Source organism: Bactrocera oleae, chromosome Y (assembly GCF_042242935.1).
Source record: "Bactrocera oleae isolate idBacOlea1 chromosome Y, idBacOlea1, whole genome shotgun sequence".
NCBI classification, from domain to species: domain Eukaryota; kingdom Metazoa; phylum Arthropoda; class Insecta; order Diptera; family Tephritidae; genus Bactrocera; species Bactrocera oleae.
In genome coordinates this window covers 4,812,709-4,956,887 of record NC_091542.1, presented here as the reverse complement: position 1 = coordinate 4,956,887, position 144,179 = coordinate 4,812,709, and the positions used below count along the sequence as shown (strand labels likewise).

General features: G+C 42.7%; 2 protein-coding genes across 5 annotated transcripts in view; both read right to left on the bottom strand.

Annotated features, from left to right (window-relative positions):
• The window catches only part of LOC138858290 (uncharacterized), an 18,168-nt gene extending 7,915 nt beyond the window's left edge, over window positions 1–10,253 (bottom strand). The window contains exons 1-2 of the mRNA XM_070112788.1: window positions 8,725–10,253; window positions 8,449–8,660 (exon numbers count right to left, since the gene is read on the bottom strand). Coding sequence (XP_069968889.1) covers window positions 8,880–10,253 — 1,374 coding nt within the window. The 3' untranslated portion in view covers window positions 8,449–8,660; window positions 8,725–8,879. The remainder of the gene's footprint in view (window positions 1–8,448; window positions 8,661–8,724) is intronic.
• Window positions 10,254–41,877: 31,624 nt separating this feature from the next.
• Window positions 41,878–135,470, bottom strand: LOC138858256 (uncharacterized). 4 transcript variants are annotated; one of them, XR_011397444.1, is made up of 5 exons: window positions 66,773–67,038; window positions 45,826–46,087; window positions 44,474–45,606; window positions 44,049–44,239; window positions 41,878–42,682 (listed from the first exon to the last, which is right to left on the bottom strand). XR_011397444.1 is itself a non-coding variant. In XM_070112769.1 (4 exons), exons 1-2 carry the CDS (start codon window positions 135,075–135,077, stop codon window positions 45,894–45,896), a joined length of 459 nt encoding a protein of 152 aa, XP_069968870.1. In that variant the 5' UTR covers window positions 135,078–135,470; the 3' UTR covers window positions 41,878–44,239; window positions 44,474–45,606; window positions 45,826–45,893. The 4 variants fall into 4 exon arrangements, 1 of the variants encoding a protein (XP_069968870.1); XR_011397442.1 differs by having other exon boundaries at window positions 41,878–44,239; XR_011397443.1 differs by lacking the exon at window positions 66,773–67,038 and adding an exon at window positions 62,712–63,042 and having other exon boundaries at window positions 41,878–44,239.
• Between the last annotated feature and the right edge of the window lie 8,709 nt (window positions 135,471–144,179).

Below are 144,179 nucleotides of genomic sequence, written 5' to 3'. Positions count from 1 at the left end.
AAATCATAAATTGAACATCTTTTTTATGTTCCTTCTAGAAGGGAAAAGTGATAACCCTGCAAACACAGAAAAAAATGACAAAAGTGGCAACAAAGCTTTTTTCGATTTAAAATATTTCACAATTCTAAAATATTTTTCCGTGGCTCGCAAAAATCTGCGTCAATATGTATGCATGTTCATATTTAAACATTTATGTACATATTTACAATGATTTGTTGGCAAAGCTGTTAGAACGACAAGGGAAGCGATGACAATCGGCGAGCGTTCGTTTATCATCTCGGTTTTTCTACCAACAACACGAATATGGTGACACTTGGTCGTCGCGTCAGTCCTTCGACAGATTGTCAACGGAGATTTCACATGAGATCTGGTTTAATTTCGTTAGTTGTTCAATGTGGACAACAGAATTGATCGTTTGGTGGGTGGTTAGAGCAGAGAAAAGAATACTAAACAAGAAAAATCGTTAACTTCGGTTGCACCGAAACTATAATACCCTTCACAGATACAAAGGTTATTTACAATAACTTTACAAGGTTTTCGGAGATTACGTTGTTGCCTCAAGCAAAAACTCATGCCTAATTTCGAGAAGATACTTCATCAAATGACAGAGTTTTCCATACAAGCACTTGATTCCGATCATTCAGTTTGTATGGCAGCTATAGGCTATAGTCATCCGAACAAAACAATTTCTTCGGGAATTACATTGTTACATTAGAAAATAACTCATGCCAAATTTCGTGAAGATATTACGTCAAATATAAAAATTTTCTTTACAAGCACTTGCTTCCGATTGGCAGTTTGTATGGCAGCTATATGCTACTTTCCGACAAATGAGCAGCTTCTTAGTGAGAAAAGAATTTAGCTACTTATAATTAGATATTCTGTAAGTACTGAGATTTTATAAATAAAATGCAGTCCTGGTGTTAGAATTCTTGTTGGTAAATTTTCTCCTGGCTGTATTTGTTTAAATTCGATCGACAGGAAACATAAACGGTTTTGCTTTCGTAAGGTTTTGAAAAATTATTGCATTCAGTTTTAATTTAATTTGAATTTTGAATTTTTTCAGAATACCTAGAATTCCTTTGTGTGTAGGTACATTGTCCGAAAGGTTGCAATAATATTCAGGGTGGATTGTTTCACCTTTCTGCAGATAATCAATCAACAAAATTCTTTTTGCATCCCAAAAAACTGATGCCATAAACTTCTTTGCTGGTCGTTGTGACTTCGCCCGCTTTGGAACTAAACAACCAGCTTCAGTCCACTGTAAACGTTCTTCGTTCAATTTAGGAACATGGTGCGGCACTAACTTTCCAAACAGTTTTTGCATATGTACTTCTCCGTGTAAAATATGAAGTACTCATTAGTCTTAGATGCCTATGGCATTAGCAATTTCATGCTTAGTCAAGCTTGGATATTCACTAACTAATTATGAACTTGCTCAATGATTTCTGGTGTGGTTGTGATTTTTGGTCGTCCTTCGTAGTACGACCACGTTTAGTGGTCTCCTTATACTCTCGTGAGGACTCCTTATACACTTCTAACACTTCTTCATAAATTTCCTTTGATTTCAAACCATTCAAAACAAAGAATCTTAGCACTGCGCGATATGCAATTTTTTCCGTATTAAAAAAAAAAATACTCTGACACGTCAACTTTAAATGGCTAGGAAACAAAGAATTAATTGAACGAATGACTTGTACCTGCGCATGTATGTTGGAGCTAGCAGAGCTATTTCTTGGTGAGGCCAACCAACTTTTCGCTAACTTGTATGTAAACGGACCCAAGGTTTATTACAATATCTATCATTCACAACATACAATGAAAATATCATTCAATACCCTTCTATTCACTGGAGGTGTTGCAGTCTGCAATTGTTTCCTCCCGAAAATGGCAAAAAACTGAAATTATATTGCGGTTATTATGATGCACAAAGATATCAATAGTCACATTTGCGACCAACAAACTTAATATGCGAAAAAATAAATCTTTGAGCAGCCTGCAAACACGATAACCTTTCGAACTTACATACATATGTATTTACCACTCGCAATATGTTAGGTGTTAAAATTTCGTTTGCTAAGTTTTTCGTTTCATTATAATTATTTATAGAAAAAATTGCTGATTCCAACAGAAATATGAATAATCTCATACATCAGCAGATTTGTAATTGGGCTTTACTTGCTTTGTTGGTGATGCGCTTGCGTTTATGAGTCGAAATGTTTTCATAATTTTATTTACTATGCATATTATACATACAAAATAAAGTAACATCACTTTCTACGATTTTACAGAAGAAAAAAAAAGTATATATAATGTAAACTATTCACATTAAACCAATATTTGAATTTTGGTTATAATTTGCATAAAGGTAATAGGCGCAAGGTGTTTCGTCGCGAATTTACGCTTGCAAGCCATTGTACATATCAGACAGCTCACTGCATAGGACTGCTCCCGACTGTCTCAAATACATATGTATATATACCTAGTGGTTTTAGTTCAGCCTACTTATAAGTCCGCCGATGCACCTTATATATATATATCTCAAATTGTTTTAGGTGAAACAAACAACCATTACGTGAACAAAACTAAATTGTTAGCGAAGATGACAATCTGACGAAGTTATCTCCTGTGTTCTACACCAGTGAGGAGGGCTTCAACGAAAATTGCCTAACTTTTAAATTCAGGCACATACCATATACGAAAAAGAAATACGAATATATGTATCCTTCAAACGAATAGTAATAATTTTACACGCTTTTTTTATTATAAGCTTAATTTAGGGTTATATAAATATTACCTAAACTTCCTAGCGAACAAACATTTTTTATTCTTTAATTTCTTGAATTCTGTGCTTAAATTCAATACCATTTGCTTTTTTTTTATATGTGGTTTCGTTTCCTTTGCTTTCCAAAATCTGCGAGGCATTATTCGTCGTTTAGAAGTCGTTATAATAACAGTTATTGAATTATATTTTATTATTATTATCCACACTGATCTCATTTTATCCATATTTATTATTTCATTTCATATCTGCAAAAATAATATGTCACTGTATATTCATATGTGTCAGTTAACCTGTTATATTAACAGGCGTCTTAAAATATTTTAGTTTAGTTTTTAAGCTATTCTAAGCACTGAAAACTACAGTTCTTATAATACTGATTTTTATTTACATAAGAAGAAAATTATAAAATTCAAAAACAGTAATCAAAATACCAGAAGTCAATATTGAATATTAAATTGTCAACATATTAATCTACTCAATCATTTAGTTAGCTACTTCCAATGCAGGTTTATTAAAAAAATGTGTTGGAGCTGACGTCGTTTTTCAATTAAGACTAGTACCCATGTTGTACAAATTCTTTATTTATGACCCACGATAGTTAAAATTTTCAAAGAACAGTCTCTTCCTAACATAAATATTCCATACAAGTATATTATTGCAAAAGAAGAAAAACACGAAATCTATTTCCTTACCTAATTTTCAATATATGCAAAACTTTGTATACCTTTCATAGTAATTTACACAACCTTGAGTTTATATTGTAGTAGTCGGCACATTTACTTTTGGTGTCGTTTACACAGAGAACTTAAATGAACGAGAAGGTGCAGGTTCGACAGCGAACAATTTGTAGGAATTTATCAAGGAGTTCACCACACATGCACGAGAAACAAATAACATTTCTCGCTTTTGTAACACCGGTGAATCTGTAATCATACGCTCTCTTAACATAACCAACCGACGAATATTGAAGAGAATATAATATGTAAGCAAAACTGGAAATATTGATATGCCATTTGAACGATATTCCATTTCATTGAACTATTATTTTTTTAAATTATTTTATGCTAATTCATTTTCAATTTATTGTGAGTTATTAGTAATAATTTAAATATATTTTGATATATTTATTAAAATAATTCATGTACCTGACACCATTATGGAGTCATAAAAGTACAGAATTAAATACAGACTTCTATGATGAAAAAGTGATAAAATATAATTTTTTTGCACAAATGCTACATTAATAAAATGTGAAAGATTATGCAAAAAATTATATTTTACTATTTTCATAATTTTCTAATTTCAATTGTTACAGAATTAATAATTTATGTATGTACATATGTACATCAATATGTTATATTATATAATATAATATGTTATCAATTACCAATAAATACATGTGAGCGCACTGCTCTATATGTAAGTATGTATGTACAAATATGCGTATGACCGCGCAAAATAAGTAAAGTACAAAAACAACAATTGTCTCAAATAGCATCACACAAACAACATTTTCCTTCATGAACGCTTGCGCCCAAGCAATAAGCTAAGTCGTTTCATTCATAAAAGCAGACGCCTTACACCAAAGAACGTATATCATAGAGAAAGTTCAATCAGAAAACTTAAAACAACGAGAAGGTGCAAATTGAATTTTGTATGATGCTCGATTGGTTGGCTGAAAAATTGAGATCAAGGAGTTCACCATTTTCTGTAATATTTGCTGTTAGTTAACAGAATTTATAACAACGTTCTCTGACAAATTACGTATCTCCCAACATAAAGAGAAAAATGAAATGAAATGAATGAGAAAACAAAAAATACAAATGCCAATTCACATATGCATGATTATCTTTTGCCATATAAACGACTTTTATGATGAAAAATTAATAAAATATGACTTTTTTGCACAAATGCTACATTGATAAAATGTGAAAGATTATGCAAAAAATTATATTTTACTATTTTCATAATTTTTTAAGTTCAATTGTTACAGAATTAATCTTAATATATAAAAATCCAGTGTCACTGTGTATGTTCCGAAATAACTCAAAAACGAGTCAACTGATATTCATGAAAATTGGCATGTATATGTAATTTGGTCCAACTTGAATGATAGGATAGTTATTATTTCAATTAATCGTCTCAACAATTAATAATTAACAATAAACTGATCATCAATGTTGATTGTTGTCATTAGTCGTAGGTTCCATAAGTCTGGAACAGATGGCGCCTCAAGCGAGTTTCTTTACAGAGAACTGTAAAATTTTGTCCTGTGCACCTGATAGATGACACCACACATTAATGTGGTATACTTTCTTATAGACTACACACTATACATGTGTTATTTTGCCTATATAAATTGACGTCGCTTCTTTTGAATCATTTTTCATTTTGTCTTCGTTGCTTACATTACTTTGACAGTTACATAGGTAGGTAGGTAGGTAAAGTGGCTGTCATTCGACACACTTAGGCCTTTAGGAGGCCCATTGTGATACCACTGGGACTGTGATCCCCTCACTCTACTGGTTCCTCTCTGAACCACTCCGTACTTCTGATGAACTTCATCAGTGTGACAAGTTTTATCTGTGCAACCTCCGAGACGTCGTCAAGAAACCCACGACCCATGGTTGCGATTCTTTTCCTATATAGTGCTGCGCAATCGCATAGAAGATGTCTAATGGTCTCCTCCTCTTCTACTTCCTGACAGCTTCTGCAATAGTCGTTATATGGCGCGCCAAGTCTACTTGCATGTCTGCCTATTAGACAGTGGCCTGTTAGTACTCCTACGAGAGTTCTTATATCATTCCTCTTGAATTTTAATAGTCGGCATGTGCGGCTCATATTCCATTCTTGCCACGTTTGCCTGCTGGTTGAGCAGGTCAGGGATTGATTCCACTGACACTCGGCTATATTAATGACATGTTTGTCGATTAGGTATCTACACGTAGCCAGAGGCATATTTATGTCCACCTTACCAGGATCTAGTTGTAGGGTGGTGCCTGCTCTGGCTAGTTCATCTGCTACGCAGTTACCAGGGATGTCACTGTGTCCTGGAACCCATTGCAGATTTATAGTGAAATAGGATGACAGATCCGCCAGAAGATCATGGCAATCCTTCACTGTCTTCGACGAAATCCTATGAGACATCAGAGATTTCAAAGCCGCTTGGCTGTCTGTATATATAAATACACTTCTTGTTGTTATTACGCTTTTTGTTAGTACAAGAAGGCTTTCTTTAATTGCAGTGACCTCTGCTTGGAAGACACTACAGTGGTCTGGTAACCGGAAGGCGATTTTGGTATCTAATTTAGCCGAGAAGACACCGCCGCCTACTCGGTTATCCAGTTTGGAACCATCCGTATAGAAGCTAATCCCTTCTTCCTTGTCCACTACATCCCGTTCCCACTCCTTTCTGGAGGGAAAGGTAATATTGAGGACCGGATTTAGGTTCAGCTCCACCGGATTGCGAAAATCCGTAGTTATGGGAAGAACCGGGAACTTCCTAAGTATCCTAGAATGTCCCTTGTTACAGGCGACTAATAGGGAGGCTTCCCGCAGTCTTAGAACTGACTTCGCTGCCATTTGCTTACAATATAAGTCTGTTGGCAGCAAGTGTAAAATTATGTTGAGTGCCTGGCTTGGCGTAGTTCTGAGAGCTCCACTGATGCAAATACTAGCTGCTCTTTGTATACTTTCCATGCTTCTAATCGCATATTTCTTTTCTGTAATTGGCCACCATACTACTATCCCGTAGGTCATGATCGGCCTTACAATTGCTGTGTACAGCCAGTGAGCCACCCGAGGTGTCAGTCCCCACCTGGGCCCCACCATTCTTTTACATGTGTAAAGCGCTGTAGCAGCTTTCTTTACCCTCGCTTCCAGGTTTTGCTTCCAAGAAAGCTTCCTGTCCAAAATTAGTCCCAAGTAGCTTGCTTTATCCCCTATCGTTAGCCTGGTGCCATTTAAAAATGGCGGCGTGATTTCGGGAGTTCTGTGTTTCTTAGTAAACAATACTAGTTCTGTCTTGCTAGCATTTAAATTCAGTCCGCATGATACGGCCCATCGATTAATCTCGTTTAGTATTGTCTGCATGAGACTAGCGAGGGTGTTCGGTAACTTGCCCCTAACCGAGACTGCCACATCATCAGCGTAGGCCACAACATGTATCCCCTTCTTTTCTAGGTCCACAAGCATTTTATTCATTGTCAGGACCCAGAGAAGTGGGGATAACACGCCTCCTTGGGGTGTACCCCTTCGGACAGATCTGTACATCGTTGAAGCTCCCAGCGTTGAAATAATTGACCTGCCCAAGAGCATCTGTTCAATTAATTTCCGGAGAGGCTCAGATATGCCCAGATCTTTAAGCGCGCTCAATATGGCCTTTGGCTGGAAGGCACCTTCTATGTCTAGGAAGGCTACGAGGGTGTATTCTTTTATTTCCAGAGATTTTTCAATCTCTGCTACCACTGAGTTTAATGCCGTTTCTGTGGATCTACCCTTCGAGTACGCATGCTGCGAAACTGCCATTTTTCTTGGGTTTAGTATGTCCTTTATATGTATTTCTATTAGTCTTTCCAGCGTTTTTAAGAGAAATGATGAAAGACTAATTGGTCTAAAATCCTTTGGATTAATATGTGAGCTTTTGCCCGCCTTTGGGATATATATCACCTTAACTTCCCTCCATTTCGAGGGAATATAGCTCAATTTCAGCGCCCCTCTAAACATGGTTGTTATCCAGTTTATTGTGTAGCTCAAGGATTGCTGTAACTGGGCCGGGAATAGACCGTCTGATCCCGGCGTTTTATAAGGCTTGAAGCTGCCTATTGCCCAATAAACATTGTCATCTGACACTATGTCTAGCGGAGGGGTCTCTGAGCTTACTTCACTCCCCATTATATGCTCCCCTGTGAGGTTCTCTGAACTGTCTGGGAAGTGAGTGTCCATTAGTAGGCCCAGAGTCTCTTTACTGGATTCCGTCCAGCTGTGATCTGGCTTCTGAAGGTATCCGATGCTGTGTTTCGACTGTGTCATTATCTTTCTCAGTCGGGACACTTCTGCTGTATCTTCGATATCGTTGCAAAAGGATTTCCACGAATTCCTTTTTGCTTTTCTTACCTCCTTTTTGTATGCCCGAAGGTGGTTGTGATAGTTATCCCACTCTATATCTTCTTGGGATAGTTTGGCAGAATTGAATTGCCTTCTGCAATTCTTCTGCATGTTTTTAAGTATTGGGGTCCACCAAGGAGGTCTAATTCTTCCCCTACTGTGTGTTAATGGACAAGCTACCTCTAGTGCTTGACGACAAGACTCTGTGAATCGTTTAACAAGGATGTCTAGGTCCTCTTTCTTTTCCGGTTGGAATGGTGGAATCATAGGAATACGCTTTTTTAGCTCCTGCATGTGCATCTGCCAGTTCGTTTTCCTATGATTCCTGAATTTCTCTTCCCTAACTACATTTTCTTCAATTATACACTCAATGTAGCGGTGGTCTGAGAAGGAGTGTTCTTCCAATACCCTCCAATGTGTTATTTTATCCACCAGTTCTTCCGATACCAGTGTTATATCTAATACTTCCTGTCGGTTTCTGGTTATAAATGTTGGCGTACTACCTTTGTTACATAACAGAAGCTTACTTCCTATTAGATAATTAAAGAGCAACTCACCCCTTTCATTAATGTCCGTGCTTCCCCATAGATTATGGTGCGCATTGGAGTCGCATCCAAGTATGATCGAACACTTGGATGCTTCGGCGTCTCGTACCAGCTCCTTGAACAGCTGCGATGGTACTGCTACCTCGTCGTACGGCATGTAGCATGATGCGAGCCGGTATTTCCTCTTGCTCGTCTCCCAGCTTACTACCGTAGTGTCGTTACTACTGTAATTGTGTAATAAAAAGACATTAAGCTTTTTGTTAGCCAATATACATGTCCTTGGCTTACCTACACAACCATTCGCGTATAGATTGTAACCTGGTGTCCTCAGACCGCAGATACGCCCTCCGTTAACCCATGGCTCCTGAATGAGGACAAAGTCAGGCCGTTCTTCTGCCATGCGGTTAACTAGGGCTAGAGACGCTAGTTTGCTGTGGTGTAAATTAATTTGGAGAAGACGCATTAGTTATGGTCTTCTCTGCATCATCATGAGAGTCGCTTAAAAGCTCACTCTCAGTGTAGAGTTTAGAGAGTCTGTCCGCAAGTTCAGACCCCGAAGTACACTCACCTTGATCCGTGATCTCTGCGTCGCTCGAGGACTCCACTGGATCTTCCTCGACTTCGCACTCCGATTCCGATGCCAAGTTTTCTCCTGCATCGGCGTCTGATTTGTAGGTCATGACCCTTACTTTTGTGAATCCGTAGTTGATCTCTCCGCCACTTTTCGCTAGCGGTTCTACGGATTCTTTTGTTAGAAGCAGCAGAATCTGCATTGTGGCTCGCTTCGTCTCCACTCCAGATTCTGCTGCGGGGTCGTCAAAGGCCTTGACGAATCTCCATCCCTCCGTTGGCAGATTTGGGTTGCAGGCTCTTATGAGCTGCATTATTTGGTCCGGCTGCGATGGTGTAGCCGGGATCCATACCCTTGCTCTCGGTCGGGATGGGATATCTTTCCTGTCTACTGCCACCAATTTGGCTCCGGGGTAGACCTCTCCCACTTTAGATATTGCTGCTTTATATAGCTGGACCGATCTCTCGTCGTCACACGCTATCATCTTTATTTGCCCTTGATACCATCCGGCATCCGCACATGACGGGGGTGGACCTGGATTGCTAAGTAGCACTTCCAAAGCCACATTCGTCAGTGCGGCTTGCACCCATTTCCATTGGGCTCTGGGGATTTTTCCTTCGGGATCACCCTCATCCAGCACACCAATGACAATGCGGTTTCGGGCCACATCAGCAAAAGATCTTACGGGCGTCACGCCCTTAGTTTTCGGTCTCTTTGCTGACGGCTTAGCCTCTTCAGCGGACCTTTGTCTTTTTGTTGCCACTACCGGCGCTTCTAGTTTGAAGTTAGGTAGGACAGCTCTCGCGCAATCAATGGATTCTTGGAGCTCCTTTGTGAGCTCCTCATTGCTTGGCGGTTGCAGCTCCACCTTCTTCAACAGGTATGCAGCGCGTCGCCTCTCTGCATACTTTGCTTTTGCCGGGTCATCAATCCTGAAGGAAGGCCACTCTCTGGCTGACCCACTACTGGCAGCTTCGCTTTTAGCATCTCCCACCTTCTCCTGCTTGGCTGCCAAGCTTTGGCTACAGGGGTTGGTATGGGCTGCCTCCAGCGTTGCTGTTTTTGTGGCGCCAGCCTTGGCTACTGCCCCCTTAGTATTCGCCTTTGCTCCAGGACCAAGCTTCGCTCCTGTCCTCGCTTTGGCTGTTGTCGAGCTCGTGCCAAACGCTGCTCTTCTCTGGGAGCAACCCGCTCCCCCCGGTCTTTTTGAAGGAGGTCCGGACTCCTTTTTGTTTTTATTTATCATGTTAATGTTTTGGCTCATATTTTGGACCCACGAGTGTAGGGGAAAGTATGTCCGCTTGCGCATAGCCCCCGCTACGCAAGTAAGGCTATCTTATTACGGAGGGCGCCAGGTATCCGTAAGCTCCGTGCGAGACTGGGCTATTTAAGGGCCCCCAGCCAGGTTGATCTTCGGCACGGGTCGCATGACACCTTGATCCAGCCCCTTACCTCCTACCATGGTAAGACCTCCTATCTGGATGCTGCACTATCGAAGAGTACCGAACACCCAGATAGGAAGCCTGGCCTTAGCTAGACACCTCACTACTAACGACGTGAACCTGTGGTATCTATTTCCAGTCGGCACCCTCGTGGAGGGTTCAGCGGAGGATTTTGCCAACCTGACAGTTACATAAATACAGCCAAATATACAAAATCCGAAAACAACGAAATTCATTCACATTAAAAATTAAATATAAATATATATAAAATATTTTTAGTAAAATGCGACCAAGAAAATCTAACCTTAATGTCCGTAGCAAGAAGACTCGATATGCACGTGTTCAAAGAGCTAATGAATCAGTCGAACAGAGTGAAGAAAGAAATGCAACTCAAAGAATTCGCACAGCTGAAATTCGTGTTCGAGAGTCACGAGAACAGCGTGATAATCGTCGACAAGAAAATGCATTGAGAACCAGGCTGGCACGTGAACAACACGTAGATTCATTTAGACTGCGAAACCAAGAAAATCAGCGGACCAGCCGGGCAGTAACACGTGGATCAATTGTTCGTCTTGCTTTTAATTATGAACCAGACATCAATTACTCGGCTCATTCCAAAGTTACTATTGGTGCCATGGACAAAATATGCGAATATTGTCAGGCGTTAAAATTTCGCAATGAAACACCCGGTATGTGTTGTGCATCAGGAAAAGTTGTTTTGTCACCACTTTCTACTCCACCTGAACCTTTGAAATCTCTTCTTTCTGGCATTTCAAATGAGTCGAAATTATTTTTGCGTAAGATGCGAAAATTTAATTCTTGCTTTCAAATGACGTCGTTTGGAGCATCCAAAGTTTGTGATCTGTCATCTAATGGTCGTAATTTTGAGACAACATTTAAAATTCAAGGCCAAGTATACCATCAAATTGGATCATTGATGCCAATGCCAAATGAAGATCCAAAATTTCTGCAAATCTATTTTATGGGCAATTGTGAAGAACGTGTAACAACTCGATGCCAGTATAATTTCATTGAACAAGCAGAAGAGAGAGCAATTGTATTGTCATTAGAATTAATTTTGGAGAACAGTAATCAATTGCTTCAATTGTTTAAAAGAGTGTCACCACAATTAAAAAGTGGCAATTATCAAATTGTCATCAAAGCGGAAAAAGTACCTTTGGGAGAACACGCCGGCAGATTCAATGCTCCAACCGTTGATGAAGTTGCTATTATTATGGTTGGTGATCCAGTTGACAACAGATCTATAAAAATTACTCGCCGAGATAATTCAGTGAGTAGAATTTCAGATTTGCACCGTTCGTACGATGCACTCCAGTACCCACTGATATTCTGGCAAGGACAAGATGGATATCATATCAACATTAAACAGTGTAATCCAGTCAATGGTAATGAATTACATAAAACTGTTAGTTCAATGAACTACTATGCATATCGATTAATGATTAGACACAATCAGGACAACTATATCCTTCGATATCGTCAATTGTATCATCAATACGTTGTAGATATGTTTGCTAAGATTGAAAGCGAACGTTTGCGATTCATTCGGTTCAACCAAGCTAAACTACGATCAGAGGATTACATTCACTTACGAGATGCTATTGTTGGAAACGTTGATGGAAATTTAAACACCAATGAAATCGGCAGTGCTGTTATTTTACCTTCAAGCTACATAGGTAGTCCAAGAAACATGCAAGAATACATACAGGATGCAATGACTTATGTGCGTCATTACGGTCGTCCAGATTTGTTTATAACATTTACGGGCAATCCAAATTGGGAGGAAATCCAATCTTTACTATTACCAGGTCAACAATCAATACATCGTCACGATATTACTTCACGAGTGTTTAAGCAAAAGTTGAAATCTTTGATTGATTTTATTGTAAAATATTCAGTTTTTGGCAAAACATGTTGTTGGTTATATTCAATTGAGTGGCAGAAACGAGGCTTACCTCATGCTCACATTTTAATTTGGCTTGAAGATAAAATTCGTCCAGAGGAAATTGATCAAATTATTTCAGCGGAAATTCCAGATTCTTCAATTGATCAAGAATTATTTAATATTGTTACAAGTCAGATGATTCATGGACCGTGTGGAGCTTTTAACATGACATCACCATGCATGGAAAATGGAAGATGTAAAAAAAATTTTCCTAAGAAATTAACAAACGATATCATTACTGATATTGATGGTTATCCATTGTATCGCCGCAGAAACGCTGATAGTGGCGGCCATACATTTCAAATGAGAACATCAAATTCTGTACAATTAGAAATTGACAATCAATGGGTGGTACCATACTCACCACTACTCTCCAAAACGTATAAAGCTCATATTAATGTTGAGCTTTGCAGTTATGTCAAATCCATCAAGTATATTTGTAAGTACGTTAATAAGGGCAGCGATTTAGCCGTATTTGGAGTACAAAATATAAACGAAAATGATGAAATAGCACGCTACCACATGGGTAGATATATTAGCAGCAATGAAGCTATCTGGCGTATTCTTAGCTTTCCCATACACCACAGAGAACCTGCTATCCAACATCTTGCAGTGCATCTTGAAAATGGGCAACGTGTGTATTTCACTGAAGAGAATATTTTCCAAAGAGCATTTGAACCGCCAAAAACGACATTAACTGAATTTTTCACTCTTTGCCAAAAAAATGATGTGAATGGTCAATTCGCAAAAAAATTATTATATACTGATATTCCATGCTATTTTACATGGAACACGTCAGCTAAAAAATGGGAACCGCGTAAAAAGGGAGAACCACATCCTTCAATTCCAGGCATATTTAAAGCGAAGACACTGGGACGACTTTATACTGTACATCCAAAACAACGTGAATGCTTTTATCTACGTTTATTGTTGGTGAATGTTCCTGGACCAATCTCTTTTCAATTTTTACGAACAGTTAATGGCCAAGTGTTCAGTACGTATCAAAATGCATGTCACGCGTTGCAACTTTTAGAAGATGACAACCATTGGGATCTGACACTTGCTGATGCTGCTTTAGCGTCCTCGCCGAGTAATATTCGTCAACTCTTTGCCATTATTTTGACGACATGTTTTCCAACACAGTCATCTACATTGTGGGAAAAATATAAAAACTCCATGACAGAAGATATACTCTACCGATATAAACAAATAAACCACTGTCAAAACTTAGACTTCACACAAGATATGTATAACGAAGCATTAATCATGATTGAAGATTTATGTATTATGATCTCAAATTCATCACTTAGTCATTATGGTATTCCATCTCCTAATCGCCCAGCTACAGACTTGGTGAATACTGATTTGCAGCGAGAAGAACAATTTAATACTCTTGATTTAAATGCATTTGTTACTAACAATGAACCATTATTAACTGACGAGCAGAAGAACATATACCATCGAATTATGTTGGCTGTTGATGCCAAACAAGGCGGTTTTTTTTATATAGATGCACCAGGTGGAACCGGTAAAACACATTTGATATCGTTTATTCTTGCGAAACTTCGGTCACTGCAAAAAATTGCTTTATTAGCTATTCATAACAATCCAAATGCAATGTGTAACATCAAAAAAAGAAGCGGAATGGCAACAGTATTACGGAAGGCTTCAATCATAATTTGGGATGAGTGTACTATGGCTCATAAGCATTCGCTCGAAGCATTAAATAGGACTATGCAGGATTTAAATAATAATGACAGACTTTTCGGTGGTACTATTTTACTACTATCTGGTGATTTCCGGCAAACGTTGCCAGTTATTCCTCGCTCCACTTTTGCAGATGAAATTAATGCATGTCTAAAACAATCAATTTTATGGAGAAATGTTGAAACACTCAGACTGACAAAAAACAGGCGAGTACTACTCCAAAATGATCCAACAGCACGAAAATTTTCTCAGCAATTACTGGATCTTGGAAACGGTGAAATAGAATTTCAACAAGATACTCAACATATTAGATTACCAGATAATTTCTGTACTGTTGTTCAAACTAAAAATGAACTGATTGAGAGCGTCTTCCCAGACATACTAAATAACTATTCAAATCATGACTGGCTTAGTAATCGTGCAATTTTGGCAGCAAAAAATGTTGATGTAGATCTGATTAACTACCAGATACAACAATTATTACCAGGTGATTTAATGTCATTCAAGTCTATTGATGCTACTGTAGAAGAAAACGAGGCAGTGAATTTCCCAATTGAATTTTTAAATTCTTTAGAAATAGCAGGAATGCCACCACACAATCTTCGATTGAAAATTGGATCACCGATTATTTTACTCCGTAATTTAAACCCTCCTAAACTATGTAACGGTACACGGTTGGTGATCAAAAGAATCACTGGAAACGTTCTTGAAGCAACTATTTTGACCGGAAAATTGAAAGGAGAAATCGTTTTGTTACCACGTATTCCGATGATACCATCCGATTCTCCCATACCATTTAAAAGACTACAGTTTCCCATTCGTTTAGCTTTCGCGATGACTATAAATAAATCTCAAGGCCAAACAATGTTTATTTGCGGTTTAGACTTGGAAAATCCATGTTTCTCTCATGGGCAATTATACGTGGCCTGTTCACGAGTAGGAAGACCATCAAGCTTATTTGTATTAACCAAAGACCGATTGACCAAAAATATTGTACACCGATTGGCGCTTCATTAAACATTGGAATTGTGATTTATTACAATTATTAATTATTAATTTAGAGTATTAATTGTTAAACAAAAATTTTTAAAGTATTTGTTGAATAAATGTTATATTAATTTGTGTTAAATTTTCTGTTTCAAACCACAGCAACGCGTGGCCGGGTCAGCTAGTAATTTATATATGTACATATGTATGTACATCAATATGTTATATTATATAATATCCTTGTAATAATATATTACCAATTATCAATGAAAACATGTGAGCGCACTGCTCTATATGTAAGTATGTATGTACAAATATGCGTATGACCGCGCAAAATAAGTAAAGTACAAAAACAACAATTGCCTCAAATAGCATCAGCACCCGAAATCAATATAACAGCCAAATTTACAAATCCTAAATTTTTAGTAAATCACACACCAACAACATTTTCATTCATGAACGCTGACGCCCAAGCAATAAGCTAAGTCGTTTCATAAAAGCAAACGTCTTACACATCTCCCCGAGCATGCGTTTGCCTACAAGCGTCTTTTCGCGACGATGCCAAAAGCTAGAAATCATAAATTTAACAAATTTTTGATGTTCGCTATAGAAACGAAAAGTGAGAACCCTGCAACACAGAAAACAATGACAAAAGTGGCAACAAAGCTTTTGTCGATTTAAAATATTTCACACTTCTAAAATATTTTTCCGTGGCAGGCAAAAATCTTCGTCAATATGTATACATGTTAAAAAAAAAATACATACCTACAATGATTTATGGGCAAAGCGGCAAGGGAAGCGATGACAATCGGCGAGCGTTCGTTTATTTTTCGGCACATCTCGGATTTTCTACCAACAACACAATGTTGGGACGCTTTGTCGTCGCGTCAGTCCTTCGACAGATTGACTCTTTGACATAAAAGCAAAAAACGTGTCAACGGAGATTTCACATGAAGAATTGAGTGTACATATATACATGCAAATACATACAAATGTGCAAACGACCTAATATATGTAAGTACATATTTACGTACATAATTACTTTTACACATGCATGAATGGGAAATGCCGACGGCAAAACACAATTCTGTACTTTTGTGACTCCATAATGGTGTCAAGTAAATGAATGATTTTAAGAAATATATCAAAATATTAATAATAATAATAACTCACAATAAAGTAAAAATTAATTAGCATAAAATAATTTAAAAATAATATTAAATAATAGTTCAATAAAAGGGAATATATTTCAAATTTCAAATGGCATATTAATATTCCCAGTTTTGCATATATACACATTATATTCTTTTCAATATTCGCCGTTTGGTTATGTTAAGAGAGCGTATGTTTACAGATTCACCGCTGTTATAAAAGCGAGAAATGTTATTTGTTTCTCGTGCATGTGTGGTGAACTCCTTGATAAATTCCTACAAATTGTTCGCTGTCGTACCTGCACCTTCTCGTTGTTTTAAGTTCTCTGGTTCTAAGTTCTCTGACTCGCCAACATTAGTGCATTTCACCACAAGCAAATTATAAGCTGATTTCACCAGAATTTTACCCCTGCGGAGCGCAAAATGGCAGAATTGAGCATTTTGAATGTTAAATGAAAAAAATAATGCTAAATTCAATGTCAAGAAATGTACGCTTACAGATTCGTATATTTACAATGCGCAAACGAATTTACATATAATTTTAAGATATTCTGCATATACAGGGCGGCTCACGAATCGCGCTACAAAAATAACCCGTAATAAGTTTCTTTTTAATCAATGCATTACATTAATATTTTTTGTATTGTATAAAAAATTTTGATTTTATTTTATACAATTAATTATTCCTCCATGCTCAGCCATGGATATTGGACACCTAATTAGAAAATTAATGCGAGCTGGAGGGTTCGTCGGGATTGCCTCAAATATCTATCTAATGGACTGCTTCAGTTCAGTCAGATATCTGGGTTTGATCTTGTACTCCTCTTGCTTGACATAACCCCATAAGAAAAGACCAAGCGGTCGCAAATATTCTTATACATATATATGTAAGTATATGTATATTTATGTGTGCATGTAAACAAATATGAAAGTACCCATTATAATTGTTAATTTGTCTATATGCAACGTATGTATGTAAATATGTACACTCATTGTTTCATGGGAAATCAGAACCATACACACTCTTACAAACATACATCGCATATGGCAATTGCAAAATCAACCCTTTTTCATATACAACGTGGCATGCGTAAATGGAAACAAAGTCAACAAGTCATGTTTCTGTCACATTCTTTGACAAATACAGTCAAACCCGGTTAAGTGCCAAAACCAAAGTTGCAGATTTTTTGTGCTTTGTAGTACATAAGCGATTGTGGTACTTAAGCGACTGGTACCAGAAAAATAATTTCTATGTATTTAAAAAAAAAAAATACCGTTTTCCTTAAAAAATTAAGAAAAAAAAACGTGAGATGCAGCAAGGCACAGGCAGATAAGAGGGATTGGAGGAGTGATACTTAACCGGGGCTTACTGTATACATAAATCAGAGGAATATTGAATATTTTCTTTAAAAAGCTTCTTGAATTGTAAATCGACAAATATGCTATGTTGTCACTTTTATTATAAAATATTTTAATACTCATATTTGAGGGGTTGTCACTTTTCCCTTCTATAGGAAATATCAGAAATTTGTTCAATTTATGATTTTTAGCTTTTGCCATCGTCGTGAAAAGACGCTTGTAGGCAAAAGCATGGTCGGGGGGATGTGAGGGTATTTATAAATGAAGCGAGGTTGCTTGTTAAAAGTACGCCTGCGTTCATGAATGAAAATGTTGTTGTTGTGCAATTTACTATAAATTTGGGCTTCGCCTATTTGGCTGACATATTGACTTGTGACGATTGTTGTTTTTGTAAAACAATGTTTGTAGCTTTTGCGGGTGACATATATACATGTGTACGGATATTCATATGTATGTAGGTTGGTTTGTGTATGGATTATTTGTTAGCAATGTTATATATACATAAATACATATATATGTTGACATATAAATCAATGTGCGCACATATAGCAGAGAATGTTAATATATGAATATTTATATATTTATTAACATTCTCTGCATATAGTGTATTGATAAGTGATAAATTATGATTTGAATTTCTGAATGCGTACATTCAAATGCGCATGTTCAGATAAATGTACATATGACTATATAAGATTAATATGATAAAAGATATAAAATTATATAAGAATGCATATTATGTAAAAACTATATAATATTATTAAATGCCCAAATTGACTATAAATATTATTTCGAAATTCCATAATTTAATAGATCTTATCAGTTTTGCATGCATTCATAAAAATTCGCAAAATAATATTCATATCAATAAATATGATTGCATATAAACGTATAAAAATATAAGCCAAAAGACTAACATGCAGCTGTAATATCAAAGCAAGTCTCTGAGCATAATTTTCATTGAATTCTCAGCTCTGTTCACTCTCCACTGTTAAAATGTCTCCTTCCGAGCCAGATTTGGTGAAATTCACTAATAAAATCTTGTTAGGTTTTGACAATTCACACGCTGGTCCGCAATTGAACCTTCTCTATGATATACGTTCTCTGCACATGATATGAAAATACCGACGGCAAAACACAATTCTGTACTTTTATGACTCCATAATGGTGTCAGGTACATGAATTATTTTAATAAATATATCAAAATATATTTAAATTATTACTAATAACTCACAATAAATTGAAAATGAATTAGCATAAAATAATTTAAAAAAATAATAGTTCAATGAAACGGAATATCGTTCAAATGGCATATCAATATTTCCAGTTTTGCTTACATATTATATTCTCTTCAATATTCGTCGGTTGGTTATGTTAAGAGAGCGTATGATTACAGATTCACCGGTGTTACAAAAGCGAGAAATGTTATTTGTTTCTCGTGCATGTGTGGTGAACTCCTTGATAAATTCCTACAAATTGTTCGCTGTCGAACCTGCACCTTCTCGTTCATTTAAGTTCTCTGTGTAAACGACACCAAAAGTAAATGTGCCGACTACTACAATATAAACTCAAGGTTGTGTAAATTACTATGAAAGGTATACAAAGTTTTGCATATATTGAAAATTAGGTAAGGAAATAGATTTCGTGTTTTTCTTCTTTTGCAATAATATACTTGTATGGAATATTTATGTTAGGAAGAGACTGTTCTTTGAAAATTTTAACTATCGTGGGTCATAAATAAAGAATTTGTACAACATGGGTACTAGTCTTAATTGAAAAACGACGTCAGCTCCAACACATTTTTTTAATAAACCTGCATTGGAAGTAGCTAACTAAATGATTGAGTAGATTAATATGTTGACAATTTAATATTCTTCTTATGTAAATAAAAATCAGTATTATAAGAACTGTAGTTTTCAGTGCTTAGAATAGCTTAAAAACTAAACTAAAATATTTTAAGACGCCTGTTAATATAACAGGTTAACTGACACATATGAATATACAGTGACATATTATTTTTGCAGATATGAAATGAAATGATAAATATGGATAAAATGAGATCAGTGTGGATAATAATAATAAAATATAATTCAATAACTGTTATTATAACGACTTCTAAACGACGAATAATGCCTCGCAGATTTTGGAATGCAAAGGAAACGAAACCACATATAAAAAAAAAGCAAATGGTATTGAATTTAAGCACAGAATTCAAGAAATTAAAGAATAAAAAATGTTTGTTCGCTAGGAAGTTTAGGTAATATTTATATAACCCTAAATTAAGCTTATAATAAAAAAAGCGTGTAAAATTATTACTATTCGTTTGAAGGATACATATATTCGTATTTCTTTTTCGTATATGGTATGTGCCTGAATTTAACAAGTTAGGCAATTTTCGTTGAAGCCCTCCTCACTGGTGTAGAACACAGGAGATAACTTCGTCAGATTGTCATCTTCGCTAACAATTTAGTTTTGTTCACGTAATGGTTGTTTGTTTCACCTAAAACAATTTGAGATATATATATATAAGGTGCATCGGCGGACTTATAAGTAGGCTGAACTAAAACCACTAGGTATATATACATATGTATTTGAGACAGTCGGGAGCAGTCCTATGCAGTGAGCTGTCTGATATGTACAATGGCTTGCAAGCGTAAATTCGCGACGAAACACCTTGTGCCTATTACCTTTATGCAAATTATAACCAAAATTCAAATATTGGTTTAATGTGAATAGTTTACATTATATATACTTTTTTTTTTCTTCTGTAAAATCATAGAAAGTGATGTTACTTTATTTTACATTTTAGATGACGAATTGCTTTTATTTTTATGCCCCAAATATGTATAATATGCATAGTAAATAAAATTATGAAAACATTTCGACTCATAAACGCAAGCGCATCACCAACAAAGCAAGTAAAGCCCAATTACAAATCTGCTGATGTATGAGATTATTCATATTTCTGTTGGAATCAGCAATTTTTTCTATAAATAATTATAATGAAACGAAAAACTTAGCAAACGAAATTTTAACACCTAACATATTGCGAGTGGTAAATACATATGTATGTAAGTTCGAAAGGTTATCGTGTTTGCAGGCTGCTCAAAGATTTATTTTTTCGCATATCAAGTTTGTTGGTCGCAAATGTGACTATTGATATCTTTGTGCATCATAATAACCGCAATATAATTTCAGTTTTTTGCCATTTTCGCAAGGAAACAATTGCAGACTGCAACACCTCCAGTGAATAGAAGGGTATTGAATGATATTTTCATTGTATGTTGTGAATGATAGATATTGTAATAAACCTTGGGTCCGTTTACATACAAGTTAGCGAAAAGTTGGTTGGCCTCACCAAGAAATAGCTCTGCTAGCTCCAACATACATGCGCAGGTACAAGTCATTCGTTCAATTAATTCTTTGTTTCCTAGCCATTTAAAGTTGACGTGTCAGAGTATTTTTTTTTTTAATACGGAAAAAATTGCATATCGCGCAGTGCTAAGATTCTTTGTTTTGAATGGTTTGAAATCAAAGGAAATTTATGAAGAAGTGTTAGAAGTGTATAAGGAGTCCTCACGAGAGTATAAGGAGACCACTAAACGTGGTCGTACTACGAAGGACGACCAAAAATCACAACCACACCAGAAATCATTGAGCAAGTTCATAATTAGTTAGTGAATATCCAAGCTTGACTAAGCATGAAATTGCTAATGCCATAGGCATCTAAGACTAATGAGTACTTCATATTTTACACGGAGAAGTACATATGCAAAAACTGTTTGGAAAGTTAGTGCCGCACCATGTTCCTAAATTGAACGAAGAACGTTTACAGTGGACTGAAGCTGGTTGTTTAGTTCCAAAGCGGGCGAAGTCACAACGACCAGCAAAGAAGTTTATGGCATCAGTTTTTTGGGATGCAAAAAGAATTTTGTTGATTGATTATCTGCAGAAAGGTGAAACAATCCACCCTGAATATTATTGCAGCCTTTCGGACAATGCACCTACACACAAAGGAATTCTAGGTATTCTGAAAAAATTCAAAATTCAAATTAAATTAAAACTGAATGCAATAATTTTTCAAAACCTTACGAAAGCAAAACCGTTTATGTTTCCTGTCGATCGAATTTAAACAAATACAGCCAGGAGAAAATTTACCAACAAGAATTCTAACACCAGGACTGCATTTTATTTATAAAATCTCAGTACTTACAGAATATCTAATTATAAGTAGCTAAATTCTTTTCTCACTAAGAAGCTGCTCATTTGTCGGAAAGTAGCATATAGCTGCCAATCGGAAGCAAGTGCTTGTAAAGAAAATTTTTATATTTGACGTAATATCTTCACGAAATTTGGCATGAGTTATTTTCTAATGTAACAATGTAATTCCCGAAGAAATTGTTTTGTTCGGATGACTATAGCCTATAGCTGCCATACAAACTGAATGATCGGAATCAAGTGCTTGTATGGAAAACTCTGTCATTTGATGAAGTATCTTCTCGAAATTAGGCATGAGTTTTTGCTTGAGGCAACAACGTAATCTCCGAAAACCTTGTAAAGTTATTGTAAATAACCTTTGTATCTGTGAAGGGTATTATAGTTTCGGTGCAACCGAAGTTAACGATTTTTCTTGTTTAGTATTCTTTTCTCTGCTCTAACCACCCACCAAACGATCAATTCTGTTGTCCACATTGAACAACTAACGAAATTAAACCAGATCTCATGTGAAATCTCCGTTGACAATCTGTCGAAGGACTGACGCGACGACCAAGTGTCACCATATTCGTGTTGTTGGTAGAAAAACCGAGATGATAAACGAACGCTCGCCGATTGTCATCGCTTCCCTTGTCGTTCTAACAGCTTTGCCAACAAATCATTGTAAATATGTACATAAATGTTTAAATATGAACATGCATACATATTGACGCAGATTTTTGCGAGCCACGGAAAAATATTTTAGAATTGTGAAATATTTTAAATCGAAAAAAGCTTTGTTGCCACTTTTGTCATTTTTTTCTGTGTTTGCAGGGTTATCACTTTTCCCTTCTAGAAGGAACATAAAAAAGATGTTCAATTTATGATTTCTAGCTTTTGGCATCATCGCGAAAAGACGCTTGTTGGCAAGCGCATGCTCGGGGAGATGTGTAAGGCGTTTGGTTTTATGAATGAAACGACTTAGCTTATTGCTTGGGCGCTAGCGTTCATGAATTAAAATGTTGTTTGTGTGATGCTATTTGAGACAATTGTTGTTTTTGTACTTTACTTATTTTGCGCGGTCATACGCATATTTGTACATACATACTTACATATAGAGCAGTGCGCTCACATGTATTTATTGGTAATTGATAACATATTATATTATATAATATAACATATTGATGTACATATGTACATACATAAATTATTAATTCTGTAACAATTGAAATTAGAAAATTATGAAAATAGTAAAATATAATTTTTTGCCTAATCTTTCACATTTTATTAATGTAGCATTTGTGCAAAAAAATTATATTTTATCACTTTTTCATCATAGAAGTCGTTTATATGGCAAAAAAAAATTATGAATATTTGAAGTGGCTTTTGAATTTTTTTGTTTTCTCTTTCATTTTATTTTATTTTTATCTTTATGTTGGGAGATACATAATTTGTCAGAGAGCGTTGTTTTAAATTCCCATTTCTGTTAATTAACAGCAAATATTACAGAAGATGGTGAACTCCTTGATCTCAATTTTTCAGCCAACCAATCGAGCATCATACAAAATTCAATTTGCCCCTTCTTGTTGTTTTAAGTTCTCTGGTTGAATTACAGTATCGCGATATTCAATATCGTCTCCAACAATCACGATGGCAACTTGGTTTAATGTTGGTGCTTTGAAGCGTATTTCATGTTCTCTTACAGGTATTTTGTCTGCTCTGATCCTTATTTTGTGATTGTTCGATGTCTTCAGTTCTAATGTTGTTTTAAATAATTTCAAAGTCATTATTCATTACCGAAAATTTGAACTTACCGTTCATGCAACATAGTCCTTTCGATCCTAGTCGAAACCTGAAAGTATTGCAATATGGGCAAACAGTATTTTATTGTTTTAAAATCAACCGATTTATCATCAGCGTAATCGGCTGTTGCATTGTATCTAAACACCAAACGTTCATAAGTAATTGTTATATTTGATTCTCTTCTTGGTCGCCTCTCGCTTGAAATTGATGGTATGGGTTCTTTATGGGGAATGGTAGATCTTACTGGAAAAATTCTCATCCTATTTGCTTCCTAGCGTTGATACATTGACACGCTATTTATCCGTTTCATTATTTCGAAAGCACCCGACTTGCTTTACGCGTACGCCGGCCGATATTTTAACGCCTTGGGATGACATCTTTAACAAAATGCACAGCGGAAATTCTATATATTCGTGTATACTCCCAATCTGTCAAAAAAAGGCTATTGAAAAAAGTACCTCTAGTTGGATCAACCGTTATAAAATAAAATCGTTTCTTTATGTTAAAAGTCAATACAATTCATATATACAAAAATTATATTTCAAATCAGAAATATGTGTTTAAAGTTTATGTAATAACCATTTGAATATTTTCTTACTTCACAAAAATATTGTATATAATAATAATAGCAATAACAACACAAGCTACTGTAAGAGTACAGTAATATGAGTATACATACATATATGGATTATAGTGATTGTTGCTACTGAACAAGGCGATTTTTTTGTAAGGACGCAACATGTGGAACCGGTAAGATATTTTTAATGTCACAAATGAAAATTGCTTTATTAATTGAGGTAAGTAAAAATTAATTGTTTGAATCATAGACATTTTTAATGTCACAACTGAAAATCGCTTTACTAATTGAGAGTATATTCCCGAAAGTAAAAATTAATTGTTTGGATCATAGACATAACAAGTATAGTTTTAAAAACTAATAAGCACGCTTTTAAACCATGAAAAGTAATTTCTTAAAAACTTAAACTGGAATATGTATATATCCTCCATATAAAAATGAATCACTATATCCCTGGTCTCGCCATAACTGAGAATGCGATAGAATTTAATTAAGTAACCACATTTCCGAACAAACGATGCACTTTTAATATAGCCTATGGCTGTGAATTACGATGACATTCGTAACGCGCGTTTTTTAAAATATGCAAAATTAATTTTCTTAATATTTTATTCCGTAAGAACCTTCTACAGAGTATTAGAAAACTACAAAAAAAAAAAAACAGCCAAATCGGTCTAGCCGTTCGCAAGTTATGGCGTGACAACGGGAAACAGGTTGCATTTTTATATACATTATTCATTATATACAAGTATGTATATATATTATTTTTCATGGTTTAAAAGCGTGTTTTTTAGTGTTCTAAAACTATACTTATGTTTCACTTTTTACTTTGAAGTGCTTTAAAAGCATGTTACTTATTATTTAACCACAAGTAGTTTTTCACTTTATTTAAGGATGCGTTTGAGTAATTTTGTTATTCAAATAACCGCATGGATCGTTGATAATTTTAGCTGCATCACTTTATCTGCATTTTTGCTGCATAGTTTTATAGTCGTTCTACGATTTCGTCCTTTCTCAAAGTGTGTGATGGGAATTAGTTCGATAATTTCTGACATATAGGATTTTATCTAAAGGTTGGTGCTGCCACGCCCATTTTACATTTTTTACACCTCCTCGTGTAAAGCTCTTCCCTACCATCTTGTTTGGGAAATTTAATGCATATGGCGCATTTATTTCATCAGTTATCGCACTTTTAGTATATTTTAAGAAAACTGTTAAATAGGGAGTGGACGTGGTTATTATCTGATTTTACCCATTTTAAAAGCGTGTATACTTAGCTTTAGCGGTTGAAAAATATATACATTAAACCATTTAGGAGGCGAGGTTACGCTCACCTGAAAAATAATGGAAAACTTTTATCAATATATTGCATTGTCATCGGTCCTGGACAAGTCTGTAGAGTTTTAAGTTGATTAGACTTCTGGAAACCGGTGAAAATTGAGCTCTAAAATTCCATTACATACATACATACAACCCAAGATAATAAAAGCGCATTAAAAATGTAGATGTTGACGAAATTAAATTCCAGACACAACAGTTGTTGGCAGGCTATCAGATGTATTTTAAATAATTTACTACTGTTTTTGATGAAAAGTAAACAATAACTTTCCAGATATACCCGAAATGACATCACCGTCTTAAAAATGAAAACATAAATTACCAGATATACCCGGAATGACATCATAGTCTTCGGGCGAAAATTGGTTCAGCTATTATTATTCAGCGTAATTTCAATCCACCTCAATTATGCAATGATTCACGTTTGGTAATCAAAAAGATGAAAATAAATATTATTGTAGTAACCATTTTGATTGAAGAATTTTATAGACAAATTTTTCTCTTGCCACATTTGTAAATGATACTATCAGAATGTACAATACTGATAACCGACGGGGATAGACCAACAATTAATTTACCGTTTGTTTTCTTGTTCTTTTAAGAAATACATAGGTTTGTCAGTTCCAAACGTGGGACATTTTACTTTTTACTTTCGACAATTTCGGAAAAAATTTATTAATTGAGAGTATATTCTAAAAAGTAAAAATTAATTAATTGGATCATAACTGGCTCAGTAATCGGGCTACATTAGCGGCCAAAAATGTAGAAGTTGGTGAAATTATTTTCCAGTTACAATAGTTGTTGGCAGGCTAGCAAATATATTTTAAATCATTCAGGGTAATTTCAATACAACTCAGTTATGAAACGGTTCACGTTTGATGATCAAAAAGATTACAGGAAATAATATTGTAGAAACCATTTTGACTAGAAAACTAAATGTACAAGTGGTTCTCTTGACACGTTTTTCTAGGATACTGTCAAAATGTACGATACTGAATTAAATATAATTTAAAAATGTTTATAATTAATAACTATAATTATTATTGTTAAAAATTATTAATACTTTTCGTTATCTCAAATGTTATCACCTACAATAATAACTTTGAAAATTACTCATTTGGTAACAAATTGAATATAAACTTAATAAAATAAAAATGTCAACATCTCATATCTTATGTTTATTTGTGCTTAATAAGAAAACTAAGAAAATTGGTATCAATAATTTTCAAATTTGGAAGTAATATATTCATGAATACTATAAATTCAATACAGTAAGAATATTTTATGATTAGTGTATGTACAAAATTAGCTCTCCGAGTTTTTTGCCAATAGCGACGCAGCCTTCTACGAGAGGGGTATAATGAGGTGGGCATCTCGTTGGCAACAAGTTTACGAACAAAACGGCACACATTTGACTTAAATCGGAAAAATGTACACAAAGTTATCATCTTTTGATAAATCAATAAAAACCGAACCTTTTTTTACCTTAACTGTGGGCCACCCCAAATATTACTTATTATAATTTTTTATTTTTGGACACATTTTTAATCCCTGAAAAGGGTATATTAAGATAGGGTGTATTAAGTTTGCCACGAAGTTTGTAGCACCCAGAAGCAAACATCGGAGTCCATGTAAAATGTATACATAAATGATCAGCATGATGAGCTGAGTTGATTTTATTTGACGTTACATCTTCACGAAATTTGCCATAAGTTATTTCCTGAAACAACAATGTAAATCCAAAGATATTGTTTAGATCGGATCACTGTAGCATATAGCTGTCATATTAACTAAACGGTTGGAATAAAGTGCTTGTATGGAAAACTTTAATTTAATTTGAACGTTGGATTTCCGGTTATTTGCATTTGTAATTTAAAGCCAACCACGGCTTTGCAAAAGCACAAGTATAGATTTTAAGAAAAACAAAAAAAATCATTGACGAAGCCGCAATCAACGCGTTTCCAACGGGCAACTTTATGTGGTAAGTTCTCGCGTGAGTAAACCACCCAGTTTTTTTTGTGTTCGCTTAAGACAAACTGACAAACAATATTCTACACTCCATTTCATTCCTCTATCAATTTTAATTAAATCCCTCAAGTTCTTATATTATATACTAGTTATTTTTAAAAATATATTCCTAAAAAAATATTTCTCACCAAAAAATCGTATATGTATTCCGGGTTAGCTAGTTTTTTAATAATTAAAATTTCCGAATAACGATACTTTATTTAGGGCGTATTTCGGAAATTTTAATTATTATCTTCTTTTTATACCCTGAACGGATATATTAATTTTGCCACGAAGTTTGTAACACCCAGAAGGAAACGTCGGAGACCATATAAAAAATATATATAAATGATCACCGTGACGAGCTGAGTTGATTTAGCCATGTCCGTCTGTCTGTCCGTCTGTATATACGCGAACTAGTCCCTCAGTTTTTGAGATATCGATCTGAAATTTTGAACACTTCTTTTTCTCCCCAAGAAGCTGCTTTTGCATCATACAGACTGAACGATCGGAATCAGGTACTTGCATGGAAAACGTTTTCATTTGACGAGGTATGTTCACAATATTTGGCATGAGTTTTTGCTAGAAGAAGTAATGCAATCTCCGAAGAAATTGTTCAGATCGGATCACTATAGCATATATCTGCCATACAAACTGAACGATCGGAATCAAGTACATGCATGGAAAACGTTTTCATTTGACGAGGTATGTTACCAATATTTGGCATGAGTTTTTGCTAGAAGAAGTAATGCAATCTCCGAATAAATGGTTCAGATCCGATCACTATAGCATATATCTGCGATACAAACTGAGCGATCGGAATCAAGTGCTTGCATGGAAAACTTTTTCATTTGACGAGGTATGTTCACAATATTTGGCATGAGTTTTTGCTAGAAGAAGTAATGCAATCTCCGAAGAAATTGTTCAGATCGGATTACTATAGCAGACATCTGCCATACAAACTAAACGATCGGAATCAAGTGCTTGCATGGAAAACTTTTTTATTCGACGAGATATGTTCACAATATTTGCCATACCTTTTTGCTAGAAGAAGTAATGCAATCTCCAAAGAAATTTTTCACATCGGATTACTATAGCATATGGCTGCCATATAAACTGAACGATCGGAATCAAGTTCTTGCATGGAAAAATTGTTCATTAGATAAAATATCTTCACGAAATCCGGCATTGATTTCTCTCAATGGCATATAGCTGCCATACAAACTGACAAGCTAAATAAAGTTCTTATATGAAAAAAATTGTTTATGACAAGTTATCTTCACGAAATATGGCATGGATGATGATTGTCCAAGATATCGCTACAATTTTCGAACGAATTATTCATATCAGACCACTATATTAAACAGCTATCATAGAAACTGACCGATCAAAATAAATTTTTGTATAGAAGTGTTTAGTATGGATTATTGCTTAAGATGTGACTTCAATCTTCGAACGAATTGTTAAGATCGGACCACTATAGCATACAGCTGTCAGATTTAACCACTTTACAAATAATATATTATAAACAAATCATATTAACCAATTATTTATACTGTCCAATTTGAGCTTTCAATTATCTTATATCTGCCAAAAACTGTTTTGCTTATGCCAAAAGTAAGGTGTGACATGTAGCTAATTGGGACAATAAGTTGAAAAATGTGTTAAGAATAGATACATAAGAGTAAGGAGCAAAAATATTATTTAATTAACCATAAAATAAACAAATCCCTAATTATTCAAGACATATTATTATTTATTAATAACAATAGAGAACTACCTTTGTAAAGATAATTATTCAGTTTTAAAACCCTAATTAACTGATGGGTAGGTACAAACCAAGTCTAGGTAGAATAATAGGTAGGAAATAAATAGTTCGAAACGTAGGTAGAAAATCTAGTTAAAAAAAACTTCGATAATGATCAAATTTGGCATGGATTATTGGCCACGGTAACAATAAAATATCTTAAGAATTTTTTTCAGATCTGACTACTGTATCACATAGTTGCCGTACAAACTGATCGATGTAAATAAATTTGTAAAGTAGAAAATTATGTTAAGAATATATACATAAGAGTAAGGAGCAAAAATATTATTTAATTACCCATAAAATAAATAAATCCCTAATTATTCAAGATATATTATTATTTATTAATAATAATAGAGAACTACCTAAAGATAATTATTCAGTGTTAAAACCCTAATTAACTGATGGGTAGGTACAAAACAAAACCTAGGTAGAAGAGTAGGTAGGAAGTATACATAGTTTGCAAGTTAGGTAGAAAGTATAACCTAGGCAAAAAAGAACCTCTACAATGCACTTTCTGTAATTAACACGTTAGTATTCCTACGAAAGTTGCTTGATGATACCAACAAGGGCAAAAGAGTTTACAGATGTGAAGTCGGGCTCTAAAACATACAATAAATAGGACCCAACACATCGGATCACTTCAGTTTACGCGAGCAGCATAAACTTTCAACAACGCAAATAAGTTTCAAAATCAACGAAAAAATCCTTTTTTAAATAATACGCATACTTTTAATTATATTATTATTACTTAATTTATTAATATTTTAGTATATTTTTTATTTGTATAATATTTTTTAATAATTTTTGAAAATGCCAAGAGTATCTAGGCAAGCGCAGGAACAAAGACGTCGCAATGCTCTGAATCGAAGCTGACTATATTGCAGAATTACGCAGCTCAAAATTGGAACACCGCAATAAGGAGAGAACTCGTGATAGTTCTGCACGTTCCACTAGACGACACAACCTACTTCACAGAGCAACAGATCAGCAGCGTAATACAGTAGGTCATTCATCCAGTATCCAACGATTTACTGCGGAAAAAAGAGGACAACTACAACAACTTATAGTAAAATTGCACGTTCTGAAATTCGACGCTATGATCGGCGTTGTGTGCGCGTGGACGTGCTCCTGTATATTTATAAGTTCTACGAGTTGGAGCGTATTAAAAATGCAATTTCCAATTGTCTGCCTGGAAGTCTGGATCGAGGAATATAACTGCTGCAAATGTGAGGGATGAAAATTTTGTCAGCAACCTTATCTAGCATGATGAAGGCTATCATGTACTCAAAGGACTTCGATCCTCACCTGCACATTGGGAGGCAGAAAAGAAGAAAGTTTTAGCCACGAACCGCCAGTTTGGTTTGCCAACATTTCTTATCACAATCTCTGCTGCAGAAACAAAATGGCCTGATTTGTTAGTCATATTGAAGAAACTGGTGGATAAAGTAGACATTTCGGAAGAGGAAGCTTCTGCTCTATTAAGCTCTGAAAAGGCGAGACTGATAAGGACAGATCCAGGATCACCACATTGTCATGGCATGTACTGGCTAAGTAACGCACCACAATTGGAAAGTGATGCAATCACCAACACAAATGATGTTGAAACATTCATCGATCGACACATCACAACCAATGGGGATGATTTGGACTTACTGGAATTCATTCAGTATCAAAAACACAGACAAGGTGCCGATTCAACATGCCATATCCGCCGATGCCACGGACAGAAATACTTTTCCCTCTGGAGAATGAGGAAGCTATTGAGCAACACAACGCTGAATTCCAAAAAATACAGGAACTATTAACTCTAACGGATCTCCCAGAGGAAGAAATAATACGAGGAAGAAATAATACGGTTGAATCAACACTGACTATGAAGGATACAAGCTTGCTCTTCGCTCATCTGTAAAAAGGCCACACATTTTCCTAAAGAGAAAATTTTCAGACAGGCTTCTAAATGCCTATAATAAAAATATCCTTAAATTGCATAGAGCAAATATGGACATTCAATCATTCTGGACGCATATGCTTGCTGCAGCTATATCATTAATTATATAAATAAATCCAATAGAGGAGTATCAACATTATTAAGACAAGCCATGTAGGAAATAAACGCAGGGAATTTCTCCATTAAAAGAAAACTGCAGCACATCGGAAACAAATTTGTAAATTGATCGGAAATATCGGCTCAAGAAGCAGCTTATAATATTTTGGGACTGCATTTATTTTGCAGCATGGTTCAGATTTTGCAAAACAAGCAGAAATGTTTCTGATAATAACGAAGAATACAACGAAGTAGAGAACGAGGATGACACGACAGCTGCACTTCCAATGGCATTAAAGGATGGATCAGGATTTCTAAGGAAAAGGAAGCAAGCCCTTATTCTGCGTTGGAAACGTTTTAGCGTTGAAAGTTCAAGAGCCGATTTCTTCAGAGAAACCGCCATGATGTTTCACCCATGGAGAAATGAGGAAACAGACTTATTAAATAATGACGTCGAGAGTATTTGCAATTCACACAAGGAGCAAATTGAGCTGAATAAGCTCAAATATGACAAATTTTCAGCGAACGAACTAGAACGGATTTTGGAAAACCTTCATGTCACAGCGGAAGAAACAGCTGATGATCGAGCTGCCTCACAACTTTTAGATCCCGAATTTAGAGCTCTAGCCGTTCCAGAGCAAACAGGAGACATTAATGTTTTTCAAGAGCACAACAATACAGAGGAAGAGGAAGAGGCGGTTCGATTAATTAAACTCCCACCTCTAATATTAGAAGACCATTTACTGGCAATGGTGCAGTCACTTAACAGCAAACAGAGGGAATACTTTGCTCATGTAATGCACAATGTAAGTAAAAGGGAAATCTTCTTCGAATATGTCGGAGGCGGTGCTGGAGTGGGCAAGAGTCGGCTTATAACAACTATATATCAATCGTTGACATTGCGAGCTAATAGTGTCCCAGGAACCAACCCCGAAACAGCCAAGGTGTTACTCTGCGCACCCACTGGCAAAGCAGCATTTGGAATTGGGGGCCTAACCCTTCATTCGGTTTTTTCACTCCGTCAACCAGTCTTCCGGCGATCTTCGGCCACTAAATAGTGACACATCAAACACAATTCATGCCAATCTCATAGATATTAGGCTTATTATAATTGACGAAATTTCAATGGTTGGAGCAAAGATGTTTGCATATTTAGATTGCAGGCTAAAGCAAATTTTCAGGAGCACCGCTTACTTTGGAGGCATACCAATTATCGTGTTTGGTGACTTAAAGCAGCTGCCGCCAGTAGGAGATCGATGGATATTTGCGTCGAATAGGAATGATCATTACAGTACAATTACAGGAACACCGCTTTGGGATCAATTTCGGTACTTTGAGCTCACTGAAATAATGCGCCAGCGTGAAGATTAAGCTTTTGCCATCGCTTTAAATAACATGTCAGAGGGAAATATGACACACGCTGACATCCAATTAATCAGAAGCAGGGAAAAGACCTCTAATGAGATACCGAACGAAGCCATCCATCTACTTTATTTAAATGCTGGAGCAAATGATTTAAATTTAACTAAACTGGCAAACACGATGACCGAGGAGTTTATTTCGACTGCGAAGGATATAATTAAGTCAAGTTCCCTAACAGAACGCAGCGGGGCAAACATTTTAGAAGCTGTGAAGTCTGTTAAGCCATCGGAAACACAAGGAATGCTTTATACATTGCAGCTCAAGACTTCGATCAAATATATGGTGACAGTCAACATAAGCATAAGTGATGGTGCTACGGGGGAACTAATGCAGGTTGATTCCGAATCACATAGATCTGAAAGTTCAGTGGTGCGACTATGGATAAAATTCGCAGAATCAAGAGTTGGAAGCTTTGCACGTTCCAAGCAGCCTCACAGTCGCAATGCAGATTGGACACCAATCATGAGCGTGGTCCGATCATTCCAATACAAGAGAAATGAGCAAATAACCATAGAACGCAGACAGTTTCCGGTCATTCTAGCTGAAGCCATCACGATACATAAAAGTCAAGGTGGAACATACACACAAGTGGCTGTTCGTCTAGAGGGTAGAGTAAGTAGATCAGCTTTATATGTAGGATGTAGCAGAGCCACAAGTGCCAATGGATTGTATATAATCGGGACATTTTCTCCCCCGAACCCATTTGGACCGCAGGATCCAACTAAAACTCAACTTAATAGGTTGTAGACAGAAAGAGCATTGACGACATGCTACAGATTTTTGACTGAAAAATCGGAACAACGTCTAGATATTTATTATCAAAATGTAAGGAGCCTAAACAAGCATATTGAAGATATCAGATCAGACAAGCTGATTTGTTCTGCTGATATTCTGTGCTTTGCCGAGACATGGGCCTTACCTCAGAAGAATTCCCAATAGAAGGCTACAATGTTATTGCACGCCTTGATGGAGAAACAAGATCATCCCGACGACGCCCTGCCAACGGCCTTATAATATACTACAAGCAAGATAGGTGCCCAGGTCTATCAGAAGGATCATTTTCAGGAAACGACACCGGTTTAACAAACATTTACCAACTGTTAAACGTAAACAATTCAACAGTTTCCATATCACTTGTGTACAGGAACCCCCGCTATAGACTTCCGGAATTTAAAAACCAAGTGGAAAATAATATCCGTCAGATAACTGAACAGTATAATGGACCGTCAGTAGTCCTTGGTGACTTTAACATATGTCGCTTAACAGCAACTGATGATTTGGAGGCTCGATTGCAACAGTTAGGATTTCAATCTTCATTAGCTAAGGTCACCACAACAAAACAGGAAACAGCAATAGAATGGATATGGACAAACATGGCAATGACCTCATGTATCACATATGAAACACCATATAGTGACCATGACGGAATATTTTTAAGCTTTAGAAAATAGATATATTATATATATAGATATAATATATGTTAGATTCAATATTATTAAATTTAAGTTTGTATTATAATATAAAGTGTAATTCATAGATGTAATTATTGTAATTTACATATCATATAAAAAAGTATTATAGAATAATAAATATTATTATATGTTATATATTTTCTAATTTCTATAAATAATTTATTTTGTTTTCCATTAATTTAATGTGAATAATCAATCAGCTTAAAAAATTAAAATTTATGTAAATGTCTGAAAGATCTATTTACCTCAATAACTAACCTTAATTCGAATAGAAGATTGTTTATAGCAAAGAAACTGGCTAGAAAGAACTGGCAAAATGCTTTCCGTTGGATGCAAACCGTTGGCAAGTCACGTTTTCAAATGTAGTCATACATATAGTGGTTACTAAAAGAAATGCACCTATGAAGGGTATGATAGCTTCGGCGCAGCCGAACATAACGTTTACTCTTGTTTTGTATTCGTTAAAGACAAACTGACCATAAATGTTCTACCCTCCATTGCATTGGGAGGTAAATTATTGTTTATTTTTGAGGACTAACACGATTCTGAAACTCAATACGCCACATTATTTTTAATAAATTTCATCATGAAATATCGACTCATAATCACTGGGTACTTTTCGAAGAGTCGTTCAGTGTCATAGATGTCAACGTTAGGTCTACCATCGGCTATTAACAAAGCCTTTCGCTGACCTAAACAGTAAAGATCACCGAACTAAAAATTATAAAATACAATAGGTTAAAGCTCCTGTACATCTGATTTGAGATAATAGCTCATTCAAGGCTGGTCTCCAATAGGCTCTCAGATTCTTGAAACTAAGATGAAATCTCCAACTGATCCTTCTTGATTAATAATTTTCTTGCCGCATGCTGATATAGTGCTTTTGATACGATAATATTCAAATAACGATCAAGAATAATAGACTTAGTCATTACGTTGAATTCTTGTGGTATTTCCCAAAATCCTAAACTGATAGTAGTCCAATGCTATAATTTCTAAAGGCCTCTTCTCTGTAAAACCGTTTTTCCCATAGAGAAACAAAAAGTACCAGGCAAACTCTTCTGCTTTCAGTCCATAACCCACATATACGATATCGTCTTTCATCTTGCGGTTAATTTCATTAAGGTTTCGTGAAACCTGTAACTCATTTTCCCCATTATGAGGCTTTATATCAATCGGCGCCATTACTGATGTCTGCAGTGGAATAGGTTGGTGAGTTAATTTCTGTTGGGAAGTGATTGTTTGTAATGCTGATCTTACCCCATCAATGCTCCGATGAGTTTCTACCTCCTCAGAATCATCATGTATACCATCCAAGACTTCAACATTGATGTAATCAGGCGTAAATTGTACATTTTCGCTGAATGCTGTACGTTTATGTATCCCCACGAATTCGTCAAAATTATCGCATTCAATAACACAAGCCTTTCCATTGTTATCGTTTGATCTTGTTGGCTACGTGACGTTGGTGATACGAAATTTCTTGCCAAATGCGACCTAGTCATGTTGTGTGACTGTGAAATTTCGTACTAGTAGGTATTTATCATTTCCTATAGGATAAGCCGCTAAATTTCTGAAATTTCTATTTGAAATCTTATATTGCCGTAGATTTCATCCCCTGTTATCATATTGAGATTCACGATGTTCGTAGACCAATATTGGGGTGAATGAATGCAGGCCCGGAGAATGTTTGCTAATGTCATCACACAACATTGTACTCCTGCGAATCCTGATGTGAATATGAGATCGTTTCCTTCATGCCATGAAGCACATACAATTATTGAGGAATCACCGATTTCCATGTAAGCACTAGCATTCTCAGTAGGTTCTTCACTAGTCTCTTCATCTTATAATATTATTTTCTTCAATTGAAACGTTCTGATCGATAGTGACATCCTTGTAAACTGAATTGTTCGAAATTAGTCAATAGAGTGCATCGTATACTTTTTGCTTTGGCTGAAAACTGCCGTGTTACTAATGTTTTTTAAGCGCTCAATAATGACGACTATTTCAGCATTATTTGCAGTCCTTGGTAACATGTTAGGACTGATTGGTCACGAAAACTGTATTGCCCAAATACTCCACTTTATTTCATAATTTTTACAACTGGAATAATGCGTGAAATTATCTGTTGTTCTTGTGATAATTTCGCAGTTAATTGTGGAATGGGTCCAAATTATTCCAATAAGATTTAGACGGTGCAAAGTTTTTATTTGAACTAAAATGAGTCTTGCAGCATTTACAAATGATCAAGCAATTCCTTTGTTTTATTTCGGTAGGCAAATATGGTGCTGACTTAATGTCTACAATCCATTTAGATATCTGATTTTGATAGCACCGTTTAACGCAAATTTCACCGATTTTGTCACAAAACATGTTAATTGACTGCATGAAGCCTGATATACTGGCTTTTCTCAACTCTGCCTTTCGTTGCCGCATTTGCTGCAAGCTGTTGTTGTCGCATGTGCTGTAACCAAGTTGCTCTGTCTTCATTTGATTGTGAGGCTCTACATTGTTCCATGTATAGTCGTAATTTATTTTTTCTCTCAACCATTGCTTCAAACGAATTTATTGAAAGTTTTTCTTTCAGTTTTTGTCTCTTTATCGCCAATCTCCTCTTTCTTTGTGTTGTAATTTCAAGTGAAATGTTTGTTCCCACGAGTAATGGACAATTAAACGGTAATTTTTCTGAAATAAAATATTTTGTCGGAGAGGGAGCCTGAGGAACGGGTACCACATCCAAGTAAGTCAGCAGATGCGCCAATTACCCACTCCTAGAAAGATGTAACCACAGAATATACTGACACTATTAAGACGCGATCAACCATTATTACACACCTTTTGGTGACTAGAATTGCGGTCTTGTATTTTTAATTTTTCTATTATAGTCAATACGACTTTATGATTACAAATTTATTGGTCGTATTAAACTCCTGCTTTACTGACAGTAATTTCAAAGATCTACTACTTACCCAAGTTTGCTCAGTAATTTTTTTTTCTTTTTTTAGTTTGAAAACTTTAATTTTTTCATATTCTCGTTTAATGTTCTTTATAAACATGTTTTTAGTATTTTAAAGCATACTTATTTTTTATTGACACATTCACTTTCTTTAAGTATGCCTTTGATTAAATTGTTATTTCAATTACAGCATGGATCGTTGATGCCTTTAGCTGCATGCTTGTATTTGAATAGTGCTTGCTTTAGCTGTATAGCGTTATAGTCGTTGTACGATTTCGCCCAGTGTGTGATAGGAATGGCTGGGTAATCTCACATACCAAATTTGAAAGAACTTAGTTCGATGGTTTCTGAAATATAGAATTTCATCTAAAGGTTGGTGGCGCCACGCCCATTTTATAATTTTTTCATCTCCACATGTAAAGCTCTTCCCTACCATCTTGTTTGTGAAATTTAAAGCGTAAAATCTTATGGAAATATAGTAAAAGGCTCTGAATTGAGCACTTAGTCATGTAAGATCTTTAGACGGTATTCGAAGTGAAGAGGTTAATTGCTCTAAGTTAACAGGAAAACCCCATGCAACAGTGTAGCTTTAGATGAAATGACTACATTACAAAATATTTCGTAAGACATTTAAATACTACCGCATGTACGCGAATAATTATTTGATGATCAAACTAAAAAAAAAATAATAATAATGGTTTAAATAAATAATAGTTTAAAAAACTAAAAATCCACGCTTTTATAGCTAATTCAATTCAGAGTAAAATCATACTGCCTTTTACTATGTTTTCATAACTGTATACATCTTATAAATAGTTGTAGATATAATGAATGTCACATTAAATATATTAAGCTCCCCACGGTTGTTACACTGAATTGAATTACAATTATTATCTTAATAACTTTAAATTTATATTTTCTTGTAAAATTATAATTTTACTAGCTGACCCGGCTACGCGTTGCTGTGGCTAAAGTTTTTGTTATATTACATTATAGTAAACAATCTAAGAGGAACAATAAGAGAACACCAGTCACGGAGTCCACTATGCTTTTTCACACAGATGGTATTTGTAAAAAAATATGATGATTTCCTTATTTGACTTTCTACTACTATAACCCTTTAGTACAATGAAATTATTTACGAACAAAGACGAAAATGTTGATGTTGGTATACAAATTCACTGGATTTTTGAAGGGGAAGTACGTTGAACACAATTAATTAAAATGTTCTTACACTTGATATTAAGCAGAAATCCATACAAAGTAAAAATTTATCAGATTTATTATTTCCATTTAATTTTATAACAAATAAGTATATTACAGTATAATACAGTAAATAACATGTGACGTTTAAACTCATGAATGAGGTAGGCAAGGCAGACAGTCTTAAACGTTTAAACATTAATATCTATTTCTTTGAATTATAAATACTTTCAATTTCAATTTAATTTAACACCAATCGGTGCACAATGTTTTTGGTTAACCTGTCTTTAGCTAACACAAATAGATTCGACGGTTTCCAAACACGTGAACACGCAACATATAGTTGCTCATGAGAAAAACATGGATTTTCCAAATCTAAACCACAAATGGACAATTTTTGACCTTGAGATTTATTTATAGACATGGCGAAAGCTAAGCGAATTGTAAACTGTAGCCTTTTGAAGGGTATGGTAGAATCTGATGGTATCATCGGAATACGTCGCAGCAGGACCATTTTTCCTTTAAACTTCCCAGCCAAAATGGTTGCTTCAAGAATGTTTCCGGTGATCTTTTTGATGACCAAACGGGTATCGTTACATAATTGAGGTGGATTCAAATTTCGGAGGAGAATAATAGGGGAACCAATCTTTAATCGAAGATTATGTGGTGGCATTCCAGGGATATCTAATGAATTTAAAAATTCAATCGGAAAATTTACACTTTCATTTTCATCAACAACAGTATCGATTGATTTAAAAGACATCATATCGTCTGGTAACAACTGTTTTATCTGGAAGTTAATTTCGTCAACATCAACGTTTTTGGCTGCCAAAATCGCCCGTTGACTAAGCCATTCATGATTCAAATAATTATTCTGTATATCCGGGAAAATACTCTGAATCAATTCATTTTTATCCTGAACAACAGTGCAAAAATTGTCTGGTAGTTTAATGCATTGCGTATTTGGTTGCAGTTCTATTGTACCGTTCCCAATATCTAGTAGTTGTTCGGAAAATATTTGTGCTGATGGATCATTTTGCAATTGTACTTGCATATTTATAGTCAATCGAAGTGTTTCAACACTTCGCCATAAGAATGATTGTTTCAAACATGCATTAATCTAATCCGCGAAAGTAGAGCGAGGTATAACCGGTAAGGTCTGCCCGGTAGTCACCAGACAAAAGTAAGATGGCACCACCGAAAAGTTTATTATTGCTGTTAAAATCTTGCATATTTCTTTTTAATGCTTCAAGTGAATATTTGTGTGCCATTGTGCACTCATCCCAAATTATTATAGAACTCTTCCGCAACACTGCAGCTATTCCACTATTCTAATGATGTTACACATTGCATCTGGTTTATTATGAACGTCCAATGGCAGCTGGAATGTTGAATGTGCTGTTCGCCCACCATCCAGTAAAGTAGCCGCAATGCCTGACGATGCTACTGCTAATGCGATTTTTTGTTGCGACCGTATTTTGGCAAGAATCAACGATATTAAAAATGTCTTACCGGTTCCAAAGGGTGCATCCAAGAAAAAAAAACGCCTTGTTCAGCAGCAACAGCCAGCATAATCCTATCATGGTTCACTGTTCATGATAATTGTAGCTAAACTTCCATGGTCATAATGCTTTTCTCGTTGTAAATCGGTATTGACTAAGTCGGTGGCTGGATGATGGTGATGGCATACCATAACGATTGAGTGGTAAATTTGAAATAAGAACACATAAATACTCGATCAAGACCAATGCTTCATTGTACATCTCTGGTGTATAATCTATGTTTTGGCATTGATTTGTTTGTCTAATTCGGTGCAAGATGTCTTCTATCATACAATCTAATTTATTTTCCTACAAAGTTTGTGCTTGCGAGGGATAACATGTCGTCAAAATAATTGCAAACAACTGACGAATGTTATTCGGTGTTGATGTCAACGCAGCATCAGCAAGCGTCAAGTCCCAATGGTTATGGTCTTCTAGCAATTGCAGTTCACGACATGCATCCTGGTATGTATTGAATACTCGGTCATTAACTGTTCGGAAAAATTTAAAAGACGTTGGTGGTGAGTGGCCACCATTCTCTAAATTCTGCGGCGATACATTGGATAATCATCAATATCCGTGATCGTGTCATTCGTATGCGGCTTTGGGAAGTTTTTTTTACATTTTCCATGCACGGTGACGTCATGTTGAAAGCACCGCATGGCCCATGGATCATGTGTTTGGTGACAATATCAAATAATTCTTGATCAATTAATGGGTCTGGAATTTCGGCTAAAATTATTTGATCGATTTTGGCAATGCAGAATCGTCGAACGAACAACAGAGGTCAACAAATAGATAATTTGCGACGCAGAACAAGATATTTATCAAGTGCTGATTTGAATCGAGCAGCGTTTCAATACGATTGCAGCAATGATTACAGCTTGCATCCTAGCGTTTGCATTGGGCAAATGGACGTAGTTTGCGAGTATTGTGGTGCATTAAAGTTTTCCGGAGAAACGCCTGGATTATGCTGCCTTAATGGTAAAGTGAAATTGCCATTCTTGACTCCGCCACCTGAGCCATTGTATTCATTGCTTTGTGGCGAAACACAAGAATCACGCCACTTTCTTGCAAATACTCAAAAATACAATGGTTGTTTCCAGCTGACGTCATTTGGGGCAGATATTATCGAAGAACGAGGATTTAATCCGACATTTAAGGTATTTATTTTTGTACTTATATAGAATGTAGTTAAAGAATAACTTACTTTATCTATTGGTACCTATGTAGTATATTTGCTATTTCTGAACTCTACTCTCCCATAGAAAAAAGTATTTAGAACCCAGTTAATACTGTCTGGTTTTTATTTTGTAGATACAAGGACAGATTCATCATCGAATTGGATCATTACTACCTTTGACATATGTTCGTCACTACGGCCGGCCCGATCTCTTTATTACTTTTACCTGTAATCCAAAATGGATAGAAATTATACAATTGCTGCTTCCCGAACAAACAAGAAGTGATAGACACGACATCACAGCACGTATATTCAGGCAAAAAATTCGGTCCCTGATGAACTTTATTGTTAAACAACGCGTCTTTGGAGATACTCGATGCTGGATGTATTCAATCGAATGGCAAAAGCGAGGCCTGCCGCACGCACACATTCTTATTTGGTTAGTGGAAAGAATTCAGCCTGACCAAATAGATGATATCATATGTGCCGAGATTCCTGATTATGAAGTCGATCCAGACCTACATGATGTTGTTACTACTAATATGATTCATGGACCGTGTGGTGCCATCAATTCCCAATCACCTTGCATGGTCGATGGAAAGTGCTCTAAATAACGAGACTGTCACTAGCAATGATGGTTATCCGCTCTATCGGCGTCGATCACCAGATGACAACGGTCGAACTGTCACAACGAAAGTGAAAATAATGAATTTCGTTGTCGCCAACAGTTGGATTGTTCCATATTCGCCACTTATTTCTAAATCGTTCAAGACACATTGCAACGTGTAATACTGCAATTCAGTTAAGTCCATAAAATATATTTGCAAATATGTCACGAAAGGCAGTGATATGGCGGTTTTTGGATTGCAATCCTCGAATACCAACGATGAAACTTCACGCTATCAAGTTGGTCGTTATGTGAACTGTAATGAAGCGATTTGGCGTATATTCGCATTTCCCATTCACGAACGTCATCCTACTGTTACGCATTTGGCGGTGCATCTGGAGAATGGTCAACGAGTATATTTCCCGGCATAGAATGCTACGCAACGCGCTGAAACACCTCCAGCAACTACATTGACAAGTTTTTTTGCGATCTGCCAAAGCGATCAGTTTGCACGAACTTTGCTTTACTCGGAGATGCCACGTTATTATACTTGGAATTTTTCATCGAAGAATTTTCAAAGACGGAAGCAAGGCGATGCGGTTCCTGGGTATCCAGATGTGCGTTCTACTGATGCTCTTGGTCGTATGTATACAGTTCATCCAAAGAATAATGAATGTTTCTATTTGCGGTTGTTGCTGGTAAATGTGCGTGGGCCAACGTCATTTGAGTCACTACGAACTGTTAATGGTGTAATATTCCCAACGAATTTAGAAAACTTTATTAGAAAACGATAGTCATTGGGATACGACAATCGCTGAAGCCATTATCTATGCATCTCCAAGTCAGATACGCACATTATTCGCTATCATAATTTCGACATGTTCACCATCAAACCCATGTAACCTGTGGCACAAATACAAGGATAATATGTCAGAAGATATTTTACATCAAATTCGTGTCAGTTCCATAAATCACGATATTGAGATGAATGAGGAGATACATAATCGTGCTTTACTCTTGATAGAAGATATGTGTTACCTCATGTGCGGTAATTTATTAATCAGATTAGGAATGCCAGCACCATATCGTGAACGGGAACGGGAACGTGAATATGATTACCAGGAATTAGATTTAGTAGTTCAAACGAATGTACCCCTGTTGAATTACCAACAAAAGGAAGTTTATGATACTTTAATGAAGGCAATCGATGATGAAAATGGTGGATTCTATTTCCTAGATGCCCCTGGTGGAACTGGCAAGACATTCCTCATGTCATTAGTTTTAGCAACTGTTCGGGCGAGATCTAACATAGCGGTTGCAGTTGCTTCTTCTGGAATAGCAGCCACATTGTTAGAAGGATGCCGTACGGCTCATTCTGCATTTAAATTACCGTTAAATCTTCAAATTATTGAAGAACCAACGTGTAATATTGCAAAATACTCAGCAATGGCCAAAGTTTTAGCGGTATCGAAAATCATCATCTGGAACGAATGCAATTAGAAGCACTTAACCGAACATTAAAAGATTTACGCAATGACTCGAGATGTTTTGGAGGAGCAATGATTTTACTGTCTGGTGATTTCCGCCAAATACTGCCAGTAATTCCAAGATCTACGGCTGCCGACGAAATAAACGCTTGCCTCAAATCGTCAAATCTATGGCGCTATGTGAAGAAACTGCAACTGACAACAAACATGAGAGTTACATTGCTTAATGATACATCTGCTGAAGATTTCTCGGAGCAATTGCTGACTATCGGTAATGGTCAAGTACCTGTCGATGAATCGAGCGGATTAATATCATTTCCAAATAATTTCTGTAATTTTGTCTCATCAAAAGACGAACTTATCAACAATGTATTTCCAGAAATTATTTCTAACTACAAAAATAATGAATGGTTGAGTGAGCGAGCAATTTTAGCGGCTAAGAATAAGGATGTAGATGACCTAAACTACATAATTCAAAATAAGATCATTGGAACAATGCATACATTCAAATCTATTGACTGCGTCACAAATGAAGATGAAGCCACCAACTATCCAATTGAATTTTTAAACTCTTTGGACGTGCCTGGCTTACCACCGTACAATTTACGCCTAAAGATAGGCTCCGTAGTAATCATGCTTCGAAACATAAACCAACCAAAACTGTGCAATGGTACGCGTTTGGTGGTTAGAAAATTGATGAACAATGTAATTTACGCTACGATAATAATAGGAAAATTCAAAGGTGAGGAAGTTCTCATTCCGAGGATACCGATGATCCTTACCGATATGCCGTTTGAATTTAAAAGACTTCAATTTCCGATACGTTTTGCATTTGCCATGACCATCAACAAATCACAAGGCCAATCCTTAAAAGTTTGTGGTTTAAATCTAGAATATTCATGTTTTTCCCATGGTCAATTATACGTGGCATGTTCACGGGTCGGAAGACCATCTGCGATGTTTGTTTTTGCGCCTGATAATAAAACAAAAAATGTCGTATATCACAAGGTACTTAAATGAAGAGCAACCTATGTACTAAAATACAGAAATAATTATCAATGATTAATGTAGGTATTTAATTTATTTGTATATTTTTCAATTAAAAAAAAACTGCTGCCGGGTCAGCTACTAGTAAAAAATAAAATGCAATACGAAATTAAAATTTATACATACAGTACGAAAGTAAATAGATAATTGTCAAATTTACCGGTATTTGGATCATACTGTTTGATATTAAGATGATATTCATCTTGTCCTTGCCAAAATATCAATGGATATTGTAGTGCGTCATATGAACGGTGTAGATCCGAAATCGTACTGACAGTGTTGTCTCGCCGTGTAATTTTTATAGATCTTTTGTCAACTGGATCACCAACCATGATAACAGCAACCTCATCAACAGTTGGAGCGTTGAATCTAGCAGCATGTTCACCTAATGGTACTTTATCGGCTTTTATGACGATTTGATAATTGTCATTTTGCAGTCGTGGCGTAACTCTTTTGATCAATTGAATTAGTTGATTGTGATCTTCTAAAAAATTTTCCAATAATATTACAATTGCTCTTTCCTCTGCTTGTTCAATAAAATTATACAGGCACCGAGTCGTCACGCGCTCTTCTCAATCGCCCATAAAATAAATTTGAAGAAATTTCGGATTGTTATCAGGCATTGGCATCAGTGATCCGATTTTATGGTACACTGGCCTTGAATTTTAAATGTAGTTTCAGAATTACGTCCATCGGATGCACGATCGCAAATTTTAGTTGCCCCAAATGACGTAATTTGGAAGCAAGAATTAAATTTGCGTATCTTACGCAAAAATAATTTGGAATCATCTGAATTGCCAGTAAGAAGGGATAATAAATAAAGGCTCCGGCGGAGCGGGTAGAGGTGACAGCACAACTTTTTCTGATGCGCAGCACATGCCGGCTGCTTCATTCCGAAATTTCAATGCCCGACAATATTGACATACTTTATCCATTCCACCGATAGAAATTTTTGAATGCGCTGAGTAGTTAATATCTGGTGCATATTCAAAGGCAAGCCGAACGAATGATGCACGTGTTAATGAGCGGCTGATCCATTGCCTTTGTCGATCTAGTACTCGTACTGTAGCTATGTTTCGTTTTCGTGCCGCTCTTGTTCTCGTAATATTCTGTTGCAGACGTTCGTCACGCTGTTCTTGAGATTCTTGTGCACGACTTTCTGCAGTCCTGATTCTTTGAGCTGCATTTCTTGTTTCGATTTGTTCTGGTAATTGCTGAGCTCTTTCAACGCGTTTGCGTCGTGACCCTTTGCTGCTCGCGTTGTTGGGGTTAGATTTTTTCGGTGGCATTTGACTGAAAATAATAATTTAATCGTTTAAATATTAGAAAGAGGAACTGAAAAACATGTTATCATAGCACATTGAAATAATAAGTGCAAAATAATTTTCAATGGAGGTTAAATAAAAAGAATATAAATTTTTTGTACAATTATTGAAAAAGTGTGGGGAGCTTTGTGCCATTTTCTCATTGATATATTAATTAACTTTTATAAAACTATGTGATATTACTTACATGTATAAATTGAAATTATTGTTCCTGGACTCCTACTGTGGCTATGTCTCGTTCTCCTGCTCTTGTTCTCATGATATTCTCTTGAAGACGTTCGTTACACTGTTCTTGAGATTCTTGTGCATGACCTTCTGCTGTCCTGATTCTTTGAGCTGGATTCCTTGATTCAATTTGTTCTGCCAACTGATGGGCTCTTTTAATACGTTTGCGTCGTGCCTCTCTGGTGCTCGCGGTGTTGAGGTTAGATTTTTTCGGTGGCATTTGACTGAAAATAATAAATTAATATTTTAAATATGAGAAAAAAAAATTGAAAATCATTCTAATTAACTTTTATAATTATGTGATAATACTGACATGTACATATATATATACATATAATAGAGGTTAAATAAAAACAGTAAAAAACAAGTAAGGAAGGGCTAAGTTCGGATGTAACCGAACATTTTATACTCTCGCAAAGTCAAATGGTATACTCGTTTGAGATTTCTTTGTGGATTGACTGATATTTTCGGTAGAAGGTCAACTATAGGCACTGGGGTCCACATATTTAGTACTTAGGGGCTTGAACAGTTTTGGTTCGATTTAGACAATTTTTGGTCACAAGGTGGCATACTTTAAACGTATTATTCACGCAAAGTTTTACCCCGATATAATTATTTTTGCTTGATATGCATAGTGGAAAGTGAAAGAATCAAGTGGTATTTAAAATGGTGTCATATGGAAAATAGGCGTGGTTGTAGTCCGATTTCGCCCATTTTCGCACTATGACATAGAAACATGAAAACAACGTTACGCACTGAATTTGGTTGAAATCGGTTAAGCAGATCTCAAGATATGGGTTTTCACATAAAAGTGGGCTGTGCCACGCCCACTGTCTAATTTTGAACGCGGTTCCTATAAAGTCATCTTATACCATCTCAGATATAAAATTTAATGTCTCTGGCGTGTTTAGTGCTTGATTTATCGCGCTTTTAGTAGTTTTTAACAGTACCGTTATATGGGGAGTGGGCGGAGTTGCCACCCGATTTCAACTATTTTCACACCGTCAATAGAAGTGCTAAAAACATTTGCTTCCAGTGAATTTTGTTATTATAGCATTAGCGGTTTAGGAGATATGCACAATAAACCTATTAGAGGCGGGACCACGCCCACTTTTTAAAAAAAAATTTTAACTGCAGATGCCCCTCCCTAATGTGATCCTGTGTACCAAATAACAGTCTTGTATCTTATTGCGGAGCTTAGTTATGGCAAGTTATTTGTTTTTGATTAATGGCGTTTTGTGGGCGTGGCAGTGGTCCGATTACGCCCATCTGCAATACCAACCGTCTCACGGTACCACCTCAATTTTTACTCAAGTTAGAGCTTGCACGGACGGACGGACAGACAGTCACCCGGATTTCAACTCGTCTCTTCATCCTAATCATTTATATATATATAACCCTATATCTAACTCGATTAATTTTAGGTGATACAAACAACCGTTAGGTGAACAAAACTATTATACTCTGTAGCAACAGGTTGCGAGAGTATAAAAATATTTGTACAACTAATATATATAATTTTTTCATTGACATTAGCCTAAGTAACACGTGGTCGGCTATGCCAACACCAAAAATTTAAAAAGTGGAAATAATTGAATTATACGATACTTCGTTCACTACAAAATAAATTTAATTAATTTTATAGCGTCAACAACACGTGGTAATTATACTGTTAAAATGTAGCTTATATGACACGTTCGTAGATTTACCATAGCAGCGCCCTCTATTGATTACTTACTCAACCCAGTCGAAACGACATCTGTTAGAATCATTTGCAGTTAACAGATACTTGTGACTGTCAAATAATAACAGACAAATAATTAGCAATAAATTAAAATTGCGACTATAATTTGAGATTTAAACTATCCTATCTCTCAAGTTGGATCGAACTACACATGGTGTGCGAATTTTATAATAATCGGTTAAGTGGTTTAGGAGTCCATTGAGGACAAACATTGCGACACGAGATTTATATATATTAAGATGTATGTATGTACACAGCACAAGCCATAAGTGTGTACCAAGTTTATTCCTAATCCTACAGGTAATATTTTAACTCTACTTTTATAACAATCAATCATTAATGACAACTCATTTATACTAAATAACTTCCAGGTAATTTTGACTCAGTCAATTTTAACACAGACTTGTTCAATAAGAACCAGAGCTACGATTTCAATCCCTTAAGAGTTTAAATGGAATCATTTAATTTGTACAAAAATCAACTGATGAAGGTCTAGTGAGAGGTAAACTGACTCACTCAAGCCACTTAGTGCTGATTTTCAACACCTGTGTCTTGTAATATTCTAAAAGGCAGGGGGTATGAGAGTTTTGACTTCTAGAGAAAACAGATAAATTTTCCTTTGGTATTGATTAATTACAAGAGTCACTCTGGAAAAGAATAACGAAGATTCTTCTGTTATTATCTGAAATAATTGAAGCTTTAAGAAAGAAGAAATTTAATCAACTAAACAAGTGTTCTGGTGATATGAAGAGTACAAATATTTTTTATGTAACCATACTTGTAATAATTGAAACTAATTAATCTACTTATACACTTATACTACTTTTTTTATTATATATTTTATTTTATAATTTTTTAACGCATCCTAGAATAATTAGTCATTTTAATTAATATAGAATAATATAAAAAAAAGATCACTTGAAAAAACTGAAAATAATGAATTAATCCTGTATTTCCTCGTAAAATAAATTAATTCATGAATATTAATTCATGAAAATTTAAATTGATTAAATTATTATTGTATGAGACTTGTGTATCACTTTTAGTAAAGAATGATTATTTAAATTATAATTCACTCCGTTTTCCAGCAACTTAATATGTGTATGTACTGTTAGCGTCAAAAGAAAGTGTACACCTTTTTCTCATACATTTCAGTCTTTATCTCAGTATAAAATTATATAAAAATTTTCAAATAAATTATCATTTATGATGATTAAATATTGTTCTTACAAAAAATTAACAGCAATCGAAAAAAAAATCCATAAATACAAAAACGTTATGGTAATAGACCTCGCATATTTATTTTCCGCAAAATAATATACCATTATCCATAATTCTTTCTTTGTAATTTATTCATTCTAATGTTATTTAGTATCCTTGTGTAGATAGAATTTTATTTGCGTTTGGAAATTTGCCAAGAGCACATCAATTTGACAATGAGAGAGATAAGAGAGACGGAAAATCTTTACGCGAAATTGTTTCGATAATTGGAAGAAGCCATATCCCAGTGAAAAAAATTATTGATAAGCAAAAAAAAAGTTTGGAGAATTAGAAGATCGGACACGTTCGGGTAGGCCAAAGCGGCTCAGTGATACAGAAATGCGATCAGTTGTGAGAGGTAAAGATAGATCCAACTGTCAGTGCCGTAAAAATGTCTGAGGAAATGTCCAGAACATCCGAACTGAACGTAAGTGCCAGCACGATCAGGCGAGCGTTGTATGCCAATGGTCTCTATGCCCGGGTACCGGGGAAAAAACCACACATCTCTATACAGAACCAAAAGCTATGATTGCAATTTGCTGAAAAATATAAAAATAAGGACAAATCGTTCTGGAATAACGTAATTTTTTCTGACGAAAGCAAATTCGAAGTTTTCAGGAAGAAAAAAAGTACTAAAGGTTGGAGAAACAAAAATCAAGAGTTTGAACAGAAAAATACTACATCCACTGTGTAGCATGGTGGTGGTTTGGGGGTACATGGCGGCAAGTGGAGTGTAAAGGCTGGTGTTTATTGATAGCACAATGAACTAAATAGATTATCTAAACATTTTAAAAGAAAATTGAAAAATTGGGTGATAAAATTAGAGCGGTTGACAACTTTTTTTTTTGTACAAAATGAATTTGAAAATTAATAATAAGTTTCTTATTTCAGTTACCATAAACCTATAATCTCAATGATAAAAATTCCTGAATAACCTACATGTATTGTAAGATTATAAAAATATTTTAAACACAATTCACTTTTAATTTTTAATAAAAGTTGATCAAAAAATCGTATGCAATATTTGACCGCGTCAGTCTCAGAGTGCCTCACGTATGCTTTTTTGTTTTTTTTGTAAGTAAATACTAAGCTTGTCACTCACTATAAAATTTCGTTCACATATGAAGTATTCACAAAGTATGCGGAAAATGTTTGCATACTTTTAAGCATATGTTCAGAAGAAATCAATTGAAGATTCAAAAATAATAATATATAATATACCATTTTTTTAATGACAAATAGAGATATGGAATTTAATAAAAATTTAATTAGTAAAAAATAAACTAATGAGTATTCGTAGTCATATTATTAGTAACATAATTAATAAGTTGCATAGTTTTTATCGCGGGCTTTGAGCGCGGCGACTGAATCAAGAAATTCAGTAACGAAAATAAACCGAACACGCATAATGTTTGCATATCAGTCTACATGCAAGATATATATGTAAATATGTACATGAATTGATTCAGGCGAAATGTCTATGAATGTACATACATATATACATAAGTATGCATACCAGGTAAAAAAAAGTTCCCGCCCACTGGGTACAATATCTTTTGAACTAAAATAAAAGTTTGACCAATTGACCATTAAAGAAATTTTTTTTTTGTGCAATTAAATCATATCTTTTCGCTTAAAAAAATGTACTTTTTTTCAAATTATTCAATAAACCAAAGCCACAGAGTTCATTTTCATTTTTAAAACAATTAACTTATAGTGCTATTAGCATGCACATCTGATATTCTGAAATGAACTTCAAAAACGCATATATTTTATTAATATTTTTATTGAATCACATACCACGGATTGGATTAGAGACTTTTTCTACCTAGTGTATGCACATACTTTTTATTATTATCACAAATGCAGGCGAAATTCGATGATCAAACTCTTAATATCGTTAATTTTGTTCACATTTTTGAATGAATAACCCTAATGTGGGGCTATTTGGCGCAATTTTATACAAGTTTTTGAAGTGAAATCATACAGGTTAGAAAGCTGGGCGACCCTATACTGCAAGTTTTATGAGATATAAATATGTCCCCGATAGCACATGCCACTATTCATTATTCTGGAATTTTTAAGGGTGTTAGGTTTATGAAAGCGACAGCTGATATTTTCTCCTCCATTTATAAACTTAGAGGAAGTCGCAGGCCCTTCACTCCTGGCACAACCGATTACGTCTCAACAGGTTTCGGCGTCACCTAAAACCAAATACTTGCACATTAGGAGTGCTTCATATTTGGAAGCAAACTCCATCAGCCCCTTCGCAGTTCCCACTTCAAACGTTTTGTTTCCAAGACCCAACCCGCTTAGCTCCCAGGTGATGATCTTTACAGCCGCAACATGGCTCACCGCACCATCCCCAACAGCAACAGCGCCTTTGACAAGTTCCCGATTGCTAACCTTGCTCACATTGGTCTTACCCGTGTTGGAAATAACGCTCGTTTTCTTCACGCCCGCATTAACACGCATAACACCCACTTTCACCCTCCTTCTCACCCTTATCTTCACCACCCTTAGCAATACTCAACTTGCTTTCAGCCCCCTTACTAACTACACCCTTGCCAGCATCAACCACAATCTTAGTTACACCCAAGTTATCCACAGGATTAACGACCACTTCTTAGCAGGCCTTGTAATTGCCTACTACGAAATCTACCTGCAACCTAAAACCAAACACTGCCCTAAGCAAGCGTTGAAATCCTAATGAAATGTCAAAGCCTACTAACGCGAATAAAAACTAACATTACTACCTACTAATACACTATCACGTGAACACCAAAAACACTTGTTTCAACTACAAAACCTACCTGCACTTAGCAGGCGCTGCAATCACAACGTAATGGCACAGCTTACTAATGCTAATAACAACTAATACAAGCTAGAGTGCTCGGACATACAATCAAACAAACACCAGTAACACTTGTTTTATCTAAAAACCTACTCGATAAAATTCACAAACACTCGTAAATACATACATATACTCACATATATATATGTCAAAGCCTACTACGGCAATTTTACGTGTGTATCCGAAAAACCACTTCTCACTACAAACCCATATGCACATACATATATACTCTCAAATTATTTTCATAAACACTACACAATTCACATATACTAACACGACTGACATCTGCTTGCTGCGAATGCCTACGAATGAATCGGAGGTAGATAAGGACAACTTTCGTTGTTGATTTACGTGATTACCTGCTGGCGACGGCCTTACCTCACGGTGTTCCAAAACACAACGTATCAATACAATGCGTTGATAAGCGCCCCAAACAACACGAGCTATTTGCAAGTATTTATTTACATACCAGTGACAGTGTGTCTGAGTCCACACTACCATCTTGGTATAATTCGAGGCCGACCTAAAACCTCTTCCGTTTTCGGGTACAGAACCCAGTTGCTTTTTGCAACTTTATTTTAGAACTGAAAAAACAGTTAGGCTGAATTTTCAGTTCTTCCACCACCAGCCACCACGAATCTCCCCAAAGGGGCCATAACCCAATGAGCAGATTGGACCGAAATCCAAGGGCTTTCTGCTGCCCGCAGTACCAGAAAGTCTCCGGTAAGACCGCGTAGCCGAAACTACTGCCAGTTGAGCTACCCATTACTCAAATGACTGGTGACATTTGTCGCTTGAACTTCAAATGTCTTTTTATTCGCTTTTTCATTTAAGTGTTTATAATATCAGTTCAAGCTGAGTATTATAGCACTATTCCTAACATACTATGCTGATATTACTGAGCAAGGTACGTAATAACAGTCATAGTGCATTTGGCTTTTAGTCGCCTTTTACGACAGGCATGCCTTACCGCGGGTAAATTCTTACCCCTAACCGCAGGGGTTGTAGATAGGGACAACTTGCGTTGTAGATTTACGTGAGTACCTGCCGGCGACGGCCTTACCTCACGGTGCTCAAGAGCACGGCGTATCAAATCCTGCGTTTGATAAGCGCCCCAAACAATACAAGCTTTTTGCGGCCCCCCCAAAGGGCCAAAACCCAATGAGCAGATTGAACAGAAGTCCAAGAGTTTTCTGCTCCCCGTGGTACCGGAAAGTCTCCGGTCAGACTGCGTAGCCTAATATACTGCCAGTTGGGCTAACTCATTACTCAAATGACTGGTGACATTTGTTGCTTGAAATTCAAATGTCTTTTTATTCGCTTTTTCGTTTAAAGTGTTTATAATATCAGTTCAAGCTGAGTATTATAGCACTATTCCTAAACATACTATGCTGATATTCCTGAGCAAGGTACATAATAACAGCTATAGTGCATATTGGCTTTTAGTCGCCTCTTACGACAGGCATGCCTTGCCGTGGGCATATTCTAACCCCTGACCGCAGGGGTAGGTAGATAGGGGCAATGTCCGGTGTGTTTAACGTGAGTACCTGCCGTCGACGGCCTTACCTTACGGTGCTCAAAAGCAAGGCGTTTCAATACAATGCGTTGATCAGCGCCCCGAAAATGCCAGGCATTTTTCAGTACCGATTGGTAGTGTGGAATGGACACTCTACACACCTTGGTGGGTTTCGAGGGCTATCTAACACCTCTGCCGTACTTTGGGTCCGGCACCCGGTTGCAGTGCAACTCCACACTGAGTGATCAAAACACTCTTCCCGCATTTGGGCATCAACCACAACCACCACAATACTCCCCGAAGGGCCAGTCCGCATGAGCAGGTTGGAGCGAACTCCAAGGGCTCCCCGTGGTACCAGAATTAAGTATCCGGTCAGACCTCGTAGCCGAAGCTACTACCAGTTGAGCTTCCATACTGCTCTGTACTGGTGACCAGGGATTAAATCCCTACCCCTCATCTATCACCCAAGAAAAACTAACCCATATATTCAGCTGATGCCTAAACAATTCACGCGCAAACTTATCAAACGACCCTAACTGTTCGGTATTTGGACTAGTGAAGATCACACCGCTGACGTCTAATCGTCCATTAGTCCAACTAATCCCCATTCCCTCAAGGTTCCTAATGCCCGAGTACATCGGGCAGTGCGCAATAACATGCGCCCAATCTTCAACACGCGCCCCACACATACACCCCAGCGTGTCAGAAAGGCGCCTCTGATGCAGAAATGCGTTCAGAGGACCATGTCCCGTAAGCAGAAAACCCAGGCTCAGACAGAATCGGAAGTCTGGGTTTTCTTCTACAAACCTAACGTCCCGGATGTACTCATAGGTCACCCTACCGTTAGGGCTATTGTCCCAACGGTCTTGCCACCTTATCTTAACCCTGTCCTCTAGAAGTCTCTTGCTTCCTAGATATCCTTCCCTCTCCACGTCAAAGTCGGAAATCAGATTATTCTGAAGCAAGGACACACCCAAGCCTCTTCTTAACCTGAATGCGACAGCACGCTGTATAACAATCAGGTCAAGAGGTGGCACACCTAGCAATACCTGTATCGCATCAGTTGAGACGGTGCGACATACTGGCAAACAGGCTAGCATCATACAGCGCTGCGCGGAGAGTAGTTTCTGCCGACCCAAGACCGTCGTGGCTAATTCCCACCATACATCAGCTCCATAAGTGGCAGAGGCCACAAATAAGCCACGATATATGGTACGAACGCACGACGTCCGAGGCCCCAATCACTCCGTAAAACGCGCCTGACCTTGCCGACAATCGCCAGCAGTCTCTCTATCACGCCCACCAAGTGTGGAGTGAAACACATCCTTTCCCTCATGGTCAACCCCAAGTATTTGACTTGCGTCACGTACTTGATGCTGACCCGATTAACACGGACAATTGGTGGGCGAGCCGGCGACAATCTGCCCTTAAGCAGCATTGTAACCGTTTTGTCCATTGATATGTCCACACCTACACCCCAACTGTGGACAATTTCTAAGAATCGTCCTCCCGCTCGCTCTATTTCGGACCTTGAGTGACCTTCAACTAAAAGAAGAAGGTCGTCCGCGTACGCACAACACTTGGATACTGGTTCAAGTTGTCCTAGCAGAGAGTCCATCATAAGGTTCCAAATATATGGACCACAGATGAATCCCTTCGGGCTGCCCCGAGCCACCCCAATCTCAACACTTCCATTCATTCCTACGATTGAGGCTTTTCTGTCCGAAAAGTAGCTGCGCCAGAGAGTAACTTCCGGGCAGCCGAGCTCCTCCAATCGTTCAATCACCCTATCCCAGATTAGGTAGTCAAATGCTCCCTTGAAGTCAACAAATATGCCAAGGACATATTCGTTGACGTTCTCCCTAACGGCACTCTGGACATACATCCAGGCATCCTCTACACTGCGTCCTTTCGTGAAACCATACTGCCTATCCGACCACATATCCCGCGTTAGATCCTGAAGTCGTTCCACCATAACTCTCTCCAGTACTTTTCCAAGCACTGGAAGGAGACTGATGCCCCGATAAGAACGAGGATCACTCCTGATCTTATCAGGGGACTTCAGGAGAGGAGCGACCCTAGCCCTTTTCTACTCCCTTGAAAAATATCCCTCCCACACGCACTTATTGTAAATGGCCTCCAAGTATTCCGGAATGAACTTCCACTTGCTTTTACACATCTCTCCGTTCAAACCATCAAAACCTGGGAATAGTTTACACCTGACCAGGCCAAAGGCGTATCCCAGCTCCCCTTCATCTAGTGGAGGAACAGGTACCTCATACGTTTGAGATACCTGAGCCTCCGCCCTAGGAAAGAACGCTCCTAGCAGAACCCCCGCACAGTTTCTCCACGTTGATAACACAGTATCACCAACGCGGAGAGAGGTGATATCCTCCCTCTTACGACCCCTACAGATCTTGTAGACCTGACCCCATGGGTCGTTCCTATTCTCCCCTACAAAAGTCCTCCATTCCTCTTCCTTGGTTTTGACTAGCATTTGTTTGTAATCCCTCATCACACAACTAAATTCATACCTAATCTGGGACAGCCCATCAGAGTTTGACTGTCTAGCGCGTTGAAACTTTCGTCTCAATCGCCAGACAGCTCTCCTCTTCATCGTTAGCTCTTTCGTCCACCACTTAAGTTTTCTCACTCTGAAGCTTTCGAACTTTCCGAGAACACTGTTGTTCACTTCCCATACTACATCGTATAGCCGAGAAATTTGCTCGTCCACCCCAAAGTCTTCAAACTCACTAAGCGGTATTTCTAATACCGCTTCCTTGAGAGATCGTCCATATTGGTTCCAGTCGATACCAGAGGTACGCCATCGCCGCAATGGACTCTCATACGCCGAGGGAGGAGATTTAGGAGTAACCATAATTTGAATCAAGTTATGGTCACTCAATCCCCACCCTCCCCTAATCTCCCACCTAACATTAAAGGTCCTATTTGCTGCCTCATTGATGAAGGACACATCGATGTCGCTCACACCCCCAGGCCCATCAAACGTATACCATTCGCTTGGTTCGTTTAATATGTGAAGACTATTTGCCTCCACCCATTCGCTTAATACCTCGCCTCTAGTGTGGCTTTGATATCCTGACGAATGTCGGGATACCTTACAAAACCACATAGAGGACGAGGCATTCGCATCCATTCCTAGGATAAGCGAGCTACTACTGGCAAGTAGCAGTAGCTTATCCATGTACAGCAGGTAAGGCTCTAGAGGTTCGCTGTATTTGCAATAAACACTAGCGACTACCAATCTACCGAACTCCCCCTCTATGGATACACAAACACCCAGCTGTGACGAATCCAGAACTACGCAGTCGTAGCTCGGATTATTCACAACTATTGCGGCATTTCTCCTAAGGTCTGTGAAGACCCTAAAACCTCCAGGGAGACCCCGAACCACACCATTAGTGGGGTAGGGCTCCTGGAGTAATGCGATGCCGCACCCACCCTCTAGCATACAACCCCCTAACTCGCACATTACGGCATAACAACCCTGACAATTTAGCTGTAAAATCGTCCCCATTAATGTCTAGAAAGGGCACGCTCTACTATGCCACACTAGACTGGACAAGCAGCTGACATCATAAGATGCCCAGCTGGTCTACCCTTAAATGCACAGTTGCGACAATGTGGTGCATTGACGCAACTAGCAGCTCTGTGGCCTTCCTGACCACACCTACGGCAGACACCGGACTTGGCCTTACATTGCGCCACTCGATGGTCAAAGCCCATGCACCGAAAACAGCCGGCAACAGGGCTATCTGGTCGCACTCGGAAGGAAAACCACTTAATGTAGCACCTTCCCGCTTCTAGGAGGGCGGACAACTCTACCTCCCCGAATTTTGCGTTAGTCGCCAGTTTCTCCCTCTCTAAAACGGAGGGAGTGCGGATGACCGCCCCACCACCCTTTATCGGCCTAACATCATGGATCCTTACGCCGGGTGAAGGACCCACCTCCTTAACCACCTTTTTGATTACTTCCTTAGAGGAAGTTGCAGGCTCCTGACCACAACTGACCAGGTCTCCACCGGCTCCGGCGACATCGGAGCTATTGCCTTCAGCACGGGTGCCGGAGGGGCAGGCGCCGAAGTCGCGGGAGCCACCGTTGGTCTGTTCACTCGCGGCCCCCACAACCTCCCTTAAGGGCATCCACCTGCCCGCGAAGATGCGCGTTCTCCGCGATTATCGTCATCAGGAGTGCCTCGTACTTCGAGGCAAGCTCCATTAGACCCTTCATATCGGAATTCTCTATGATCTTCCCCCCGAAAACCATGGCGCTAACCTCAGCTGTTACAGCTTTCATAGCTGCAACATGGGTGATAGCGCCACCCCCAACAACACCCCCCTTATTTGTATTAAACTCCCCTTTCATACCTTTCCTCTTTTCTCCTTCGCGCTTTTTGCCTCCTCCTGCCTCCCTGGCTGCTCCGGCTACGGGTTTCGAGGCTCCCGTCTCGCTGGCGCTCTCGCACAACCTCCCCAACGGTAGAGTGCCCAGGCGGGCCTTTCTGCGCGATGGGGGCTTCTCCACTTCCTCTTCGCCCGCCGATGATCGCTCTCGGCGGGTGCCTTCACTCCTCGCCTTCGTGATGGAGACATTCTTCTCCGACCCACCGGTACGCTCGCGAGCGCATACCTGCACCACACAATCACGAAAAAAAAATCGCGATTCGACAAAAATTTGTAATCGGCACTCACGAACGCGTACCTGCACTACAACAATGTTGTCAGTGGCCTTCAGGTTTCTTGCGGTACACACTAAACCGGTGCCCGAACTGTTTGTGGACAATAAGGTCACTGTCCTTTGTTCTACACACACAAAACTTCACACCAGGCAATAACAATGCCTATTGTTTGTAAGCACACACCAGGCAAAAAACACTGTCTATTGTTTGTAAGCAATTTTTTAAAAGTGCCTAAATTGTCACTGACCTTCGCACCAGGCAATAACACTGCCTATTGTTTGTATTGTCACTGTACACGTGCACCACGTATTCTATTTTTATTTTTAACTGTTTACAGATATTTCACTAAGTGTAACTAAATCGTTTCAACTATGCGCGAACACGTCCGTACACTTCGAATGTCTACAACTGAGTGGTAGATAGGGACAACGTCCGGTGTGTTTAACGTGAGTACCTGCCGTCGACGGCCTTACCTCACGGTGCTCAAAAGCACGGCGTATCAGTACAATGCGTTGATCAGCGCCCCGAAAATGCCAGGCATTTTTCAGTACCGACTGGTAGTGTGGAATGGACACACTACACACCTAGGTGGGGTTTGAGGCCTATCTAACACCTCTGCCGTACTTTGGGTCCGGCACCCGGTTGCAGTGCAACTCCACATTGAGTGATCAAAACACTCTTCCCGCATTTGGGCATCAACCACAACCACCACGATACTCCCCGAAGGGCCAGTCCGCATGAGCAGGTTGGGGCGAACTCCAAGGGCCCCTGCTCCCCGTGGTACCAGAATTAAGTCTCCGGTCAGACCTCGTAGCCGAAGCTACTACCAGTTGAGCTTCCATACTGCTCTGTACTGGTGACCAGGGATTAAATCCCTACCCCTCATCTATCACCCAAGAAAAACTAACCCATATATTCAGCTGATTGTCTCCGCCGCCTAAACAATTCACGCGCAAACCTATCAAACGACCCCAACTGTTCGGTATTTGGACTAGTGGAGATCACACCGCTGACGTCTAATCGTCCATTAGTCCAACTAATCCCCATTCCCTCAAGGTTCCTAATGTCCGAGTACATCGGGCAGTGCGCAATAACATGAGCCCAATCTTCAACACGCGTCCCACACATACACTCCGGCGTGTCAGAAAGGCGCCTCTGATGCAGAAATGCGTTCAGAGGACCATGTCCCGTAAGCAGAAAACCCAGGCTCAGACAGAATCGGAAGTCTGGGTTTTCTTCTACAAACCTAACGTCCCGGATGTACTCATAGGTCACCCTACCGTTAGGACTATTGTCCCAACGGACTTGCCACCTTATCTTAACCCTGTCCTCTAGAAGTCTCTTGCTTCCTAGATATCCTTCCCTCTCCACGTCAAGGTCGGAAATCAGATTATTCTGAAGCAAGGACACACCCAAGCCTCTTCTTAACCTGAATGTGACAGCACGCTGTATAACAATCAGGTCAAGAGGTGGCACACCTAGCAATACCTGCATCGCATCAGTTGAGACGGTGCGACACACTGGCAAACAGGCTAGCATCATACAGCGCTGAGCGGAGAGTAGTTTTTGGCGACCCAAGACCGTCGTGGCTGATTCCCACCATATAGCAGCTCCACAAGTGGCACAGGCCACAAATAAGCCACGATATATGGTACGAACCGCACGACGTCCGAGGCCCCAATCGCACCGTAAAACGCGCCTGACCTTGCCGACAATCGCCAGCAGTCTTTCTTTTACGCTCACCAAGTGTGGAGTGAAACACATCCTATACCTCATGGTCAACCCCAAGTATTTGACTTGCGTCACGTACTTGATGCTGACCCCATTTACACGGACAATCGGTGGTCTAGCCGGCGACAATCTGCCCTTAAGCAGCATTGTAACCGTTTTGTCCATTGATATGTCCACACCAACACCTACACCCCAACTGTGGACAATTTCTATTAATCGGCCTCCCGCTCGCTCTATTTCGGACCTTGAGTGACCTTCGAATAAAAGAAGAAGGTCGTCCGAGCTCCTCCAATCGTTCAATCACCCTATCCCAGATTAGGTAGTCAAATGCTCCCTTAAAGTCAACAAATATGCCAAGGACATATTCGTTGACGTTCTCCCTAACGGCACTCTGGACATACATCCAGGCATCCTATACACTGCGTCCTTTCCTGAAACCATACTTCCTATCCGACCACATATCCCGCGTTAGATCCTGAAGTCGTTCCACCATAACTCTCTCCAGTACTTTTCCAAGCACTGGAAGGAGACTGATGCCCCGATAAGAACGAGGATCACTCCTGATCTTATTAGGGGACTTCAGGAGAGGAACGACCCTAGCCTTTTTCCACTGCCGTGGAAAATATCCCTCCCACACGCACTTATTGTAAATGGCCTCCAAGTATTCCGGAATGAACTTCCACATGCTTTTACACATCTCTCCGTTCAAACCATCAAAACCTGGGGATCGTTTACACCTGACCAGGCCAAAGGCGTATCCCAGCTCCCCATCATCTAGTGGAGGAACAGGTACCTCATACGTTTGAGGTACCTGAGCCTCCGCACAGTCTCTCCACGTTGATAATACAGTATCACCAACGCGGAGAGAGGTGATATCCTCCCTCTTAGGACCCCTACAGATCTTGTAGACCTGACCCCATGGGTCGTTCCTATTCTCCCCTACAAAAGTCCTCCATTCCTCTTCCTTGGTTTTGACTAGCATTTGTTTGTAATCCCTCATCACACAACTAAATTCATACCTAATCTGGGACAGCCCATCAGAGTTTGACTGTCTAGCGCGTTGAAACTTTCGTCTCAATCGCCAGACAGCTCTCCTCTTCATCGTTAGCTCTTTCGTCCACCACTTAAGTTTTCTCACTCTGAAGCTTTCGAACTTTCCGAGAACACTGTTGTTCACTTCCCATACTACATCGTATAGCCGAGAAATTTGCTCGTCCACCCCAAAGTATTCAAACTCACTAAGCGGTATTTCTAATACCGCTTCCCTGACAGATCGTCCATATTGGTTCCAGTCGATACCAGAGGTACGCCATCGCCGCAATGGACTCTCATACGCCGAGGGAGGAGATTTATGAGTAACCATAATTTGAATCAAGTTATGGTCACTCAATCCCCAACCTTCCCTAATCTCCCACCTAACATTACAGGTCCTATTTGCTGCCTCATTGATGAAGGACACATCGATGTCGCTCACACCCCCAGGCCCATCAAACGTATACCACTCGCTTGGTTCGTTTAATATGTGAAGACTATTTGCCTCCACCCATTCGCTTAATACCTCGCCTCTAGTGTGGCTTTGATATCCTGACGAATGTCGGGATACCTTACAAAACCACATAGAGGACGAGGCATTCGCATCCATTCCTAGGATAAGCGAGCTACTACTGGCAAGTTACAGTAGCTTATCCATGTACAGCAGGTAAGGCTCTAGAGGTTCGCTGTATTTGCAATAAACACTAGCGACTACCAATCTACCGAACTCCCCCTCTATGGATACACAAACACCCAGCTGTGACGAATCCAGAACTACGCAGTCGTAGCTCGGATTATTCACAACTATTGCGGCATTTCTCCTAAGGTCTGTGAAGACCCTAAATCCTCCAGGGAGACCCCGAACCACACCATTAGTGGCGTAGGGCTCCTGGAGTAATGCGATGCCGTACCCACCCTCTAGCATACAACTCCCTAACTCGCACATTACGGCATAACAACCCTGACAATTTAGCTGTAAAATCGTCTCCATTAATGTCTAGAAAGGCCACGCTCTACTATGCCACAGTAGACTGGACAAGCAGCTGACATCATAAGATGCCCAGCTGGTCTACCCTTAAATGCACCCTGACCACACCTACGGAAGACATCGGACTTGGCCTTACATTGCCCCACTCGATGGTCAAAGCCCATGCACCGAAAACAGCCGGCAACAGGGCTGTCTGGTCGCACTCGGAAGGAAAACCACTTAATGTAGCACCTTCCCGCTTCTAAAAGGGCGGATATTACTCCTCCGAACCCTCCAGAACGACGTTAGTTTTACCATCTGGCGCCACCTTCCAGGGGCGACTGACCAACCTAACGTCGGATTTCTTTGCCTCAGGACTTATATTCGTACTTAACAGTTCTTCCATGAATTCCTCATGGGAGATCTCGGTGTGTACTCCTTGCACCACAACCCTTGGCCCCAACTTCCGGTTGACACTGACGTCCAACCCTACCTCCCCGAATTTTGCGTTAGTCGCCAGTTTCTCCCTCTCTAAAACGGAGGGAGTGCGGATGACCGCCCCACCACCCTTTATTGGCCTAACATCATGGATCCTTACGCCGAGTGAAGGACCCACCTCCGTGACCACCTGTTTGATTATTCCCTTAGAGGAAGTTGCAGGCCCCTTACTCCTGACCACAACTGACCAGGTCTCCACCAGCTTCGGCGATATCGGCGCTATTGCCTTCAGCACGGGTGCCGGAGGGGCAGGCGCCGAAGTCGCGGGAGCCACCGTTGGTCTGTTCACTCGCGGTTCCCCACAACTTCCCTTAAGGGCATCCACCTGCCCGCGAAGATGCGCGTTCTCCGCTATTATCGTCATCAGGAGTGCCTCGTACTTCGAGACAAGCTCCATTAGACCCTTCATATCGGAATTCTACATGATCTTCCCCCCGAAAACCAAGGCGCTAACCTTAGCTGTTACAGCTCTCATAGCTGCAACATGGGTGATAGCGCCACCCCCAACAACACCCCCCTTATTTGTATTCAACTCCCCTTTCATACCTTTCCTCTTTTCCTTCCTCCTGCCTCGCTCTCGGCGGGTGCCTTTGCTCCTCGCCTTCGTGGTGGAGACATTTTTCTCCTACAATCGCGATCACGTACCTACTACACAAGTACGTAACTCGCGATCCGACAAAGTTTGAAATCGGCACTCACGAACGCGTACCTGCACTACAACAATGTTGTCAGTGGCCTTCAGGTTTCTTGCGGTACACACTAAACCGGTGCCCGAACTGTTTGTGGACAATAAGGTCACTGTCCTTTGTTCTACACACACAAAACTTCACACCAGGCAATAACAATGCCTATTGTTTGTAAGCACACACCAGGCAAAAAACACTGCCTATTGTTTGTAAGCAATTTTTTAAAAGTGCCTAAATTGTCACTGATCTTCGCACCAGGCAATAACACTGCTTATTGTTTGTATTGTCACTGTACACTTGCACCACAATTTTTAAAAGCAATTACTCGCGGTAATGCTTTATTTGTCTCTGGCCTTCGCTTTAACGCGCGCCAGGCAATTGTATTCTATTTTTATTTTTAACTGTTTACAGATATTTCACTAAGTGTAACTAAATCGTTTCAACTATGCGCGAACACGTCCGTACACTTCGAATGTCTACAACTGAGTGGTAGATAGGGACAACGTCCGGTGTGTCTAACGTGAGTACCTGCCGTCGACGGCCTTACCTCACGGCCAACACCTCTGCCGTACTTTGGGTCCGGTGCAACTCCACATTGAGTGATCAAAACACTCTTCCCGCATTTGGGCATCAACCACAACCACCACGATACTCTCCGAAGGGCCAGTCCGCATGAGCAGGTTGGGGCGAACTCCAAGGGCCCCTGCTCCCCGTGGTACCAGAATTAAGTCTCCGGTCAGACCTCGTAGCCGAAGCTACTACCAGTTGAGCTTCCATACTGCTCTGTACTGGTGACCAGGGATTAAATCCCTACCCCTCATCTATCACCCAAGAAAAACTAACCCATATATTCAGTTGATTGTCTAAACAATTCACGCCTAAACAATTCACGCGCAAACCTATCAAACGACCCTAACTGTTCGGTATTTGGACTAGTGAATTCCAACTAATCCCCATTCCCTCAAGGTTCCTAATGCCCGAGTACATCGGGCAGTGCGCAATAACATGCGCCCAATCTTCAACACGCGCCCCACACATACACCCCGGCGTGTCAGAAAGGCGCCTCTGATGCAGAAATGCGTTCAGAGGACCATGTCCCGTAAGCAGAAAACCCAGGCTCAGACAGAATCGGAAGTCTGGGTTTTCTTCTACAAACCTAACGTCCCGGATGTACTCATAGGTCACCCTACCGGTAGGGCTATTGTCCCAACGGTCTTGCCACCTTATCTTAACCCTGTCCTCTAGAAGTCTCTTGCTTCCTACACTGCGTCCTTTCCTGAAACCATACTGCCTATCCGACCACATATCCCGCGTTAGATCCTGAAGTCGTTCCACCATAACTCTCTCCAGTACTTTTCACAGCACTGAAAGGAGACTGATGCCCCGATAAGAACGAGGATCACTCCTGATCTTATTAGGGGACTTCAGGAGAGGAACGACCCTAGCCCTTTTCCACTCCCGTGGAAAATATCCCTCCCACACGCACTTATTGTAAATGGCCTCCAAGTATTCCGGAATGAACTTCCACATGCTGTTACACATCTCTCCGTTCAAACCATCAAAAACTGGGGATCGTTTACACCTGACCAGGCCAAAGGCGTATCCCAGCTCCCCATCATCTAGTGGAGGAACAGGTACCTCATACGTTTGAGATACCTGAGCCTCCGCCCTAGGAAAGAACGCTCCTAGCAGAACCCCCGCACAGTTTCTCCACGTTGATAACACAGAATCACCAACGCGGAGAGAGGTGATATCCTCCCTCTTACGACCCCTACACATCTTGTAGACCTGACCTCATGGGTCGTTCCTATTCTCTCCTACAAAGCTCCTCCATTCCTCTTCCTTGGGTTTGACTAACATTTGTTTGTAATCCGTCATCACACAACTAAATTCATACCTAATCTGGGACAGCCCATCAGAGTTTGACTGTCTAGCGCGTTGAAACTTTCGTCTCAATCGCCGGACAGTTCTTCTCTTCATCGTTAGCTCTTTCGTCCACCACTTAAGTTTTCTCACTCTGAAGCTTTCGAACTTTCCGAGAACACTGTTGTTCACTTCCCACACTACATCGTATAGCCGAGAAATTTGCTCGTCCACCCCAAAGTCTTCAAACTCACTAAGCGGTATTTCTAATACCGCTTCCTTGAGAGATCGTCCATATTGGTTCCAGTCGATACCAGAGGTACGCCATCGCCGCAATGGACTCTCATACGCCGAGGGAGGAGATTTAGGAGTAACCATAATTTGAATCAAGTTATGGTCACTCAATCCCCACCCTCCCCTAATCTCCCACCTAACATTAAAGGTCCTATTTGCTGCCTCATTGATGAAGGACACATCGATGTCGCTCACACCCCCAGGCCCATCAAACGTATACCACTCGCTTGGTTCGTTTAATATGTGAAGACTATTTGCCTCCACCCATTCGCTTAATACCTCGCCTCTAGTGTGGCTTTGATATCCTGACGAATGTCGGGATACCTTACAAAACCACATAGAGGACGAGGCATTCGCATCCATTCCTAGGATAAGCGAGCTACTACTGGCAAGTAGCAGTAGCTTATCCATGTACAGCAGGTAAGGCTCTAGAGGTTCGCTGTATTTGCAATAAACACTAGCGACTACCAATCTACCGAACTCCCCCTCTATGGATACACAAACACTCAGCTGTGACGAATCCAGAACTACGCAGTCGTAGCTCGGATTATTCACAACTATTGCGGCATTTCTCCTAAGGTCTGTGAAGACCCTAAATCCTCCAGGGAGACCCCGAACCACACCATTAGTGGCGTAGGGCTCCTGGAGTAATGCGATGCCGTACCCACCCTCTAGCATACAACTCCCTAACTCGCACAATACGGCATAACAACCCTGACAATTTAGCTGTAAAATCGTCTCCATTAATGTCTAAAAAGGGCACGCTCTACTATGCCACAGTAGACTGGACAAGCAGCTGACATCATAAGATGCCCAGCTGGTCTACCCTTAAATGCACCCTGACCACACCTACGGCAGACATCGGACTTGGCCTTACATTGCCCCACTCGATGGTCAAAGCCCATGCACCGAAAACAGCCGGCAACAGGGCTGTCTGGTCGCACTCGGAAGGTAAACCACTTAATGTAGCACCTTCCCGCTTCTAAAAGGGCGGATATTACTCCTCCGAACCCTCCAGAACGACGTTAGTTTTACCATCTGGCGCCACCTTCCAGGGGCGACTGACCAACCTAACGTCGGATTTCTTTGCCTCAGGACTTAAATTCGTACTGAACAGTTCTTCCATGAATTCCTCATGGGAGATCTCGGTGTGTACTCCTTGCACCACAACCCTTGGCCCCAACTTCCGGTTGACACTGACGTCCAACCCTACCTCCCCGAATTTTGCGTTAGTCGCCACTTTCTCCCTCTCTAATACGGAGGGAGTGCGGATGACCGCCCCACCACCCATTATCGGCCTAACATCATGGATCCTTACGCCGAGTGAAGGACCCACCTCCTTGACCACCGTTTTGATTACTTTCTTAGAGGAAGTTGCAGGCCCCTTACTCCTGACCACAACTGACCAGGTCTCCACCGGCTTCGGCGACATCGGCGCTATTGCCTTCAGCACGGGTGCCGGAGGGGCTGGCGCCGAAGTCGCGGGAGCCACCATTGGTTTGGTCGGACGCGATCCCCTACAACCTCCTGTAAGGGCATCCACCTGCCCGCGAAGATGAGCGTTCTCCGCAATTATGGTCATCAGGAGTGCCTCGTACTTCGAGGCAAGTTCCATTAGACCCTTCATTTCGGAATTCTCCATGATCTTACCCCCGAAAACCAAGGCGCTAACCTCAGCGGTTACAGCTTGCATAGCTGCAACATGGGTGATAGCGCCACCCCCAACAACACCCCCCTTATTTGTATTCAACTCCCCTTTCATACCTTTCCTCTTTTCCTTTTTGCCTCCTCCTGCCTCATTTTCTGCTCCGGCTACGTGTTTCGCCGCTCCCGTCTCGCTGGCGCTCTCGCATGACCTCCCCAACGGTGGAGTGCTCAGGCGAGCCTTTCTGCGCGGTGGGGGCTTCTCCACTTCCTCTTCGCCTGCCGATGACGCTGCCGTAATCATTACGACTTCCGAGTCATCGCTTTCGGCGGGTGCCTTCGCTCCTCGCCTTCGTGGTGGAGACATTCTTCTCCGAACGTCCGGTACAGTCTACTACACAAGCACGTAAAACTACAAAAGTTTGAAATCGGCACTCGCGAACGCGTACCTGCACTACAACAATGTTGTCAGTGGCCTTCAGTTTATTGCAGTCCACACAAAACCGCTGCCCGAACTGTTTGTGGACAACAGTGACCGCACTGTCCTTTGTTATACACACACAAAACTTCACACCAGGCAATAACACTGCCTATTGTTTGTAAGCACACACCAGGCAAAAACACTGCCTATTGTTTGTAAGCAGTTTTAAACGTGCCTAAATTGTCACTGGCCTTCGCACCAGGCAATAACACAGTCTATTGTTTGTTTTGTCACTGAAAACACTAGCACTGCAATTTTTACAAGCAATTACTCGCGGTAATGCTTTATCTGTCTCTGGCCTTCGATTTAATTCGCGCCAGGCAATTGTATGCTTACTACGATTTCTGTTAATAGAAATATTCACTATATTCAACTGTCACTAAATTGTTTCTTCAATGCGCGAACACGACCGTTCACTTCGAGTGTCTACAACTGAGTGCGGTAGATAGGGACAACTTTCGTTGTAGATTTACATGAGCACCTGCCGGCGACGGCCTTACCTCACGGTGTTCAAAAACACAACGTATCAATACAATGCTTTGATCAGCGCCCCAAACAATACGAGCTTTTTGCAAGTATTTATTTGGATACCAGTGGCAGTGTGTCTGGGTCCACACTACCATCTTGGTGTGATTAGAGGCCGACCTAAAACCTCCTCCGTTTTCGGGTACGGCACCCAGTTACTTGTGTAACTTCTTTTTTCGAACTGAAAATTCAGTTCTTCCAGCATTTAGGTTTAAACCACAGCCACCACGATACTCCCCAAAGGGCCGAACCCAATGAGCAGATTGAACAGAAGTCCAAGGGCTTTCTGCTCCCCGTGGTACCGGAAAGTCTCCGGTTAGACTGCGTAGCCTAAACTACTGCCAGTTGAGCTCCCCATTACTCAAATGACTGGTGACATTTGTCGCTTGAACTTCAAATGTCTTTTTATTCGCTTTTTTCATTCAAAGTGTTTCTAATATCAGTTCAAGCTGAGTATTATAGCACTATCACTCCACATACTATGCAAAGAATATAATAACAGTCATAGTGCATATTGGCTTTTAGTCGCCTTTTACGACAGGCATGCCTTGCCGCGGGCATATTCTATCCTCTGCCCGCAGGGGTATGTAGATAGGGACAACGTCCGGTGTGTTTTACGTGAGTACCTGCCGTCGACGGCCTTACCTCACGGTGCTCAAAAGCACTGCGTATCAATACAATGCGTTGATCAGCGCCCCGAAAATGCCAGGCATTTTTCAGTGCCAATTGGTAGTGCGGAATGGACACACTACACACCTTGGTGGGGTTCGAGGCCTATCTAACACCTCTGCCGTACTTTGGGTCCGGCACCCGGTTGCAGTGCAACTCCACATTGAGTGATCAAAACACTCTTCCCGCATTTGGGCATCAACCACAACCACCACGATACTCCCCGAAGGGCCAGTCCGCATGAGCAGGTTGGAGCGAACTCCAAGGGCCCCTGCTCCCCGTGGTACCAGAATTAAGTCTCCGGTCAGACCTCGTGGCCGAAGCTACTACCAGTTGAGCTTCCATACTGCTCTGTACTGGTGACCAGGGATTAAATCCCTACCCCTTGTCTTTCACCCTTAATCTAACCCCTATTTTCAGCTAATTGTCTCCGCCGCCTGAACAATTCACGCGCAAACCTATCAAACGACCCTAACTGTTCGGTATTTGGACTAGTGAAGATCACACCGCTGACATCTAATCGTCCATTAGTCCAACTAATCCCCATTCCTTCAAGGTTCCTAATGTCCGAGTACATCGGGCAGAGCGCAATAACGTGCGCCCAATCTTCAACACGCGCCCCACACATACACTCTGGCGTGTCAGAAAGGTGCCTCTGATGCAGAAATGCGTTCAGAGGACCATGTCCAGTAAGCAGAAAACCCAGGCTCAGACAGAATCGGAAGTCTGGGTTTTCTTCTACAAACCTAACGTCCCGGATGTACCCATAGGTCACCCTACCGTTAGGGCTATTGTCCCAACGGTCTTGCCACCTTATCTTAACCCTGTCCTCTAAAAGTCTCTTGCTTCCTAGATATCCTTCCCTCTCTACGTCAAGGTCGGAAATCAGGTTATTCTGCAGCAAGGACACACTCAAGCCTCTTCTTAACCTGAATGCAACAGCACGCTGTATGACAATCAGGTCAAGAGGGGGTGCACCTAACAAAACTTGCATCGCATCCGTTGAAACGGTGCGACACACTGGCAAACAATAAGGTTCCAAATATATGGACCACAGATGGATCCCTGCGGGCAGCCCCGAGCCACCCCAATCTCAACACTCCCATTGATTCCTACGATTGAGGCTTTTCTGTCCGAAAAGTAGCTGCGCCAGAGAGTAACTTCCGGGCAGCCGAGCTCCTCCAATCGTTCAATCACCCTATCCCAGATTAGGTAGTCAAAAGCTCCCTTAAAGTCAACAAATATGCCAAGGACATATTCGTTGACGTTCTCCCTAACGGCACTCTGGACATACATCCAAGCATCCTCTACACTGCGTCCTTTCCTGAAACCATACTGCCTATCCGACCACATATCCCGCGTTAGATCCTGAAGTCGTTCCACCATAACTCTCTCCAGTACTTTTCCCAGCACTGGAAGGAGACTGATGCCCCGATAAGAACGAGGATCACTCCTGATCTTATCAGGGGACTTCAGGAGAGGAACGACCCTAGCCGTTTTCCACTCCCGTGGAAAATATCCCTCCCACACGCACTTATTGTAAATGGCCTCCAAGTATTCCGGAATGAACTTCCACATGCTTTTACACATCTCTCCGTTCAAACCATCAAAACCTGGGGATCTTTTACACCTGACCAGGCCAAAGGCGTATCCCAGCTCCCCTTCATTTAGTGGAGGAACAGGTACCTCACACGTTTGAGATACCCGAGCCTCCGCCCTAGGAAAGAACGCTCCTAGCAGAACCCCAGCACAGTCTCTTCACGTTGATAATACAGTATCACCAACGCGGAGAGAGGTGATATCCTCCCTCTTACGAGGATAGCATTTGTTTGTAATCCCTCAAAACACAACTAAATTCATACCTAATCTGGGACAGCCCATCAGAGTTTGACTGTCTAGCGCGTTGAAACTTTCGTCTCAATCGCCGGACAGCTCTCCTCTTCATCGTTAGCTCTTTCGTCCACCACTTAAGTTTTCTCACTCTGAAGCTTTCGAACTTTCCGAGAACACTGTTGTTCACTTCCCACACTACATCGTATAGCCGAGAAATTTGCTCGTCCACCCCAAAGTCTTCAAACTCACTAAGCGGTATTTCTAATACCGCTTCCCTGAGAGATCGTCCATATTGGTTCCAGTCGATACCAGAGGTACGCCATCGCCGCAATGGACTCTCATACGCCGAGGGAGGAGATTTAGGAGTAACCATAATTTGAATCAAGTTATGGTCACTCAATCCCCACCCTCCCCTACTCCCACCTAACATTAAAGGTCCTATTTGCTGCCTCGTTGATGAAGGACACATCGACGTCGCTCACACCTCCAGGCCCATCAAACGTATACCACTCGCTTGGCTCGTTTAATATGTGAAGACTATTTGCCTCCACCCATTCGCTTAATACCTCGCCTCTAGTGTGGCTTTGATATCCTGACGAATGTCGGGATACCTTACTAAACCACATAGAGGACGAGGCATTCGCATCCATTCCTAGGATAAGCGAGCTACTACTGGCAAGTAGCAGTAGCTTATCCATGTACAGCAGGTAAGGCTCTAGAGGTTCGCTGTATTTGCAATAAACACTAGCGACTACCAATCTACCGAACTCCCCCTCTATGGATACACAAACACCCAGCTGTGACGAATCCAGAACTACGCAGTCGTAGCTCGGATTATTCACAACTATTGCGGCATTTCTCCTTAGGTCTGTGAAGACCCTAAATCCTTCAGGGAGACCCCGAACCACACCATTAGTGGCGTAGGGCTCCTGGAGTAATGCGATGCCGCACCCACCCTCTAGCAAACAACCCCCTAACTCGCACATTACGGCATAACAACCCTGACAATTTAGCTGTAAAATCGTCCCCATTAGTGTCTGGAAAGGCCACGCTCTACTATGCCACAGTAGACTGGACAAGCAGCTGACATCATAAGATGCCCAGCTGGTCTACCCTTAAATGCACAGTTGCGACAATGTGGTGCATTGACGCAACTAGCAGCTCTGTGGCCTTCCTGACCACACCTACGGCAGACATCGGACTTGGCCTTACATTGCGCCACTCGATGGTCAAAGCCCATGCACCGAAAACAGCCGGCAACAGGGCTGTCTGGTCGCACTCGGAAGGAAAACCACTTAATGTAGCACCTTCCCGCTTATAAGAGGGCGGACATTACTTCCTCCGAACCCTCCAGAACGACGTTAGTTTTACCATCTGGCGCGACCTTCCAGGGGCGACTGACCAAACTAACGTCGGATTTCTTTGCCTCAGGACTTATATTCGTACTGAACAGTTCTTCCATGAATTCCTCATGGGAGATCTCGGTGTGTACTCCTTGCACCACAACCCTTGGCCCCAACTTCCGGTTGACACTGACGTCCAACCCTACCTCCCCGAATTTTGCGTTAGTCGCCACTTTCTCCCTCTCTAAAACGGAGGGAGTGCGGATGACCGCCCCACCACCCTTTATCGGCCTTACATCATGGATCCTTACGCCGAGTGAAGGACCCACCTCCTTGACCACCTTTTTGATTACTTCCTTAGAGGAAGTTGCAAGCCCCTTACTCCTGACCACAACTGACCAGGTCTCCACCGGCTTCGGCGACATCGGCGCTATTGCCTTCAGCACGGGTGCCGGGGGGGCAGGCGCCGAAGTCGCGAGAGCCACCGTTGGTCTGTTCACTCGCGGTCCCCCACAACCTCCCTTAAGGGCATCCACCTGCCCGCGAAGATGCGCGTTCTCTGCGATTATCGTCATCAGGAGTGCCTCGTACTTCGAGGCAAGTTCCATTAGACCCTTCATTTCGGAATTCTCCATGATCTTACCCCCGAAAACCAAGGCGCTAACCTCAGCGGTTACAGCTTTCATAGCTGCAACATGGGTGATAGCGCCACCCCCAACAACACCCCCCTTATTTGTATTCAACTCCCCTTTCATACCTTTCCTCTTTTCCTTTTTGCCTCCTCCTGCCTCATTTGCTGCTCCGGCTACGTGTTTCGCCGCTCCCGTCTCGCTGACGCTCTCGCATGACCTCCCCAACGGTGGAGTGCCCAGGCGAGCCTTTCTGCGCGGTGGAGGCTTCTCAGGCGATGACGCTGCCGTAATCATATCGGCTTCCGACTCCTCGCTCTCGGCGGGTGCCTTTGCTCCTCGCCTTCGTGGTGGAGACATTTTTCTCCTGCACTCGCGATCGCGTACCTATTCCCCAAGTACGTAACTCGCGATCCGACAAAGTTTGAAATAGGCACTAACGAACGCGTACCTGCACTACAACAATGTTGTCAGTGGCCTTCAGATTTCTTGCGGTCCACACAAAACCGGTGCCCGAACTGTTTGTGGACAATGCGGTCACTGTCTTTTGTTCTACACACACAAAACTTCACGCCAGGCAATAACACTGCCTATTGTTTGTAGCACACACCAGGCAAAAACACTGCCTATTGTTTTAAGCAAACTTAAACGTGCCTAAATTGTCACTGGCCTTCGCACCAGGCAATAACACAGTCTATTGTTTGTTTTGTCACTGAAAACACTAGCACTGCAATTTTTACAAGCAATTACTCGCGGTAATGCTTTATCTGTCTCTGGCCTTCGATTTAATTCGCGCCAGGCAATTGTATGCTTACTACGATTTCTGTTAATAGAAATATTCACTATATTCAACTGTCACTAAATTGTTTCTTCAATGCGCGAACACGACCGTTCACTTCGAGTGTCTACAACTGAGTGCGGTAGATAGGGACAACTATCATTGTAGATTTACATGAGCACCTGCCGGCGACGGCCTTACCTCACGGTGTTCAAAAACACAACGTATCAATACAATGCGTTGATCAGCGCCCCAAACAATACGAGCTTTTTGCAAGTATTTATTTGGATACCAGTGGCAGTGTGTCTGGGTCCACACTACCATCTTGGTGTGATTCGAGGGCGACCTAAAACCTCTTCCGTTTTCGGGTACGGCACCCAGTTACTTGTGTAACTTCTTTTTTCGAACTGAAAATTCAGTTCTTCCAGCATTTAGGTTTAAACCACAGCCACCACGATACTCCCCAAAGGGCCGAACGCAATGAGCAGATTGAACAGAAGTCCAAGGGTTTTCTGCTCCCCGTGGTACCGGAAAGTCTCCGGTCAGACTGCGTAGCCTAACTACTGCCAGTTGAGCTCCCCATTACTCAAATGACTGGTGACATTTGTCGCTTGAACTTCAAATGTCTTTTTATTCGCTTTTTTCATTTAAAGTGTTTCTAATATCAGTTCAAGCTGAGTATTATAGCACTATCACTCCACATACTATGCTGATATTACTGTGCAAAGAATATAATAACAGTCATAGTGCATATTGGCTTTTAGTCGCCTTTTACGACAGGCATGCCTTGCCGCGGGCATATTCTATCCCCTGCCCGCAGGGGTATGTAGATAGGGACAACTTTCGTTGTAGATTTACGTGAGTACCTGCCGGCGACGGCCTTACCTCACGGTGTTCAAAAACACAACGTATCAATACAATGCGTTGATCAGCGCCCCAAACAATACGAGCTTTTTGCAAGTATTTATTTGGATACCAGTGGCAGTGTGTCTGGGTCCACACTACCATCTTGGTGTGATTCGAGGCCGACCTAAAACCTCTTCCGTTTTCGGGTACGGCACCCAGTTACTTGTGTAACTTCTTTTTTCGAACTGAAAATTCAGTTCTTCCAGCATTTAGCTTTAAACCACAGCCACCACGATACTCCCCAAAGGGCCGAACCCAATGAGCAGATTGAACAGAAGTCCAAGGGCTTTCTGCTCCCCGTGGTACCGGAAAGTCTCCGGTTAGACTGCGTAGCCTAAACTACTGCCAGTTGAGCTCCCCATTACTCAAATGACTGGTGACATTTGTCGCTTGAACTTCAAATGTCTTTTTATTCGCTTTTTTCATTTAAAGTGTTTCTAATATCAGTTCAAGCTGAGTATTATAGCACTATTCCTCAACATACTATGCTGATATTACTGATCAAGGTATATAATAACAGTCATAGTGCATATTGGCGTTTAGTCGCCTTTTACGACAGGCATGCCTTGCCGCGGGCATATTCTATCCCCTGCCCGCAGGGGTATGTAGATAGGGACAACTTTCGTTGTAGATTTACGTGAGTACCTGCCGGCGACGGCCTTACCTCACGGTGTTCAAAAACACAACGTATCAATACAATGCGTTGATCAGCGCCCCAAACAATACGAGCTTTTTGCAAGTATTTATTTGGATACCAGTGGCAGTGTGTCTGGGTCCACACTACCATCTTGGTGTGATTCGAGGCCGACCTAAAACCTCTTCCGTTTTCGGGTACGGCACCCAGTTACTTGTGTAACTTCTTTTTTCGGCTTTCTGCTCCCCGTGGTACCGGAAAGTCTCCGGTCAGACTGCGTAGCCTAAACTACTGCCAGTTGAGCTCCCCATTACTCAAATGACTGGTGACATTTGTCGCTTGAACTTCAAATGTCTTTTTATTAGCTTTTTTCATTCAAAGTGTTTCTAATATCAGTTCAAGCTGAGTATTATAGCACTATCACTCCACATACTATGCAAAGAATATAATAACAGTCATAGTGCATATTGGCTTTTAGTCGCCTTTTACGACAGGCATGCCTTGCCGCGGGCATATTCTATCCTCTGCCCGCAGGGGTATGTAGATAGGGACAACGTCCGGTGTGTTTTACGTGAGTACCTGCCGTCGACGGCCTTACCTCACGGTGCTCAAAAGCACTGCGTATCAATACAATGCGTTGATCAGCGCCCCGAAAATGCCAGGCATTTTTCAGTGCCAATTGGTAGTGCGGAATGGACACACTACACACCTTGGTGGGGTTCGAGGCCTATCTAACACCTCTGCCGTACTTTGGGTCCGGCACCCGGTTGCAGTGCAACTCCACATTGAGTGATCAAAACACTCTTCCCGCATTTGGGCATCAACCACAACCACCACGATACTCCCCGAAGGGCCAGTCCGCATGAGCAGGTTGGAGCGAACTCCAAGGGGCCCTGCTCCCCGTGGTACCAGAATTAAGTCTCCGGTCAGACCTCGTGGCCGAAGCTACTACCAGTTGAGCTTCCATACTGCTCTGTACTGGTGACCAGGGATTATATCCCTACCCCTTGTCTTTCACCCTTAATCTAACCCCTATTTTCAGCTAATTGTCTCCGCCGCCTGAACAATTCACGCGCAAACCTATCAAACGACCCTAACTGTTCGGTATTTGGACTAGTGAAGATCACACCGCTGACATCTAATCGTCCATTAGTCCAACTAATCCCCATTCCTTCAAGGTTCCTAATGTCCGAGTACATCGGGCAGAGCGCAATAACGTGCGCCCAATCTTCAACACGCGCCCCACACATACACTCTGGCGTGTCAGAAAGGTGCCTCTGATGCAGAAATGCGTTCAGAGGACCATGTCCAGTAAGCAGAAAACCCAGGCTCAGACAGAATCGGAAGTCTGGGTTTTCTTCTACAAACCTAACGTCCCGGATGTACCCATAGGTCACCCTACCGTTAGGGCTATTGTCCCAACGGTCTTGCCACCTTATCTTAACCCTGTCCTCTAAAAGTCTCTTGCTTCCTAGATATCCTTCCCTCTCTACGTCAAGGTCGGAAATCAGGTTATTCTGCAGCAAGGACACACTCAAGCCTCTTCTTAACCTGAATGCAACAGCACGCTGTATGACAATCAGGTCAAGAGGGGGTGCACCTAACAAAACTTGCATCGCATCCGTTGAAACGGTGCGACACACTGGCAAACAATAAGGTTCCAAATATATGGACCACAGATGGATCCCTGCGGGCAGCCCCGAGCCACCCCAATCTCAACACTCCCATTGATTCCTACGATTGAGGCTTTTCTGTCCGAAAAGTAGCTGCGCCAGAGAGTAACTTCCGGGCAGCCGAGCTCCTCCAATCGTTCAATCACCCTATCCCAGATTAGGTAGTCAAAAGCTCCCTTAAAGTCAACAAATATGCCAAGGACATATTCGTTGACGTTCTCCCTAACGGCACTCTGGACATACATCCAAGCATCCTCTACACTGCGTCCTTTCCTGAAACCATACTGCCTATCCGACCACATATCCCGCGTTAGATCCTGAAGTCGTTCCACCATAACTCTCTCCAGTACTTTTCCCAGCACTGGAAGGAGACTGATGCCCCGATAAGAACGAGGATCACTCCTGATCTTATCAGGGGACTTCAGGAGAGGAACGACCCTAGCCGTTTTCCACTCCCGTGGAAAATATCCCTCCCACACGCACTTATTGTAAATGGCCTCCAAGTATTCCGGAATGAACTTCCACATGCTTTTACACATCTCTCCGTTCAAACCATCAAAACCTGGGGATCTTTTACACCTGACCAGGCCAAAGGCGTATCCCAGCTCCCCTTCATTTAGTGGAGGAACAGGTACCTCACACGTTTGAGATACCCGAGCCTCCGCCCTAGGAAAGAACGCTCCTAGCAGAACCCCAGCACAGTCTCTTCACGTTGATAATACAGTATCACCAACGCGGAGAGAGGTGATATCCTCCCTCTTACGAGGATAGCATTTGTTTGTAATCCCTCAAAACACAACTAAATTCATACCTAATCTGGGACAGCCCATCAGAGTTTGACTGTCTAGCGCGTTGAAACTTTCGTCTCAATCGCCGGACAGCTCTCCTCTTCATCGTTAGCTCTTTCGTCCACCACTTAAGTTTTCTCACTCTGAAGCTTTCGAACTTTCCGAGAACACTGTTGTTCACTTCCCACACTACATCGTATAGCCGAGAAATTTGCTCGTCCACCCCAAAGTCTTCAAACTCACTAAGCGGTATTTCTAATACCGCTTCCCTGAGAGATCGTCCATATTGGTTCCAGTCGATACCAGAGGTACGCCATCGCCGCAATGGACTCTCATACGCCGAGGGAGGAGATTTAGGAGTAACCATAATTTGAATCAAGTTATGGTCACTCAATCCCCACCCTCCCCTACTCCCACCTAACATTAAAGGTCCTATTTGCTGCCTCGTTGATGAAGGACACATCGACGTCGCTCACACCTCCAGGCCCATCAAACGTATACCACTCGCTTGGCTCGTTTAATATGTGAAGACTATTTGCCTCCACCCATTCGCTTAATACCTCGCCTCTAGTGTGGCTTTGATATCCTGACGAATGTCGGGATACCTTACTAAACCACATAGAGGACGAGGCATTCGCATCCATTCCTAGGATAAGCGAGCTACTACTGGCAAGTAGCAGTAGCTTATCCATGTACAGCAGGTAAGGCTCTAGAGGTTCGCTGTATTTGCAATAAACACTAGCGACTACCAATCTACCGAACTCCCCCTCTATGGATACACAAACACCCAGCTGTGACGAATCCAGAACTACGCAGTCGTAGCTCGGATTATTCACAACTATTGCGGCATTTCTCCTTAGGTCTGTGAAGACCCTAAATCCTTCAGGGAGACCCCGAACCACACCATTAGTGGCGTAGGGCTCCTGGAGTAATGCGATGCCGCACCCACCCTCTAGCAAACAACCCCCTAACTCGCACATTACGGCATAACAACCCTGACAATTTAGCTGTAAAATCGTCCCCATTAGTGTCTGGAAAGGGCACGCTCTACTATGCCACAGTAGACTGGACAAGCAGCTGACATCATAAGATGCCCAGCTGGTCTACCCTTAAATGCACAGTTGCGACAATGTGGTGCATTGACGCAACTAGCAGCTCTGTGGCCTTCCTGACCACACCTACGGCAGACATCGGACTTGGCCTTACATTGCGCCACTCGATGGTCAAAGCCCATGCACCGAAAACAGCCGGCAACAGGGCTGTCTGGTCGCACTCGGAAGGAAAACCACTTAATGTAGCACCTTCCCGCTTATAAGAGGGCGGACATTACTTCCTCCGAACCCTCCAGAACGACGTTAGTTTTACTATCTGGCGCGACCTTCCAGGGGCGACTGACCAAACTAACGTCGGATTTCTTTGCCTCAGGACTTATATTCGTACTGAACAGTTCTTCCATGAATTCCTCATGGGAGATCTCGGTGTGTACTCCTTGCACCACAACCCTTGGCCCCAACTTCCGGTTGACACTGACGTCCAACCCTACCTCCCCGAATTTTGCGTTAGTCGCCACTTTCTCCCTCTCTAAAACGGAGGGAGTGCGGATGACCGCCCCACCACCCTTTATCGGCCTTACATCATGGATCCTTACGCCGAGTGAAGGACCCACCTCCTTGACCACCTTTTTGATTACTTCCTTAGAGGAAGTTGCAAGCCCCTTACTCCTGACCACAACTGACCAGGTCTCCACCGGCTTCGGCGACATCGGCGCTATTGCCTTCAGCACGGGTGCCGGGGGGGCAGGCGCCGAAGTCGCGAGAGCCACCGTTGGTCTGTTCACTCGCGGTCCCCCACAACCTCCCTTAAGGGCATCCACCTGCCCGCGAAGATGCGCGTTCTCTGCGATTATCGTCATCAGGAGTGCCTCGTACTTCGAGGCAAGTTCCATTAGACCCTTCATTTCGGAATTCTCCATGATCTTACCCCCGAAAACCAAGGCGCTAACCTCAGCGGTTACAGCTTTCATAGCTGCAACATGGGTGATAGCGCCACCCCCAACAACACCCCCCTTATTTGTATTCAACTCCCCTTTCATACCTTTCCTCTTTTCCTTTTTGCCTCCTCCTGCCTCATTTGCTGCTCCGGCTACGTGTTTCGCCGCTCCCGTCTCGCTGACGCTCTCGCATGACCTCCCCAACGGTGGAGTGCCCAGGCGAGCCTTTCTGCGCGGTGGAGGCTTCTCAGGCGATGACGCTGCCGTAATCATATCGGCTTCCGACTCCTCGCTCTCGGCGGGTGCCTTTGCTCCTCGCCTTCGTGGTGGAGACATTTTTCTCCTGCACTCGCGATCGCGTACCTATTCCCCAAGTACGTAACTCGCGATCCGACAAAGTTTGAAATAGGCACTAACGAACGCGTACCTGCACTACAACAATGTTGTCAGTGGCCTTCAGGTTTCTTGCGGTCCACACAAAACCGGTGCCCGAACTGTTTGTGGACAATGCGGTCACTGTCTTTTGTTCTACACACACAAAACTTCACGCCAGGCAATAACACTGCCTATTGTTTGTAGCACACACCAGGCAAAAACACTGCCTATTGTTTTAAGCAAACTTAAACGTGCCTAAATTGTCACTGGCCTTCGCACCAGGCAATAACACAGTCTATTGTTTGTTTTGTCACTGAAAACACTAGCACTGCAATTTTTACAAGCAATTACTCGCGGTAATGCTTTATCTGTCTCTGGCCTTCGATTTAATTCGCGCCAGGCAATTGTATGCTTACTACGATTTCTGTTAATAGAAATATTCACTATATTCAACTGTCACTAAATTGTTTCTTCAATGCGCGAACACGACCGTTCACTTCGAGTGTCTACAACTGAGTGCGGTAGATAGGGACAACTATCATTGTAGATTTACATGAGCACCTGCCGGCGACGGCCTTACCTCACGGTGTTCAAAAACACAACGTATCAATACAATGCGTTGATCAGCGCCCCAAACAATACGAGCTTTTTGCAAGTATTTATTTGGATACCAGTGGCAGTGTGTCTGGGTCCACACTACCATCTTGGTGTGATTCGAGGGCGACCTAAAACCTCTTCCGTTTTCGGGTACGGCACCCAGTTACTTGTGTAACTTCTTTTTTCGAACTGAAAATTCAGTTCTTCCAGCATTTAGGTTTAAACCACAGCCACCACGATACTCCCCAAAGGGCCGAACGCAATGAGCAGATTGAACAGAAGTCCAAGGGTTTTCTGCTCCCCGTGGTACCGGAAAGTCTCCGGTCAGACTGCGTAGCCTAAACTACTGCCAGTTGAGCTCCCCATTACTCAAATGACTGGTGACATTTGTCGCTTGAACTTCAAATGTCTTTTTATTCGCTTTTTTCATTTAAAGTGTTTCTAATATCAGTTCAAGCTGAGTATTATAGCACTATCACTCCACATACTATGCTGATATTACTGTGCAAAGAATATAATAACAGTCATAGTGCATATTGGCTTTTAGTCGCCTTTTACGACAGGCATGCCTTGCCGCGGGCATATTCTATCCCCTGCCCGCAGGGGTATGTAGATAGGGACAACTTTCGTTGTAGATTTACGTGAGTACCTGCCGGCGACGGCCTTACCTCACGGTGTTCAAAAACACAACGTATCAATACAATGCGTTGATCAGCGCCCCAAACAATACGAGCTTTTTGCAAGTATTTATTTGGATACCAGTGGCAGTGTGTCTGGGTCCACACTACCATCTTGGTGTGATTCGAGGCCGACCTAAAACCTCTTCCGTTTTCGGGTACGGCACCCAGTTACTTGTGTAACTTCTTTTTTCGAACTGAAAATTCAGTTCTTCCAGCATTTAGCTTTAAACCACAGCCACCACGATACTCCCCAAAGGGCCGAACCCAATGAGCAGATTGAACAGAAGTCCAAGGGCTTTCTGCTCCCCGTGGTACCGGAAAGTCTCCGGTTAGACTGCGTAGCCTAAACTACTGCCAGTTGAGCTCCCCATTACTCAAATGACTGGTGACATTTGTCGCTTGAACTTCAAATGTCTTTTTATTCGCTTTTTTCATTTAAAGTGTTTCTAATATCAGTTCAAGCTGAGTATTATAGCACTATTCCTCAACATACTATGCTGATATTACTGATCAAGGTATATAATAACAGTCATAGTGCATATTGGCTTTTAGTCGCCTTTTACGACAGGCATGCCTTGCCGCGGGCATATTCTATCCCCTGCCCGCAGGGGTATGTAGATAGGGACAACGTCCGGTGTGTTTTACGTGAGTACCTGCCGTCGACGGCCTTACCTCACGGTGCTCAAAAGCACTGCGTATCAATACAATGCGTTGATCAGCGCCCCGAAAATGCCAGGCATTTTTCAGTGCCAATTGGTAGTGCGGAATGGACACACTACACACCTTGGTGGGGTTCGAGGCCTATCTAACACCTCTGCCGTACTTTGGGTCCGGCACCCGGTTGCAGTGCAACTCCACATTGAGTGATCAAAACACTCTTCCCGCATTTGGGCATCAACCACAACCACCACGATACTCCCCGAAGGGCCAGTCCGCATGAGCAGGTTGGAGCGAACTCCAAGGGCCCCTGCTCCCCGTGGTACCAGAATTAAGTCTCCGGTCAGACCTCGTGGCCGAAGCTACTACCAGTTGAGCTTCCATACTGCTCTGTACTGGTGACCAGGGATTAAATCCCTACCCCTTGTCTTTCACCCTTAATCTAACCCCTATTTTCAGCTAATTGTCTCCGCCGCCTAAACAATTCACGCGCAAACCTATCAAACGACCCTAACTGTTCGGTATTTGGACTAGTGAAGATCACACCGCTGACATCTAATCGTCCATTAGTCCAACTAATCCCCATTCCTTCAAGGTTCCTAATGTCCGAGTACATCGGGCAGAGCGCAATAACGTGCGCCCAATCTTCAACACGCGCCCCACACATACACTCTGGCGTGTCAGAAAGGTGCCTCTGATGCAGAAATGCGTTCAGAGGACCATGTCCAGTAAGCAGAAAACCCAGGCTCAGACAGAATCGGAAGTCTGGGTTTTCTTCTACAAACCTAACGTCCCGGATGTACCCATAGGTCACCCTACCGTTAGGGCTATTGTCCCAACGGTCTTGCCACCTTATCTTAACCCTGTCCTCTAAAAGTCTCTTGCTTCCTAGATATCCTTCCCTCTCTACGTCAAGGTCGGAAATCAGGTTATTCTGCAGCAAGGACACACTCAAGCCTCTTCTTAACCTGAATGCAACAGCACGCTGTATGACAATCAGGTCAAGAGGGGGTGCACCTAACAAAACTTGCATCGCATCCGTTGAAACGGTGCGACACACTGGCAAACAATAAGGTTCCAAATATATGGACCACAGATGGATCCCTGCGGGCAGCCCCGAGCCACCCCAATCTCAACACTCCCATTGATTCCTACGATTGAGGCTTTTTGTCCGAAAAGTAGCTGCGCCAGAGAGTAACTTCCGGGCAGCCGAGCTCCTCCAATCGTTCAATCACCCTATCCCAGATTAGGTAGTCAAAAGCTCCCTTAAAGTCAACAAATATGCCAAGGACATATTCGTTGACGTTCTCCCTAACGGCACTCTGGACATACATCCAAGCATCCTCTACACTGCGTCCTTTCCTGAAACCATACTGCCTATCCGACCACATATCCCGCGTTAGATCCTGAAGTCGTTCCACCATAACTCTCTCCAGTACTTTTCCCAGCACTGGAAGGAGACTGATGCCCCGATAAGAACGAGGATCACTCCTGATCTTATCAGGGGACTTCAGGAGAGGAACGACCCTAGCCGTTTTCCACTCCCGTGGAAAATATCCCTCCCACACGCACTTATTGTAAATGGCCTCCAAGTATTCCGGAATGAACTTCCACATGCTTTTACACATCTCTCCGTTCAAACCATCAAAACCTGGGGATCTTTTACACCTGACCAGGCCAAAGGCGTATCCCAGCTCCCCTTCATCTAGTGGAGGAACAGGTACCTCACACGTTTGAGATACCCGAGCCTCCGCCCTAGGAAAGAACGCTCCTAGCAGAACCCCAGCACAGTCTCTTCACGTTGATAATACAGTATCACCAACGCGGAGAGAGGTGATATCCTCCCTCTTACGACCCCTACAGATCTTGTAGACCTGACCCCATGGGTCGTTCCTATTTTCCCCTATAAAATTCCTCCATTCCTCTTCCTTGGTTTTGACTAGCATTTGTTTGTAATCCCTCATCACACAACTAAATTCATACCTAATCTGGGACAGCCCATCAGAGTTTGACTGTCTAGCGCGTTGAAACTTTCGTCTCAATCGCCGGACAGCTCTCCTCTTCATCGTTAGCTCTTTCGTCCACCACTTAAGTTTTCTCACTCTGAAGCTTTCGAACTTTCCGAGAACACTGTTGTTCACTTCCCACACTACATCGTATAGCCGAGAAATTTGCTCGTCCACCCCAAAGTCTTCAAACTCACTAAGCGGTATTTCTAATACCGCTTCCCTGAGAGATCGTCCATATTGGTTCCAGTCGATACCAGAGGTACGCCATCGCCGCAATGGACTCTCATACGCCGAGGGAGGAGATTTAGGAGTAACCATAATTTGAATCAAGTTATGGTCACTCAATCCCCACCCTCCCCTACTCCCACCTAACATTAAAGGTCCTATTTGCTGCCTCGTTGATGAAGGACACATCGACGTCGCTCACACCTCCAGGCCCATCAAACGTATACCACTCGCTTGGCTCGTTTAATATGTGAAGACTATTTGCCTCCACCCATTCGCTTAATACCTCGCCTCTAGTGTGGCTTTGATATCCTGACGAATGTCGGGATACCTTACTAAACCACATAGAGGACGAGGCATTCGCATCCATTCCTAGGATAAGCGAGCTACTACTGGCAAGTAGCAGTAGCTTATCCATGTACAGCAGGTAAGGCTCTAGAGGTTCGCTGTGTTTGCAATAAACACTAGCGACTACCAATCTACCGAACTCCCCCTCTATGGATACACAAGCACCCAGCTGTGACGAATCCAGAACTACGCAGTCGTAGCTCGGATTATTCACAACTATTGCGGCATTTCTCCTTAGGTCTGTGAAGACCCTAAATCCTCCAGGGAGACCCCGAACCACACCATTAGTGGCGTAGGGCTCCTGGAGTAATGCGATGCCGCACCCACCCTCTAGCAAACAACCCCCTAACTCGCACATTACGGCATAACAACCCTGACAATTTAGCTGTAAAATCGTCCCCATTAGTGTCTGGAAAGGGCACGCTCTACTATGCCACAGTAGACTGGACAAGCAGCTGACATCATAAGATGCCCAGCTGGTCTACCCTTAAATGCACAGTTGCGACAATGTGGTGCATTGACGCAACTAGCAGCTCTGTGGCCTTCCTGACCACACCTACGGCAGACATCGGACTTGGCCTTACATTGCGCCACTCGATGGTCAAAGCCCATGCACCGAAAACAGCCGGCAACAGGGCTGTCTGGTCGCACTCGGAAGGAAAACCACTTAATGTAGCACCTTCCCGCTTCTAAGAGGGCGGACATTACTTCCTCCGAACCCTCCAGAACGACGTTAGTTTTACCATCTGGCGCGACCTTCCAGGGGCGACTGACCAAACTAACGTCGGATTTCTTTGCCTCAGGACTTATATTCGTACTGAACAGTTCTTCCATGAATTCCTCATGGGAGATCTCGGTGTGTACTCCTTGCACCACAACCCTTGGCCCCAACTTCCGGTTGACACTGACGTCCAACCCTACCTCCCCGAATTTTGCGTTAGTCGCCACTTTCTCCCTCTCTAAAACGGAGGGAGTGCGGATGACCGCCCCACCACCCTTTATCGGCCTTACATCATGGATCCTTACGCCGAGTGAAGGACCCACCTCCTTGACCACCTTTTTGATTACTTCCTTAGAGGAAGTTGCAAGCCCCTTACTCCTGACCACAACTGACCAGGTCTCCACCGGCTTCGGCGACATCGGCGCTATTGCCTTCAGCACGGGTGCCGGGGGGGCAGGCGCCGAAGTCGCGAGAGCCACCGTTGGTCTGTTCACTCGCGGTCCCCCACAACCTCCCTTAAGGGCATCCACCTGCCCGCGAAGATGCGCGTTCTCTGCGATTATCGTCATCAGGAGTGCCTCGTACTTCGAGGCAAGTTCCATTAGACCCTTCATTTCGGAATTCTCCATGATCTTACCCCCGAAAACCAAGGCGCTAACCTCAGCGGTTACAGCTTTCATAGCTGCAACATGGGTGATAGCGCCACCCCCAACAACACCCCCCTTATTTGTATTCAACTCCCCTTTCATACCTTTCCTCTTTTCCTTTTTGCCTCCTCCTGCCTCATTTGCTGCTCCGGCTACGTGTTTCGCCGCTCCCGTCTCGCTGACGCTCTCGCATGACCTCCCCAACGGTGGAGTGCCCAGGCGAGCCTTTCTGCGCGGTGGAGGCTTCTCAGGCGATGACGCTGCCGTAATCATATCGGCTTCCGACTCCTCGCTCTTGGCGGGTGCCTTTGCTCCTCGCCTTCGTGGTGGAGACATTTTTCTCCTGCACTCGCGATCGCGTACCTATTCCCCAAGTACGTAACTCGCGATCCGACAAAGTTTGAAATAGGCACTCACGAACGCGTACCTGCACTACAACAATGTTGTCAGTGGCCTTCAGGTTTCTTGCGGTCCACACAAAACCGGTGCCCGAACTGTTTGTGGACAATGCGGTCACTGTCTTTTGTTCTACACACACAAAACTTCACGCCAGGCAATAACACTGCCTATTGTTTGTAGCACACACCAGGCAAAAACACTGCCTATTGTTTTAAGCAAACTTAAACGTGCCTAAATTGTCACTGGCCTTCGCACCAGGCAATAACACAGTCTATTGTTTGTTTTGTCACTGAAAACACTAGCACTGCAATTTTTACAAGCAATTACTCGCGGTAATGCTTTATCTGTCTCTGGCCTTCGATTTAATTCGCGCCAGGCAATTGTATGCTTACTACGATTTCTGTTAATAGAAATATTCACTATATTCAACTGTCACTAAATTGTTTCTTCAATGCGCGAACACGACCGTTCACTTCGAGTGTCTACAACTGAGTGCGGTAGATAGGGACAACTATCATTGTAGATTTACATGAGCACCTGCCGGCGACGGCCTTACCTCACGGTGTTCAAAAACACAACGTATCAATACAATGCGTTGATCAGCGCCCCAAACAATACGAGCTTTTTGCAAGTATTTATTTGGATACCAGTGGCAGTGTGTCTGGGTCCACACTACCATCTTGGTGTGATTCGAGGGCGACCTAAAACCTCTTCCGTTTTCGGGTACGGCACCCAGTTACTTGTGTAACTTCTTTTTTCGAACTGAAAATTCAGTTCTTCCAGCATTTAGGTTTAAACCACAGCCACCACGATACTCCCCAAAGGGCCGAACGCAATGAGCAGATTGAACAGAAGTCCAAGGGTTTTCTGCTCCCCGTGGTACCGGAAAGTCTCCGGTCAGACTGCGTAGCCTAAACTACTGCCAGTTAAGCTCCCCATTACTCAAATGACTGGTGACATTTGTCGCTTGAACTTCAAATGTCTTTTTATTCGCTTTTTTCATTTAAAGTGTTTCTAATATCAGTTCAAGCTGAGTATTATAGCACTATCACTCCACATACTATGCTGATATTACTGTGCAAAGAATATAATAACAGTCATAGTGCATATTGGCTTTTAGTCGCCTTTTACGACAGGCATGCCTTGCCGCGGGCATATTCTATCCCCTGCCCGCAGGGGTATGTAGATAGGGACAACTTTCGTTGTAGATTTACGTGAGTACCTGCCGGCGACGGCCTTACCTCACGGTGTTCAAAAACACAACGTATCAATACAATGCGTTGATCAGCGCCCCAAACAATACGAGCTTTTTGCAAGTATTTATTTGGATACCAGTGGCAGTGTGTCTGGGTCCACACTACCATCTTGGTGTGATTCGAGGCCGACCTAAAACCTCTTCCGTTTTCGGGTACGGCACCCAGTTACTTGTGTAACTTCTTTTTTCGAACTGAAAATTCAGTTCTTCCAGCATTTAGCTTTAAACCACAGCCACCACGATACTCCCCAAAGGGCCGAACCCAATGAGCAGATTGAACAGAAGTCCAAGGGCTTTCTGCTCCCCGTGGTACCGGAAAGTCTCCGGTTAGACTGCGTAGCCTAAACTACTGCCAGTTGAGCTCCCCATTACTCAAATGACTGGTGACATTTGTCGCTTGAACTTCAAATGTCTTTTTATTCGCTTTTTTCATTTAAAGTGTTTCTAATATCAGTTCAAGCTGAGTATTATAGCACTATTCCTCAACATACTATGCTGATATTACTGAGCAAGGTATATAATAACAGTCATAGTGCATATTGGCTTTTAGTCGCCTTTTACGACAGGCATGCCTTGCCGCGGGCATATTCTATCCCCTGCCCGCAGGGGTATGTAGATAGGGACAACTTTCGTTGTAGATTTACGTGAGTACCTGCCGGCGACGGCCTTACCTCACGGTGTTCAAAAACACAACGTATCAATACAATGCGTTGATCAGCGCCCCAAACAATACGAGCTTTTTGCAAGTATTTATTTGGATACCAGTGGCAGTGTGTCTGGGTCGACACTACCATCTTGGTGTGATTCGAGGCCGACCTAAAACCTCTTTCGTTTTCGGGTACGGCACCCAGTTACTTGTGTAACTTCTTTTTTCGAACTGAAAATTCAGTTCTTCCAGCATTTAGGTTTCAACCACAGCCACCACGATACTCCCCAAAGGGCCGAACCCAATGAGCAGATTGAACAGAAGTCCAAGGGCTTTCTGCTCCCCGTGGTACCGGAAAGTCTCCGGTCAGACTGCGTAGCCAGGTCAGACTGCCAGTTGAGCTCCCCATTACTCAAATGACTGGTGACATTTGTCGCTTGAACTTCAAATGTCTTTTTATTAGCTTTTTTCATTTAAAGTGTTTCTAATATCAGTTCAAGCTGAGTATTATAGCACTATCACTCCACATACTATGCTGATATTACTGTGCAAAGAATATAATAACAGTCATAGTGCATATTGGCTTTTAGTCGCCTTTTACGACAGGCATGCCTTGCCGCGGGCATATTCTATCCCCTGCCCGCAGGGGTATGTAGATAGGGACAACTTGCGTTGTAGATTAACGTGAGTACCTGCCGGCGACGGCCTTACCTCACGGTGCTCAAGACCACGGCGTATCGATACACGCGTCTGATAAACGCCCCAAATAATACAAGAATAATGGCAAGTATTATTTGGATATCAAAGGCAGTGTGTCTGGGTCCACACTACCATCTTGGTATGATTCGAGGCCCACCTAAAACCTCTTCCGTTTTCGGGTACGGCACCCAGTTACTTGTGTAACTTCTTTTTTCGAACTGAAAATTCAGTTCTTCCAGCATTTAGGTTTAAACCACAGCCACCACGATACTCCCCAAAGGCCCGAACCCAATGAGCAGATTGAACAGAAGTCCAAGGGGTTTCTGCTCCCCGTGGTACCGGAAAGTCTCCGGTCAGACTGCGTAGCCTAAACTGCTGCCAGTTGAGCAACCCATTACTCAAATGACTGGTGACATTTGTCGCTTGAACTTCAAATGTCTTTTTATTAGCTTTTTTCATTTAAAGTGTTTCTAATATCAGTTCAAGCTGAGTATTATAGCACTATCACTCCACATACTATGCTGATATTACTGTGCAAAGAATATAATAACAGTCATAGTGCATATTGGCTTTTAGTCGCCGTTTACGACAGGCATGCCTTGCCGCGGGCATATTCTATCCCCTGCCCGCAGGGGTTGTAGATAGGGACAGCGTCCGGTGTGTTTTACGTGAGTACCTGCCGTCGACGGCCTTACCTCACGGTGCTCAAAAGCACGGCGTATCAATACAATGCGTTGATCAGCGCCCCGAAAATGCCAGGCATTTTTCAGTACCGATTGGTAGTGTGGAATGGACACACTACACACCTTGGTGAGGTTCGAGGCCTATCTAACACCTCTGCCGTACTTTGGGTCCGGCACCCGGTTGCAGTGCAACTCCACATTGAGTGAACAAAACACTCTTCCCGCATTTGGGCATCAACCACACGCTCTGTACTGGTGACCAGGGATTAAATCCCTACCCCTCATCTATCACCCAAGAAAAACTAACCCATATATTCAGCTGATTGTCTCCGCCGCCTAAACAATTCACGCGCAAACCTATCAAACGACCCCAACTGTTCGGTATTTGGACTAGTGAAGATCACACCGCTGACGTCTAATCGTCCATTAGTCCAACTAATCCCCATTCCCTCAAGGTTCCTAATGTCCGAGTACATCGGGCAGTGCGCAATAACATGAGCCCAATCTTCAACACGCGTCCCACCCATACACCCCGGCGTGTCAGAAAGGCGCCTCTGATGCAGAAATGCGTTTAGAGGACCATGTCCCGTAAGCAGAAAACCCAGGCTCAGACAGAATCGGAAGTCTGGGTTTTCTTCTACAAACCTAACGTCCCGGATGTACTCATAGGTCCCCCTACCGTTAGGACTATTGTCCCAACGGACTTGCCACCTTATCTTAACCCTGTCCTCTAGAAGTCTCTTGCTTCCTAGATATCCTTCCCTCTCCACGTCAAGGTCGGAAATCAGATTGTTCTGAAGCAAGGACACACCCAAGCCTCTTCTTAACCTGAATGTGACAGCACGCTGTATAACAATCAGGTCAAGAGGTGGCACACCTAGCAATACCTGCATCGCATCAGTTGAGACGGTGCGACACACTGGCAAACAGGCTAGCATCATACAGCGCTGCACGGAGAGTAGTTTTTGGCGACCGAAGACCGTCGTGGCTAATTCCCACCATACAGCAGCTCCATAAGTGGCACAGGCCACAAATAAGCCACGATATATGGTACGAACCGCACGACGTCCGAGGCCCCAATCACTCCGTAAAACGCGCCTGACCTTGCCGACAATCGCCAGCAGTCTCTCTTTCACGCTCACCAAGTGTGGTGTGAAACACATCCTTTCCCTCATGGTCAACCCCAAGTATTTGACTTGCGTCACGTACTTGATGCTGGCCCCATTTGCACGGACAATCGGTGGACGAGCCGGCGACAATCTGCCCTTAAGCAGCATTGTAACCGTTTTGTCCATTGATATGTCTACACCAACACCTACACCCCAACTGTGGACAATTTCTAAGAATCGTCCTCCCGCTCGCTCTATTTCGGACCTTAAGTGACCTTCAACTAAAAGAAGAAGGTCGTCCGCGTACGCACAACATTTGCATACTGGTTCAAGTTGTCCAAGCAGAGAGTCCATCATAAGGTTCCAAATATATGGACCACAGATGGATCCCTGCGGGCAGCCCCGAGCCACCCCAATCTCAACACTCCCATTCATTCCTACGATTGAGGCTTTTCTGTCCGAAAAGTAGCTGCGCCAGAGAGTAACTTCCGGGCAGCCGAGCTCCTCCAATCGTTCAATCACCCTATCCCAGATTAGGTAGTCAAACGCTCCCTTAAAGTCAACAAATATGCCAAGGACATATTCGTTGACGTTCTCCCTAACGGCACTCTAGACATACATCCAAGCATCCTCTACACTGCGTCCTTTCCTGAAACCATACTGCCTATCCGACCACATATCCCGTTCAAACCATCAAAACCTGGGGATCTTTTACACCTGACCAGGCCAAAGGCGTATCCCAGCTCCCCTTCATCTAGTGGAGGAACAGGTACCTCACACGTTTGAGATACCCGAGCCTCCGCCCTAGGAAAGAACGCTCCTAGCAGAACCCCAGCACAGTCTCTTCACGTTGATAATACAGTATCACCAACGCGGAGAGAGGTGATATCCTCCCTCTTACGACCCCTACAGATCTTGTAGACCTGACCCCATGGGTCGTTCCTATTTTCCCCTATAAAATTCCTCCATTCCTCTTCCTTGGTTTTGACTAGCATTTGTTTGTAATCCCTCATCACACAACTAAATTCATACCTAATCTGGGACAGCCCATCAGAGTTTGACTGTCTAGCGCGTTGAAACTTTCGTCTCAATCGCCGGACAGCTCTCCTCTTCATCGTTAGCTCTTTCGTCCACCACTTAAGTTTTCTCACTCTGAAGCTTTCGAACTTTCCGAGAACACTGTTGTTCACTTCCCACACTACATCGTATAGCCGAGAAATTTGCTCGTCCACCCCAAAGTCTTCAAACTCACTAAGCGGTATTTCTAATACCGCTTCCCTGAGAGATCGTCCATATTGGTTCCAGTCGATACCAGAGGTACGCCATCGCCGCAATGGACTCTCATACGCCGAGGGAGGAGATTTAGGAGTAACCATAATTTGAATCAAGTTATGGTCACTCAATCCCCACCCTCCCCTACTCCCACCTAACATTAAAGGTCCTATTTGCTGCCTCGTTGATGAAGGACACATCGACGTCGCTCACACCTCCAGGCCCATCAAACGTATACCACTCGCTTGGCTCGTTTAATATGTGAAGACTATTTGCCTCCACCCATTCGCTTAATACCTCGCCTCTAGTGTGGCTTTGATATCCTGACGAATGTCGGGATACCTTACTAAACCACATAGAGGACGAGGCATTCGCATCCATTCCTAGGATAAGCGAGCTACTACTGGCAAGTAGCAGTAGCTTATCCATGTACAGCAGGTAAGGCTCTAGAGGTTCGCTGTGTTTGCAATAAACACTAGCGACTACCAATCTACCGAACTCCCCCTCTATGGATACACAAGCACCCAGCTGTGACGAATCCAGAACTACGCAGTCGTAGCTCGGATTATTCACAACTATTGCGGCATTTCTCCTTAGGTCTGTGAAGACCCTAAATCCTCCAGGGAGACCCCGAACCACACCATTAGTGGCGTAGGGCTCCTGGAGTAATGCGATGCCGCACCCACCCTCTAGCAAACAACCCCCTAACTCGCACATTACGGCATAACAACCCTGACAATTTAGCTGTAAAATCGTCCCCATTAGTGTCTGGAAAGGGCACGCTCTACTATGCCACAGTAGACTGGACAAGCAGCTGACATCATAAGATGCCCAGCTGGTCTACCCTTAAATGCACAGTTGCGACAATGTGGTGCATTGACGCAACTAGCAGCTCTGTGGCCTTCCTGACCACACCTACGGCAGACATCGGACTTGGCCTTACATTGCGCCACTCGATGGTCAAAGCCCATGCACCGAAAACAGCCGGCAACAGGGCTGTCTGGTCGCACTCGGAAGGAAAACCACTTAATGTAGCACCTTCCCGCTTCTAAGAGGGCGGACATTACTTCCTCCGAACCCTCCAGAACGACGTTAGTTTTACCATCTGGCGCGACCTTCCAGGGGCGACTAACCAAACTAACGTCGGATTTCTTTGCCTCAGGACTTATATTCGTACTGAACAGTTCTTCCATGAATTCCTCATGGGAGATCTCGGTGTGTACTCCTTGCACCACAACCCTTGGCCCCAACTTCCGGTTGACACTGACGTCCAACCCTACCTCCCCGAATTTTGCGTTAGTCGCCACTTTCTCCCTCTCTAAAACGGAGGGAGTGCGGATGACCGCCCCACCACCCTTTATCGGCCTTACATCATGGATCCTTACGCCGAGTGAAGGACCCACCTCCTTGACCACCTTTTTGATTACTTCCTTAGAGGAAGTTGCAAGCCCCTTACTCCTGACCACAACTGACCAGGTCTCCACCGGCTTCGGCGACATCGGCGCTATTGCCTTCAGCACGGGTGCCGGGGGGGCAGGCGCCGAAGTCGCGAGAGCCACCGTTGGTCTGTTCACTCGCGGTCCCCCACAACCTCCCTTAAGGGCATCCACCTGCCCGCGAAGATGCGCGTTCTCTGCGATTATCGTCATCAGGAGTGCCTCGTACTTCGAGGCAAGTTCCATTAGACCCTTCATTTCGGAATTCTCCATGATCTTACCCCCGAAAACCAAGGCGCTAACCTCAGCGGTTACAGCTTTCATAGCTGCAACATGGGTGATAGCGCCACCCCCAACAACACCCCCCTTATTTGTATTCAACTCCCCTTTCATACCTTTCCTCTTTTCCTTTTTGCCTCCTCCTGCCTCATTTGCTGCTCCGGCTACGTGTTTCGCCGCTCCCGTCTCGCTGACGCTCTCGCATGACCTCCCCAACGGTGGAGTGCCCAGGCGAGCCTTTCTGCGCGGTGGAGGCTTCTCAGGCGATGACGCTGCCGTAATCATATCGGCTTCCGACTCCTCGCTCTCGGCGGGTGCCTTTGCTCCTCGCCTTCGTGGTGGAGACATTTTTCTCCTGCACTCGCGATCGCGTACCTATTCCCCAAGTACGTAACTCGCGATCCGACAAAGTTTGAAATAGGCACTCACGAACGCGTACCTGCACTACAACAATGTTGTCAGTGGCCTTCAGGTTTCTTGCGGTCCACACAAAACCGGTGCCCGAACTGTTTGTGGACAATGCGGTCACTGTCTTTTGTTCTACACACACAAAACTTCACGCCAGGCAATAACACTGCCTATTGTTTGTAGCACACACCAGGCAAAAACACTGCCTATTGTTTTAAGCAAACTTAAACGTGCCTAAATTGTCACTGGCCTTCGCACCAGGCAATAACACAGTCTATTGTTTGTTTTGTCACTGAAAACACTAGCACTGCAATTTTTACAAGCAATTACTCGCATTAATGCTTTATCTGTCTCTGGCCTTCGATTTAATTCGCGCCAGGCAATTGTATGCTTACCACGATTTCTGTTAATAGAAATATTCACTATATTCAACTGTCACTAAATTGTTTCTTCAATGCGCGAACACGACCGTTCACTTCGAGTGTCTACAACTGAGTGCGGTAGATAGGGACAACTATCATTGTAGATTTACATGAGCACCTGCCGGCGACGGCCTTACCTCACGGTGTTCAAAAACACAACGTATCAATACAATGCGTTGATCAGCGCCCCAAACAATACGAGCTTTTTGCAAGTATTTATTTGGATACCAGTGGCAGTGTGTCTGGGTCCACACTACCATCTTGGTGTGATTCGAGGGCGACCTAAAACCTCTTCCGTTTTCGGGTACGGCACCCAGTTACTTGTGTAACTTCTTTTTTCGAACTGAAAATTCAGTTCTTCCAGCATTTAGGTTTAAACCACAGCCACCACGATACTCCCCAAAGGGCCGAACGCAATGAGCAGATTGAACAGAAGTCCAAGGGTTTTCTGCTCCCCGTGGTACCGGAAAGTCTCCGGTCAGACTGCGTAGCCTAAACTACTGCCAGTTAAGCTCCCCATTACTCAAATGACTGGTGACATTTGTCGCTTGAACTTCAAATGTCTTTTTATTCGCTTTTTTCATTTAAAGTGTTTCTAATATCAGTTCAAGCTGAGTATTATAGCACTATCACTCCACATACTATGCTGATATTACTGTGCAAAGAATATAATAACAGTCATAGTGCATATTGGCTTTTAGTCGCCTTTTACGACAGGCATGCCTTGCCGCGGGCATATTCTATCCCCTGCCCGCAGGGGTATGTAGATAGGGACAACTTTCGTTGTAGATTTACGTGAGTACCTGCCGGCGACGGCCTTACCTCACGGTGTTCAAAAACACAACGTATCAATACAATGCGTTGATCAGCGCCCCAAACAATACGAGCTTTTTGCAAGTATTTATTTGGATACCAGTGGCAGTGTGTCTGGGTCCACACTACCATCTTGGTGTGATTCGAGGCCGACCTAAAACCTCTTCCGTTTTCGGGTACGGCACCCAGTTACTTGTGTAACTTCTTTTTTCGAACTGAAAATTCAGTTCTTCCAGCATTTAGTTTAAACCACAGCCACCACGATACTCCCCAAAGGGCCGAACCCAATGAGCAGATTGAACAGAAGTCCAAGGGCTTTCTGCTCCCCGTGGTACCGGAAAGTCTCCGGTTAGACTGCGTAGCCTAAATTACTGCCAGTTGAGCTCCCCATTACTCAAATGACTGGTGACATTTGTCGCTTGAACTTCAAATGTCTTTTTATTCGCTTTTTTCATTTAAAGTGTTTCTAATATCAGTTCAAGCTGAGTATTATAGCACTATTCCTCAACATACTATGCTGATATTACTGAGCAAGGTATATAATAACAGTCATAGTGCATATTGGCTTTTAGTCGCCTTTTACGACAGGCATGCCTTGCCGCGGGCATATTCTATCCCCTGCCCGCAGGGGTATGTAGATAGGGACAACTTTCGTTGTAGATTTACGTGAGTACCTGCCGGCGACGGCCTTACCTCACGGTGTTCAAAAACACAACGTATCAATACAATGCGTTGATCAGCGCCCCAAACAATACGAGCTTTTTGCAAGTATTTATTTGGATACCAGTGGCAGTGTGTCTGGGTCGACACTACCATCTTGGTGTGATTCGAGGCCGACCTAAAACCTCTTTCGTTTTCGGGTACGGCACCCAGTTACTTGTGTAACTTCTTTTTTCGAACTGAAAATTCAGTTCTTCCAGCATTTAGGTTTCAACCACAGCCACCACGATACTCCCCAAAGGGCCGAACCCAATGAGCAGATTGAACAGAAGTCCAAGGGCTTTCTGCTCCCCGTGGTACCGGAAAGTCTCCGGTCAGACTGCGTAGCCAGGTCAGACTGCCAGTTGAGCTCCCCATTACTCAAATGACTGGTGACATTTGTCGCTTGAACTTCAAATGTCTTTTTATTAGCTTTTTTCATTTAAAGTGTTTCTAATATCAGTTCAAGCTGAGTATTATAGCACTATCACTCCACATACTATGCTGATATTACTGTGCAAAGAATATAATAACAGTCATAGTGCATATTGGCTTTTAGTCGCCTTTTACGACAGGCATGCCTTGCCGCGGGCATATTCTATCCCCTGCCCGCAGGGGTATGTAGATAGGGACAACTTGCGTTGTAGATTAACGTGAGTACCTGCCGGCGACGGCCTTACCTCACGGTGCTCAAGACCACGGCGTATCGATACACGCGTCTGATAAACGCCCCAAATAATACAAGAATAATGGCAAGTATTATTTGGATATCAAAGGCAGTGTGTCTGGGTCCACACTACCATCTTGGTATGATTCGAGGCCCACCTAAAACCTCTTCCGTTTTCGGGTACGGCACCCAGTTACTTGTGTAACTTCTTTTTTCGAACTGAAAATTCAGTTCTTCCAGCATTTAGGTTTAAACCACAGCCACCACGATATTCCCCAAAGGGCCGAACCCAATGAGCAGATTGAACAGAAGTCCAAGGGGTTTCTGCTCCCCGTGGTACCGGAAAGTCTCCGGTCAGACTGCGTAGCCTAAACTGCTGCCAGTTGAGCAACCCATTACTCAAATGACTGGTGACATTTGTCGCTTGAACTTCAAATGTCTTTTTATTAGCTTTTTTCATTTAAAGTGTTTCTAATATCAGTTCAAGCTGAGTATTATAGCACTATCACTCCACATACTATGCTGATATTACTGTGCAAAGAATATAATAACAGTCATAGTGCATATTGGCTTTTAGTCGCCGTTTACGACAGGCATGCCTTGCCGCGGGCATATTCTATCCCCTGCCCGCAGGGGTTGTAGATAGGGACAGCGTCCGGTGTGTTTTACGTGAGTACCTGCCGTCGACGGCCTTACCTCACGGTGCTCAAAAGCACGGCGTATCAATACAATGCGTTGATCAGCGCCCCGAAAATGCCAGGCATTTTTCAGTACCGATTGGTAGTGTGGAATGGACACACTACACACCTTGGTGAGGTTCGAGGCCTATCTAACACCTCTGCCGTACTTTGGGTCCGGCACCCGGTTGCAGTGCAACTCCACATTGAGTGAACAAAACACTCTTCCCGCATTTGGGCATCAACCACAACCACCACGATACTCCCCGAAGGGCCAGTCCGCATGAGCAGGTTGGGGCGAACTCCAAGGGCCCCTGCTCCCCGTGGTACCAGAATTAAGTCTCCGGTCAGACCTCGTAGCCGAAGCTACTACCAGTTGAGCTTCCATACTGCTCTGTACTGGTGACCAGGGATTAAATCCCTACCCCTCATCTATCACCCAAGAAAAACTAACCCATATATTCAGCTGATTGTCTCCGCCGCCTAAACAATTCACGCGCAAACCTATCAAACGACCCCAACTGTTCGGTATTTGGACTAGTGAAGATCACACCGCTGACGTCTAATCGTCCATTAGTCCAACTAATCCCCATTCCCTCAAGGTTCCTAATGTCCGAGTACATCGGGCAGTGCGCAATAACATGAGCCCAATCTTCAACACGCGTCCCACACATACACCCCGGCGTGTCAGAAAGGCGCCTCTGATGCAGAAATGCGTTTAGAGGACCATGTCCCGTAAGCAGAAAACCCAGGCTCAGACAGAATCGGAAGTCTGGGTTTTCTTCTACAAACCTAACGTCCCGGATGTACTCATAGGTCCCCCTACCGTTAGGACTATTGTCCCAACGGACTTGCCACCTTATCTTAACCCTGTCCTCTAGAAGTCTCTTGCTTCCTAGATATCCTTCCCTCTCCACGTCAAGGTCGGAAATCAGATTGTTCTGAAGCAAGGACACACCCAAGCCTCTTCTTAACCTGAATGTGACAGCACGCTGTATAACAATCAGGTCAAGAGGTGGCACACCTAGCAATACCTGCATCGCATCAGTTGAGACGGTGCGACACACTGGCAAACAGGCTAGCATCATACAGCGCTGCACGGAGAGTAGTTTTTGGCGACCGAAGACCGTCGTGGCTAATTCCCACCATACAGCAGCTCCATAAGTGGCACAGGCCACAAATAAGCCACGATATATGGTACGAACCGCACGACGTCCGAGGCCCCAATCACTCCGTAAAACGCGCCTGACCTTGCCGACAATCGCCAGCAGTCTCTCTTTCACGCTCACCAAGTGTGGTGTGAAACACATCCTTTCCCTCATGGTCAACCCCAAGTATTTGACTTGCGTCACGTACTTGATGCTGGCCCCATTTGCACGGACAATCGGTGGACGAGCCGGCGACAATCTGCCCTTAAGCAGCATTGTAACCGTTTTGTCCATTGATATGTCCACACCAACACCTACACCCCAACTGTGGACAATTTCTAAGAATCGTCCTCCCGCTCGCTCTATTTCGGACCTTAAGTGACCTTCAACTAAAAGAAGAAGGTCGTCCGCGTACGCACAACATTTGCATACTGGTTCAAGTTGTCCAAGCAGAGAGTCCATCATAAGGTTCCAAATATATGGACCACAGATGGATCCCTGCGGGCAGCCCCGAGCCACCCCAATCTCAACACTCCCATTCATTCCTACGATTGAGGCTTTTCTGTCCGAAAAGTAGCTGCGCCAGAGAGTAACTTCCGGGCAGCCGAGCTCCTCCAATCGTTCAATCACCCTATCCCAGATTAGGTAGTCAAACGCTCCCTTAAAGTCAACAAATATGCCAAGGACATATTCGTTGACGTTCTCCCTAACGGCACTCTAGACATACATCCAAGCATCCTCTACACTGCGTCCTTTCCTGAAACCATACTGCCTATCCGACCACATATCCCGTTCAAACCATCAAAACCTGGGGATCTTTTACACCTGACCAGGCCAAAGGCGTATCCCAGCTCCCCTTCATCTAGTGGAGGAACAGGTACCTCACACGTTTGAGATACCCGAGCCTCCACCCTAGGAAAGAACGCTCCTAGCAGAACCCCAGCACAGTCTCTTCACGTTGATAATACAGTATCACCAACGCGGAGAGAGGTGATATCCTCCCTCTTACGAGGATAGCATTTGTTTGTAATCCCTCAAAACACAACTAAATTCATACCTAATCTGGGACAGCCCATCAGAGTTTGACTGTCTAGCGCGTTGAAACTTTCGTCTCAATCGCCGGACAGCTCTCCTCTTCATCGTTAGCTCTTTCGTCCACCACTTAAGTTTTCTCACTCTGAAGCTTTCGAACTTTCCGAGAACACTGTTGTTCACTTCCCACACTACATCGTATAGCCGAGAAATTTGCTCGTCCACCCCAAAGTCTTCAAACTCACTAAGCGGTATTTCTAATACCGCTTCCCTGAGAGATCGTCCATATTGGTTCCAGTCGATACCAGAGGTACGCCATCGCCGCAATGGACTCTCATACGCCGAGGGAGGAGATTTAGGAGTAACCATAATTTGAATCAAGTTATGGTCACTCAATCCCCACCCTCCCCTACTCCCACCTAACATTAAAGGTCCTATTTGCTGCCTCGTTGATGAAGGACACATCGACGTCGCTCACACCTCCAGGCCCATCAAACGTATACCACTCGCTTGGCTCGTTTAATATGTGAAGACTATTTGCCTCCACCCATTCGCTTAATACCTCGCCTCTAGTGTGGCTTTGATATCCTGACGAATGTCGGGATACCTTACTAAACCACATAGAGGACGAGGCATTCGCATCCATTCCTAGGATAAGCGAGCTACTACTGGCAAGTAGCAGTAGCTTATCCATGTACAGCAGGTAAGGCTCTAGAGGTTCGCTGTATTTGCAATAAACACTAGCGACTACCAATCTACCGAACTCCCCCTCTATGGATACACAAACACCCAGCTGTGACGAATCCAGAACTACGCAGTCGTAGCTCGGATTATTCACAACTATTGCGGCATTTCTCCTAAGGTCTGTGAAGACCCTAAATCCTCCAGGGAGACCCCGAACCACACCATTAGTGGCGTAGGGCTCCTGGAGTAATGCGATGCCGCACCCACCCTCTAGCATACAACCCCCTAACTCGCACATTACGGCATAACAACCCTGACAATTTAGCTGTAAAATCGTCCCCATTAGTGTCTGGAAAGGGCACGCTCTACTATGCCACAGTAGACTGGACAAGCAGCTGACATCATAAGATGCCCAGCTGGTCTACCCTTAAATGCACAGTTGCGACAATGTGGTGCATTGACGCAACTAGCAGCTCTGTGGCCTTCCTGACCACACCTACGGCAGACATCGGACTTGGCCTTACATTGCGCCACTCGATGGTCAAAGCCCATGCACCGAAAACAGCCGGCAACAGGGCTGTCTGGTCGCACTCGGAAGGAAAACCACTTAATGTAGCACCTTCCCGCTTCTAAAAGGGCGGACATTACTTCCTCCGAACCCTCCAGAACGACGTTAGTTTTACCATCTGGCGCCACCTTCCAGGGGCGACTGACCAACCTAACGTCGGATCTCTTTGCCTCAGGACTTAAATTCGTACTGAAGAGTTCTTCCATGAATTCCTCATGGGAGATCTCGGTGTGTACTCCTTGCACCACAACCCTTGGCCCCAACTTCCGGTTGACACTGACGTCCAACCCTACCTCCCCGAATTTTGCGTTAGTCGCCACTTTCTCCCTCTCTAAAACGGAGGGAGTGCGGATGACCGCCCCACCACCCTTTAAGTAGATAGGGACAACTTGCGTTGTAGATTAATGTGAGTACCTGCCGGCGACGGCCTTACCTCACGGTGCTTAAGAGCACGGCGTATCAATACACGCGTCTGATAAACGCCCCAAATAATACAAGAATGAATGGAAAGTATTATTTGGATACCAAAGGCAGTGTGTCTGGGTCCACACTACCATCTTGGTATGATTCGAGGCCGACCTAAAACCTCTTCCGTTTTCGGGTACGGCACCCAGTTACTTGTGTAACTTCTTTTTTCGAACTGAAACTTCAGTTCTTCCAGCATTTAGGTTTCAACCACAGCCACCACGATACTCCCCAAAGGGCCGAACCCAATGAGCAGATTGAACAGAAGTCCAAGGGCTTTCTGCTCCCCGTGGTACCGGAAAGTCTCCGGTCAGACTGCGTAGCCTAAACTACTGCCAGTTGAGCAACCCATTACTCAAATGACTGGTGACATTTGTCGCTTGAAATTCAAATGTCTTTTTATTCGCTTTTTTCATTTAAAGTGTTTCTAATATCAGTTCAAGCTGAGTATTATAGCACTATCACTCCACATACTATGCTGATATTACTGTGCAAAGAATATAATAACAGTCATAGTGCATATTGGCTTTTAGTCGCCTTTTACGACAGGCATGCCTTGCCGCGGGCATATTCTATCCCCTGCCCGCAGGGGTAGTAGATAGGGACAACGTCCGGTGTGTTTAACGTGAGTACCTGCCGTCGACGGCCTTATCTCACGGCGTTCAAAAGCACAGCGTATCAATACAATGCGTTGATCAGCGCCCCGAAAATGCTAGGCATTTTTCAGTACCGATTGGTAGTGTGGGATGGACACACTACACACCTTGGTAAGGTTCGAGGCCTATCTAAAACCTCTGCCGTACTTTGGGTCCGGCACCCGGTTGCAATGCAACTCCACATTGAACTGACAAAACGTCAGCTCTTCCCGCATTTGGGTATAAACCACAACCACCACGATACTCCCCGAAGGGCCAGTCCGCACGAGCAGGTTGGAGCGAACTCCAAGGGCCCCTGCTCCCCGTGGTACCAGAATTAAGTCTCCGGTCAGACCTCGTAGCCGAAACTACTACCAGTTGAGCATCCATACTGCTCTGGACTGGTAACCAGGGGCTAGACCCCATTTACTCCACACAATCACTCATCTTACACACTAAAAGCTAACCCTAACCTTCAGTTAAACGCCTTCGCCGCTTAAATAACTCACGCGCAAACATTCCTAACTGTTCAGTGTACTCATTGCTAGAAACTACATTACCTACACATAAACGTCCGTCTGTCCAACTAATCCCCACACCCCCAATATTCCTAATGTCTGAATACATCGGGCATTCTGCAATAACATGCACCCAATCCTCCATACGTGCCCCACACAAACACCCCGAACTATCAGAAAGGTGCCTCCGATACAAAAATGCATTCAGGGGCCCATGCCCCGTTAACAAAAATCCCAGACTCAAACAAAATCTGAAGTCTGGGTTACCCTCAACAAACGTTACATCCCGGATGTATTCATATGTCACCCGACCCTTAGGGCTATTATCCCAACGGTCCTGCCACCTACGCCTAACCTTTAAATCCAGGAGCCTCTTGCTCTCTAGATAACACACCCTCTCAACATCAATACCATCTGTCCAATCTGTCCGCAGCATAGAAACACTCAAGCCCCTTCTTAATCTGAATGTAACAGCACGCTGTATAACAATCAGATCAAGAGGGGGTGCACCCAACAACACTTGCATTGCATCCGTCGAAACAGTACGACAAACAGGCAAACATGCAAGCATCATGCAACGTTGCACCGAGAGGAGTTTTCGGCGACCAGAGACCGTCATCGCTGATTCCCACCATACAGCAGCCCCATAAGTGGCACAAGCCACAAACAAGCCACGATATATGGTGCGAACAGCACGGCGTCCAAGGCCCCAATCACTCCTCAAAATGCGTCGCACTTTGCCAACAATTGCCTGCAGCCGCTCACCCACACGCACCAAATGTGGGGTGAAACACATTCTTTCTCCTATAGTCAACCCCAGGTATTTAACTTCCTTCACATACCTGATGTTGACCCCATTCACCTTGACAATCGGTGGACGAACCGGCGACAATCTGCCCTTAAGCAGCATTGTAACCGTTTTGTCCACCGATATGTCAACCCCCACATCTAAACCACAGCTATTTACAATTTCTAAAAATTGTCCCCCCGACCGTTCTAACTCAGACCGCGATCGACCCTCAACGAGAAGAAGAAGGTCGTCCGCATACGCACAACATTTACAGAGGGGCTCGAGCTGTCCAAGCAGAGAGTCCATCATAAGGTTCCAAATATATGGACCGCAGATGGATCCCTGCGGGCAGCCACGAACCACTCCAATTTCAACACTTCCATTCATACTTACTAGAGAAGCTTTTCTCTCCGAAAAGTAACTCCGCCAAAGAGTAATTTCCGGACAGCCAAGCTCCTCCAGCCGCTGCAAAACTCTATCCCACCTTAAATAATCAAACGCTCCCTTGAAGTCAACAAATATGCCAAGGACATATTTGTTGACATTCTCCTTAACAACACTCTGAACATAAAACCAAGCATCTTCTGTACTGCGTCCTTCCCTGAACCCATACTGCCTATCCGACCATATACCCCGCGTTAGCTCTTGAAGCCGTTCCACCATAACTCTTTCCAATACTTTTCCAAGTACTGGAAGAAGACTGATGCCCCGATAAGAGCGAGGATCACTCCTGATCTTATCAGGAGACTTCAGGAGAGGTACCACCCTAGCAATTTTCCACTCGCGTGGAAAATAACCCTCCCACACGCACTTATCATAAATGGCCTCCAAGTATTCCGGAATGAACTTCCACAAGCTTTTACACATCTCTCCGTTCAAACCATCAAAACCTGGGGACCGTTTAGACCTGACCAGGCCAAAGGCATACCCCAACTCCCCATCATCTAATGGAGGGACAGGTACCTCCTGTGCTTGGGGTACCTGAACCTCCGCCCTGGGAAAGAACGCACCTAATAGAACCCCCGCACACTCTCTCCACGTAGATAACACAGTGTCACCTACGCAAAGAGAGGTGATATCATCTCTCTTACGACCCCTGCAGATCTTATAGATCTGACCCCAGGGGTCATCCCTATTTTCACTAACAAAATTTCTCCATTCATATTCTTTAACCCTAACTAACATATCTTTATATTCCCTAATTTCACAACAAAAATCATACCTAACCTGAGCTAACCTGTCTGAATTGGACCGTCGAGGGCGTTGAAACTTTCGCCTCAATCGCCTGACAGTCCTCCTCTTCAAGGTTAACTCACGCGTCCACCATTTTATTTTCCTAAGCTTAAAACTTTCACACTTCTTAAGTTCCCTATCATTAACAACCCACAATATCTCATAAAGACGAGCAATCTGCTCATCAACCCCCAAGCCCTCAAACTCACAAAGCGGTATTTTCAATACCGCTTTCCTAACACACCGTCCATATTGGTTCAAGTCAATACCAGAGGTACGCCATCGCCGCAACGGACTTACGAACTGTAAAGGGGGGGACTGAGAAGAAACCATAATTTGAATCAAATTATGATCACTCAATCCCCACCCTCCCTTAATTTCCCACCCAACACGAAACACTCTATTTGCTGCCTTGTTCATCAAAGTCACGTCAATGTCACTGACACCCCTAGGCCCATCAAAAGTATACCACTCGCTCGGCTCGTTTAGAATGTGAAGGTTTTTACCCACCACCCATTCACTTAATACCACTCCACGACTGTGGCTTTGATATCCAGACGAATGCCGGGATACCTTACTAAACCACATCGAAGACGTAGCATTCGCGTCCAAGCCAAGTATAAGAGGACTACCACTCGCAAGTAGTAGTACCTTATCCATATAACTCAGATAAGGCTCTAAGGGCTCACCAAATTTACAATAGATACTAGCAACAAGTATTCTACCAAACCCCCCTCTACAGAAACACATACACCCAGTTGTGAGGAATCCACAACTACACAATCATAGTTGGGATCACTTACAACAATTGCAGCATTAGCCCTAACGTCCAAAAAGACCCTGAAACCACCCGGAAAACCTCGAACCACACCATTGGTGGCGTAGGGCTCCTGGAGTAAGGCAATGCCGCACCCCCCCTCAGTCATATACCTCCCCAACTCGCACATTACGGCATACGACCCCTGACAGTTTAACTGAATAATCCCCCCCATCAGTGTCTGGCGAGGGCGCGCTCAACAATCCCACAATATATCGGGCAGACAGCCGACATCATAAAATGCCCAGCTGGCCTACCCTTGAATGCACAGTTACGGCAATGGATTGCATTGACGCAACTGGCAGCTCTGTGGCCTTCCTGACCGCACCTCCGGCAGACATCTGATTTGGCCCTACACTCAGCGACCCTATGACCAAAACCCATACACCGGAAGCAGCCAGCAATGGGGTTATCCGGTCGCACCCGGAAGGAGAACCACTTGATGTAGCACCTACCTGCCTCCAAGAGGGCGGACATCATTTTGTCCGTACCCTCAAGAACAACATTAGTGCTACCATCAGGAGCCACCTTCCAGGGACGACTGACCATCCTTACTTCCGACTTCTGGGACGCCGAGCTAAATTCTGGAAGGTTCAACCGTAGAAGTTCTTCCATGAATTCCTCATGGGGGATCTCCGTGTAAACCCCCTGAACCACAACCCGAGGACCCAACTTCCGGTTGACACTCACGTCTAACCCCACCTCCCCAAACTTTGCGTTAGTCGCCACTTTTTCCCTCTCAGAAACAGAAGGTGTGCGGATCACCGCTCCACCACCCTTGATAGGCTTCACCTGATGGATCCTCACACCGAGTGAAGGACCCACCTCCCTAACTACCTTTCTAATTACTTCCTTAGAGGAAGTTGCAGGCCCCTTGCTCCTGACCACAACAGACCAGGTTTCAACAGGCTTTGGCGCCACCGGTGCAATCGCCTCCAGTACAGGTGCTGGGGGCGGAGGCATCGGTGCCGATGGAGCCGGCATTGACCTGCTCGGTGGCGAGGAGTGTCCCCCACAGCCTCCTCTAAGGGCATCAACTTGCCCGCGAAGATGGGCATTCTCGGTAATAACCGTCATTAGGAGTGCTTCATATTTAGAAGCAAGCTCCATCAGCCCCTTCACGGTTTCCATCTCAAACTTCTTGTCTCCAAAGACCAACCCGCTTAGCTCCCCAGTAATCCTCTTAACAGCACCAACATGGCTTACCGCACTACCACCACCAGCAACAGCGCCCTTGGCTAATTCACGGTTGCCACCCTTATTATTTTTCTTCTTCACCATGTTGGAACTAACACCTATTTCTTTTCCACCCTCACTAACACGCCCAACACCTCTTGCAGCCTTAACCTCACCACCTTTATCAACACTCATCTTAGTGTCGCCCCCCTTCTTAACTGTGTCAGCAGTATCCCCTGTCTCACACGAACTACTGCTTTCACTGGAGTCAGTGAAGCGCACAAAGCCCCCCGATTTCGCCAAAGGTGGTGACCTCAACCTAACCTTTCTGCGCACCGGTGACCCATCAGTAGATGACACTGCACTATCCTCACCGGATGACGCCCCTACAACCATTTTTGCAGGCACAGACCCATCGCTCTCAGCAAGGGACTTAACCTTCCTCCTCCGTGGGGGAGGCATCTTCAACCTAGATCCCCTACCAGGCAGGCTGATCCGCCGGTAAAAAACACTGGCGCAGAAGCCCCTGTTCCGGAAAGATCAAACAATCGCTTACCAGGCACGTGCGATTGAACGCACTGAAGAAGCTAACTCGCGCGTAAACCCGCTCAATAGCAGTTACCACCCAAACAGTCGATTATCGCGTTATCGCAGGGACACAACTCACACCTCCAGCCAAAGGCGTGGAAGAGGTCACTCAATTAACCGCCGGACAGAACAAAGTCCCCGTAACGGTTGCGAATCGACCGATGTGACGTTGTATCAATCGCACCGTGGGCTAAAAGTCAACCACTATGACCTTAATTCACCCTGGAGTCAGCGCCTCCAATACTAGGACAACCACTAACACCCTAGAAGCAAAACTGGCGAAATCCCCTAGAAAACAGCAGCAACTGAAAACCAGACACTCAACACAGCACTCCTGAATAGGCAACCCAAGCCAAAAACACCACCACGGCACAGTCACTGAGACTACGGACGGGCCCACCTACAAAACCTGCTGTACCCTAATCTACGAATCTAATCCAGAAAAAAAAAAAAAAAAATTTTTTTTTACAACTTCCCACACCCTAACACACCCACTTGCACAAACGCAGGCGTTGTAAGCGCCAACTACAAAATTTACAAAAATTTCTCAAAAAACCACTGTACACAAATCTACTTGCAAGCTAAAATAAAATTTTCACTCAAGTAGGCGTTGTATTCGTATTCAAAGCCAACTGAGTAATTTTGAAAAAATTCCCCAACAAAACCACTGTGCGCAAATCTACCTGCAAGCTAAAAATAAAATTTTTACTCAAGTAGGCGTTGTAATCATATACAAAGCCTACTACAATATACAAAAAGGCTCTAGTATATAAAGTACCTGAGCACCAAAAAACTACTCTTCAATACACTACTACACCAGTAGGCGTAGCAAATATGTATCGAAGTACCAAAGCCTACTAAGACAAGTTAAAAGGCACAAAACCCAAAGTGCTTGTACACACAAGCAAACAAACACGAAATACACTTGTTTTATTTAAAAGCTACTCGATAAATTCACAATTTCTCAAACAAAAACTCGTAAATTCATATATATATACTTACATATATATATGGCAAAGCCCACTACGGCAATTTTGTGTGAGTTTTCGAAAAACCACTTCACACTACCAACACATATGCACGTATACACTCTCACTACACCGACTCTACACTGAAAAATTCACAAATACTCACACGACCGAATTAAAAATTCAAATTCTGCTCGCTATGAATGCCTACGAATGAATGAGAGTAGATAGGGACAACTTTCGTTGTAGATTTACGTGAGTACCTGCCGGCGACGGCCTTACCTCACGGTGTTCAAAACACAACGGATCAATACAATGCGTTGATCAGCGCCCCAAACAAAACGAGCTTATGCAAGTATTTATTTGGATACCAGTGGCAGTGTGTCTGGGTCCACACTACCATCTTGGTATGATTCGAGGCCGACCTAAAACCTCTTCCGTTTTCGGGTACGGCACCCAGTTACTTGTGTAACTTCTTTTTTCGAACTGAAAATTCAGTTCTTCCAGCATTTAGGTTTAAACCACAGCCACCACGATACTCCCCAAAGGGCCGAACCCAATGAGCAGATTGAACAGAAGTCCAAGGGCTTTCTGCTCCCCGTGGTACCGGAAAGTCTCCGGTCAGACTGCGTAGCCTAAACTACTGCCAGTTGAGCTACCCATTACTCAAATGACTGGTGACATTTGTCGCTTGAACTTCAAATGTCTTTTTATTTGCTTTTTCATTTAAAGTGTTTCTAATATCAGTTCAAGCTGAGTATTATAGCACTATCACTCCATATACTATGCTGATATTACTGGGCAAAGAATATAATAACAGTCATAGTGCATATTGGCTTTTAGTCGCCTTTTACGACAGGCATGCCTTGCCGCGGGCATATTCTTTCCCCAAACCCGCAGGGGAACCAGTAGATAGGGACAACTTTCGTTGTAGATTTACGTGAGTACCTGCCGGCGACGGCCTTACCTCACGGTGTTCAAAACACAACGGATCAATACAATGCGTTGATCAGCGCCCCAAACAAAACGAGCTTATGCAAGTATTTATTTGGATACCAGTGGCAGTGTGTCTGGGTCCACACTACCATCTTGGTATGATTCGAGGCCGACCTAAAACCTCTTCCGTTTTCGGGTACGGCACCCAGTTACTTGTGTAACTTCTTTTTTTCGAACTGAAAATTCAGTTCTTCCAGCATTTAGGTTTAAACCACAGCCACCACGATACTCCCCAAAGGGCCGAACCCAATGAGCAGATTGAACAGAAGTCCAAGGGCTTTCTGCTCCCCGTGGTACCGGAAAGTCTCCGGTCAGACTGCGTAGCCTAAACTACTGCCAGTTGAGCTACCCATTACTCAAATGACTGGTGACATTTGTCGCTTGAACTTCAAATGTCTTTTTATTTGCTTTTTCATTTAAAGTGTTTCTAATATCAGTTCAAGCTGAGTATTATAGCACTATCACTCCATATACTATGCTGATATTACTGGGCAAAGAATATAATAACAGTCATAGTGCATATTGGCTTTTAGTCGCCTTTTACGACAGGCATGCCTTGCCGCGGGCATATTCTTTCCCCAAACCCGCAGGGGAAAGTAGATAGGGACAACTTTCGTTGTAGATTTACGTGAGTACCTGCCGGCGACGGCCTTACCTCACGGTGTTCAAAACACAACGGATCAATACAATGCGTTGATCAGCGCCCCAAACAAAACGAGCTTATGCAAGTATTTATTTGGATACCAGTGGCAGTGTGTCTGGGTCCACACTACCATCTTGGTATGATTCGAGGCCGACCTAAAACCTCTTCCGTTTTCGGGTACGGCACCCAGTTACTTGTGTAACTTCTTTTTTCGAACTGAAAATTCAGTTCTTCCAGCATTTAGGTTTAAACCACAGCCACCACGATACTCCCCAAAGGGCCGAACCCAATGAGCAGATTGAACAGAAGTCCAAGGGCTTTCTGCTCCCCGTGGTACCGGAAAGTCTCCGGTCAGACTGCGTAGCCTAAACTACTGCCAGTTGAGCTCCCCATTACTCAAATGACTGGTGACATTTGTCGCTTGAACTTCAAATGTCTTTTTATTTGCTTTTTCATTTAAAGTGTTTCTAATATCAGTTCAAGCTGAGTATTATAGCACTATCACTCCATATACTATGCTGATATTACTGGGCAAAGAATATAATAACAGTCATAGTGCATATTGGCTTTTAGTCGCCTTTTACGACAGGCATGCCTTGCCGCGGGCGTATTCTTTCCCCAAACCCGCAGGGGAAGTAGATAGGGACAGAGGGAATTTCGTTAATCCATTCATGCGTGTCACCAATTAGATGACGAGGCATTTGGCTACTAGTCATAGTTACTCCCGCCGTTTACCCACGCTTATTTGAATTTCTTCACTTTGACGTTCAGAGCACTGCGCAGAAATTACATTGTGTCAACACCCGTTAGGGCCATCACAATGATTTGTTTTAATTAGACAGTCGGATTCCCCAAGTCCGTGCTAGTTCTAAATTGCGATGAGTATAAGAGGACCACCATTCGCAAGTAGTAGTACCTTATCCATGTAACTCAGATAGGGTTCTAGGGGCTCACCAAATTAGTGTTATTAGTTAGGCGAGTGTATGACCGAGGGAGGTGCGGCATTGCCTTACTCCAGGAGCTCTACGCAACTAATGGTGTGGTTCGGGGACTTCCTGGTAGTTTCTGTACCTTAGGGCTAATGCTGGAATTGTTGTGAGTGATCCCAACTACGATTGCGTGACGGCGAAGTTGAAACGTGATCGGTTGTGGTCAGGAGTAAAGGACCTGCAACTTTCTCTAAGTTTATAAATGGAGGAGAAAATATCAGCTGTCGTTTTCATAAACCTAACATCCTTCAAAATTCCAGAATAATGAATAGTGGCTTCTGTTATCGGCGACATATTTATGTCTCATAAAACTTGCAGTCTAGGGTGATTATTTTCATTTCAAGTGCCCATCGAGATCCATTAAGTTTCACTTCTATCGCCCAGCTTTTTAACCTGTATGGTTTCTATTAAACCTTTTTTTTATTTATTATTTATTTTAATTTAACTTTACTTTTCGCCTTATTATATAAATGTTCTTCAAAATTTCTTATTTCCTTTTGTTATTCTAATTTTCGTTATCACGTATGCCACAGAACATTAGCGCATACATACATTTGACGTTCCCTTATAAGGTGGTGAAAATTGGCTTGCTTTCTTTTCGGAATGGTGTAGTTTGTTGAGTTCACTTATAAAGAGGAGAGGGTTCCTTTTTGACAGGTCACCGCTGCGTAAGACGATGAGGTTGAGGTCACCACCTTTATTGAAATCGGGGGATTTTACGTGCTTTACTGATTGTAATGAAAGTAGTAGCAGTAAGAAGGTGACACTGCTGAAACAGTAGTTGTTCATCCTGTAGATACACCGGGTGTGATGAAGATGGCGATTGGGGCTAGAAAAAGTGCTAGTAGCAAGTGGTGATCTTAAGTTCAGTGTTGCTAAGAGTGCTGAAGTTAAGTGATGGTGGGACTGGGAACTTGCTAAAGAGGCTGCTGTTTTAGGGGGTCGCGTGGTTAGCTGTGTCCCTTGAATAATTTTCATTTTAGCGCAACAGAAAGCGCAAATATTCTCTATTTTTACTATTCTCTGCATTAACATTTCCTGTTGCGTTTTTGTTTCATTCGATACTGGAATTACAGCGCAACGAGCGCAAATAAGTTTCACTTTAAAAAAAACTTGTATAAAATTGTGCCAAATAGCCCCACTTTACGGAAATTTATTCAAAAAATCTGAACAAAAATAAAGATATTAAGAGTTTGATCTTAAATATTATTATTTTTGAATCTTCAATTGATTTGTTCTGAAGATATGCCTAAAGGTATGCAACCATTTTGCGCATACTTTGTGAATACTTCATATATGAACGAAATTTTATTATGAGTGACAATTTTAGTATTCCCTTAAAAAAAAAAAAACAAATAAAAAAAGAATACGTGTGGCACTCTGAGACTGCCGCGGTACAACTATTGCATATAATTTTTTATCAACTTATGCAATTATAATTATATACATATTTATAATATGATAATAATTCAAGTTACTCGTTTAGAGCGTGGTGACCAATAAGAAAACAAGTCATGTTATTTTATTAAAATTTAGAAAGGAATTATGTTTAAAATATTTTTATAATCTTACAATACATGTAGGTTATTCAGGAATTTTTATTATTGAGATTATAGGTTTATGGTAACTGAAATAGGAAACATAAGTTTAAGACTTGATATCCACTAAATATCTAGAAAATACAGCGTCAATGTTGGTCCGATATTTTGTTGTGGATTCTTGTGGATCATTATTCATTTTCAAATTCATTTTTTCCAAAAAAAAAAAAGGTGTCAATTTCAAATTATTGCATATAATTTTTTATCAACTTATGCAATTATAATTATATACATATTTATAATATAATAATTCAAGTTACTCGTTTAGAGCGTGGTGACCAATAAGAAAACAAGTCATGTTCTTTTATTAAAATTTAGAAAGGAATTATGTTTAAAATATTTTTATAATCTTACAATACATGTAGGTTATTCAGGAATTTTTATCATTGAGAATATAGGTTTATGGTAACTGAAATAAGAAACATAAGTTTAAGACTTGATATCCACTAAATATCTAGAAAATACAGAGTCCATGTTGGTCCGATATTTTGTTGTGGATTCTTGTGGATCATTATTCATTTTCAAATTAATTTTTGCCAAAAAAAAAAAAGGTGTCAACCGCTCTAATTTTATCAGCGAAGTTGATGTTGAAATCGCCACCCAAGATAAGTGGAAATTTATCACCATTTTTAATACGAATGAAATACTTACATAATTTCAGTTGGATTGTTAAATTCAAACGAGATACTGTTCCAAAAGGTGAGGTAATAAATAAACAATTAAACAGGATTTGCTATATAAGAAGAAAATATTCTAGATAAAAAAAAACCAAACAGCCTAGAAACTTAGGCGATAGAAATTAAACATCGATAAGATTTCGATGGGCAATTGAAATACTTTTTAATACCTTTTTTACGACAACGTTTGATCGTCATCGCATCTCGATGGTAAAAAACCGAGTATTCGTTTTCTTGGAAACGTTGAAATTTTTCATCTAATTTCTTAAATGATTCAAACGTGTCACCTTATATCAAGGAATTTTCATTAGAGGCTTCATCTTCTTCCTTATCCAATCCAATCGCATCTTCGTTCTGTTGTTCTCCGTCTGTTTGATTATCTTCCTCTTCTTCTTCTCTTGTTTCTTCATCCGTGGAAGAATTATTTGTATTATTTTCATTGCGTGCTTTTAAACATTTTATATTAATAATAAAACTTAAATCATTTTGTTCAAATATAATTTTGAAATAAATTAAAGTTAATAAATAATTACCCATTTTAAAATAATATTCAATTTAAAATAATCAATGACATTTTTGATTTTTAGTGACAGCTTGTTATAAATTGTCAATTTATTATAAATAAAAAATGAAAAATTTTAATATAAATAATTTAAAATTTAAAAATAGAATTATTAATTTTTATACTTTTTTTCTTGTCTAATTCTATTTTTTTATTGCAGGTAAATGGTTCTTACCATTTAGATCAATTATGAATATGTATTCATAAATTAAATGAAAGCTAAAAAGTTGATACCCACGTGATGGAGGATATATGTAAGTATGTATGTATGTACACAGCACAAGCCATAAGTGTGTACCAGGTTTGCTCCTAATCCTACAGGTAATACTTTCACTCTACTTTTATAACAATCAATCATTAATGACAACTCATTTATACTAAATAAATTCTAGGTAATTTTCACTCAGTCAATTTAAACACACACTTGTTCAATAAGGACCAGACTACAGGCTACGATTTCAATCCCTTAAGAGTTTAAATGGAATCATTTAATTTGTACAAAAATCAACTGATGAAGATCTAGTGAGAGGTAAACTGACTCACTCAAGCCACATAGTGCTGATTTTCAACATCTGTGCCTTGTAATATTTTAAAAGGCAGGGGGTATGAGAGTTTTGACTTCTAGAGAAAACATAAATTTTCCTTTGGTATTGATTAATTACAAGAGTCACTCTGGAAAAGAATAACGAAGATTCTATGGCCGGGTACCGGGGAAAAAACCACACATCTCTACACAGAACCAAAAGCTATGATTGCAATTTGCTGAAAAATATAAAAATAAGGACAAATCGTTCTGGAATAACGTAATTTTTTCTGACGAAAGCAAGTTCGAAGTTTTCAGGAAGAAAAAAAAGTACTAAAGTTTGGAGAAACAAAAATCAAGAGTTTGAACAGAAAAATATTACATCCACTGTGTAGCACGGGGGTGGTTTGGGGGTACATGGCGGCAAGTGGAGTGTAAAGGCTGGTGTTTATTAATAGCACAATGAACTAAATAGATTACCTAAACATTTAAAAAGAAAATTTGCTCCCCAGTATTGAAAAATTGGGTGAAAAAATTAGAGCGGTTGACAACTTTTTTTTTTTGGAAAAAAAGAATTTGAAAATGAATAATGATCCACAAGAATCCACAACAAAATATCGGACCAACATTGACGCTGTATTTTCTAGATATTTAGTGGATATCAAGTCTTAAACTTATGTTTCTTATTTCAGTTACCATAAACCTATAATCTCAATGATAAAAATGCCTGAATAAGTGCCTCGTACTTCGAGGCAAGCTCCATAAGACCCTTCATCTCGGAAACCTCTATATTTTCCCCCCCGAAAACCAAAGCGCTAACCTCAGCTGTTACAGCTTTCAAAGCTGCAACATGGGTGATAGCTTTCATCTTTTCTCCTTCGCGCTTTTTGCCTCCTCCTGCCTCCCACGCTGCTCCGGCTACGGGTTTCGACGCTCCCGTCTCGCTGGCGCTCTCGCACGACCTCCCCAACGGTGGAGTGCCCAGGCGGGCCTTTCTGCGCGGTGGGGGCTTCTCCACTCCACGCGGCCGTAATCATTACGACTTCCGAATCATCGCTCTCGGCGGGTGCCTTCACTCCTCGCCTTCGTGATGGAGACATTCTTCTCCGACCGACCGGTACGCTCGCGAGCGCGTACCTGCACCACACAAGCACGAAAAAACTCGCGATTCGGCAAAAATTTGTAATCGGCACTCACAAACGCGTACCTGCTCTACAACAATGTTGTCAGTGGCCCTCAGGTTTATTGCGGTCCACACAAAACCGGTGCCCGAACTGTTTGTGGACAATAAGGTCCTTTGTTCTGCACACACAAAACTACACACCAGGCAATAACACTGCCTATTGTTTGTAAGCACACACCAGGCAAAAACACTGCCTATTGTTTGTAAGCAGTTTTAAACGTGCCTAAATTGTCACTGACCTTCGCACCAGGCAACCACAGTCTATTTTTTGTTTTGTGACTGAAAACACTAGCACTGCAATTTTTACAAGCAATTACTCGCGGTAATGCTTTATCTGTCTCTGGCCTTCGATTTAACTCGGGCCAGGCAATTGTTTGCTTTCTTTCGATTTCTGTTAACAGAAAAATTCACTATATTAAACTGTCACTAAATTGTTTCTTCAATGCGCGAACACGACCGTTCACTTCGAGTGTCTACAACTGAGTGAGTAGATAGGGACAACTTGCGTTGTAGATTAACGTGAGTACCTGCCGCCGACGGCCTTACCTCACGGTGCTCAAGAGCACGGCGTATCAATACACGCGTCTGATAAACGCCCCAAATAATACAAGAATTTTTGCAAGTATTATTTGGATACCAAAGGTGGTGTGTCTGGGTCCACACTACCATCTTGGTATGATTCGAGGCCGACCTAAAACCTCTTCCGTTTTCGGGTACGGCACCCAGTTACTTGTGCAACTTCTTTTTTCGAACTGAAAATTCAGTTCTTCCAGCATTTAGGTTTAAATCACAGCCACCGCGATACTCCCCAAAGGGCCGAACCCAATGAGCAGATTGAACAGAAGTCCAAGGGCTTTCTGATCCCCGTGGTACCGGAAAGTCTCCGGTCAGACTGCGTAGTATAAACTACTGCCAGTTGAGCAACCCATTACGCAAATGACTGGTGACATTTGTCGCTTGAACTTCAAATGTCTTTTTATTCGCTTTTTTCATTTAAAGTGTTTCTAATATCAGTTCAAGCTGAGTATTATAGCACTATTCCTCAACATACTATGCTGATATTACTGTGCAAAGTATATAATAACAGTCATAGTGCATATTGGCTTTTAGTCGCCTTTTACGACAGGCATGCCTTGCCGCGGGCATATTCTATCCCCTGCCCGCAGGGGTATGTAGATAGGGACAACTTTCGTTGAAGATTTACGTGAGTACCTGCCGGCGACGGCCTTATCTCACCGTGCTCAAGAGCACGGCGTATCAATACACGCGTCTGATAAACGCCCCAAATAATACAAGAATTTGGCAAGTATTATTTGGATACCAAAGACAGTGTGTCTGGGTCCACACTACCATCTTGGTATGATTCGAGGCCGACCTAAAACTTCTTCCGTTTTCGAGTACGGCACCCAGTTACTTGTGCAACTTCTTTTTTCGAATTGAAAATTCAGTTCTTCCAGCATTTAGGTTTCAACCACAGCCACCACGATACTCCCCAAAGGGCCGAACCCAATGAGCAGATTGAACAGAAGTCCAAGGGCTTTCTGATCCCCGTGGTACCGGAAAGTCTCCGGTCAGACTGCGTAGCATAAACTACTGCCAGTTGAGCAACCCATTACGCAAATGACTGGTGACATTTGTCGCTTGAACTTCAAATGTCTTTTTATTCGCTTTTTTCATTTAAAGTGTTTCTAATATCAGTTCAAGCTGAGTATTATAGCACTAATACTCCACATACTATGCTGATATTACTGTGCAAAGTATATAATAACAGTCATAGTGCATATTGGCTTTTAGTCGCCTTTTACGAAAGGCATGCCTTACCGCGGGCATATTATATCCCCTGCCCGCAGGGGTATGTAGATAGGGACAACTTTCGTTGTAGATTTACGTGAGTACCTGCCGGCGACGGCCTTACCTCACGGTGTTCTAAAACACAACGTATCAATACAATGCGTTGATAAGCGCCCCAAACAATACGAGCTTTTGCAAGTATTTATTTGGATACCAGTAGCGATGTGTCTGGGTCCACACTACCATCTTGGTGTGATTCGAGGCCGACCTAAAACCTCTTCCGTTTTCGGGTACGGCACCCAGTTACTTGTGCAACTTCTTTTTTCGAACTGAAAATTCAGTTCTTCCAGCATTTAGGTTTAAACCACAGCCACCACGATACTCCCCAAAGGGCCGAACCGAATGAGCAGATTGAACAGAAGTCCAAGGGCTTTCTGATCCCCGTGGTACCGGAAAGTCTCCGGTCAGACTGCGCAGTATAAACTACTGCCAGTTGAGCAACCCATTACGCAAATGACTGGTGACATTTATCGCTTGAACTTCAAATGTCTTTTTTCGTTTTTTTCATTTAAAGTGTTTCTAATATCAGTTCAAGCTGAGTATTATAGCACTTTTACTCCACATACTATGCTGATATTACTGTGCAAAGTATATAATAACAGTCGTAGTGCATATTGGCTTTTAGTCGCCTTTTACGACAGGCATGCCTTGCCGCGGGCATATTCTATCCCCTGCCCGCAGTGGTAATGTAGATAGGGACAGCGTCCGGTGTGTTTTACGTGAGTACCTGCCGTCGACGGCCTTACCTCACGGTGCTCAAAAGCACGGCGTATCAATACAATGCGTTGATCAGTGCCAATTGGTAGTGCGGAATGGACAAACTACACACCTTGGTGGGGTTCGAGGCCTATCTAACACCTCTGCCGTACTTTGGGTCCGGCACCCGGTTGCAGTGCAACTCCACATTGAGTGATCAAAACACTCTTCCCGCATTTGGGCATCAACCACAACCACCACGATACTCCCCGAAGGGCCAGTCCGCATGAGCAGGTTGGAGCGAACTCCAAGGGCCCCTGCTCCCCGTGGTACCAGAATTAAGTCTCCGGTCAGACCTCGTAGCTGCAGCTACTACCAGTTGAGCTTCCATACTGCTCTGTACTGGTGACCAGGGATTAAATCCCTACCCCTCATCTATCACCCAAGAAAAACTAACCCATATTTTCAGCTAATTGTCTCCCCCGCCTAAACAAGTCACGCGCAAACCTATCAAATGACCCTAACTGTTCGGTGTTTGGACTAGTGAAGATCACACCGCTGACGTCTAATCGTCCATTAGTCCAACAAATCCCCATTTCTTCAAGGTTCCTAATGTCCGAGTACATCGGGCAGAGCGCAATAACATGCGCCCAATCTTCAACGCGCGCCCCACACATACACTCCGGCGTGTCAGAAAGGTGCCTCTGATGCAGAAATGCGTTCAGAGGACCATGTCCCGTAAGCAGAAAACCCATGCTCAGACAGAATCGTAAGTCTGGGTTTTCTTCTACAAACCTAACGTCCCGGATGTACTCATAGGTCACCCTACCGTTAGGGCTATTGTCCCAACGGTCTTGCCACCTTATCTTAACCCTGTCCTCTAGAAGTCTCTTGCTTCCTAGATATCCTTCCCTCTCTGCGTCAAGGTCGGAAATCAGATTATTCTGCAGCAAGGACACACCCAAGCCTCTTCTTAACCTGTATGTGACAGCACGCTGTATAACAATCAGGTCAAGAGGTGGCACACCTAGCAATACCTGCATCGCATCAGTTGAGACGGTGCGACACACTGGCAAACAGGCTAGCATCATACAGCGCTGCACGGAGAGTAGTTTTTGGCGACCGAAGACCGTCGTGGCTAATTCCCACCATACAGCAGCTCCATAAGTGGCACAGGCCACAAATAAGCCACGATATATGGTACGAACCGCACGACGTCCGAGGCCCCAATCACTCCGTAAAACGCGCCTGACCTTGCCGACAATCGCCAGCAGTCTCTCTTTCACGCTCACCAAGTGTGGTGTGAAACACATCCTTTCCCTCATGGTCAACCCCAAGTATTTGACTTGCGTCACGTACTTGATGCTGGCCCCATTTGCACGGACAATCGGTGGACGAGCCGGCGACAATCTGCCCTTAAGCAGCATTGTAACCGTTTTGTCCATTGATATGTCCACACCAACACCTACACCCCAACTGTGGACAATTTCTAAGAATCGTCCTCCCGCTCGCTCTATTTCGGACCTTGAGTGACCTTCAACTAAAAGAAGAAGGTCGTCCGCGTACGCATAACACTTGCATACTGGTTCAAGTTGTCCAAGCAGAGAGTCCATCATAAGGTTCCAAATATATGGACCACAGATGGATCCCTGCGGGCAGCCCCGAGCCACCCCAATCTCAACACTCCCATTCATTCCTACGATTGAGGCTTTTCTGTCCGAAAAGTAGCTGCGCCAGAGAGTAACTTCCGGGCAGCCGAGCTCCTCCAATCGTTCAATCACCCTATCCCAGATTAGGTAGTCAAATGCTCCCTTGAAGTCAACAAATATGCCAAGAACATATTCGTTGACGATCTCCCTAAGGGCACTCTGGACATACATCCAAGCATCCTCTACACTGCGTCCTTTCCTGAAACCATACTGCCTATCCGACCACATATCCCGCGTTAGATCCTGCCCCGATGCCCCGATAAGAACGAGGATCACTTCTGATCTTATTAGGGGACTTCAGGAGAGGAACGACCCTAGCCCTTTTCCACTCCCGTGGAAAATATCCCTCCCACACGCACTTATTGTAAATGGCCTCCAAGTATTCCGGAATGAACTTCCACATGCTTTTACACATCTCTCCGTTCAAACCATCAAAACCTGGGGATCGTTTACACCTGACCAGGCCAAAGGCGTATCCCAGCTCCCCTTCATCTAGTGGAGGAACAGGTACCTCATACGTTTGAGATACCTGAGCCTCCGCCCTAGGAAAGAACGCTCCTAGCAGAACCCCAGCACAGTCTCTCCACGTTGATAACACAGTATCACCAACGCGGAGAGAGGTGATATCCTCCCTCTTACGACCCCTACAGATCTTGTAGACCTGACCCCATGGGTCGCTCCTATTCTCCCCTACAAAACTCCTCCATTCCTCTTCCTTGGTTTTGACTAGCATTTCTTTGTAATCCCTCATCACACAACTAAATTCATACCTAATCTGGGACAGCCCATCAGAGTTTGACTGCCTAGCGCGTTGAAACTTTCGTCTCAATCGCCGGACAGCTCTCCTCTTCGTCGTTAGCTCTTTCGTCCACCACTTAAGTTTTCTCACTCTGAAGCTTTCGAACTTTCCGAGAACACTGTTGTTCACTTCCCACACTACATCGTATAGCCGAGAAATTTGCTCGTCCACATCAAAGTCTTCAAACTCACTAAGCGGTATTTCTAATACCGCTTCCCTGACAGATCGTCCATATTGGTTCCAGTCGATACCAGAGGTACGCCATCGCCGCAATGGACTCTCATACGCCAAGGGAGGAGATTTAGGAGTAACCATAATTTGAATCAAGTTATGGTCACTCAATCCCCACCGTCCCCTAATCTCCCACCTAACATAAAAGGTCCTATTTGCTGCCTCATTCATGAAGGACACATCGATGTCGCTCACACCCCCAGGCCCATCAAACGTATACCACTCGCTTGGCTCGTTTAATATGTGAAGACTATTTGCCTCCACCCATTCGCTTAATACCTCGCCTCTAGTGTGGCTTTGATATCCTGACGAATGTCGGGATACCTTACTAAACCACATAGAGGACAAGGCATTCGCATCCATTCTTAGGATAAGCGAGCTACTACTGGCAAGTAGCCGTAGCTTATCCATGTACAGCAGGTAAGGCTCTAGAGGTTCGCTGTATTTGCAATAAACACTAGCGACTACCAATCAACCGAACTCCCCCTCTATGGATACACAAACACCCAGCTGTGACGAATCCAGAACTACGCAGTCGTAGCTCGGATTATTCACAACTATTGCGGCATTTCTCCTAAGGTCTGTGAAGACCCTAAAACCTCCAGGGAGACCCCGAACTACACCATTAGTGGCGTAGGGCTCCTGGAGTAATGCGATGCCGCACCCACCCTCTAGCATACAACCCCCTAACTCGCACATTACGGCATAACAACCCTGACAATTTAGCTGTAAAATCGTCCCCATTAATGTCTAGAGAGGGCACGCTCTACTATGCCACAGTAGACTGGACAAGTAGCTGACATCATAAGATGCCCAGCTGGTCTACCCTTAAATGCACAGTTGCGACAATGTGGTGCATTGACGCAACTAGCAGCTCTGTGGCCTTCCTGACCACACCTAGGGCAGACATCGGACTTGGCCTTACATTGCGCCACTCGATGGTCAAAGCCCATGTACCGAAAACAGCCGGCAACAGGGCTATCTGGTCGCACTCGGATGAAAAACCACTTAATGTAGCACCTTCCCGCTTCTAAGAGGGCGGACATTACTTCCTCCGAACCCTCCAGAACGACGTTAGTTTTACCATCTGGCGCCACCTTCCAGGGGCGACTGACCAACCTAACGTCGGATTTCTTTGCCTCAGGACTTATATTCGTACTGAAGAGTTCTTCCATAAATTCCTCATGGGAGATCTCAGTGTGCTCCTTGCACCACAACCCTTGGCCCCAACTTCCGGTTGACACTGACGTCCAACCCTACCTCCCCGAACTTTGCGTTAGTCGCCACTTTCTCCCTCTCTTATACGGAGGGAATGCGGATGACCGCCCCACCACCCTTTATCGGCCTAACATCATGGATCCTTACGCCGAGTGAGGGACCCACCTCCTTGACCACCTTTTTGATTACTTCCTTGGAGGAAGTTGAAGGCCCCTTACTCCTGACCACAACTGACCAGGTCTCCACCGGCTTCGGCGACATCGGCGCTATTGCTTTCAGCACGGGTGCCGGAGGGGCAGGCGCCGAAGTCGCGGGAGCCACTGTTGGTCTGTTCACTCGCGGTCCCCCACAACCTTAAGGGCATCCACCTGCCCGCGAAGATGCGCGTTCTCCGCGATTATCGACATCAGGAGTGCCTCGTATTTCGAGGCAAGCTCCGTAGACCCTTCATATCGGAATTCTCCATGATCTTCCCCCCAAAACCAAGGCGCTAACCTCAGCTGTTACAGCTTTCATAGCTGCAACATGGGTGATAGCGCCACCCCCAACAACACCCCCCTTATTTGTGTTAAATTCCCCTTTTATACCTTTCCTCTTTTCCTTTTTGCTTCCTCCTGCCTCATTTGCTGCTCCGACTACGTGTTTCGCTGCTCCCGTCTCGCTGGCGCTCTCGCATGACCTCCCCAACGGTGGAGTGCCCAGGCGGGCCTTTCTGCGCGTTGGGGGCTTCTCCACTTCCTCTTCGCCCGCCGATGACGCTGCCGTAATCATTACGATCATTCACTCCTCGCCTTCGTGGTGGAGACATTCTTCTCCGACCGACCGGTACGCTCGCGATCGCGTACCAGCACCACACAAGCACGATAAACCTTGCGATTCAACAAAAGTTTATAATCGGCACTCACAAACGCGTACCTGCACTACAACAATGTTGTCAGTGGCCTTCAGGTTTATTGCGGTCCACACAAAACCGGTGCCCGAACTGTTTGTGGACAATAAGGTCACTGTCCTTTGTTCTACACACACAGAACTTCACACCAGGTAATAACACTGCCTATTGCTTGTAAGCACACACCAGGCAAAAACACTGCCTATTGTCTGTAAGCAATTTTTAAAAGTGCCTAAATTGTCACTGACCTTCGCACCAGGCAATAACACTGCCTATTGTTTGTATTGTCATTGTACACTTGCACCACAGTTTTTTAAAAGCAATTACTCGCGGTAATGCTTTGTTTGTCTCTGGCCTTCGTTTTAACGCGCGCCAGGCAATTGTTTTCTATTTTTCTTTTTAACTGTTTACAGATATTTCACTAACTGTAACTAAATCGTTTCAACTATGCGCGAACAGGTCCGTACATTTCGAATGTCTACAACTGAGTGTAGATAGGGACAACTTTCGTTGTAGATTTACGTGAGTACCTGCCGGCGACGGCCTTACCTCACGGTGTTCACAAACACAACGTATCAATACAATGCGTTGATCAGCGCCCCAAACAATACGAACTTTTTGCAAGTATTATACCAGTGGCAGTGTGTCTGGGTCCACACTACCATCTTGGTGTGATTCGAGGCCGACCTAAAACCTCTTCCGTTTTCGGGTACGGCACGCAGTTATTTGTGTAACTCCTTTTTTCGAACTGAAAATTCAGTTCTTCCAGCATTTAGGTTTAAACCACAGCCACCACGATACTCCCCAAAGGGCCGAACCCAATGAGCAGATTGAACAGAAGTCCAAGGGCTTTCTGATCCCCGTGGTACCGGAAAGTCTCCGGTCAGACTGCGTAGCATAAACTACTGCCAGTTGAGCTCCCCATTACTCAAATGACTGGTGACTTTTGTCGCTTGAACTTCAAATGTCTTTTTATTCGCTTTTTTCATTTAAAGTGTTTCTAATATCAGTTCAAGCTGAGTATTATAGCACTATCACTCCACATACTATGCTGATATTACTGTGCAAAGAATATAATAACAGTCATAGTGCATATTGGCTTTTAGTCGCCTTTTACGACAGGCATGCCTTGCCGCGGGCATATTCTATCCCCTGGCCGCAGGGGTCGTAGATAGGGACAACGTCCAGAGTGTTTAACATGAGTACCTGCCGTCGACGGCCTTACCTCACGGTGCTCAAAAGCACGGCGTATCAATACAATGCGTTGATCAGCGCCCCGAAAATGCCAGGCATTTTTCAGTACCGATTGGTAGTGTGGAATGGACACAATACACACCTTGGTGGGGTTCGAGGCCTATCTAACACCTCTGCCGTACTTTGGGTCCGACACCCGGTTGCAGTGCAACTCCACATTGAGTGATCAAAACACTCTTCCCGCATTTGGGTATCAACCACAACCACCACGATACTCCCCGAAGGGCCAGTCCGCATGAGCAGGTTGGAGCGAACTCCAAGGGCCCCTGCTCCCCGTGATACCAGAATTAAGTCTCCGGTCAGACCTCGTAGCCGAAGCTACTACCAGTTGAGCTTCCATACTGCTCTGTACTGGTGACCAGGGATTAAATCCCTACCCCTCATCTTTCACCCTTAATCTAACACCTATTTTCAGCTAATTGTCTCCGCCGCCTAAACAATTCACGCGCAAACCTATCAAACGACCCTAACTGTTCGGTATTTGGACTGGTGAAGATCACACCGCTGACGTCTAATCGTCCATTAGTCCAACTAATCCTCATTCCCTCAGGGTTCCTAATGTCCGAGTACATCGGGCAGTGCGCAATAACATGCGCCCAATCTTCAACACGCGCCCCACACATACACTCCGGCGTGTCAGAAAGGCGCCTCTGATGCAGAAATGCGTTCAGAGGACCATGTCCCGTAAGCAGAAAACCCAGGCTCAGACAGAATCGGAAGTCTGGGTTTTCTTCTACAAACCTAACGTCCCGGATGTACTCATAGGTCACCCTACCGTTAGGGCTATTGTCCCAACGGTCTTGCCACCTTATCTTAACCCAGTCCTCTAGAAGTCTCTTGCTTCCTAGATATCCTTCCCTCTCCACGTCAAGGTCGGAAATCAGATTATTCTGAAGCAAGGACACACCCAAGCCTCTTCTTAACCTGAATGTGACAGCACGCTGTATAACAATCAGGTCAAGAGGTGGCACACCTAGCAATACCTGCATCGCATCAGTTGAGACGGTGCGACACACTGGCAAACAGGCTAGCATCATACAGCGCTGAGCGGAGAGTAGTTTTTGGCGACCCAAGACCGTCGTGGCTGATTCCCACCATACAGCAGCTCCATAAGTGGCACAGGCCACAAATAAGCCACGATATATGGTACAAACCGCACGACGTCCGAGGCCCCAATCACTCCGTAAAACGCGCCTGACCTTGCCGACAATCGCCAGCAGTCTTTCTTTTACGCTCACCAAGTGTGGAGTGAAACACATCCTTTCCCTCATGGTCAACCCCAAGTATTTGACTTGCGTCACGTACTTGATGCTGGCCCCATTTGCACGGACAATCGGTGGACGAGCCGGCGACAATCTGCCCTTAAGCAGCATTGTAACCGTTTTGTCCATTGATATGTCCACACCAACACCTACACCCCAACTGTGGACAATTTCTAAGAATCGTCCTCCCGCTCGCTCTATTTCGGACCTTGAGTGACCTTCAACTAAAAGAAGAAGGTCGTCCGCGTACGCACAACATTTGCATACTGGTTCAAGTTGTCCAAGCAGAGAGTCCATCATAAGGTTCCAAATATATGGACCACAGATGGATCCCTGCGGGCAGCCCCGAGCCACCCCAATCTCAACACTCCCATTCATTCCTACGATTGAGGCTTTTCTGTCCGAAAAGTAGCTGCGCCAGAGAGTAACTTCCGGGCAGCCGAGCTCCTCCAATCGTTCAATCACCCTATCCCAGATTAGGTAGTCAAACGCTCCCTTAAAGTCAACAAATATGCCAAGGACATATTCGTTGACGTTCTCCCTAACGGCACTCTGGACATACATCCAAGCATCCTCTATACTGCGTCCTTTCCTGAAACCATACTGCCTATCCGACCACGTATCCCGTGTTAGATCCTGAAGTCGTTCCACCATAACTCTCTCCAGTACTTTTCCCAGCACTGGAAGGAGACTGATGCCCCGATAAGAACGAGGATCACTCTTGATCTTATCAGGGGACTTCAGGAGAGGAACGACCCTAGCCCTTTTCCACTCCCGTGGAAAATATCCCTCCCACACGCACTTATTGTAAATGGCCTCCAAGTATTCCGGAATGAACTTCCACATGCTTTTACACATCTCTCCGTTCAAACCATCAAAACCTGGGGATCTTTTATACCTGACCAGGCCAAAGGCGTATCCCAGCTCCCCATCATCTAGTGGAGGAACAGGTACCTCATACGTTTGAGATACCCGAGCCTCCGCCCTAGGAAAGAACGCTCCTAGCAGAACCCCAGCACAGTCTCTCCACGTTGATAACACAGTATCACCAACGCGGAGAGAGGTGATATCCTCCCTCTTACGACCCCTACAGATCTTGTGGACCTGACCCCATGGATCGTTCATATTTTCCCCTACAAAATTCCTCCACTCCTGCTCTTTAATTTTGATCATTATATCCTTGTATTCCCTAACCGCACAACTAAATTCATGCCTAATCTGGGACAGCCTATCAGAGTTTGACTGTCTAGCGCGTTGAAACTTTCGTCTCAATCGCCGGACAGCTCTCCTCTTCATAGTTAGCTCTTTCGTCCACCAGTTAAGTTTTCTAACTCTGAAGCTTTCGAACTTTCCGAGAACACTGTTGTTCACTTCCCACACTACATCATATAGCCGAGAAATTTGCTCGTCCACCCCAAAGCCTTCAAACTCACTAAGCGGTATTTCTAATACCGCTTCCCTGGCAGATCGTCCATATTGGTTCCAGTCGATACCAGAGGTACGCCATCGCCGCAATGGACTCTCATACGCCGAGGGAGGAGATTTAGGAGTAACCATAATTTGAATCAAGTTATGGTTACTCAATCCCCACCCTCCCCTAATCTCCCACCTAACGTTAAAGGTCCTATTTGCTGCCTCATTGACGAAGGACACATCGATGTCGATCACACCCCCAGGCCCATCAAACGTATACCACTCGCTTGGCTCGTTTAATATGTAAAGACTATTTGCCTCCACCCATTCGCTTAATACCTCGCCTCTAGTGTGGCTTTGATATCCTGACGAATGTCGGGATACCTTACTAAACCACATAGAGGACGAGGCATTCGCATCCATTCTTAGGATAAGCGAGCTACTACTGGCAAGTAGCAGTAGCTTATCCATGTACAGCAGGTAAGGCTCTAGAGGTTCGCTGTATTTGCAATAAACACTAGCGACTACCAATCTACCGAACTCCCCCTCTATGGATACACAAACACCCAGCTGTAACGAATCCAGAACTACGCAGTCGCAGCTCGGATTATTCACAACTATTGCGGCATTTCTCCTAAGGTCTGTGAAGACCCTAAATCCTCCAGGGAGACCCCGAACCACACCATTAGTGGCGTAGGGCTCCTGGAGTAATGCGATGCCGCACGCACCCTCTAGCATACAACCCCCTAACTCGCACATTACGGCATAACAACCCTGACAATTTAGCTGTAAAATCGTCCCCATTAATGTCTCGAAAGGACACGCTCTACTATGCCACAGTAGACTGGACAAGCAGCTGACATCATAAGATGCCCAGCTGGTCTACCCTTAAATGCACAGTTGCGACAATGTGGTGCATTGACGCAACTAGCAGCTCTGTGGCCTTCCTGACCACACCTACGGCAGACATCGGACTTGGCCTTACATTGCGCCACTCGATGGTCAAAGCCCATGCACCGAAAACAGCCGGCAACAGGGCTGTCTGGTCGCACTCGGAAGGAAAACCACTTAATGTAGCACCTTCCCGCTTCTAAAAGGGCGGACATTACTTCCTCCGAACCCTCCAGAACGACGTTAGTTTTACCATCTGGCGCCACCTTCCAGGGGCGACTGACCAACCTAACGTCGGATTTCTTTGCCTCAGGACTTAAATTCGTACTGAAGAGTTCTTCCATGAATTCTTCATGGGAGATCTCGATGTGTACTCCTTGCACCACAACCCTTGGCCCCAACTTCCGGTTGACACTGACGTCCAACCCTACCTCCCCGAATTTTGCGTTAGTCGCCACTTTCTCCTTCTCTAAAACGGAGGGAGTGCGGATGACCGCCCCACCACCCTTTATCGGCCTTACATCATGGATCCTTACGCCGAGTGAAGGACCCACCTCCTTGACCACCTTTTTGATTACTTCCTTAGAGGAAGTTGCAGGCCCCTTACTCCTGACCACAACTGACCAGGTCTCCACCGGCTTCGGCGACATCGGCGCTATTGCCTTCAGCACTGGTGCCGGAGGGGCAGGCGCCGAAGTCGCGGGAGTCACCATTGGTTTGGTCGGACACGATCCCCCACAACCTCCCGTAAGGGCATCCACCTGCCCGCGAAGATGAGCGTTCTCCGCAATTATGGTCATCAGGAGTGCCTCGTACTTCGAGACAAGCTCCATAAGACCCCTCATCTCGGAAACCTCTATATTTTCCCCCCCGAAAACCAAAGCGCTAACCTCGGCTGTTACAGCTTTCATAGCTGCAACATGGGTGATAGCGCCACCCCCAACAACACCCCCCTTATTCGCAATACGCTCCCCTTTTTTACCTTTCGTCTTTTCTCCTTCACGCTTTTTGCCTCCTCCTGCCTCCTTCGCTGCTCCGGCTATGGGTTTCGACGCTCCCGTCTCGCTGGCGCTCTCGCACGACCTCCCCAACGGTGGAGTGCCCAGGCGAGCCTTTCTGCGCGGTGGGGGCTTCTCGACTTCCTTTTCGCCCGCCGAACGCTGCCGTAATCATATCGGTTTCCGACTCCTCGCTCTCGGCGGGTGCCTTTGCTCCTGCTTCGTGGTGGAGACATTTTTCTCCTACCCCCCCACTACAACAATATTCTCAGTGGCCTTCAGGTTTCTTGCGGTCTACACAAAACCGGTGCCCGAACTGTTTGTGGACAATGCGGTCACTGTCTTTTGTTCTACACACACAAAACTTCACGCCAGGCAATAACACTGCCTATTGTTTGTAGCACACACCAGGCAAAAACACTGCCTATTGTTTGTAGCACACACCAGGCAAAAACACTGCCTATTGTTTTTAAGCAAACTTAAACGTGCCTAAATTGTCACTGGCCTTCGCACCAGGCAATAACACTGTCTATTGTTAGTTTTGTCACTGTACACTTGCACTACAATTTTTCAAGCAATTACCCGCGGTAATGCTTTATGTGTCTCTGGCCTTCGATTTAATTCGCGCCAGGCAATTGTATGTTTTCTGTTAACAGAAAAAATTCACTGTTTTCAACTGTCACTAAATTGTTTTATCAATGCGTGAACACGACCGTTCACTACGAGTGTCTACAACAGAGTGAGTAGATAGGGACAACTTTCGTTGTAGATTTACGTGAGTACCTGCCGGCGACGGCCTTACCTCACGGTGTTCAAAACACAACGGATCAATACAATGCGTTGATCAGCGCCCCAAACAATACGAGCTTATGCAAGTATTTATTTGGATACCAGTGGCAGTGTGTCTGGGTCCACACTACCATCTTGGTATGATTCGAGGCCGACCTAAAACCTCTTCCGTTTTCGGGTACGGCACCCAGTTACTTGTGTAACTTCTTTTTTCGAACTGAAAATTCAGTTCTTCCAGCATTTAGGTTTCAACCACAGCCACCACGATACTCCCCAAAGGGCCGAACCCAATGAGCAGATTGAACAGAAGTCCAAGGGCTTTCTGCTCCCCGTGGTACCGGAAAGTCTCCGGTCAGACTGCGTAGCCTAAACTACTGCCAGTTGAGCAACCCATTACTCAAATGACTGGTGACATTTGTCGCTTGAACTTCAAATGTCTTTTTATTAGCTTTTTTCATTTAAAGTGTTTCTAATATCAGTTCAAGCTGAGTATTATAGCACTATCACTCCATATACTATGCTGATATTACTGGGCAAAGAATATAATAACAGTCATAGTGCATATTGGCTTTTAGTCGCCTTTTACGACAGGCATGCCTTGCCGCGGGCATATTCTATCCCCTGCCCGCAGGGGTTGTAGATAGGGACAACTTTCGTTGTAGATTTACGTGAGTACCTGCCGGCGACGGCCTTACCTCACGGTGTTCAAAACACAACGGATCAATACAATGCGTTGATCAGCGCTCCAAACAATACGAGCTTATGCAAGTATTTATTTGGATACCAGTGGCAGTGTGTCTGGGTCCACACTACCATCTTGGTATGATTCGAGGCCGACCTAAAACCTCTTCCGTTTTCGGGTACGACACCCAGTTACTTGTGTAACTTCTTTTTTCGAACTGAAAATTCAGTTCTTCCAGCATTTAGGTTTAAACCACAGCCACCACGATACTCCCCAAAGGGCCGAACCCAATGAGCAGATTGAACAGAAGTCCAAGGGCTTTCTGCTCCCCGTGGTACCGGAAAGTCTCCGGTCAGACTGTGTAGCCTAAACTACTGCCAGTTGAGCTACCCATTACTCAAATGACTGGTGACATTTGTCGCTTGAACTTCAAATGTCTTTTTATTCGCTTTTTCATTTAAAGTGTTTCTAATATCAGTTCAAGCTGAGTATTATAGCACTATCACTCCATATACTATGCTGATATTACTGGGCAAAGAATATAATAACAGTCATAGTGCATATTGGCTTTTAGTCGCCTTTTACGACAGGCATGCCTTGCCGCGGGCGTATTCTATCCCCTGCCCGCAGGGGTTGTAGATAGGGACAACTTTCGTTGTAGATTTACGTGAGTACCTGCCGGCGACGGCCTTACCTCACGGTGTTCAAAACACAACGGATCAATACAATGCGTTGATCAGCGCCCCAAACAAAACGAGCTTATGCAAGTATTTATTTGGATACCAGTGGCAGTGTGTCTGGGTCCACACTACCATCTTGGTATGATTCGAGGCCGACCTAAAACCTCTTCCGTTTTCGGGTACGGCACCCAGTTACTTGTGTAACTTCTTTTTTCGAACTGAAAATTCAGTTCTTCCAGCATTTAGGTTTAAACCACAGCCACCACGATACTCCCCAAAGGGCCGAACCCAATGAGCAGATTGAACAGAAGTCCAAGGGCTTTCTGCTCCCCGTGGTACCGGAAAGTCTCCGGTCAGACTGCGTAGCCTAAACTACTGCCAGTTGAGCTCCCCATTACTCAAATGACTGGTGACATTTGTCGCTTGAACTTCAAATGTCTTTTTATTCGCTTTTTCATTTAAAGTGTTTCTAATATCAGTTCAAGCTGAGTATTATAGCACTATCACTCCATATACTATGCTGATATTACTGGGCAAAGAATATAATAACAGTCATAGTGCATATTGGCTTTTAGTCGCCTTTTACGACAGGCATGCCTTGCCGCGGGCATATTCTATCCCCTGCCCGCAGGGGTCGTAGATAGGGACAGCGTCCGGTGTGTTTTACGTGAGTACCTGCCGTCGACGGCCTTACCTCACGGTGCTCAAAAGCACGGCGTATCAATACAATGCGTTGATCAGCGCCCCGAAAATGCCAGGCATTTTTCAGTACCGATTGGTAGTGTGGAATGGACACACTACACACCTTGGTGAGGTTCGAGGCCTATCTAACACCTCTACCGTACTTTGGGTCCGGCACCCGGTTGCAGTGCAACTCCACATTGAGTGAACAAAACACTCTTCCCGCATTTGGGCATCAACCACAACCACCACGATACTCCCCGAAGGGCCAGTCCGCATGAGCAGGTTGGAGCGAACTCCAAGGGCCCCTGCTCCCCGTGGTACCAGAATTAAGTCTCCGGTCAGACCTCGTAGCCGAAGCTACTACCAGTTGAGCTTCCATACTGCTCTGTACTGGTGACCAGGGATTAAATCCCTACCCCTTATCTTTCACCCTTAATCTAACCCCTATTTTCAGCTAATTGTCTCCGCCGCCTGAACAATTCACGCGCAAACCTATCAAACGACCCTAACTGTTCGGTATTTGGACTAGTGAAGATCACACCGCTGACGTCTAATCGTCCATTAGTCCAACTAATCCCCATTCCTTCAAGGTTCCTAATGTCCAAGTACATCGGGCAGAGCGCAATAACATGCGCCCAATCTTCAACACGCGCCCCACACATACACTCTGGCGTGTCAGAAAGGTGCCTCTGATGCAGAAATGCGTTCAGAGGACCATGTCCAGTAAGCAGAAAGCCCAGGCTCAGACAGAATCGGAAGTCTGGGTTTTCTTCTACAAACCTAACGTCCCGGATGTACCCATAGGTCACCCTACCGTTAGGGCTATTGTCCCAACGGTCTTGCCACCTTATCTTAACCCTGTCCTCTAGAAGTCTCTTGCTTCCTAGATATCCTTCCCTCTCTACGTCAAGGTCGGAAATCAGGTTATTCTGCAGCAAGGACACACTCAAGCCTCTTCTTAACCTGAACGCAACAGCACGCTGTATGACAATCAGGTCAAGAGGGGGTGCACCTAACAAAACTTGCATCGCATCCGTTGAAACGGTGCGACACACTGGCAAACAGGCTAGCATCATACAGCGCTGCACGGAGAGTAGTTTTTGGCGACCGAAGACCGTCGTGGCTAATTCCCACCATACTGCAGCTCCATAAGTGGCACAGGCCACAAATAAGCCACGATATATGGGTCGAACCGCACGACGTCCGAGGCCCCAATCACTCCGTAAAACGCGCCTGACCTTGCCGACAGTCGCCAGCAGTCTTTCTTTCACGCTAACCAAGTGTGGTGTGAAACACATCCTTTCCCTCATGGTCAACCCCAAGTATTTGACTTGCGTCATGTACTTGATGCTGACCCCATTTACACGGACAATCGGTGGACGAGCCGGCGACAATCTGCCCTTAAGCAGCATTGTAACCGTTTTGTCCATTGATATGTCCACACCAACACCTACACCCCAGCTGTGGACAATTTCTAAGAATCGTCCTCCCGCTCGCTCTATTTCGGACCTTGAGTGACCTTCAACTAAAAGAAGAAGGTCGTCCGCGTACGCACAACATTTGCATACTGGTTCAAGTTGTCCAAGCAGAGAGTCCATCATAAGGTTCCAAATATATGGACCACAGATGGATCCCTGTGGGCAGCCCCGAGCCACCCCAATCTCAACACTCGCATTCATTCCTACGATTGAGGCTTTTCTGTCCGAAAAGTAGCTGCGCCAGAGAGTAACTTCCGGGCAGCCGAGCTCCTCCAATCGTTCAATCACCCTATCCCAGATTAGGTAGTCAAACGCTCCCTTAAAGTCAACAAATATGCCAAGGACATATTCGTTGACGTTCTCCCTAACGGCACTCTGGACATACATCCAAGCATCCTCTACACTGCGTCCTTTCCTGAAACCATACTGCCTATCCGACCACATATCCCGTTCAAACCATCAAAACCTGGGGATCTTTTACACCTGACCAGGCCAAAGGCGTATCCCAGCTCCCCTTCATCTAGTGGAGGAACAGGTACCTCACACGTTTGAGATACCCGAGCCTCCACCCTAGGAAAGAACGCTCCTAGCAGAACCCCAGCACAGTCTCTCCACGTTGATAATACAGTATCACCAACGCGGAGAGAGATGATATCCTCCCTCTTACGACCCCTACAGATCTTGTAGACCTGACCCCATGGGTCGTTCCTATTTTCCCCTATAAAATTCCTCCATTCCTCTTCCTTGGTTTTGACTAGCATTTGTTTGTAATCCCTCATCACACAACTAAATTCATACCTAATCTGGGACAGCCCATCAGAGTTTGACTGTCTAGCGCGTTGAAACTTTCGTCTCAATCGCCGGACAGCTCTCCTCTTCATCGTTAGCTCTTTCGTCCACCACTTAAGTTTTCTCACTCTGAAGCTTTCGAACTTTCCGAGAACACTGTTGTTCACTTCCCACACTACATCGTATAGCCGAGAAATTTGCTCGTCCACCCCAAAGTCTTCAAACTCACTAAGCGGTATTTCTAATACCGCTTCCCTGACAGATCGTCCATATTGGTTCCAGTCGATACCAGAGGTACGCCATCGCCGCAATGGACTCTCATACGCCGAGGGAGGAGATTTAGGAGTAACCATAATTTGAATCAAGTTATGGTCACTCAATCCCCACCCTCCCCTAATCTCCCACCTAACGTTAAAGGTCCTATTTGCTGCCTCATTGATGAAGGACACATCGATGTCGCTCACACCCCCAGGCCCATCAAACGTATACCACTCGCTTGGCTCGTTTAATATGTAAAGACTATTTGCCTCCACCCATTCGCTTAATACCTCGCCTCTAGTGTGGCTTTGATATCCTGACGAATGTCGGGATACCTTACTAAACCACATAGAGGACGAGGCATTCGCATCCATTCCTAGGATAAGCGAGCTACTACTGGCAAGTAGCAGTAGCTTATCCATGTACAGCAGGTAAGGCTCTAGAGGTTCGCTGTATTTGCAATAAACACTAGCGACTACCAATCTACCGAACTCCCCCTCTATGGATACACAAACACCCAGCTGTGACGAATCCAGAACTACGCAGTCGTAGCTCGGATTATTCACAACTATTGCGGCATTTCTCCTATGGTCTGTGAAGACCCTAAATCCTCCAGGGAGACCCCGAACCACACCATTAGTGGCGTAGGGCTCCTGGAGTAATGCGATGCCGCACCCACCCTCTAGCATACAACCCCCTAACTCGCACATTACGGCATAACAACCCTGACAATTTAGCTGTAAAATCGTCCCCATTAGTGTCTGGAAAGGGCACGCTCTACTATGCCACAGTAGACTGGACAAGCAGCTGACATCATAAGATGCCCAGCTGGTCTACCCTTAAATGCACAGTTGCGACACTGTGGTGCATTGACGCAACTAGCAGCTCTGTGGCCTTCCTGACCACACCTACGGCAGACATCGGACTTGGCCTTACATTGCGCCACTCGATGGTCAAAGCCCATGCACCGAAAACAGCCGGCAACAGGGCTGTCTGGTCGCACTCGGAAGGAAAACCACTTAATGTAGCACCTTCCCGCTTCTAAAAGGGCGGACATTACTTCCTCCGAACCCTCCAGAACGACGTTAGTTTTACCATCTGGCGCCACCTTCCAGGGGCGACTGACCAACCTAACGTCGGATTTCTTTGCCTCCGGACTTAAATTCGTACTGAACAGTTCTTCCATGAATTCCTCATGGGAGATCTCGGTGTGTACTCCTTGCACCACAACCCTTGGCCCCAACTTCCGGTTGACACTGACGTCCAACCCTACCTCCCCGAATTTTGCGTTAGTCGCCACTTTCTCCCTCTCTAATACGGAGGGAGTGCGGATGACCGCCCCACCACCCTTTATCGGCCTAACATCATGGATCCTTACGCCGAGTGAAGGACCCACCTCCTTGACCACCTTTTTGATTACTTCCTTAGAGGAAGTTGCAGGCCCCTTACTCCTGACCACAACTGACCAGGTCTCCACCGGCTTCGGCGACATCGGCGCTATTGCCTTCAGCACGGGTGCTGGAGGGGCAGGCGCCGAAGTCGCGGGAGCCACCATTGGTTTGGTCGGACGCGATCCCCCACACCCTCCCGTAAGGGCATCCACCTGCCCGCGAAGATGAGCGTTCTCCGCAATTATGATCATCAGGAGTGCCTCGTACTTCGAGGCAAGCTCCATAAGACCCTTCATCTCGGAAACCTCTATATTTTTCCCCCCGAAAACCAACGCGCTAACCTCCGCTGTTACAGCTTTCATAGCTGCAACATGGGTGATAGCGCCACCCCCAACAACACCCCCCTTATTTGAAATACGCTCCCCTTTTATACCTTTCTTCTTTTCTCGTTTTTCTCCTTCACTCTTTTTGCCTCCGCCTGCCTCCTTCGCTGCTCCGGCTACGGGTTTCGACGCTCCCGTCTCGCTGGCGCTCTCGCACGACCTCCCCAACGGTGGAGTGGCCAGGCGAGCCTTTCTGCGCGGTGGGGGCTTCTCCACTTCCTCTTCACTCGCCGATGACGCTGCCGTAATCATTACGACTTCCGAGTCATCGCTTTCGGCGGGTGCCTTCGCTCCTCGCCTTCGTGGTGGAGACATTTTTCTCCTACCCTCGCGATCGCGTACCTACTACACAAGTACGTAACTCGCGATCCGTCAAAGTTCGAATTCGGCACTCACGAACGCGTACCTGCACTACAACAATATTGTCAGTGGCCTTCAGGTTTCTTGCGGTCCACACAAAACCGGTGCCCGAACTGTTTGTAGACAATGCGGTCACTGTCTTTTGTTTTACACACACAAAACTTCACGCAGGCAATAACACTGCCTATTGTTTGTAGCACACACCAGGCAAAAACACTGCCTATTGTTTGTAGCACACACCAGGCAAAAAACACTGCCTATTGTTTTTAAGCAAACTTAAACGTGCCTAAATTGTCACTGGCCTTCGCACCAGGCAATAACACTGTCTATTGTTAGTTTTGTCACTGTACACTTGCACTACAATTTTTAAAGCAATTACCCGCGGTAATGCTTTATGTGTCTCTGGCCTGCGATTTAATTCGCGCCAGGCAATTGTATGTTTTCTGTTAACAGAAAAAATTCACTGTTTTCAACTGTCACTAAATTGTTTTATCAATGCGCGAACACGACCGTTCACTACGAGTGTCTACAACAGAGTGAGTGAGTAGATAGGGACAGAGGGAATTTCGTTAATCCATTCATGCGCGTCACCAATTAGATGACGAGGCATTTGGCTACTTTAAGCGAGTCATAGTTATGCCCGCCGTTTACGCACGCTTATTTGGATTTCTTCACTTTGACGTTCAGATCACTGCGCAGAAATTACATTGTGTCAACACCCGTTAGGGCCATCACAATGCTTTGTTTTAATTAGACAGCCGGATTCCCCAAGTCCGTGCTAGTTCTAAATTGAGATGAGTATAAGAGGACCACCATTCGCAAGTAGTAGTACCTTATCCATGTAACTCAGATAGGGTTCTAGGGGCTCACCAAATTAGTGTTATTAGTTAGGCGAGTGTATGACCGGGGGGAGGTGCGGCATTGCTTTACTCCAGGAGCCCTACGCAACTAATGGTGTGGTTCGGGGACTTCCTGGTAGTTTCTGTACCTTAGGGCTAATGCTGGAATTGTTGTGAGTGATCCCAACTACGATTGCGTGACGCCGAAGTTGAGACGTGATCGGTTGTGGTCAGGAGTAAAGGACCTGCAACTTTCTCTAAGTTTATAAATGGAGGAGAAAATATCAGCTGTCGTTTTCATAAACCTAACATCCTTCAAAATTCCAGAATAATGAATAGTGGCTTCTGTTATCGGCGACATATTTATATCTCATAAAACTTGCAGTCTAGGGTGATTATTTTCATTTCAAGTGCCCATCGAGATCCATTAAGTTTCACTTCTATCGCCCAGCTTTTTAACCTGTATGGTTTCTATTAAAAGTTTTTTTTATTTTTTTTTTGGTTTTTTTTTTATTTATTATTTATTTTAATTTAACTTTACTTTTCGCCTTATTATATAAATGTTCTTCAAAATTTCTTATTTCTTTTTGTTATTCTAATTTTCGTTATCACGCATGCCACAGAACATCAGCGCATACATACATTTGACGTTCCCCTATAAGGTGGTGAAAATTGGCTTGCTTTCTTTTCAGAATGGTGTAGTTTGTTGAGTTCACTTATAAAGAGGAGAGGGTTCCTTTTTGATAGGTCACCGCAGCGTAAGACGATGAGGTTGTGGTCACCACCTTTATTGAAATCGGGGGATTTTATGTGCTTTACTGATTGTAATGAAAGTAGTAGCAGTAAGAAGGTGACACTGCTGAAACAGTAGTTGTTCATCCTGTAGATACACCGGGTGTGATGAAGATGGCGATTGGGGCTAGAAAAAGTGCTAGTAGCAAGTGGTGATCTTAAGTTCAGTGTTGCAAAGGGTGCTGAAGTTAAGTGATGGTGGGACTGGGAACTTGCTAAGGAGGCTGCTGTTGTAGGGGATCGCGTGGTTAGCTGTGTCCCTTGAATAATTTTCATTTTAGCGCAACAAAAAGCGTAAATATTCTCTATTTTTTACTATTCTCTGCATTAACATATCCTGTTGCGTTTTTGTTTCATTCGATACTGGAATTACAGCGCAACGAGCGCAAATAAGTTTCACTTAAAAAAAAAAACTTGTATAAAATTGTGCCAAATAGCCCCACTTTACGGAAATTTATTCAAAAAATCTGAACAAAAATAACGATATTAAGAGTTTGATCTTAAATATTATTATTTTTGAATCTTCAATTGATTTGTTCTGAAGATATGGCTAAAGTTATGCAAACATTTTGCGCATACTTTGTGAATAATTCATATATGAACGAAATTTTATTATGAGTGAGAATTTTAGTATTCCCTTAAAAAAAAAAAAAGCATACGTGTGGCACTCTGAGACTGCCGTGGTACAACTATTGCATATAATTTTTTATCAACTTATGCAATTATAATTATTTATTTATTTTTTATGCAATATTATTTTCGTTTGATAATAATTCAAGTTACACGTTTAGAGCGTGGTGACCAATAAGAAAACAAGTCATGTTCTTTTATTAAAATTTAGAAAGGAATTATGTTTAAAATATTTTTATTATTGAGAATGAATTTTTATCATTGAGATTATAGGTTTATGGTAACTGAAATAAGAAACATAAGTTTAAGACTTGATATCCACTAAATATCTAGAAAATGCAGTATTCACAAAGTATGTGGAAAATGTTTGCATACTTTTAGGCATATGTTCAGAAGAAATCAATTGAAGATTCAAAAATAATAATATTTAATATACCATTTTTTTAATGGCGAGAGATATGGAATTTAATAAAAATTTAATTAGTAAAAAATAAACTAATCAGTATTCGTAGTCATATTATTAGTAACATAATTAATAAGTGCATAGTTTTTATCGCGGGCTTTGAGCGCGGCGACTGAATCAAGAAATTCAGTAACGAAAATAAACCGAACACGCATAATGTTTGCATATCAGTCTACATGCAAGATATGTATGTAAATATGTACATGAATTGATTCAGGCGAAATGTCTATGAATGTACATATATACATAAGTATGCATACCAGGTAAAAAAAGTCTCCGCACATTGGGTACAATATCTTTGAACTAAAATAAAAATTTGACCAATTGACCATTAGAGAAATTTTTTTTGTGTTATTAAATCATATCTTTTCGCTTAAAAAAATTTACTTTTTTTTAAATTATTCAATAAACTGAAACCACAGAGTTCATTTTCATTTTAAAAACAATTAACTTATAGTGCTATTAACATGCGCATCTGATATTCTGAAAAGAACTTCAAAAACGCATATATTTTATTAATATTTTTTATTGAATCACATACCACGGATTGGATTAGAGACTTTTTCTACCTAGTGTATGTACATACATACATACTTTTTATTATTATCACAAATGCAGGCGAAATTCGATGATCAAACTCTTAATATCGTTATTTTTGTTCACATTTTTGAATGAATAACCCTAATCTGGGGCTATTTCGCACAATTTTATACAAATTTTTGAAGTGGACCCATACAGATTAGAAAGCTGGGCGATAGAAGTGAAACTTAATGGATCTCAATGGGCACTTTAAATGAAAATTATCACCCTAGACTGCAAGTTTTATGAGATATAAATATGTCTCCGATAACAGATGCCACTATTCATTATTCTGGAATTTTTAAGGGTGTTAGGTTTATGAAAGCGACAGCTGATATTTTCTCATCCATTTATAAACTTAGAGAAAGTCGCAGGCCCTTCACTCCAGACCACAACCGATTACGTCTCAACAGATTTCAGCGTCACCTAAAACCAAACACTTGCACATTAGGAGTGCTTTATATTTGGAAGCAAGCTCCATCAGCCCACTCGCAGTTCCCACTTCAAACATTTTGTCTCCAAGACCCAACCCGCTTAGCTCCCCGGTGATGATCTTTACAGCCGCAACATGGCTCACCGCACCACCACTAATACACTATCACGTGAACACCAAAACACTTGTTTCAACTACAAAACCTACCTGCACTTAGCAGGCGCTGCAATGACAACGTAATGGCACAGCTTACTAATGCTAATAAAAACTAATACAAGCTAGAGTGCTCGCACATACAATCAAACAAACACCAATAACACTTGTTTTACTGCAATACCTAATCGATAAAATTCACAAAAACTTGTAAATACATACATATACTCACAAATATATATGCCAAAGCCTACCACGGCAATTTTACGTACGTTTCCAAAAAATCACCTCTCTCCACAAACACATAGAGCGAACTCCAAGGGCCCCTGCTCCCCGTGGTTCTAAAATTGAGTCTCCGGTCAGACCTCTTAGCCGAAACTACTACCAGTTGAGCATCCATACTGCTGTGGACTGGTGACCAGGGGCTAGACTACATTCACTCCATACAATCACTCACCTTACGCACTGCAAGCTAACCCTAACCTTCAGTTAAACGCCTTTGCTGCTAAAATAACTCACAGTAACAAACATACCTAACTGTTCAGTATACTCATTGCTAAAAACTACATTACCTACACAACGTCCATCTTTCCAACTAATCCCCACACCCCCAATATTCCTAATGTCTCAATACATCGGGTATTCTGCAACAACATGCACCCAAACCTCTACACGCGCCCCACACAAACACGCCGACCTATCAGAAAGGTGCCTCCGATACAAAAATGCATTCAGAGGCCCATGCCCCGTAAGCAAAAATCCCAGACTCAAACAAAATCTGAAGTCTGGGTTATCTTCAACAAACGTAACATCCCGGATGTACTCATATGTCACCCGACCGTTAGGGCTATTATCCCAACAATCTTGCCACCTACGCCTAACCTTAAAAAAAATTGAAACAATTAAAAATTACCCACAACCAACAAATTTAAAAGAATTGAGATCTTTTCTAGGACTTGCTAGTTATTACAGAAAATTTATTTAAGACTTCTCAAAAATCACTAAACTATAACTATTCATTTAAGAGGAGAATTAGGTATGATAAAAAAAGAACCAAAGTAATAAGATACTTTTGCACATATTGCATACGATTTTTTTATGAACTTTTATTAAAAATTAAAAGTGAATTGTGTTTAAAATATGTTTATAATCTTACAATGCATGTAGGTTATTCAGGCATTTTTATCATTGAGATTATAGGTTTATGGTAACTGAAATAAGAAACATAAGTTTAAGACTTGATATCCACTAAATATCTAGAAAATGCAGCGTCAATGTTGGTCCGATATTTTGTTGAGGATTCTTGTGGATCATTATTAATTTACAAATTCATTTTTTCCAAAAAAAAAAGGTGTCAACCGCTCTGATTTTATCAGCGAAGTTGATGTTGAAATCACCAACCAAGATAAGTGGAAATTTATCACCATTGTTAATACGAATGAAATACTTACATAATTTCAGTTGGATTGTTAAATTCAAACGAGATACTGTTCCAAAAGGTGAGGTAATAAATAAACAATTAAAAATGATTTGCCATATAAGAAGAAAATATTCTAGATAAAAAAAAAACCAAACAGCCTAGAAACTTAGGCGATAGAAATTAAACATCGATAAGATTTCGATGGGCAATTGAAATACTTTTTAATACCTTTTTTACGACAACGTTTGATCGTCATCGCATCTCGATGGTAAAAAACCGAGTATTCGTTTTCTTGGAAACGTTTATATTTTTCATCTAATTTCTTAAATGATTCAAACGTGTCACCTTATATCAAGGAATTTTCATTAGAGGCTTCATCTTCTTCCTTATCCAATCCAATCGCATCTTCATTCTGTTGTTCTCCGTCTGTTTGATTATCTTCCTCTTCTTGTTCGCTTGTTTCTTCATCCGTGAAAGAATTATTTGTATTATTTTCATTGCGTGCTTTTAAACATTTTATATTTATAATAAAACTTAAATCATTTTGTTCAAATATAATTTTGAAAGAAATTAAAGTTAATAAATAATTACCCATTTTAAAATAATATTAAATTTAAAATTTTCAATGACATTTTTGATTATTAGTGACACCTTGTTATAAATTGTCAATTTATTATAAATAAAAAATGAAAAATTTTTATATAAATAATTTAAAATTTAAAAATAGAATTATTAATTTTTAATTTTTTTTCTTATCTAATTCTATTTTTTTATTGCAGGTAAATGGTTCTTACCATTTAGATCAATTATGAATATGTATTCATAAATTAAATGAAAGCTAAAAAGTTGATACCCACGTGATGGAGGATATATGTAAGTATGTATGTATGTACACAGCACCAGCCATAAGTGTGTACCAGGTTTGCTCCTTATCCTACAGGTAATACTTTCACTCTACTTTTATAACAATCAATAATTAATGATAACTCATTTATACTAAATAATTTCTAGGTAATCTTTACTCAGTCAATTTAAACACAGACTTGTTCAATAAGAACCAGACTACAGGCTACGATTTCAATCCCTTAAGAGTTTAAATGGAATCATTTAATTTGTACAAAAACCAACTGATGAAGATCTAGTGAGAGGTAAACTGACTCACTCAAGCCACATAGTGCTGATTTTCAACACCTGTGCCTTGTAATATTTTAAAAGGCAGGGGGTATGAGAGTTTTGACTTCTAGAGAAAACATAAATTTTCCTTTGGTATTGATTAATTACAAGAGTCACTCTGGAAAAGAATAACGAAGATTCTATGGCCGGGTACCGGGGAAAAAACCACACATCTCTACACAGAACCAAAAGCTATGATTGCAATTTGCTGAAAAATATAAAAATAAGGACAAATCGTTCTGGAATAACGTACTTTTTTCTAACGAAAGCAAGTTCGAAGTTTTCAGGAAGGAAAAAAAGTACTAAAGTTTGGAGAAACAAAAATCAAGAGTTTGAACAGAAAAATATTACATCCACTGTGTAGCACGGGGGTGGTTTGGGGGTACATGGCGGCAAGTGGAGTGTAAAGGCTGGTGTTTATTGATAGCACAATGAACTAAATAGATTATCTAACCATTTTAAAAGAAAATTTGCTCCCCAGTATTGAAAAATTGGGTGATAAAATTAGAGCGGTTGACAACTTTTTTTTTGGAAAAAATGAATAATGATCCACCAGAATCTACAACAAAATATCGGATCAACATTGACGCTGTATTTTCTAGATATTTAGTGGATATCAAGTCTTAAACTTATGTTTCTTATTTCAGTTACCATAAACCTATAATCTCAATGATAAAAATGCCTGAATAACCTACATGCATTGTAAGATTATAAACATATTTTAAACACAATTCACTTTTAATTTTTAATAAAAGTTCATAAAAAAAATCGTATGCAATATGTGACCGCGTCAGTCTCAGAGTGCCACACGTATGCTGTTTTTTTTTTTTTTTTAAAGAAATACTAAGGTTGTCACTCACTATAAAATTTTGTTCACATATGAAGTATTCACAAAGTATGTGGAAAATGTTTGCATACTTTTAGGCATATGTTCAGAAGAAATGAATTGAAGATTCAAAAATAATAATATTTAATATACCATTTTTTTAATGGCAAATAGAGATATGGAATTTAATAAAAATTTAATTAGTAAAAAATAAACTAATCAGTATTCGTAGTCATATTATTAGTAACATAATTAATAAGTGCATAGTTTTTATCGCGGGCTTTGAGCGCGGCGACTGAATCAAGAAATTCAGTAACGAAAATAAACCGAACACGCATAATGTTTGCATATCAGTCTACATGCAAGATATGTATGTAAATATGTACATGAATTGATTCAGGCGAAATGTCTATGAATGTACATATATACATAAGTATGCATACCAGGTAAAAAAAGTCTCCGCACATTGGGTACAATATCTTTGAACTAAAATAAAAATTTGACCAATTGACCATTAGAGAAATTTTTTTTGTGTTATTAAATCATATCTTTTCGCTTAAAAAAATTTACTTTTTTTTAAATTATTCAATAAACTGAAACCACAGAGTTCATTTTCATTTTAAAAACAATTAACTTATAGTGCTATTAACATGCGCATCTGATATTCTGAAAAGAACTTCAAAAACGCATATATTTTATTAATATTTTTTATTGAATCACATACCACGGATTGGATTAGAGACTTTTTCTACCTAGTGTATGTACATACATACATACTTTTTATTATTATCACAAATGCAGGCGAAATTCGATGATCAAACTCTTAATATCGTTATTTTTGTTCACATTTTTGAATGAATAACCCTAATGTGGGGCTATTTCGCACAATTTTATACAAATTTTTGAAGTGGACCCATACAGATTAGAAAGCTGGGCGATAGAAGTGAAACTTAATGGATCTCAATGGGCACTTTAAATGAAAATTATCACCCTAGACTGCAAGTTTTATGAGATATAAATATGTCTCCGATAACAGATGCCACTATTCATTATTCTGGAATTTTTAAGGGTGTTAGGTTTATGAAAGCGACAGCTGATATTTTCTCATCCATTTATAAACTTAGAGAAAGTCGCAGGCCCTTCACTCCAGACCACAACCGATTACGTCTCAACAGGTTTCAGCGTCACCTAAAACCAAACACTTGCACATTAGGAGTGCTTTATATTTGGAAGCAAGCTCCATCAGCCCACTCGCAGTTCCCACTTCAAACATTTTGTCTCCAAGACCCAACCCGCTTAGCTCCCCGGTGATGATCTTTACAGCCGCAACATGGCTCACCGCACCACCACTAATACACTATCACGTGAACACCAAAACACTTGTTTCAACTACAAAACCTACCTGCACTTAGCAGGCGCTGCAATGACAACGTAATGGCACAGCTTACTAATGCTAATAAAAACTAATACAAGCTAGAGTGCTCGCACATACAATCAAACAAACACCAATAACACTTGTTTTACTGCAATACCTAATCGATAAAATTCACAAAAACTTGTAAATACATACATATACTCACATATATATATGCCAAAGCCTACCACGGCAATTTTACGTACGTTTCCAAAAAATCACCTCTCTCCACAAACACATAGAGCGAACTCCAAGGGCCCCTGCTCCCCGTGGTTCTAGAATTGAGTCTCCGGTCAGACCTCTTAGCCGAAACTACTACCAGTTGAGCATCCATA

What these genes read in the sequence shown, in the direction of transcription:
- LOC138858256 (XM_070112769.1), bottom strand. Translation starts at nt 135,077, where the DNA reads ATGTCTCCACCACGAAGGCGAGGAGCGAAGGCACCCGCCGAAAGCGAT. An exon ending in AAAACGAGAAAAGAAGAAAG is followed by an intron (nt 46,088 to 134,812) that starts GTATAAAAGGGG and finishes TATTATTTTCAG; the next exon opens with TCAAATGCCACCGAAAAAAT.